We start from the raw sequence: 144,179 nt of genomic DNA on the forward strand, positions 1-144,179 counted from the left end.
ACTGCGCCGGGGGATGCTGATCGTAACAGACTGTGCCAGGGGATGCTGATTGTGAACGAACTGCACGGGGAGCGCTCGATTGATTGTCACGTTGTTGGAGCGACCTGCGCGAGGGTACCCTCTGAGACGAATGTTGGGCGGGAGAGAGTTGGCACGAAGATTACGTACGCGGCATCCCAGTCCCCCGCATAATTATAAGGTCCGGTCGCGTGCCAACGACACGCTAAGCTGTCTGCCATTCTTCGCGGCGGACCCGGAGCCTGGAACCATCTGCTTGACCCTTCCCCTTCTACCTGCTATTCCCCATTCGTGTAAGTGTGTTTGTACTGTCCTGGGCGTGTGATAAAATAAGAGTGTTTAAGGATTGCCCTGTGTATCTGCTTCTTCCTCTTCCTGTACAGTCTTACCTTTCGTTTCTTCCTTGGTTTTGGTTTTGTACATAATTAATAAACCTGTGTTCTTCCTTCTTATTCTTTGGGTTTCCTCTCATCCGGTCGCTTTAGTGATTTCTCCATTGATATACATGGCACGATTTGGCCAATGCTCAGGATTGGGTTAGTCTTTTGTTAACGGCCCGAGTCGCAGCTCGCTTCGCTCGGTGTATCCATTAACGCTGCGGCTCGGGTGAAAATGATCTCCTCGCTCACGGCCGGTCTTAGTACGCAGGTATTTGGGACTTCATTGATTAATGACCCTGGCTACTACCGACCGGGAGTGACGTCATAATTTCTAGGACCGGAGACGGCCAGCTTAATAGACGAGGGGATTAACCCCACCTCGGTAAGGGGAGCGCCGTAATCTGAGAACCGCAACAATATACTTGTGGAATATTTTTAGTTTCAGCTAATATTGTTGTTAAGATTTTTGTGTGAAATGGAGATGACTTCAGTAAAAGGTAAAAAATAAATGTTTTTTGAAGGAAAAAGGAAAACGCGGCAAAGAAACCGGAAGAGGAAAGAAGAGGAGAGAGAGGAGGAGATCGGCAGGGAGGACACGGCCATGAGAGAAATACAGCCGTAAGTCGCATCGAGGCTGCGAGTGGACTTTTTTGATATTGGTTGCGAATGAGTTGAGGCTTCCCATGAAAGGGATTGCCCACGACATCATCCTATATTGCAATTGCAATTAAACCTGCCTCTCAGATTTTATTACCAAGCGTGAGCTATTGTTGGCGAGGAAGCAAGAGCCTCCATTACAGGCCGATCCGCCATTTTTTTCTCGAGGAAACTGTCTGCCTGGTGCATCATGCTTTGTCGTTGGGATTCCCATATCGACATCATTGTGTTGATCGCCGTTGGTTTCCATATCGGCTCAATTCCCATATCGACCTCTCACCTCGTAACTCCTCGAACACCGTCGTGCCGATACCTGCCTGTTCGTGCCATTCTACACGACTTTGACCTTCACCCTTTGATGGGGATTTGTGCACGGACTTTGGGAGTGTTACATTCCATTCACGTTTGGCGTATCGTGAGTTTATTGCTTTGAGAGCATTGGGGGATGATGGTACCATCATAGGTATTGTTCATTTGATGCAAGTGATATTTTCATTGTACTTTCTTCAAGAGTGTTATTATTGTGTATGTGACAGTTCTGAATACAATTACTTATTTTGTTCTACACAATTTCATTGTTGTGGTTTTACCATGGTTTATTAGAACACTCAAAATAACATCTTTCTGCCACATTCCCTCTCGAGCCTCTGAGGGGCACCGTAACCGGAGTTTGGGGAGGTAACACGTAACAGTATCAAGGAAAGTGCAAGGCGCCCCTCCCTTTATATGGGATGGTTTCTCTGTATCAAGGGCAGCGCAAAGCTCCCCTCCATTTATATTGGACGGTTTCTCTGTATCAAGGGAAGCGCAAAGCACGCCTCCCTTTATATGGGATCGTTTCTCTGTGTGTGACTTTAATATAGGGACTGAAAATTAGTTTCTTTGCTTCTACTGGACCAAATCGGCCGCAAATTTCAGAACTAAATACTTTGTACGTTGAGGTAATATGATCAAAATTTCAACAACTTCCGCTTCCACATTCTTGAGTTTTATTTCGGAAACCCTCAAATTCACGTTGATGTCCGTCCGTCCGTCCGTCCAGCCAAAAATGCATTGGTGCTCATATCTCAAGGGTTATACATTGAAACTATCTGAAACTTAGAATATATATCGGCTATTACATCTAATTAATGGCTTTCAAAACAAATTCCACCTAAGTGCCATAGTTTTTGCTTCGCTCATACTTGGACATATAAAAATTTTGACTCCGGTAGTAATCAATATGGAATGTTTTCCGAAGTGCTGCAATATCTTTGTCGTTGTGTGTACACCTTGCTCACCCCCTTGTGGCCTTCTGCCTTCCCCTTGATCTCACTCTCATTTATATTCTGCTCGAGCTCTTCTACAAGCCTCGATCCTGTTAGTGTATTAAAAATAATTATTTTGGTGGGCTTTGATCGTGATCCTTTTCTTTTCATTCGGGGTGTTTTGGGTCTTTGGGGTGTTTTGGGTCTTCAGGGTCTTTTGGGTCTTCGATGTATTTTGGGTCTTTTTGGTCTTTGATGTCTTTTTGGTCTTTGATGTATTTTGGGTCTTCAGGGGCTTTTAGGTATTTTGGGTCCTCTGGGTATTTAAGGGTCTTTGGGGTCTTCAGTGTGTTTTTGGTCTTCGGGGTCTTTTGGATCTTTTGGATACTCTGGTCCCTTAAAGGTATTTGGGGTATTTTGGGTCTTTGGTGTCTTCAGGGGCTTTTGGGTCTTAAGGGTCTTTTGGTTCCTCTGGGTCTTTAAGGGTCTTTGGGTCTTTTGGGTCTTCGATGTATTTTGGGGCTTCAATGTATTTTGAGTCTTCAAGGTCTTCAATGTCTTTTGGGTGCCATAGTTCAAGGTTTTTGGGTGCCATAGTTTTTTCGGTGTCTTCAGGGGCATTTGGGTCTTAAGGGTCTTTTGGTTCCTCTGGGTCTTTTGGTTCCTCGAGATCTTTAAGGGTATTTTGGGTCTTTGGGGTGTTTTGGGTCTTCGGGGTCTTTTGAGTCTTCTGCACCATTTGGGTCTTCAGGGTCTTTTGGATCCTCTGGGCCTTTAAGGGTATTTTGGGTCTTTGGGGTGTTTTGGGCCTTTTGGATCTTCGGTGTCTTCAGGGCCTTTTGGGTCTTACGGGTCTTTTGGTTCCTCTGGGTCTTTTTGCGTCTTTGGGGTGTTTTGGGTCTTTTGGGTCTTCACGGTGTTTTGGGTTTTCGGGGTCTTTTGGGTCTGTGGCACCATTTGGATCTTCAGGGTCTTTTGGAGCCTCTGGGTCTTTAAGGGTATTTTGGGTCTTCAGGGTGTTTTGGGGGTTCGGGGTGTTTTTTTGGGGTTTTTTGTATACAAGATTAAGGCTTGTGTAAGAGCTAACATTAATGACAAAAAAAACAAACGGACACAAGACATAACAAGAAAAAGAGCAATCAGAGATTGCAAACCCTCACCGGGATGTATTTTCAGTGGTTTTTAAGGCTTCTTTTTTTTTTTTTTTTGTATACAAGATTGAAGCTCGTGAAAGAGCTAACATTAATCACACAAAAGTCAGTCTCAAAACCAAAGACACATAAAACACAAAATAAGGGGAGCGGTAGACAAGTTGGGGAGAGAGGGGGAAGGACACAAACACAACATTTGAGAGCAGGGACATTGAGAGAACTGTGGGAGGGAGAGGGCTTGGGGGGAGGTGGGAGAGGTATAAAACATATGGACACTGCAAGGATTTCCAGGAAAGAAGTTGGAATTTCGAAAAAGTGTATCTGGGGTGAATTAGCGGGTGTAGAAAAGATCAAGGTTTTGGATGGGGGAAGATAAGAGATGGTGGAAGGCTTTTGTGGTAAAGCAAATATGGCGGCCGAACCACGTGACCGATGACGTCATCATTATTATTTTTTCTCCACCAATTTATGCCGACGTGACGCTCAAGTAATTTCATCTTGATCAGATGAAGTTTTGTACTTGTCGAATTGTGACGTCATAATGGAGGCACCTATGACATCATCATTAACATATTTTATTCCTCATGGAGAGTTCTTTACAATGAGCAATGTCTCAATTTTTCTATTCAGCACTTTCAGAGATATAGAGGTGTGTGGTGCTATGCACACACAACTCGTTTGCCAAGAAGGTAGGCCACCACGCGTTGAACAAAACCAAACACTTTATTCAAGGCCCACACGTAAGCACTGGGCGGGCTCGACTTTCGAGCCCGCGTTTTTATCCCGAGGCCACGCTTTGCCCTCGGGCGTGGCCGGTCGGCCGAAAGGCGGGGCATGTTTTACAGTTCAACCCCTAAGCCTCATGACTCCTTTGCTCCGGGCGTGGCCCGAGCCTTGCTTCCATGCCCGGACGCTCGCGTCGCCCACTGGTGCGCGGAATTATGACCCGCCGGCATTGTGTCCGCCACACGCGTCCCCCCAGAATTCCCGCGCACCTGAAGGGTGAGCTTGCGGGGAAGCCGGATGACCCGGCCGAAACGCCCTCTGGCAATGCGTGCAGGGCTGGAGGAAGGCGGGGGTGGGGGGTGCCGGGGGTCCGCCCGCCGGGGGACGGCCTCGACGCGGAGGCAGAGCTGCTTGCGGGGGGTGGTCCAGGTCGAGGTGGGCCGGCTTGAGGCAGTCCACAGAGATGCGATCTGGAGTACCGCCGATGTCCACGGTGAAGTGCTTGTCCCCGGTCTCCAGCACGCGGAAGGGCCCGTCGTACGGGGGCCGCAACGGTGCCCGGTGGGCGTCGTGCCGGACAAAAACGTACTCCGCCGTGTGAAGCTCCGGGGCAATGTGTGAGGGCGGGCAGCCGTGGTGCGCCGTTGGCACCGGGGCGAACCTCCTGGCGGTCTCCTGAAGGGTGGAGCGCTGTTGCGTCGCGGACCAAGGTGCCGTGGAGTCGGGGATGAAATCGCCCGGTACCCACAATGGTTGTCCGAAAACCAGCTCCGCCGAGGATGCGCGCAGGTCGTCCTTGGGCGCCGTCCGGAGGCCCAGCAGGACCCAGGGGAGCTTGTCGGCCCAGCTGCTGGCCCGGAGCGCGGCCTTCATCGAGCGATGGAAGCGCTCACACAGGCCGTTGGCCTGGGGGTGGTAGGCCGTGGTGCAGTGCAGCTTGACGCCGAGCCCTTGCGCCACCGCTCCCCAGAGCTCCGAGGTGAACTGGGGGCCGCGGTCGGTCGAGATGTCCGAGGGGGCGCCGAACCGGGCAACCCAAGTGGCGATGAAAGCTTGCGCGACGTCAGCCGCAGCCGTCGCCGCCAATGGCACGGCCTCCGGCCACCGGGTGATGCGGTCCACCATGGTGAGGAGGTGCGTGAAACCCCGCGAGGGGGCAGAGGTCCCACCAAGTCGACGTGGACATGGTCGAACCGACGCTCGGGCACCGTAAACGGGGCCAACGGGGCCTGGTTGTGGCGGTGGACCTTTGCGCGCTGGCACGCGAGGCACGTTCTGGCCCAGTCGCGGACGTTCTTCCGGAGGCCACGCCAGACGAACTTTGCCGCAACCAGCTTCTGGGAGGCCTTCGTGCCCGGGCGGGACAGGCCGTGGATGGCATCAGAAACCGGGCGCTGCCAGCCAGCGGGCACGATGGGGCGAGGCCGGCCGAGGGAGACGTCGCACAAGAGGGCAGTGCCCGCAACGTCAAACGGTACCTCGGTGACGCGGAGGCCCGTGACGGCGGTCCGAAAGGCCTGGACGTCGGGGTCGGCGGTCTGGTCCGCCGCCATCCGGGCATAGTCGATCCCGAGGTGGACCGCGTGTGCGACGGACCGGGAAAGGCAATCCGCCACCGGGTTGTCCTTACCCGCGACGTGTCGGATGTCCGTCGTGTATTCGGACACAGCAGAGAGGTGTCGCTGCTGCCGTGCCGACCACGGCTCGGCGACCTTGGTCATCGCGAAAACAAGGGGCTTGTGATCGACGAAGGCCGTGAACGGGTGGCCCTCGAGAAGATGGCCGAAGTGTCGGACCGCTAGGTGGAGCCCGAGAAGCTCGCGGTCGAAAGTGCTGTACCGGCGTCCGGCGTTCATGCGGGCGCAGCTGCCGGCTAAAAAACGCCAGTGGCTGCCAAGCACCATTCACGCACTGCTCGTGCACCGCACCCACCGCGTAGTCCGACGCGTCGGTGGTGAGGGCGATTGGTGCATCGGGCGCCGGGTGCGCCAGCATGGTGGCGTTGGCCAAGGCCAGCTTCGCGCCCGCAAATGCCGCGTCCATCTGCTCCATCCAGGTGATATCACCTTTGCCCGGCTTCCCCCGGAGGGCCTCGTGCAGGGGGCGCAGGAGCTGGGCGACGCGGGGCACGAAGCGGTGACAAAAATTCACCATGCCCAGGAATTCCTGGAGCCCCTTGATCGTGCGTGGGCACGGGAAACTCCTGACCGCCTCCACCTTGGCCGGTAAAGGAATGGCCCCGTGCTTGGTGATGCGGTGCCCCAGGAAGTGGATAGCGGTGACGTCGAACCGGCACTTCGCGGGGTTGATTATCAGGCCATGCTGGCCCAGGCGTTCGAAGAGCGTGCGGAGATGGAGCAGGTGCTCCTCCCGGGACGCGCTCGTGACTAGGATGTCGTCCAGGTAGACGTAGACGAAGGACAAGTCGCGCAAGACGCTGACCATGAGCCGCTGGAACGCCTGGGCCGCATTTTTCAACCCAAAAGGCATCCGCAAGAACTCGAAGAGGCCGAAAGGTGTTATAACGGCCGTCTTCGGTACGTCTTCCGGTTTGACGGGCACCTGGTGGTAACCCCGGATGAGGTCTACCTTGGAAAAAATGGTCGTTTTCGCCAACCGGGCGGAAAAGTCTTGAATGTGCGGGACCGGGTAGCTGTCGGGGGTGGTGGCGTCGTTGAGCCGGCGGTAGTCACCGCACGGCCACCATCCGCCGCCGGGCTTGGGCACAATGTGCAGCAGTGAGGCCCATGCGTTGTTGGAACGCCGGATGATGCCCAGCCGCTCCAGCACGGCGAATTCCGCCTTCGCAACGGCGAGCTTCGTTGGGTCGAGGCGGCGCGCTCGGGCGTAGACCTGTGGTCCGACGGTGGGAATATGGTGTTCCACCCCGTGTTTGACGGCCACCGCTGAAAAGTTGGGCCGCGTGAGCGCCGGGAATCTGGCGAGGAGGTGGGTAAACTCGTCCGCTGCTGGAAGCGTACAGACCAACCTCGCCGGGACGGAACCGCTCAGCAAGCCACTTGGTAAGCCGCTCGGTGAGCCGCTCAGCGAGCTGCTCAACGAGCCGCTCAGCAAGCAAGCGAGCGAGCTGAAGGTTTCGGCCTGGACGAGGCGTCTGCGCTTAACGTCCACCAACAGCCCATGCGCACAAAGGAAATCCGCACTGAGCAGGGCCATTGGCACACTGGCGGTGACGAAAGACCATTGGAAGCGCTGTTGCCCAAACCGCAGCGAGAGACAACGCTTCCCGAATGTGCGGATGGGAGTTCCGTTGGCAGCGAGCAAGATGGGGCCCCGGCCCGCGGCTTGCTTGTCGGACGTGGAGGCAGGGAGGACGCTTACCTGCGCTCCAGTGTCGCACAGAAAGCGACGACCAGACGAGGTGTCCGTGATGAAAAGGAGGCTGCCGGAATGGCCGCAAGTGAGCGCCGGCCCGATCGTTTCCCGACCCATCGAAAGAGCATGGCGGGCGGCACGCCCGGGCTTTGCGGCCGAACCTGGCATGATAATAGCACCAGGTTTGCGGTGGTGGCTGCCGTGTCGGTCGTGACGGCGGTGGTGGGCGGGGCGTAGCAGCGGCCACGAGGGAATCAGGGGGCGCTGAAGCCTCCGCACCGGGGTCCACTTCGGCAGCACTATACGTCGGCCGCGTGTCGCAGGCCGCGAAAAATTTGTCCGCCTCTCTGGCCAGGGTGCGGGGTTCCGTTATGGCCGAACCGGCCAGCGCGAGCCGCACCTGCGCAGGTAGCTGGCGGAGGAAAAGCGCTCGGAACAGGAAATCCGGGCGTTTGTCTCCAAGAAGGGACAACATGTAATCCATCCGAATGGACGGTCGTGTGTCGCCGAGGGCGGGAAGGTCAAGGAGGCGTTCGGCGCTGTCGGCCTCTGTGAGCCCGAACGTGGTGAGGAGAAGCCGTTTGAGCGCTGCGTACTTGTGGGTACCCGGCGGGTGCCGAAGGAAGGACACAACGCGGGCGACAGTGCCGGGCCCGAGGGCGGCGACCACGTGAAAGTACATGGTGTCGTCCGCCGTGATGCCCCGGAGCTGGAATTGGGCCTCGGCTTGCACAAACCAAACATCGGCCTGTGCTTCCCAGAACTCCGGGAGTTTGACGGCGACAGCGTTGGTAGCCATGGCGCGTTCAGGGGTCAGCTATGGCTGAACCAGTCAGGTTCACCAGTGTGGTGCTATGCACACACAACTCGTTTGCCAAGAAGGTAGGCCACCACGCATTGAACAAAACCAAACACTTTATTCAAGGCCCGCACGTAAGCACTGGGCGGGCTCGACTTTCGAGCCCGCGTATATATCCCGAGGCCACGCCTTGCCCTCGGGCGTGGCCGGTCGGCCGAAAGGCGGGGCATGTATTTCAGTTCAACCCCTAAGCCTCATGACTCCTTTGCTCCGGGCGTGGCCCGAGCCTTGCTTCCACGCCCGGACGCTCGCGTTACCCACTGGTGCGCGGAATTATGACCCGCCGGCATTGTGTCCGCCACAGGTGCAAAGTTTTTCGTTTTTTCCAAGATGGCGGCCGAACCACGTGACCTATGACGTCATCATTATCATAAAAAAATTATACAGGTGAACGGTTGCAGAGAAAATCATATTTATTCTGTCCGGACAAACGGACTCACTGTGTTATTCGCTGCACTGTGTTATTCGATAAAGACACCTGTTCAACTTTGCGAGCCTCTGCCTTGCCGAGAACCCGTTCGACAATGAGGAGGGTACAAGGCTTGATGAGTGTCTCCCCAATCGAGTGGGGTTTTTTCTTCTTGCAATTTCAAGAGAAACTTCATAAGAAGCCTGGACAGTTGATACATTTTGTTGTTGAAAAACTCCTCCCTCATCCAACGTCTGTCAATTTAAATTTCTTTCATGCCGCTTGAAAAATTCGGGATCCTGCTTTGCATGTTGTGCGTGATTCGTCTCGAGGTGCAACTTCAACTTGGATGGCCTCATGGATTCAGTTCTCAAAACCTTGTGACACAGCACACATTGTGGTTTCTCTTGGCCAGACACGGTAATGGACGTGAATCCAAGCTTTATGTATTCGTCAAGATACTTTCTTTTTTTACTCCCAGAAGCCATAATGTCAAATCTGCAATAGGAAAAAAAAAAAAAACAATATCAAAGTCAAAACAATATAAAAAACAAAACAAAACAATATTTAATTTTTAGTATGGTTCAAATTGCCCCATGGCCCCTGGAGAAATACACCATGGCCCCCAGGTTGGGAACCACGGCACTGGCGCTTCATTCCAAGATTTAACTTTTAGAAATTTCATTAACCAAGTCATTAATAAAAAATTAATTAATGAAGTCATTAATCAATAAATAATTAATCGATTAATTGATGAATCAATAAATCAAAAATATCCTTTATAGCCAAATCACTTGGTCACTGTCATGTCCAAATATCAGCTTCCTAGCTCAAAAGGTACATGAGATATTGCCCAGGTGAGAAAGAAAAGAAATAAATGATTAATAATGAAAATAAATAAATAATAATCATAAAAAATTAAATAGTTAATCAATTGGCTAATATAATACATAAACCACCACCATTTCATCCGAATCTGTAACTTTAAATTTTTTGAATTAATTAAGTCATTAATGTAATAATTAATCGATTAATTGATTAATCAATAAATCAAAAATATCCTTTTCAGTCAAATCACTTGGTCATTGGCATGTCCAAATATCAGCTTCCTAACTCAACATGTGCCCGAGATAATGCCCAGAAAAGAAAGGAAATATATAAGTACTTAAATAATCGATAATAATTAAGTAAATAATAAATAAATAAATAAATTTATTAAACAAAAAATACTTTTTTTGACAAAGTACTTACTCACTATTGTGCCCAAATTTCAGCTTCCTAGCTCAAATGATGGCTGAGATATCGCCCGGACAAACAAACAAGAAAACAAACAAACAAGAAAATGAAAAATCACTCATAGAGCGACACTTGGCAAAACAGAACAAAGTAGAATAGCACTCAGTGGAGCATCCTTTTGAGCTCAAAAATAGTTGGTGGTTGGTTTCAGTGAACTGATATGCAAATCATATTCAGATTTCAAGTCAATCGGATAAAAATTGAGGATTTTAGAAACTTGAAAAAAGTGGTTGACCTTTGGCCTATGTTGACCTTGCGACCTATGTTGATCAAATAAATAGTTGGTGGTTGAATTCAGTTCGCCAATATGAAAATCACATTCAAATTTCAAGTCAATCGGATGAAAATTGAGGATTTTAGAAATTTGAAATTGTTTGGCCTATGTTGACCTCTTGGCCGATGTTGATCTCAAAAATAGTTGGTCGTTGAATTCAGTTAGCTGAAATGGAAATCCTATTGAAATTTGAAGTCAATCGGATTGAAATTGAGGATTTTAGGAATTTGAAAAAGAGTGGTTGACCTTTGGCCGATGTTGACCTTTTGACCCTCCGAATTCCTTCCTCCGAGTTCCCTCCTCCAAGTTCTTTCCTCCGAGTTCCCTCCTCCAAGTTCCTTCCTCCGAGTTCCCTCCTCCAAGTTCCTTCCTCCGATTTTCCTCTTCCGAGCTTCTTCCTCCGAGTTCCCTCCTCCGAGTTCCTTCCTCCGAGCTTCTTCCTCCGAGTTCCCTCCACCGAGTTCCCTCCTCCGAGTTCCCTCCTCCGAGCTTCTTCCTCCGAGTTCCTTCCTCCGATTTTCCTCTTCCGAGCTTCTTCCTCCGAGTTCCCTCCTCCGAGTTCCTTCCTCCGAGTTCCTTCCTCCGAGTTTCTTCCTCCGAGTTCCTTCCTCCGAGTTTCTTCCTCCGAGTTCCTTCCTCCGAGCTTCTTCCTCCGAGTTCCCTCCACCGAGTTCCCTCCACCGAGTTCCCTCCTCCGAGCTTCTTCCTCCGAGTTCCTTCCTCCGATTTTCCTCTTCCGAGCTTCTTCCTCCGAGTTCCTTCCTCCGAGTTCCTTCCTCCGAGTTTCTTCCTCCGAGTTCCTTCCTCCGAGTTCCTTCCTCCGAGTTCCTTCCTCCGAGTTTCTTCCTCCGAGTTCCTTCCTCCGAGCTTCTTCCTCCGAGTTCCCTCCACCGAGTTCCCTCCACCGAGTTCCCTCCTCCGAGCTTCTTCCTCCGAGTTCCCTCCTCCGAGTTCCTTCCTCCGAGCTTCTTCCTCCGAGTTCCCTCCACCGAGTTCCCTCCTCCGAGTTCCCTCCTCCGAGCTTCTTCCTCCGAGTTCCTTCCTCCGATTTTCCTCCTCCGAGTTCCTTCCTCCGAGTTTCTTCCTCCGAGTTCCTTCCTCCGAGTTTCTTCCTCCGAGTTCCCTCCTCCGAGCTTCTTCCTCCGAGTTCCCTCCACCGAGTTCCCTCCTCCGAGTTCCCTCCTCCGAGCTTCTTCCTCCGAGCTTCTTCCTCCGAGTTCCCTCCTCCGAGTTCCTTCCTCCGAGTTTCTTCCTCCGAGTTCCCTCCTCCGAGCTTCTTCCTCCGAGTTCCCTCCACCGAGTTCCCTCCTCCGAGTTCCCTCCTCCGAGCTTCTTCCTCCGAGTTCCCTCCTCCGAGCTTCTTCCTCCGAGTTCCCTCCTCCGAGTTCCCTCCTCCGAGCTTCTTCCTCCGAGTTCCCTCCTCCGAGCTTCTTCCTCCGAGTTCCCTCCTCCGAGCTTCTTCCTCCGAGTTCCCTCCACCGAGTTCCCTCCTCCGAGTTCCCTCCTCCGAGCTTCTTCCTCCGAGTTCCTTCCTCCGATTTTCCTCTTCCGAGCTTCTTCCTCCGAGTTCCTTCCTCCGAGTTTCTTCCTCCGAGCTTCTTCCTCCGAGTTCCCTCCACCGAGTTCCCTCCACCGAGTTCCCTCCTCCGAGCTTCTTCCTCCGAGTTCCCTCCTCCGAGTTCCTTCCTCCGAGCTTCTTCCTCCGAGTTCCCTCCACCGAGTTCCCTCCTCCGAGTTCCCTCCTCCGAGCTTCTTCCTCCGAGTTCCTTCCTCCGATTTTCCTCCTCCGAGTTCCTTCCTCCGAGTTCCTTCCTCCGAGTTTCTTCCTCCGAGTTCCTTCCTCCGAGTTTCTTCCTCCGAGTTCCCTCCTCCGAGCTCCCTCCACCGAGTTCCCACCTCCGAGTTCCCTCCTCCGAGTTCCCTCCTCCGAGCTTCTTCCTCCGAGCTTCTTCCTCCGAGTTCCCTCCTCCGAGTTTCTTCCTCCGAGTTCCCTCCTCCGAGCTTCTTCCTCCGAGTTCCCTCCACCGAGTTCCCTCCTCCGAGTTCCCTCCTCCGAGCTTCTTCCTCCGAGTTCCCTCCTCCGAGTTCCCTCCTCCGAGTTCCCTCCTCCGAGTTTCCTCCTCCGAGCTTCTTCCTCCGAGTTCCCTCCACCGAGCTTCTTCCTCCGAGTTCCCTCCTCCGAGTTCCCTCCTCCGAGTTCCCGCCTCCGAGCTTCTTCCTCCGAGCTTCTTCCTCCGAGTTCCCTCCTCCGAGTTCCTTCCTCCGAGTTTCTTCCTCCGAGTTCCCTCCTCCGAGTTTCCTCCTCCGAGCTTCTTCCTCCGAGTTCCCTCCACCGAGCTTCTTCCTCCGAGTTCCCTCCTCCGAGTTCCCTCCTCCGAGTTCCCGCCTCCGAGCTTCTTCCTCCGAGCTTCTTCCTCCGAGTTCCCTCCTCCGAGTTCCTTCCTCCGAGCTTCTTCCTCCGAGTTCCCTCCTCCGAGTTCCCTCCTCCGAGTTCCCGCCTCCGAGCTTCTTCCTCCGAGCTTCTTCCTCCGAGTTCCCGCCTCCGAGCTTCTTCCTCCGAGCTTCTTCCTCCGAGTTCCCTCCTCCGAGTTCCTTCCTCCGAGTTTCTTCCTCCGAGTTCCCTCCACCGAGCTTCTTCCTCCGAGTTCCCTCCACCGAGCTTCTTCCTCCGAGTTCCCTCCTCCGAGTTCCCTCCTCCGAGCTTCTTCCTCCGAGTTCCCTCCACCGAGTTCCCTCCTCCGAGTTCCCTCCTCCGAGCTTCTTCCTCCGAGCTTCTTCCACCGAGTTCCCTCCTCCGAGTTCCTTCCTCCGAGTTTCTTCCTCCGAGTTCCCTCCTCCGAGCTTCTTCCTCCGAGTTCCCTCCTCCGAGTTCCCTCCTCCGAGTTCCCTCCTCCGAGTTCCCTTCCCAAGTTCCCTTCTCCGCTGCAGTCTGGGTGAAGTCGCAGCCCCGGCGGTCGACAGTTGTCACCATTGGCCATGAAGGATCGAATGCAGGAGCTGGACTCGGTGAGCGAACCAAGGCTCATGTGGGCATCGTCGGTACCTTGGACAGCGCAGGACAGGAGAGAACTTGCGCCGCCGCTAAGTACTTGTCTCTGCGATCCCCGATGTAAATCGATTTTGTCCGTTTACACTGTTTCTCCTAATCCGGGTAATGGGGTTTAATCTCCTTTCATACTCTTTGCATTTCGACTGTTAAATTGATGGGGTCGTGTGACGTCACTTGTGTTCATTCGGACGAGCAGGGAAAGGATTTAAAGAAATAGATTTTTAAGAGTTCGAGGTGTTATCAATTATTTCCAGGGTTAGGCTCCGCAATTGGGGTGTGGGTTAAAGGGTGTGGTGTGGTGTGAACTGTGGAGTACGTTTCGGGGAAAGGGGAGTATGAATTGGTGAGAGAAGTTGAGCCGCGAGGGATGGAGTGCTGTCCCGATGGGATAGATTCCTGGGATGTTTGTGGGGTCCATAATTGTGGGGCGAGGGGCGGGGTTCGTAGGGTCCATAATGATTGTGAGAGGGCGGGTTCGCGTGGGGTTCATGATGATTGTGGGGGGTGGGGTTAGTGGGGTTCACAATGACTGTCGGGGAGGGGGGGGGGGGGGGAGGTTAAATGGGAGTTGAGGAGGATCGTTGGATGCGGAATGTCCCGCAGACGCGCATGCGAGACGGTGTGAAGAGCACACACTCGATCCACCACACACCACGTGATTCACGCTCCTTGGTAACAAGGCGCTCACGAGGCGTTTCCATTGCTTGGGCTCCGAGAGGAGGGGGGGCGGGGGGGGTTGGGAAGGTACAGCAGATGGCACACAACTTGGTGTCGCTCTGTTTGTACCTCCCGGTCAAGGGTCCCCGCAGGTGTCTCGTAAGATTTTTATCTTTCCTTCTGCTTCCAGTTTCAGAACAGAGACAGTGATGATGAAGACGACGTGTCAATCACAGTGGAGAGGGATCACTTCATGGAGGAATTCTTTGAACAGGTAATCAACGGTCCAGTTTACCTGAGTATGAATACACCCTTTGCAAAACCCAACCACACCACAGGACACACCCGGACCGATCAGGAGATTCGAAGTGTTTTTCATGGATATATATCCTCCCCCCCTCCGAAGTTACCCACCAATAGATATGGGTATGGCGGTTCTTCTACAACTACAAGTTCAACAGAAAAAAAAAATTTTGTCTGAAATTTCTACTTCGTTGCTTTATTGAACCGAGTCAAAGGCGATCTAATTAGTATGTGGGCATTGACTAATAATGTGAGTGTTGACTTATTATGTGGGCATTGACCTATAATATGGGCATCGACTTGTAATGTGGCATCGACTTGTAATGTGGCATTGACTTATAATGTAGTCATCGACTTATAATGTGGGCATTGACTTATAATGTGGGCATTGACTTATAATGTGGGCATCGACTTATAATGTGGGCATTGACTTATAATATGGGCATCGACTTGTAATGTGGCATCGACTTGTAATGTGGCATTGACTTATAATGTAGTCATCGACTTATAATGTGGGCATTGACTTATAATGTGGACATCGACATGTAATGTGGGCATCGACTTATAATGTGGGGCATCGACTTGTAATGTGGGCATCGACTTATAATGTGGGCATATACTTATAATGTGGGCATCGAATTATAATGTGGGCATCGACTTGTAATGTGGGCATCGACTTGTAATGCCAGCATTGACTCATAATGTGGGCATCCACTTGTAATGTGGGCATCGACTTGTAATGTGGCATCGACTTGTAACGTGGCATCGACTTATAATGTGGCATTGACTTATGATGTGGCATTGACTTATAATGTAGGCATTACCGACTTCGTTGGCCACATAATATCGACTTATATAACATAACATCGACTTATAATGTGGGGCATCGACTTGTAATGTGGGCATCGACTTATAATGTGGGCATATACTTATAATGTGGGCATCGAATTATAATGTGGACATCGACTTATTATGTGGGAATTGACTTATAATGTGGGCATCGACTTGTAATGCCAGCATTGACTCATAATGTGGGCATCGACTTATAATATAGCATTGACTTATAATGTGGGCATCGACTTGTAATGCCAGCATTGACTCATAATGTGGGCATCGACTTATAATATAGTATTGACTTGTAATGTGGGCATCGACTTTTTACGTGGGCATCTACTTATAATGTGGGCAATGACTTATAATGTGGGCATAAATTTATAATGTGGGCATCAACTTATAATGTGGGCATCGACCTATAACGTGGTCATCAATTAGAATGTGGGCATTGACTTATAATGTGGGCATTGACTTATAATGTGGGCATCACTTATAATGTGGACATCGACTTATAATGTGGGCATCTACTTATGTGGGCATCACCTTATTATGTGGCCAACGACTTATTATGTGGCCATATACTGATTATGTGGCCATCTACTGATTATGAGGGCATCACCTTATTATGTGGCCATCTACTGATTATGAGGGCATCACCTTATTATGTGGCCATCCACTGATTATGTGGCCATCTACTGATTATGTGGCCATCTACTGATTATGTGGCCATCTACTGATTATGTGGCCATCTACTGATTATGTGGCCATCTACTGATTATGTGGCCATCACCTTATTATGTGGCCATCTACTGATAATGTGGGCATCACCTTATTATGTGGGCATCACCTTGTTATGTGGCCATCTACTGATAATATTGGCATCACCTTATTATTGTGCCTTCGACTTATGTGGCTATATACTTGTTATGTGGCCATCTACTGATAATATTGGCATCACATTATTATTGTGCCTTCGACTTATGTGGCTATATACTTGTTATGTGGCCATCTACTTGTTATGTGGCCATCCACTTATTATGTGGGAATCGACTTATTACAGTGCATTCAGAAAGTATTCAGACCCCTTCACTTTTTTCACAATTTGTTATGTTGCAGCCTTATGCTGAAATCGTTTTATATTCATTTTTTCCCTCATCAATCTACACTCAATACCCCATAATGACAAAGAGAAAACAGGATTTTAGAAAGTTTTGCAAATTTATTAAAAAGAAAAAACTGAAATATCACATTGACATAAGTATTCAGACCCTTTGCTATGACACTTGAAATTTAGCTCAAATGCCTCCCATTTCTCTTGATCATCTTTGAGATGTTTCTACACCTTGATTGGAGTCCACCTGTGGTAAATTCAATTGATTGGACAAGACTTGGAAAGGCACACACCTGTCTATATAAGGTCTCACAGCTGACAATGCATATCAGAGCAAAAACCAAGCCATGAGGTCGAAGGAACTGCCTGCAGAGCTCAGAGACAGGATTGTGTCGAGGAACAGATCTGGGGAAGCCTACAAAAAAAATCGGTGCTGCATTGAAGGTTCCCAAGAGCACAGTGGCCTCCATAATTCTTAAATGGAGGAAGTTTGGAACAACCAGGACTCTTCCTAGAGCTGGCCGCCCGGCCAAACTGAGCAATCAGGGGAGAAGGGCCTTGGTAAGAGAGGTGACCAAGAACCCAATGGTCACTCTGGCTGAGCTCCAGAGATCCTGTGTGGAGATGGGAGAAACTTCCAGAAGGACAACCATCACTGCAACACTCCACCGATCTGGGCTTTATGGCAGAGTGGCCAGACGGAAGCCTCTCCTCAGTGAAAGACACATGAAAGCCCATAGAATCTTGTTTCTCACAGTCTGAGAGTCCTTTAGGTGCTTTTTTGCAAACTCCAAGCGGCTTTCATGTGTCTTAAGGTTCTAAAGCATCAAAAGGGTCTTCGGCTTCTAAAGCGTTTTCGGGGTCTTAATCTTTGTGGTCTTAACGGGTCTTAAGGTTAAAAAGGGTCTTCGGGGTCTTAGTGTCTTAGGATTCTAAAGTCATAGGGGCGTCTATCATCTTAAGGAGTCTAAAGGGGTCCAAACTGTCGAAAGGGTCTTAAAAGGACTAAAAGATTAAAAGGATTAAAAAGGACCAAAAAGGACGTCCCCTCTCAGCCCCCATCCGAACTCTCTCTCCTCCTCTACCCCTTTCTTTCCCATTCTTTAAAGCAAGATGGCGTTAATGATATTAACAGGTTGAAATTAAATTGAGAAAAAAAATAATGATTAAGATGAAATTAAATGAATACGTTAAATTAAATAATGATTAAGATGAAATTAAATGAATACTTTAAATTAAATAATGATTAAGATGAAATTAAATGAATACGTTAAATTAAATAATGATTAAGATGAAATTAAATGAATACGTTAAATTAAATAATGATTAAGATGAAATTAAATGAATATGTTAAATTAAATAATGATTAAGATGAAATTAAATGAATACATTAAATTAAATAATGATTCAGATGAAATTAAATGAATACGTTAAATTAAATAATGATTAAGATGAAATTAAATGAATATGTTAAATTAAATAATGATTAAGATGAAATTAAATGAATACGTTAAATTAAATAATGATTAAGATGAAATTAAATGAATACGTTAAATTAAATAATGATTAAGATGAAATTAAATGAATACGTTAAATGAAATAATGATTAAGATGAAATTAAATGAATATGTTAAATTAAATAATGATTAAGATGAAATTAAATGAATACGTTAAATTAAATAATGATTAAGATGAAATTAAATGAATACGTTAAATTAAATAATGATTAAGATGAAATTAAATGAATACGTTAAATTAAATAATGATTAAGATGAAATTAAATGAATACGTTAAATTAAATAATGATTAAGATGAAATTAAATGAGTACGTTAAATTAAATAATGATTAAGAAGTTAAAATTAAATAATGATTAAGATTAAATTAAATTAAGAGGTTTAAGAAGTTAAAATTAAATAATGATTAAGATGAAATTAAATTAAGAGGATTAAGAAGTTAAAATTAAATAACGGGAAACATCAGAGACGGAATCTCTTGATATGTGATGGACATAAAACAGATTACACAACAACACAACAACATGCATTTTAAGGCCATGTTCCCTGCTAGAGCGGGGGTTAGCCTTGCGGTCCCCATGACAATCTTCTCCATTTTGCCCTATTTTCTGCATCTCTCCTTGTTAACCCCCTTGCCCGCATTTCTTCTTCCACCATCTTTAGCCAAGTCTTTCTCGGTCTTCCCCGTCCTCTACTTCCTTCTACATTAACTTCCATCACTCTTCTCAACCAGTCACTTTCATCCTTCCTCAATACATGACCAAACCATCTCAACCTGTTCCTCTTCACAGCATCAATCACAGGCAATATTCCCATCATCTTTCGCAATTCATCATTTGTCTTCCTCTCTCTCAACGATACTCCGCACATCCATCGAACCATTCGCATTTCCACCCTTTCCAGCCTTCGTTGCTGCTCTACGTTCATTACCCATGTCTCGCTCCCATAAATCATAACACTTCTCACACATGCAGCATACACCTTTCCCTTCAGCTTCAGCGACACTCTCCTCCTCATCAGCACGCCACTCAGTTCCCGAAACTTCTTCCATGCACATCTCACTCGAGCAACCGTTGCCGAGTCTGATCCACCTTCTCCATTCAGCATGTCTCCGAGGTAGCAAAATGTTTTCACACCTTCCAGCTTCACGCCGTCTCCAAGATCAAACTCAACATTTCCTCCATCTGCAGCTCCCTCTGTGCACACCTTACATTTGAATGTAGCTGCCACACTGGTTAATGACCCTCTCAGACCACTACATTTTTGATGAACCCACTCAGCACACATTGTACATTGAATGGAGTTCACTCCGACACCCTTCCTACACACAGCACACGGCCACTTCCCAGTTCTTTCCACCTCACCACATGCTTTACCACTTGCCATCACCTTTGTCTTTCCGATATTCACCTTCAGACCTTTTGTCTCCATACATTCCTTCCACTTGTTCATCTTTTCCTTCAGTCCATCCATACTTTCCGCAATCAACACCAGATCATCTGCATACAACAACTCCCACGGTAAACCCTCCTTTACGGTCTGAGCCAGCACCTCCATCACAGCTACAAATAGTAGTGGACTTAGTACCGACCCCTGATGCACTCCCACCTTCACCTCAAACTCACCACTGTTCCCGTCCTTCGTCCTTACAGCTGTGCGTGCTCTTTTGTACATTGCCATCACTACTCTGATCAACCATTCCTCCACTCCTAACTTCCTCAATGCCCATGTCAATACTTTGCATGGAACCCTATCGAATGCTTTCTCCAGATCAACAAACCCAAAAAACAACTTCTTCCTCTTATCCATGTACTTCTCCTGCAACTGCCTCACAATGAAAAGTGCATCTGTCGTTCCTCTTCCTGGCATAAATCCAAACTGCATTTCGTCGATCTTCACTTTCTTCCTTATCCTCCTCTCCAACACCCTTTCCAATACCTTCATTCCATGCTCCAATAACTTTATCGCTCGGTACGAGCCACACTCCAGAGGGTCACCTTTCCCCTTGTATAGAGGGACGAGGGTACTCAGTTCCCAATCCACTGGAATGCGGCCTTCTTTCACCACCAGATTACAGATCTCTGTCATTCTCTTCACACCCCAACTTCCTGCTGCCTTCAACATATCTCCCACAACTCCCGTCGGCCCTCCCGCTTTTCCACTCTTCATTGCTTTTATCGCTTCCTCAACTTCCTTCTCAGTTATCTTCTCTGCCGGTCCTAAAACTGGGTTACTCTCTATGTTGCCATCCCATTCATTCTCTGTATTCAACAGCATTTCCATATATCTTTTCCATCTTCATTTAATTCCATCTGGGTCGACAACGATTTGTCCCACTTCATCCTTCAAGCAACTCACCCCCATCACATCACACCTCTCTTTCGCTATCTGCTTTGCAATCCTGAATACTGCTTTCTGACCCTCTTCCGAATCCAAGCGTTCTCCGAACATTTTCCTACATGCCTCCTGCGCCTTTGCTACCTCTTTCTTTGCAGCCTTCCTGGCTGCCTTATAACTTTCATGCTCTGCTGTTTCTGCTCCCGTACCCTTCGCCTTCTGCCACTCTTTGAACTTCTTCCTCTTCTCGTCAATCCTCTTTCCAACCTCAACATCCCACCACCATGTTTCCGAGTGCCTCGGTGGTCCTTTTGTCCATCCACATACCTCACCAATGGCTCCCAACAGACTAGCTTTCATTGACATCCAACCACTTTCAAGCTCAACCACATCATCCTCTACCCTACTCAGCCTCTCTTTTAATGCCTCCCTTACTGTCACCTCTTTCAACCTCCACACCTTCATTCTCGGTTGGTACTTCACCCGCCGAGCTCTCCTCGCACCTTTCACCCTTATGTCGCAGACAACCAAGTGGTGCTGTGAAACAGCCTCCTCCCCCGGGATCACCTTTGTGTCCCGGAGGTGCCCCCTATCTCGCCGACGCACCATCAGGTAGTCAACGGTTGTCGTCGACCCACCTGACGTGTATGTAACAAGCTTATTGTCCTCTTTCTGGAACTGAGTATTACAAATCAACAAATCGGCTCCATCAGCAAACTCCAAAATCCTTTCACCTTCTCCATTTCTCACACCATATCCGTAACCCCCATGAACTCTTTCAAAACCATCCATACTCCTTCCCACATGTCCATTCAGGTCTCCTCCCACCACAACAACTTCCTCATCTTTCACGTTTTCCATCAGCTTCTCTATCGCACACCAGAACTTGTCCTTCTCTTCATCGCTTCGACCAACCTGCGGAGCATATCCCGAGATGACGTTCACCAAGAGCTTTCCAATCATCATTTTCACCATCAACCTATCACTCACTCTAGTCACACTCACCACACTGTCTACAAACTCCTCAGAAAACAGGACACCAACACCATTCACGCCCTCCGTGCACCCTTGCCACACAAACTTGTATTTCTGTCCCTGCATACCCTTCACCATTCTCACACCACTTCCCTTCCATCTCGTCTCTTGCACACAACATATGTCCACTCTTCTTCTGACCAATACTTCCACCACTTCTCCTGATCTCCCTGTCATTGTCCCCACATTCCATGTCCCAAACCTCAGAAACCGATCTCCACTTCGGGCTGCACCCTGCCCATATGTACTTGTGATTGTTTTGTGATATAAAATATAATTTGTGATGTATGTGATATAATTGTGATATAAAACAGATTACACGTTGAGTTAATTTGTTAATTATCTCGACACCTGGATGGAAATTAAAAAGAGCTCCATCAGTTTTAGTGCATTGACGTCCTGAATCATCATGCCAAGTTTCAAAACGATCCATTGAGCCACCTCAGAGTGGTAGGAAAAAAATGAAAAAAATGTTGATGGACCAATTGCTGGAAGGTAGGAAGGAAGGAAGGACTGACTCATTATGGCTTTAAAAGCACTTCTCGACTTCATCGTAGACGAGCTAAAAATTAACAATGGGAAAAGGTAAGGATGATGATGTGATGGAGGAAAGAGTGCTGGAAGAGTGCGAAGAGAAGGGAAAGAGGTTTGGGAGATCATGGGAGTAAGGAGAGGAATGGAGTGTGTTTGGGGCATATGGAGGAAGGGGAGGTTTTATTGGGGGAAGGAAAAGAGAAACAATTACGGTTTGTGTACATCTTTAATCGACCATATAAAATACAATATCAGTTTGTGTGTTTGTACAGATGTCTGTCCCCCTTCACAAGGGTAGGCTTTAAAGGCCAAACTTTTAACACGAATGTGTGTTCACTCCGGTCTATTTTTTTAGGATTAAACAAACTCGAAAAACATTTTCCATATAAGAGTAATTATGTCTCTTCTATTGGAAATGTAGAAGGTGGCTTGCAAACCGAGCCTCAAGGGTGGTGTAATAAATAAAAAAAATAACCACATTTAGAGGCCATTTTTCCCCGCAAAGCGGGGGTTGGCCTTTTTCGGGGACCGTGGTTGTTGTTGTTTTTTTGGTTCCCTTTTTGAAGCAATGTTTTACGGCCGGATGCCCTTCCTGCCGCCAACCCTTTTTGTCGCCTTTTACGACAAGCAGGGAATTACCAGTGAACTGGTACTCAATGGTGTACAGAAGCTTTTTTCAAATAACAATAAATACAAGGTGCAGGAAAGTGAAATTTGCTGCACGTGATGTGCAATGCATGCAGAGTAAAACGAGTGTTCATTAACTTCTGTATGATGTCTAATAAATAAAAAGATATAAGCACACCTGACACTAGGCCCAGGCTTCAGACTTTGGCATGCTCACGAGGCTGCACCGTCGAATATACTGTTCCAACCCGACATTTTTGATGGACTTTTATACTGGTCTATAATAACAAAAGAGAGTCAGTCAGACAGTCAGTCAGTGTGTGTGTCTCCTCCATATCCCCAAAACCATGAAACCTAGCAGCCCCAAACTTTACATACACCCTACTTTAATTCCAAGGGGGAGCATGAATGAAAACTGGGTGGTTGGTTGTGCTTAAACGCCCCTTTGAAGATTATTTATGCTAAAAGTAGAAACAGGCTTACCTTTGAACAGCCTGCGCTCAGCATGGGTCTTAATTCTAATTTGTCTGCTCAGCTCAAAAATGCCTTGCCTCAGGTTTCTGTACAATAAAGCTTCAGATGTACGAATGGTAATATAGCTGATCTTCATACCTACAAATCAATATTCCTGCGTACATCGCAATGTTTATAAACGCTAGTGTTTGTGCCGACATTTAATTTCCAAACCCTTCTCTCTCTCCCCCACCACCTCCCCTCCCTTCTCTCCTCCCCCTTCCTTCTCCTCTCCCTCCTCCCCTATCCCTTCCCTGTCTCCTCCCTTTTCCCCCTTCCTTTCCCCTCCTTTTCCTCCTCCCACCATTCCTCCTCCTCCCCCCTACCCCTTCCCCTGCCTCCACTCACCTTTTGAAGATCATTTCAGGGGTGCTCATCATTAAAAACAAAAACAAAATAAGCCTTACCAAAATGGCGGTCAACAGCAGTGGGTGAGAGGAGGAAGGGGAAGGTTAACTCCCCCACCCCATTGTTGAGCTCCAGCTGGCAAGGCATAGGTGTGTGCTTGCTGTGGTGAATTGCACTTCACTAATTTCCTGCTTTAATTTCAGTTTTAAAGAACTCTATTAAAAGGTAAATCTTTGTTTGTGGTTGTCGTTTTTGTATTTTGTGTACTTTATTCATGCCGGCCGCCTGGAGACATCTGTAGACGCCCAGAGAACAAACAAACATTTTTTTTTTAGCAGTTGAAGCTGCTTCGAAGCTCAATTCCGCAGTTTAAATTTTGGAATTCGGCTCACGTTAAATCTCCAGGTGTCATAACATATTCTCTTTGCTAACAATCCTCCCCTTCCTCCCCTCCCCTCCATTTCCTTCCCCCTCCCTCTACACTCTCCACTGCCCTCCCCATCCTCCCATCCCCATTCTCCCATTCTCCCCTCCCCATCCTCCCCCCCTTTCTCCCCCTTCCACTTCCCATCCCCTCCTCTCTCTCCCCCTTCCACTTCCCATCCCCTCCTCTCTCTCTCTCTCTCTCTCTCTCTCTCTCTCCCCTGCCAGCCTCCCCATCCCCCCTCCACTCCTTTTCCCCCTCCCCATCCTCCCTTCTCTCCCCACCTCCTGCTCTTCTCCATCCCCATCCTCCTGCTCTCCCTCCCCCTGTCCTCCTGCTCCACTCTCACTCTCCTCCTGCCTACCCGCTCTCCCCCCCCCCCCCATTCCTGCTCACCTCTCACCCTTCTCCTGATCCACACTCACCCTCCCCCCATAATCTCTGCTCACCCCTCTCCTACTTCCCCATCACCATCCGGCTCCCCTTCACCATTCTCCTGCTACCTCCTGCTCTCCCCCACACCGCTCCCTCCTGCTCTCCCCCATCCCCGTTCTCTTGCTCACCCCTCCCCATCCTCCTCCTCTCCCCCATCATCCTGCTCCACCACACCACTCCCCTCCCCCCTCCACACCCCATTCCCCTCCCCCCATGATTGCTCACCCCTGTCAACCCTCCCTGTTCTCCTGCTCTCCCTCCCCTCATCCCCACTCACCCCCTCCCCTCCCTTCCATTCCCTCCCATACCATTCTCCTGCTTTCTCCTGCTCTCCCCACTCCCTGTAACCCCTCCTGCTTTCCCCCATCCCCATTCTCCTGCTCTCCTCCCCCCACCCCCCCTCTGTCATCCTGCTCCACTCCACCCATTCTCCTTTCCCCTCCACTCCTTTCTCCTCCCTTACTCCCCCCCCCCCATCCCTTCCTCCTCTCCCTCTTCCTCCTCTCCCTCCCCCTCCTCTCTCTCCCTCCTCTCAATATTCTGTCAGCGAAGCAACTCTGCATTACCCAGCAATTCAGGGTACCTTTGCTAGTATAATAATAAATGTCAGTGTGTGACAGTCAGTCAGTGTGTATGTCTCCTCCATAACTCCAAAACCATGATACCTAGTGGTCCGAACCTTTGCACACATATTAAAGGAACTCGAATGGAGTGCATGAATGAAAACTAGGTGTTTTGGGTAAATTTAAACAAACTTTTGAAGATAATTTAAGGGGTGCTCATCACAAAAAAATAATGAATAATAAGCCTTACGAAAATGGCGGCACACCATCTTGGTCAGCCCTCTGTCACATCGCTGGCTTCTTAAGCTGCCATTTTGTTTGGCCTGCTCAAAAATGCCTTGCATTGCAACCACGATGACCTCATGGACCAATTAAAGTATATAACCAAAATCTGGATTCGGATTTAAGGAACGGATCCCGTTGACTAAATATGTGTCGAAATCCTGATAGTCCGGCAGCTAAGCTAAATATACCATAACAATTGTGCATTTTGTGAGGAAAGCACCAAATTTGGCACACTAGTAGACCATCATATTATGAAAAGATCTGGATATTGGGCCATCTCAGATTCAGAGATTTGATTTTTGCAAGATTTGCAGATTTGCAAGCTGAGATTGCAACGCCAGGGACGGCCGACTCCTTCCTGCGAGCTGCCCACGTCACCCGCACAAGAAGAACTCATCAAATCACTGCAGCGGCACTGCACATCCTGCAACACCGTGCGTATGAACGCCACTGTATGACATATGCTGATGATGCAGAAGACATGCCTGAGTTCGAAGACGGGTGTCACCAGAGAGGGGAAGACATTCCCAACTTTCAGTACTGGGCAACTGTGCTGGAACTAGAGATGTTGGTACTGGTCTACGTGCGTTCTCTGCGGCAGGCTTCATTCACGATGTACCTTGATGTCCTGACGGAACTGGTCCCATGGTTCCATGCCTTAGACCACACACACTATGCCAGGTGGGTCCCTGTTCACCTGAGGGACATGGTTGCACTCCCAATGAAGCACCCAGATGTAGCCAGAGAATTCAGGGCTGGCAACTTCACTGTACAGAAGACGAAGAAGGTGTTCTCTTCGATCCCAATCGAATCGAAATCTTGCAAAAATCAAATCTCTGAATCTGAGATGGCCCAATATCCAGATCTTTTCATAATATGATAGTCTATTAGTGTGCCAAATGTGGTGCTTTCCTCACAAAATGCACAATTGTTATGCTAAGTTGCCCCACTATGAGTGAAATCTGAAACATTTAAGAAATTAACGATTCTTCTAACTAAGTGTATTTATGTAAGCAAGGCTTTCATCCATCCTTCTGTACTGTGGTCTTAATTCCTACCTCCATAGGACAGGGTGTCACTCTACTGAGATCTGTGAACTTGTTTTTAAAAATCCTCTCGAAATGATGGACCCAGAAGTATGAAAGATGTGGGGGGTGAGGAGGGGGGGGGGGGGGGGGAGGGAGGAGGAGGATTGGCATGTCTGATCTGCCAAACATTTTTGGCCATTTGAACCAGAAGCATTGCAAAGAGTGGGAAATCCATATTGTATTATGGATTACCTAATGGCTCCTTTGTTCACCGCTGTTGTTTGGGCGCGTGGTGTATATAGAGCCTTGCGGCTCTGAAAACACCATAAAACTTAAAAAGAAGTTCCCTCCTTCTCCATATTCGGCGGTGACGGGTGGAATTTTGAGAGAGAGCTGCGGTGTGACCCCACGGTGTTCACACACGTCTTTTTACATCACAGCAGTGCCAAGCGACGTGGAAGGTAAGGTGAAGTGAACAATGAGGTATTACATATGTAATTCAGTCAACATGTGTTAATTAATGGGACAATGTGTGTGTTATCTCCATAATTCAGGTTTCAGAAGGTGGAACGGAGTCCTCCTAGGCCTCGAAGTATCCACCTTCTTTCAATGGGCTGAGATGTAAAGTTTTGTTGTTCTCAGAGATTTGTTCCAAAGGCTCTTTTCAGGATCGTCATTGAGCCCCGTACAGCCTCCAACTGCAGTTAGTTTGTGGGAATGTTCCCAGGGATGGTTTTTAAGATCTCCGTGAGGTTCTTCTTTATCATTCCTTTTGCTCCAATTAATTATCACTGGTAAAATTTTGGCGCTCTTCAGCTTCCAGGATCTTTTCACCGCATTCTTAAAGTCTTGATATTTTGGTCATTTGCTTGATTTCTGCATTTTGACCAAAGAAGCCTGGTGTTGGCTTTGCGGTTGGAGTGCCGGCTTGGGATCCTCGGATCCTGGGTTCGTTGGCTCAGCGGTTAGGGTGCTGGCTTGGGATCCTTGGATCCTGGGTTCGTTGGCCGAGCGGTTAGGGTGCCGGCTTGGGATCCTAGGATCCTGGTTTCGTTGGCTTAGTGGTTAGGGTGCCGCCTTGGGATCCTGGGTTCGTTGGCTTAGCGGTTACGGTGCTGGCTTGGGATCCTCGGATCCTGGGTTTGTTGGCTTAGCAGTTAGGGTGCCGGCTTGGGATCCTAGGATCCTGGTTTCATTGGCTTAGCGGTTAGGATGCCGGCTTGTGATCCTAGGATCCTGGGTTATTTGCCTTAGGGGTTACGGTGCCGGCTTGGGATCCTAGGATCCTGGGTTCGTTGGCTTAGAGGTTAGGATGCCGGCTTGGGATCCTAGGATCCTGGGTTCGTTGGCTTAGCGGTTACGGTGCCGGCTTGGGATCCAAGGATCCTGGGTTCTTTGGCTTAGCGGTTACGGTGCCGCCTTGGGATCCTAGGATCCTGGGTTATTTGGCTTAGCGGTTACGGTGCCGGCTTGGGATCCTGGGTTCGTTGGCTTAGCGGTTAGGATGCCGGCTTGGGATCCTAGGATCTTGGGTTCGTTGGCTTAGCGGTTAGGGTGCCGGCTTGGGATCCTCGGACCCTGGGTTTGTTGGCTTAGCGGTTACGGTGCCGGCTGGGGAACCTAGGATCCTGGGTTTGTTGGCTTAGCGGTTACGGTGCCGGCTGGGGATCCTAGGATCCTGGGTTCTTTGGCTTAGCGGTTACGGTCCCGGCTTGGGATCCCAGGATCCTGGTTTCGTTGGCTTAGCGGTTAGGGTGCTGGCTGGGGATCCTAGGATCCTGGGTTCTATGGCTTAGCGGTTAGGGTGCCGGCTTGGGATCCTAGAATCCTGGGTTCGATGGCTTAGCGGTTAGGGTGCCAGCTGGGGTTCCTGGGATCCTGGGTTCGTTGGCTTAGCGGTTCGGGTGCCGGCTTTGGATCCTAGGATCCTGGGTTCGTTGGCTTAGCGGTTCGGGTGCCGGCTTGGGATTCTAGGATCCTGGGTTCGTTGGCTTAGCGGTTAGGGTGCCGGCTTGGGATCCTAGGATCCTGGGTTCGAATCCCGGTCGATCGCTGAATTAACGCCAGGTGGGTTGACTCAGCCTGTCATCCTTCCGAGGTCGGCAAATTGAGTACCGGTTCACTGGTAATTCCCTGTGTGTCGCAAGAGGCGACTAACAGGGTTCGTGGCATGAAGAGCACCCGGCTGTAAAACATTGCTTCAAAAAGGGGACCACGGTGCCCAAAAAAGGCCGACCCCTGCTCTTTGGGGAAAAATGGCCTCTAAAGGTGGGTCGGCATTTTGACCAAAATCCTGGGCACTTAAACCTCAATTAGTAATGCCATATTTTCCTTATTGGTATGCAGTAAAAACACACAGCGCATGTACATAAGGCCTCATTTAGGATTCACACATAATTTTGAAAGTTACTTATTCATCAAGCAAAAGCCAAAAAACCAAAACAAAATGACCTCAAGCAAAAGCCATTCATCAAATCAAAAACGATTTTTCATCGTCAATTTCATCCATTAATGGAGACCTATCGTCCTTTGGCTGTCACCTTTCAGGAATATGTACCCAGGTAACACAACAACGTTGGATTGACGTCAGTAAATGGACGTCGTCTGTACAACCAATAAACAACGTCAGACTGACGCCAACAATTTTCTTGCGACCAATCGACCAAATGCTGACGTTGGCCCAACGTTGTTGTGTTAGCTGGGTACGCACTCCTCCAGTTATACACCTTGTTTTAAAAGATTTCACATCACCTGCTCAAGCTCCCTTGTCCTCTAGCGATTCCCAGCCCTGATGACTCCTCAAAGAACACAGGCCGCTCCTGAGACTCTCCATCCCCGCCCAGGTGGAAGAGATCCGTGGTTGCATCGACACGATCAAAGAGAGCGTGGACGATGTGGTAAAGATGCACAGCAGCATCCTGTCTGCGCCCAACACGGATGAGAGTGAGTGTGCCGCATGATGCCTTTGTTGCAATGGCTACATCATGTTACGGGATGATCATCACATTTAAAGCCAATTTGATTCGCGTTTCACCAAGAAGGACATTTGGTGTAAGTGCGAAAGATCAGATGATATTGTGAAGGACAACTTGATATTGGGCTGACAGGATGGCCTAAACTCTAGACTAAGGTACAGTGCCTCCAGAAAGTATTCACACCCCTTGACTTTATTCACATTTTGTTGTTACAGCCTAAACTTAAAATGGATAAAATTGCAAATTTTGTCACTGATGTACTCATAATACCCCACAATGTGAAAGTCGCAATTTTTTCATGCCAACGTTGTTGGCCCGGAGGCATTATGTTTTCGGGTTGTCCGTCCATCCGTCCGTACGGGCTAAACCTCGTTTTTTTCAGCAACCACATGTCTGATTGAGACGAAACTTTCAGGGTAGGAGTAACACCCATGCAGAATGATTTTATGATAATTATGATGTCATAGGTCACGTGGTATGACAGTCATCTTGGATTAAACGCAAATAATTTTTAAAATATTTCTCAGAAACCGCTGAATGGAAAAATTTGAAACTTGGCACATTGTCAAGAACTCCCAATTGGGAACAAAAGCATGATAATGATGACATCATCATTCAATCCGCGAGATCTCGGAGACGGTGGGAGGGATTTTCGAAGCTCCACACGGTCTCCACGTTTTTCGAAGTTAAGTCTGTTCACAATTGTATTTTGTCGAAACTGTATTTATCCTTCGGTGTGTGAAGTTATTGTGTGCAACTTTGGTTGTTTCTCGGTGTTTATCTTTCATAAATTGATCGTCTGTTTGCCGTGTCGCGAGCAAGGCCTTTGCCGCGTCGCGAACGATTTGAAATCGAAGTTAAGTGATTGTTCCCATTTGTATTTTCGTTAAAACTGTATTTATTTATGGTGTTGTACGTATATTGTGTCCCGACGAAGATTTTTCGGTACAAATCTTTCATACCTGTATTGAAAATCGTGTTAATTCGTGTCGTGTCTTGAGGCCTTGTACAGTGTGCACTGTACAACCTTGAGGCTTTGTTTTTCTCTCAGCGGTCCGTCGTTTGTGATCCAATAACTTTCGTTCTCTGTATTCCCAGGCTTTTCACCCATAGCCTACTTCCTTGTGTAAATCTCAACTCAAAAAAAAAAAAAAAAAAAAAAAACATTTCCTTCTCTGTTCTCATTCGTTTATTCATTCTTATTCGTTCGTTCGTTCTTCGACCACGTGTTTCTCCCCCATTTCCCCAGATAGTTTTCACTCATTAACCTTCAATGTTTACACTTTCCCCTCAAGTTATGTATTCCGTCATATTTTATAACACCTTTTTCTTCTTCTTCTTTAAAAGGCTGCTTTCGACTTGCTCACCAAATCAATTCATCCCAAAAAAAATATCCATCTCCTATAGTGCCTTTTTTCTACATTCCCTAAACTCTCCTGCACTCCATCCTCCATCCAGCGTCCTTAAACGTATTTTTAACTCGAAGGTCACAAGAAACTCATTTTGCAATAAATGTTCGTTTCCCATAAATCGTACACTTTCAAAAATCCAATCTCACCCCTCCCCTCCAAATCTTCCCCATCACCCCTCCCCTCCAAATCTTCCCCATCACCCATCCCTTTCAAATCTCCCCCCTTGCCCCCTCCCTCCTAAACTACCCCCTCACCCCTCCCCGCCAAGACGCCCCTCGCCCCTCCCCTCCTAGACTCCTGCCTCACCCCTCCCCTCCAAATCTCCCCCATATCCCATCCCTTTCAAATCCCTCCCCTTGTCCCTTCCCTCCCAAACTCCCCCCTCACCCCTCCCCTTCAAATCTCCCCACCCTCATTGCTTCTCAATTTCCCCCCTCTCACTCCCCCTCCTCAAAGCGTCCTCCCCGCTTCTTCCCCCTTCAAACTCTCACCTCCATCTCCCCCAACCTTCTGCCTCGCTCTTCCCCCTCCTCAAATAACACCTCATTGTGGCTCACCCAATCACCATCAAACCTTTTGTCCGCCCCATCCTTCCCTTTCTCCGAGCTATTCTGAAATCTCTGACACACCTTCAACAGCTCTCCCTACCTCTTCCACCTCTTCCACATCTTACCCTACCCCTCCTCCCCCCTGTTCTGTATCTGATGCTCCCCCTTCCTCTTCATTAACGGTATGGACCTCAAACATCCGGGGCCTTCGTTCAAACTTAACTGATCTCTCCATACAGGTTGCTTCTGTCAAACCAGACGTGATCTGCTTAACAGAAACTTTCCTCCTTTATGATGTCTCTGATTCCATAGTATCTCTCCCGGGCTACTCCCTCCTCCGGTATGATAGACCTGAGCCTCGTCCTGGAGGCGGGGTTGCTATCTTTATCAAAAACTCTCTTCCTCACTCGCCCTGCACTGCACTCTCTCCACCTCACCCCCAGGAATACCTCTGGCTACGGCTTCCCCTTCGCTCCCACCTCTTGTTCATATGTGTGTTGTACCGTCCACCAAACAGTGATGACTCCATCTACATCTCGCTGTCTGATGATATGGACCAACTTCTATCTACTCATCCCAACTCTCTCTTCCTCATATGTGGTGATTTCAACTGTCATCATGCCAGTTGGCTGGGTGTGGGTACCTCTCTCACCAGCCATGGCTCCTCAGCAAAGGACTTCTGCGACTCACTGGGACTGACACAATCTGTCAATTTCCCGACCCGGATCTCAGTCAACGGAACATCTTCTCTTCTGGACTTGGTTATGACTAACTTCCCTGAAAATGTCTGCTGCTCTTCTTCTGCTCCGATCGGATCATCTGATCATGTCCTTGTTAAAGTGGACATCTCTCTGACCATCCTCAGGGAGCCTGCTCAGCGTCGACGAGTCTGGCATTTCACTCAGGCCAACTGGCACGGTCTTCAAGCAGCCATCAATCATCTGGACTGGTCTCCCATCTCTACCACCTCTGACATCAACTCATCCTGGGAATTCTTCCAAAGTAAATTGCTCTCTCTCATGCACAGATTTATCCCATCTCGTCTTCAGTTGTCATACCCTTCCTCCCGTCCATGGTACACGGAATCTTGTGGTGAGGCTGTTGCCCAGAAACAACTTGCCTTCGTCTCCTGGAAAGCAAATCCAACGGAAGGAAATCTCATTTCCTTTCACAAAGCCCGAAACAAGTGTGTGTCCACCCTCAGGAGAGCCAGGAAACAATATCTCTCCGTTCTCAAGACCGAACTCTCTTATCTGTCTCCCTCTTCCAAATCCTGGTGGCGTCTGGTCAAATCCGTTTCTGGTGTTTGTTCCCCCTCCATCCCCTCCCTTACCTCAAACGGCTACACAGCTGACTCCGCACGTGAAAAAGCTGAATGCCTCAACTCTGTGTTTGCCTCTAAATCTTGTGTCCCAAACCCATCCCTCTCTGTACCCACCATATCCAGTCGTACCCTGCTGCTCCTGGACTCCGTGTCCTTTCCTCCTGACAAGGTGGAAAAGTTTCTGTCAACCCTCGACTCTGATTCTGCAACTGGACCCGACGGCATCAGCCCACGGGTCCTAAAATCCTGCTCTGCTGCTCTATCTCACCCTCTCTCTGTTCTCTTCACCCTCTCTTTTGCTCAAGGTCAACTGCCATCTGCTTGGAAATCAGCCAACATCACCGCTTTGCACAAAAAAGGTGCAAAAACAGATCCTAGCAACTACAGACCAATCAGCCTTCTCCCAAATATCAGCAAAGTCATGGAATCCATCATTGCTTCGGATATGAAATCTTTCCTCTTCTCCAATGGCTTGATCTCTGATCATCAATTTGGTTTCAGACCAGGTCACTCTACTCTGGACATGCTGCTTCTGCTGTCTCAACAATGGATGGAGGTCCTCAATGCCAAACAGGAAATTAGAGCTGTCTCCCTCGACATATCACGTGCCTTCGACAAGGTCTGGCACCCCGCTCTGCTCACCAAACTCTCCTCCTTTGGTATCCATGGAAATCTCCACGCATGGCTGGCGGACTTCCTCTCTAGTCATCGTCAACGTGTGGCCCTGAATGGGTTTCTCTCATCTCCTCTTCCTGTTCAGGCTGGAGTTCCCCAAGGCAGTGTTCTGGGCCCCGTGCTTTTTCTGGTCTTCATCAATGATCTCTCTGACTCTCTCGAAAATCCTCTCTATCTCTTTGCTGATGACTCCACTCTCTGCCGCTCCATTCCTCTTCCCTCAGATCGGCAGTCTGCTGCCTCCTCACTCTCTGAAGACCTGGACAAAATCACAGACTGGTCAAACAAGTGGAACATGTCTTTCAATCCTGACAAATCTCACACTCTTACTATGTCTCTCCGAAAAGATCGACTGGACAACCCTCCCATCTACTTTCTCAACAATCCTCTCCAAGAAGTTCTGTTGCTCAAGATTTTGGGTCTCACTATCTGCCATGATCTTTCTTGGGAAAACCACATTTCCAAGCTGGCCTCCAAAGCCAGTCGCCGACTGGGCATCCTCCATCGTGCGAAGTCCTTCCTCGGCACACCTGAGCTCCTCACCACATACAAGGCTTTCATCCGCAGCTCAATGGAATACTGTTCTCCCCTATGGGCCGGTGCTCCTGCCTCACACCTAGCTCGGCTTCACGCTGTTGAAACCAAAGCTTTCAGAATTATTGGAATCTCCCGCGATGAAGCTATCTCTGAGGGCCTTTCACTCACTCACCGCAGGCAGGTAGGTGGTCTTTCTGTCTTCTACCGACTCCTCTCCGGCCTTGCACCCCCAGCTCTCTCTGTGCTCTGTCCCCCAAATATTCCTACAGGTCGCACAAGATCTGCCAGCAACCCTCTGATGGTTAAACTGCCGAAACTCGGCTCTCTGCTCACCTTCACTCTTTCATTCCTCTTTTCTCCCACCTCTGGAACAAACTCCCTCACTCCCTTCAATCCCACTCCTCCCTCCAGGTCTTTAAAACAGCTGTTCACCACCATCTCTTATCTTCCCCCATCCAAAACCTTGATCTTTTCTACCCCCGCTAATTCACCCCAGATCCACCTTGTTTGAAATTCCAACTTCTTTCCTGGAAGTCCTGGCAGTGTCCATATGTTTTATACCTCTCCCACCGCCCCCTTCCCATGCCCCCCCCCCCCAAAGCCCTCGCCCTCTCTCAGATCTCTCGATGTCTCCATGTCTCTCGGTCCCTGCTCTCAAATGTCTCCATGTCTCTCGGTGTCTCTCGGTCCCTGCTCTCAAATGTTGTGTTTGTGTCCTTCCCCCTCTCTCCCCATCTTGTCTACCGCTCCCGATGTTATATGTTTTATGTGTCGGTTTGTCTTTCTGTGTGATTAATGTTCGCTCTTTCACGAGCCTCGATCTTGTATACAAAAAAAATAATAATAATAAAAAAAAAATCCCACTCCTCCCTCCAGGTCTTTAAAACTGCTGTTCACCACCATCTCTTATCTTCCCCCATCCAAAACCTTGATCTTTTCTACCCCCCGCTAATTCACCCCAAATCCACTTTTTTGAAATACCAACTTCTTTCCTGGAAGTCCTTGCAGTGTCCTTGTGTTTTATACTTCTCCCCACCCCCTTCACACGCCTCCTCCTCCCAAGCCCTCTCCCTCCCACAGATCTCCCGATGTCCCTGCTCTCAAATGTTGTGTTTGTGTGCTTCCCCATCTCTCCACATCTTGTCTCCCGCTCCCTTTATCATATGTTTTATGTGTGCGTTTGATTTTTTTTGTGTGATTAATGTTAGCTCTTTCACGAGCCTCGATCTTGTATACAAAAAAAAAGTCATCGGTGAAGTGGTATACCAGCCAAAAATGTTTTAATCGAATTCCTTATCCTAAAAATCTGAAATTTCATGCACATTATCTGTTATCAATTTGTATTGAAATATTACATTTATGACATCATAGGTCACATGGTTTGGCAGCCATATTGGATTTAACCGAAAACCTTTAAAAAAACATCTTCTCCCAAACCACCAAATCGATTGACTCGAAACTTTACGTGTGTCTTTGACGAGGCATGGTGATTAAAAGATTAGCACGAAAACATTATTGGTCACATGGTGTGGCAGCCATATTGGATTGAAGGAAAATATTAAATAATTATATCTCTGAAACTGCTTACCCTATCAATGCGAAATTTTACAAATACTATCTAACACCACTGGTGCTAGGTTCTCCTAAAGGATTTGCCTGCATTTGGCTCCATTCATTGTTCCCTCTACCCTTACAAGTCTCCCAGTCCCAGCTGCTGAAAAGCATCCCCATAGCATGATGCTGCCACCACCATGCTTCCTAGTAGGGTTGGTGATAGATGGGTGATGAGCTGTGCTCTGTTAACGCCAGACTAGCGCTTTGCATTCAAGCCAAAGATTTCAATTTTCATCTCATCAGAGCACAGACTATTTTGCCTCATACTGTGACCCTTTCACACGCTGTCATGTGCCTTTTTCTCAGGAGTACTTTCCATCTGGTCACTCTCCCATAAAGCCTATATTTGTGAAATGCTGCAGAGACTGTTGTCCTTCCGGCAGGTTCTCCCACCTGAGCCAAGGAACTCTGTAGTTCTGTCAGAGTGGTCATTGGGTTATTGGTAATCTCCTTGACGAAGGTCCTTCTTGCCCGGTTGCTCAGTTTGGTTGGACGGCTCTAGGAAGAGTCCTGGTAGTTCCATATTCTTTCCATTTCCTAATGATGGAGCTCACTGTGCTCTTGTGAACTTTCAACACTCTAGAAATTGTTTTATACCCTTCCCCAGATCTATCCCTCCTCACAATTCTATCTATGGACAGTTCCTTGAACTTCATGGTAGAGTTTCTGCTCTGACATGTGCTGTCAACTGTGAGACCTTCTATCGAAAGGTGTGTTTCTTTCTAAATCATGTCCAATCAATTGAATTGGCTACAGGTGGACTCCAATGAGGTTGTACAGACATCTCAAGGATGATCAAAGGAAATTGGATGCACCTGAGTTCAATTTGGAGTGTCATAGCAAAGGGGTTGAATACTTATTGCCTCGAGACATTTCAGCTTTTAATTTTTAATTATTTTGTAAACATTGCTATAAACTAGGGCATGCCCGTACTATATATATATCTAAAATTATATCCCCCCCCTCTATTTACATGAAATGGTTTGGTCCAAAGCGAACGGCTTGCGAGTACGGTGACAATCCCCCCCCTCTATTTACATGAAATGGTTTGGTCCAAAGCGAACGGCTTGCGAGTACGGTGTTTTTTATCGGACCCGTGGAATTATAGATAGTAGTTTTATTACCTTCGCAAAAGCGGAAGGTTATGTTTTGATCGCTGTGTATTTATTTGTATGTCTGTGTGTGTGTGTGTATGTTATTCGCATAACTCAAAAAGTATTCAACCGAATTGCATGAAATTTGGTGGGATGATTGGTTATTATACGGGACACATTTGATTAGATTTTGGGAGCAATCGGGTCAAAGGTCAAGGTCAAGGTCACGAAAAGGTCAAAATCGTATTTTTGTTGTTCTGTTCCCTACACTCCCATGCCAAGTACAGAACAGTAGCTGCGGCGAAGGTATGCGCTCTACCGAGTGCCCGTTCTAGTTTTAATTAGTTTTAAAATATAGTTTAACGGCAACATAGTTTTCCAACGTGAAATAAATGAATACGCTCTCAAATGTGCCGTCCGAGGCAGAGTCTGTTCGCCACGTTCGGCACACGTGATAGCTCGCTGCTCTCTGATTGGTTGAATCGTTTTTTGGACATAGCTCGGTAACTACTTGTCCGATTAATATGAAACCTTGAAAAGGCACATCCTCGGGTCCCCAGCAATATACCTGGCAAGTTTAAAGTATATCGGACCCGTGGTTGTCGAGAAACAGCGGTCACAGACATACAAACATACAAACATACAAACAAACATACACACAGAGATTAGTGGAATTATAGATAGATAAATGAAAAATCCACTTTGACATTATGGGGTATTTTGTGTGGATCAGTGACAAAAAATCTCAGTTTAATCCATTTTAAATCCAGGCTGTAACACAACAAAATGTGAGAAAGTTAAGGGGTGTGAATACTTTCTGAAGGCTCTTTACGCACAATCGCCTCTAAGTTGTCTAGCCCGGGTTCGAAACTGTCATAATGGTGTTTTACAGGCAGGTCGATTCATTAAAGTATGTGCCGTCCCTAGGATGGACGTTAAACTGGGGATCCCATCTACCAGCAGAGTTGGTGGACATTAAAGATCCCACGGTGCCATTCGTGAAGAATACACAAGCTATCGACGGAACCATGAACAAATTACAAATTCCTCAATATATAGAGCCACTGCATCAGTGGCACAGCTGTATCCTTAGCCAATGATGCTTTCACAGCTTTGTGCTGCACACTAAAGAAGAAGAAGATTACAAACAGACATGCATGTCCTGCAGATGTACATATGCTCATGCAACTCATTCGACCGCACCTGTGCACACACACCTTTACATCATCTCCCATATGAAACACAATGTGTATTTGTGTATTTGTGTGTTTGTGTGTTTGTGTATTTGTGTGTTTGTGTATTTGTGTATTTGTGTGTTTGTGTGTTTGTGTGTTTGTGTGTTTGTGTATTTGTGTGTTTGTGTGTTTGTGTGTTTGTGTGTTTGTGTATTTGTGTATTTGTGTGTTTGTGTGTTTGTGTGTTTGTGTGTCTGTCCCCCTTCATAAGAATAGGTTTTAAAGGTTTTGAGTAGCGCTTTAGGAGGGATTTGAGTGCGGTTTTAATGGGCAATCTTTGAACACCACAGTGTGTCCACCGGTTAAAAGACCTAAAAGACTCCGTAAGATCTTGTGCGATCCCAAAATACCCCCAAAATACCCCCAAAGACCCTTAAATACACCAAAATACCCCAAGGATGCGAAAGGCCCAAAGGACCCAGAAAACCCCAAGGACTCTGAAGACCCAAACAAACCTGAGGACCCAAATGAACCAGAGGACCCAAAAGACCAGAAAAACCCAAAATTCCCCAAAGACCCTGAACCAAAAAGACCCTTAAATACCCCGAATACCCAAAATACCCCAAAGACCCAAAATACCCCAAAGACCAAAAAGACCCTTAAATACTCTGATTACCCAAAATTCCCAGAATAAAGAAAAGACCCAAAATACCCCAAAGACCCGAACAATCCAAAAGACCCAGTGGACCCAAAGACCCAAATTACCCCTAATACTCAAAATACCCCCAAAGACCCTTAAATACACCGAAAATACCCGAGGACCCCAAATATCCAGAGGACACAAAAGACACAAATGACCCAAAAGACCCCAAGGAACCAGAAGACCCAAAAGACCATGAAGACACTGAAGACCCAGAAGACACTGAGTACTCTGAAGACCCAAAAGAAGAGTAATTATGTCTCTTACATTGGAATTGTAGAGGGTGGCTTGAAAACCGAACCTCAAGGTCAATGTGCGGAAACGGTTTATTATTCTTTTTTACATCGCAATAAATACAAGGCGCAGGAAGGTGAAATTTGCTGCACCTGATGTGCAACGTGCGTAGAGTAAAACCGAGTGTTCATTTACGTCTATAGGATGTTGAATAAATAAAGATACAAGGACACCTGACAGTAGGCCCAGGCTTCAGACTTTGGCACGCTCACGCGGCTGCACCGCAAAGAAACTGTTACAACCCGTCGTTTTTGACGGACTTTATACTAGTTCTTTAATATAAAGTCTAATATTATGTGCAATTGTGCATAGATGTTTGATGTATTATTTCAGGATTTTGTAACTTGAATGGGAAAATTTGATGGCCTACTGTTTGAAATTGAATCAACATAACCTGAAAGAAAAATACCGAAAGGGAGTCCAGGAAAATGAGACAGCCGGCTTAATCTCCGAATTGAAGCATGGCGACCTCAATGATGGACTGTGCCCCTTGTGAGCAGAGCAGATGTATTCAAACCGGATATAGGGGGGAATGGGACGCGGTCGAGGAAAGCAGATCCATCCTCATCACATAGTTACCTCGTCCCCCATGATGTTTTGCAATTGTGTGTGTGTGTGTGTGTGTGTGTGTTTGTGTGTGTGTCCCCGTGTGTGTTTGTGTGTGTGTCCCCGTGTGTGTTTGTGTGTGTGTGTGTGTCCCCGTGTGTATTTGTGTTTGTGTGTGTGTGTGTCCCCGTGTGTATTTGTGTTTGTGTGTGTGTGTGTCCCCGTGTGTGTTTGTGTTTGTGTGTGTGTGTGTCCCCGTGTGTGTTTGTGTTTGTGTGTGTGTGTCCACGTGTGTGTTTTTGTTTGTGTGTGTGTGTGTGTGTGTGTGTGTCCTCGTGTGTGTGTGTGTGTGTGTGTGTGTGTGTGTGTGTGTGTGTGTGTGTGTGTGTGTGTGTGTGTGTGTGTGTGTGTGTCCCCGTGTCCTTAAGGTTTTTATCATTTGAGTTTTGTCATCAAATTTTCACCAAACCTTTATTATGATAATATGGAAAAGGCAAATTAATAATTTTGTTCAAAGGTCAAAGGTCAGCATCACATAAAATCGTAAATATTCATCCAATTGACCTGAAATTAAAATTTCCCATTTGAGTTTTGTCATCAAATTTTCCATAAAGCTTTATTATGATAATATGAAGAAGGCAAATTAATAATATTGTGTTCAAAGGTCAAAGGTCAAAGGTCAGCATCACATAAAATCATAAATATTCATCCAATTGACCTGAAATTAAAATTTCCCATTTGAGTTTTGTCATCAAATTCTCCGTAAAGCTTTATTATGATAATATGGAGAAGGCAAATTAATAATTTTGTTCAAAGGTCAAAGGTCAAAGGTCAGCATCACATAAAATCGTAAATATTCATCCAATTCACCTGAAATTAAAATTTTCCATTTGAGTTTTGTCATCAAATTTTCAATAAAGCTTTATTATGATAATATGGAGAAGGCAAATTAATAATTTTGTTCAAAGGTCAAAGGTCAAACGTCAGCATCACATAAAATCATAAATATTCATCCAATTGACCTGAAATTAAAATTTCACATTTGAGTTTTGTCATCAAATTCTCCATAAAGCTTTATTATGATAATATGGAGAAGGCAAATTAATAATTTTGTTTAAAGGTCAAAGGTCAAAGGTCAGCATCACATAAAATCGTAAATATTCATCCAATTGACCTGAAATCAAAATTTTCCATTTGAGTTTTGTCATCAAATTTTTAATAAAGCTTTATTATGATAATATGGAGAAGGAAAATTAATAATTTTGTTTAAAGGTCAAAGGTCAGCATCACATAAAATCGTAAATATTCATCCAATTGACCTCAAATCAAAATTTTCCATTTGAGTTTTGTCATCAAATTTTTAATAAAGCTATATTATGAGAATATGGAGAAGGAAAATTAATAATTTTGTTTATAGGTCAAAGGTCAGCATCACATAAAATCGTCAATTTTCATGCGAATGGCCTGAAATGTTAAGAATTTGCCTATTGGGTCGCTGAATTAGTTCACCAATCAAAAGCTAGAAGCTGATTTTGTTTTTTCATCTTGTATTTTCTTTTAAACCGTTTTCTTCATGTTTAACACACGGAGGAAGAAGACGTCTGAATACAAAGATACGCGGACGGGCTTTGCATTCTCAGATGCTTTCTCGTTGCATTTTGATTCCTTCGATCTAATCCATAACCATATTGTTTGTTTTCCTGCAGAAATGAAGGAAGAACTGGAACAGTTTATGGTGGAAATCAAGAAATCATCAAATAAAGTGAGGTTCAAGTTAAAAGGTACTAATTGGTTCATTTTAAAACTTGTATGTTAGTTAACACCACAATCTGTGCTATTTATTGGTTAATGATCGCTTGCACCTCTTCCACTCCCTCTGCACAGCCATCGAGCACAGTATCGAAAATGACGAGAATAACCCAAGATCATCTGCCGACCTGAGGATCAGGAAAACACAGGTTGGACAAACGTTTTCACTACGAACAGCAAAGGGGGAATCAAAGAACAATGAGTCATATGTTGTTGTCGGCCATTAAGGTGTCACCGCCATGTCATGTGTGGGCACCAGCATGCTGTGCAGCTCGAGCACTAATGATGGCAATTTGGGACACTGTGGTTCACAAGCTCTTCACACCATGGCGATGAAGCCCTCTTGTGGCTAGCACTTTATTTTGGTAATTTTAAAGGACAGATCCAAAGGGGTCATTTAGATGTTGATTGATTGAGGAGTGCCGGATGTACAGCAATCAGAGAATAACCTGCATGAGGAGGAGATCATAGGCTTTGAGTAGGCCTACGGTACATTCTTTTCTGTATGGAAGCACCTGTCGGAGATCTTCGATTAGCTTGATGATTGCTTAACACTTAAGGTGGTTTGGTTCAACATCGTAAGGTCCTGGGTTCAAGCCCCTGCCATGCCACACCTAGCACCAAGTGAGTTGACTCGGCTTGGTATCCTTCCGAGATCGTCAAAATGAGTACCGGCTTGCTGGGAGAAGTGAGCCAGTCGAGTATCCTGTGTTGGAGTGGCCACCTGTCCAGGATTGTGCCCCTAGCCAATGAATCCGCCTCGACACCGTTACATTTCTGATGATGTGAAGAGGATCGTCCTTCCATCCACGCTCATGAAATATCTTGAGTTAATAGGACAGCCCAGATTGTCTCCATGGAGATGTCGAGTCCTGGGTATAATTCCATGATGGAGTAATGCAGGTAAGGTTATTCGCCATACAAGCCAAAATAATGCAAGCCTCCACCAAATAACGACTTGTTGATATATTTATTACCTCCGCCGCCAAAGGTGAATGGAGGTTATGTTTTCACCCATGTCTATTTGTCTGTCTGTGCGTTTGTGAACAAAATATCTCAAAACGTTGTGGACGGATTCAGACGAAATTTGGCAGAGATGTAGCGCGTGTGACAAGGACGAAATGATTCGATTTTGGTAAAGATCTGGATTCAGATCCGGCTACTAGAACTTTTTAAGTGATTCTTCACCATTGGGAGATACGGCCAAAAACGATACATAGCAGGATATCTCAAAACGTTGTGGACGGATTTGGACGAAACTTGTTGGACAGGTTGGGTGTCTCACAAGGACGATTCGCCTCGATTTTGGTGAAGATCTGATTATGGATTCGGATATGAGAATTATTTAATTCTTTAAGTGATTCTTCACCATTGTGAGAAAGGGCCAAAAACGATACATAGCACGATATCTCAAAAAGTTGTGGACGGATTTGGACGAAACTTGTTGGACAGGTTGGGTGTCTCACAAGGACGATTCGATTCGATTTTGGTGAAGATCTGAATATGGATTCAGATATGAGAAGTATTTATTTTTTAAGTGATTCTTCACCATTGGGAGATAGGTCCAAAAACGATACATAGCAGGATATCTCAAATAGTTGTGGACAGATTTGGACGAAACTTGTTGTACAGGTTGGGTGTCTCACAAGGACGATTCGCTTCGATTTTGGTGAAGATCTGATTATGGATTCGGATATGAGAATTATTTAATTTTTTAAGTGATTCTTCACCATTTGGAGATTGGGCCAAAAACGATACATAGCGGGATATCTAAAAAATATGGATGGATTTGGACGAAACTTGGTGGACAGGTTGTGTGTGTGACAAGGAAGATTCGGTGAAGATTCGGATCCGGATTCGGCTAGTAAAAATTTTTAAGTGATTCGTCACCATTGAGTGATATGGCCAACCAGGTGGAGGTAGGTATGCTCTCTACTGAGTGCCGTTCTAGTTGAACCAGAAATTGAACAGTTATTCGCTTTTCCACCCTCCTTGATATATATACACCTATATAAAGTCGACTCCCCCTTTCAAATTTTTCACCTTTTGTTACCTTGTAGCCTGGAATTAAAATGCATTAAAACAGACTTTTTCCACCTTTATTTACACATCGTAACCCACAACTTCCAAGTGAAAAACAAATTCTACACATTTCAGAAAATTAATTACAAATATTAGAATAGAATATCTTGGTTGGATAGGTGTCCACCCCACCTTAAATAGCAATTGTAAATGAGCTCAGGTGTAACCAATCACCTTTAAAATCACACACTGAGTTAAGCGGCCTCCACCTGTGTGAAATTGTAGTGATTCTAGTTATTTCAGAATAAAATCAGCTGTTGCTGCAGGTTTCCTCTGCTGGGTCGTGCATTTCACAGCAAAGATTCAACCATGCGCACCAAGGAGCTTTCAAAAGATCTCCAGGATAAAGTTGTGGAAAGTCACAGATCAAGGGATGGGTATGAAATATTTCAAAGGCCTTGAATATCCCTCGGAGCACAGTCAAGCCAATCATTAAGAAGTGGAAGGTGTACGGTACCACCAAGACCCTGCCTAGATCAGGCCGTCCCTCCACACTGGATGATTAAGCAAGGAGGAGACTGATCAGAGAGGCCACCAAGAGGCCAATGGCAACTTTGAAAGAGCTACAGGCCTTTATGGTAAAGACTGGTCACTGTGTGCATGTGACAACAATATCCCAAGCACTCCACAAGTCTGGCCTGTACGGTAGGGTGGCAAGAAGGAAGCTATTACTCAAACAGCCCACCTTGAATCCCATTTGAGGTATGAAACTGGAGCAATGCGACTGTGTCACCAATATGCCTATGCATAGTCCCACAACGGGTAGATGCCCTCGTTCACTGTCCTAAAAACATACAAGTTTGATTTAAATCCCTTCAGCTGTTCTCAAGTATCACATTTTCACCAGAAACCAGGTTTCACATCGATCGGTGAAGCAGTTTCAGAGAAGGGATTTTTTTAAATATCGGCTTTCAAGCTAATATGACTGCCATACCACGTGACATATGACCTTTAAAAATGTACACTCTGCATATGTATGGGTTGCGGATCACGTTTGTGAAGTTTCGTGTTGATCGGATAAGGTTCGTTTTTCTATCCAAAATGGCTGCCAAACCACATGACCTACAACATCATCATTTTCAAAGTATATACAACAGTGGTGTTAGATGATATTTGTAAAAGTTTGCATCAATAGGGTAAGTGGTTTCAGAGATATAATTATTTTATATTTTCCTTCAAATGATAATTTCCTTCAATATATGGCTGCCACACCATGTGACCAATGATGTTTTCCTGATCATCCTTTAGTCGCAATGCCAAGTCAATGACACGTAAAGTTTCGAGTCAATCGATTTGGTGATTTTGGAGAAGATGTTTTTTTTTTTTTTTTTTTAGGGTAAATCCAATATGGCTGCCAAACCATGTGACCTATGATGTAATATATTTTCAATATTTCAACATGATGTAATATAAATGGTTCATGCCAAATGGGTCAATACAAATGGATCATGTGCATGCAATTTCAGATTTTTAGGATGACGAATTCAACATTTTTGTCTGGGATACCACTTCAACGATGATGTCATCATTATCATGCTTTTGTTCCCCATTGTGAGTACGTACTTGACAATGTGGCAAGTTTGAAATTTTTCCATTCAACGGTTTCCGAGAAATAAAATTTTGCATTATTTATTTATTTACTTTATTTTTTTTTGTATACTGAATCGAGGCTCGTGAAAGAGCTAACATTTACTTCACAAACAAATCAACCAGACAAACAAAACACACAAAAAGAGGGAGCGGAAAACAAGATGGGGAGAGAAGGGGAAGCACACAAACACAACATTTGAGAGCAGGGAGATGTGTGGAAGGGAGAGGGCTTGGGGGGAGGAGGCGTGGGAAGGGGGGGGGGGTGGAGGGAGAAGTATAAAACACAAGGACACCAAGGACTTCCAGGACAGAAGTTGGTATTTCAAAAAAGTGGAATTGGGGTGAAATTAGCGGGGGTAGAAAAGATCAAGGTTTTGGATGGGGGAAGATAAGAGATGGTGGTGAACAGCAGTTTTAAAGACCTGGAGGGTGGAGTGGGATTGAAGAGAGTGAGGGAGTTTGTTCCAGAGGCGGGAGAAAAGAGGAATGAAGGAGTGAAGGTGAGCAGAGAGTCTTGATTTTGGCAGTTTGACCATAAGAGGGTTGCAGGCAGATCTTGTGCGACCTGTAGGAATATTTGCGGGACAGAGCCCAGAGAGAGCTGGGGGGGGCAAGGCCAGAGAGGAGTCGGTAGAAGATGGAAAGACCACCAACCTGCCTGCGGTGAGTGAGTGAGAGGCCCTTGGAGTTAGCTTCATCGCGGGAGATTCCAATGATTCTGAATGCTTTGGTTTCAACAGCGTGAAGACGAGCTAGGTGTGAGGCAGGAGCACCAGCCCAGAGGGGAGAGCAGTATTCCATTGAGCTGCGGATGAAAGCCTTGTATGTGGTGAGGAGCTCAGGTGTGCCAAGGAAGGACTTTGCACGACGGAGGATGCCCAGTCGGCGACTGGCTTTGGAGGCCAGATTTGAAATGTGGTTTTCCCAGGAAAGATCATGGCAGATAGTGAGACCCAAAAGCTTGAGTGACAGAACTTCTTGGAGAGGATTATTCAGAAAGTGGATGGGAGGGTTGTCCAGTCGGTCTTTTCGGAGAGACATCGTAAGAGTGTGAGATTTGTCAGGATTGAAAGACATGTTCCACTTGTTTGCCCAGTCTGTGATTTTGTCCAGGTCTGCAGAGAGTGAGGAGGCAGCAGACTGCTGATCTGAGGGATGAAGAATGGAGCGACAGAGAGTAGAGTCATCAGCAAAGAGATACAGAGGATTTTCAAGAGAGTCAGAGAGATCATTGATGAAGACCAGAAAAAGCACAGGGCCCAGAACACTGCCTTGTGGAACTCCAGCCTGAACAGGAAGAGGAGATGAGAGAAACCCATTCAGGGCCACACGTTGACTACGACTAGAGAGGAAGTCCGCCAGCCATGCGTGGAGATTTCCATTTGGACATTTGAATTTAATCATTTGATATTTGAATTTAATCCAAGATTGCTGCCATACCACATGACCTATGGCGTCATAACTATCAGAAAAACATTCTGCATGGGTGTCACTCCTACCCTGAAAGTTTCGTCTCAATTGGACATGTGGTTGCTGAGAAAAACGAGGTACAGCCCATACGGACGGACGGACAACCCGAAACACATAATGCCTCTGGCCACCTTCGGGGGCCTTGGCATAAACGTTATAGGTCACGTGGGTCACGTGGTATTGCCGCCATCTTGGAAAAACCGAAAAACTTTGCACCTCTATATCTCCGAAAGTGCTGCATAGAAAAAATTGAGATATGGCTCATTGTAAAGAACTCTCCATGGGGAATAAAATATGTTAATGATGATGTCATAGGTGTCTCCATTATGACGTCATCATTCGACAAGTACAAAACTTCATCCGATCAAGATGAAATTTGTTGAGCGTCATCACGGGATAAATTGGTGGAGAAAAAAAAATGATGACTTCATCGGTCATGTGGTTCGGCGGCCATCCTGAAAAACCGACAAAATTTGCACGTCTATATCTTCGAAAGCGCTGCATAGAAAAAATTGAGACATGGCTCATTGTAAAGAACTCTCCATGTGGAATAACATATGTTAATGATGATGTCATAGGTTCCTCCATTATGACGTCATAAATCATTTGACAAGTCCAAAACTTCATCCGATCAAGATGAAATTTCTAGAGCATCATCTAGGGGAAATTGGTGGAGAAAAAAATAACGATGACGTCAACGGTCACGTGGTTAGGTCGCCATATTTGTTTTCACACAAAAGCCTTAAAAACCACTGAAAACTCATCCTGGAGAGCGTCTGCATTCTCTGATTGCTCTTTCTAGTTTGATATATTGGTGCTTTTCAGATGGCTTGGAAGTTTGATCTTCTTCCATTTGTTGAAGGTCCAGGTGTCTTGTCTGTTGGGAAGTAGCATCCGGCTGCTCTGATTAAAAGGTTTCAGCTGATCAGGCATTGGATCTGCAGCTCCTGCTTTATTTTGTTGTAGAGCATCCGTGATGCATGTTGGATGGCCTCCAAGGTAGTTTGGCGGGTTGCAGTTTCTTCCATGAAATGATGCGGGGGAATCACTGCTAAGATTGGATGCTGGTGCAAAATAGTTGGACTACAAGGCAGCCTGCAATAATGTCCTGCCGTTTTTATATACAGCATTTGATACTGTGCCAAACTGCAAAATAGTCTCTGGAACACCAATCTACCAATAACTCATGCTCGTTCCGTTTCTCTTGGGTGTGGATTTGCAAGTCTTTTTCATTTTTTGCACACAAGTGGTAAGTTTGTTGACTGCCTCGATGGCCAAGTGAGTTGATGAGGAACTATCTGATTTCTTGTAAAATCAAACATTGGCCTCCAGTCCGATCGTTGCTGTGCAACTGTTTTTTTTTTGTTTGTTTTTTTTAATCAGCTAGTAACTCAAGATGTTGTATCACCATGCCATTTCTATGTTACACTGTGTGTACACACATACATACATATATACACTACATGACCAAAAGTATACGGACACCCCTTCTAATTGGTCGATTCGGCTGTTTCAGCCACAACCATTGCTGACAGGTATATATAATCAAGCACACAGCCATACAATCTCCATAGACAAACATTGGCAGTAGAATGGGCCGTACTGAAGAGCTCAGTGACTGTCAATGTGGCACCGTCATAGGATGCCACCTTTCCAACAAGTCAGTTCGTCAAATTTCTGCCCTGCTAGAGCTGCCTTGGTCAACTGTAAGTGCTGTTATTGTGAAGTGGAAATGTCTAGGAGCAACAACAGCTCAGCCACGAAGTGGTAGGCCCCACAAGCTCACAGAATGGGACCGCCGAGTGCTGGAGCGCGTAAAAATCGTCTGTCCTCGGTTGCCACACTCACTACCGAGTTCCAAACTGCCTCTGGAAGCAACGTCAGCACAACAACTGTTTGTCGGAAGCTTCAAGAAATGGGTTTCCATGGCCGAGCAGCCACGCACAAGCCTAAGATCACCATGCGCAATGCCAAGCATCGGCTGGAGTGGTGTAAAGCTCGCCGCCATTGGACTCTGGAGCAGTGGAAACGCATTCTCTGGAGTGATGAATCACGCTTCACCATCTGGCAGTCCAACGGACGAATCTGGGTTTGGCGGATGCCAGGAGAACACTACCGCCTGAATGCATAGTGCCAACTGTAAAGTTTGGTGGAGGAGGAATAATGGTCTGGGGCTGTTTTTCATGGTTCGGGCTCGGCCCCTTAGTTCCAGAGAAGGGAAATCTTAACGCTACAGCATACAATGACAATCTAGATGATTGTGTGCTTCCAACTTTGTGGCAACAGTTTGGGGAAGGCCCTTTCCTGTTTCAGCATGACAATGGCCATGTGCACAAAGCGAGATCCATACAGAAATGTTTTTTTGAGATCGGTGTGGAAGAACTTCAATGGCCTGCACAGAGCCCTGACCTCAACCCCATCGAACACCTTTGGGATGAATTGGAACGCCGACAGCGAGCCAGGCCTAATCGCCCAACATGTATTCCCAACCTCACGAATGCTTTTGGGGCTGAATGGAAGCAAATCCCCACAGCAATGTTCCAACATCTTGTGGAAAACATTCCCATAAGAGTGGAGGCTGTTATAGCAGCAATGGGGGGACCAACTCCATATTAATGCCCATGATTTTGGAATGAGATGTTCGATGTTCGGGTGTCCACATACTTTTGGTCAGGTAGTATATATAATGAGGTTTGCAATTGAGATACAATTAGGTGCAGTTTTCTGCAGTATGTTGCAGCATTTACATCATCCTTTAAATGCTCATATAATGCTTTAAGAATAGCCAATAAAGTTCAATATCTGATTAGATCTGCGAGGAAGGGAAAGATGAAAAAACCATGTGTGTGTGTGTTTCTAAAGCACTCAACTTTGTCACGCAAGTTTGTGGAGGTCATGTCAAAGTACAACACAACGCAGTCAAACTACAGAGAGCGCTGCAAGAACCGTATCCAGCGGCAGCTAGAAATCAGTAAGCTATGTTATAACCTGCTCCACACAACCGGGCAGCGTAGACAACTACATCCCATGGACAACCACACATGGATAATCACTCAACATAGATGACATTGTGGACAATACCACATCAGAGACAACCACACATCCTGCAAAACCTCAGGATGGTCAATCACACTGATGATTACATGTCATAAACAATATAATTTACAGAAAATCACATGTAGAATATGACAATTGTACGTTTGAAAAAACAGCTGTCATAGACAACTACACATCATGCACGACTACACAGTAAAATCTACACCAACTGATCACTATGCACCACCAATCATAGATTATATACATATATATATATATATATATATATATATATACTGTATATATATATATATATATATATATACATATATATATATATATATATATATATATAACAGCTGCGTAGCTTTTTATGGTTGCTTTATGCAGCTGCTTTTGCATGAGGTTTAATTGGAAGAGCATGGGGTTTAATTTCATGAAATCCTAGCCACCTGGGGTAATTGATTCGGTGAGAGCTGATTGTTTACTCAAGAGCTGATCGGTTGGACGAAAACGTGATTGGGTAGGTTAATATATATATATATAATGTACATACACACACATTCCTTCCATACATACATACATACATATCTAAAATTAAAATGCGTTAAATCAGACTTAACCCACAACTTCCAAATGAAAAATAAATTCTTCAAATTTCAGAAGGTGAATTAAAAATACAAAACTAGTATATCTTGGTTGGACAAGTATCCACCCCCCTTATAATAGCAATTGTAAATTAGCTCAGGTGTGACCAATCACCTTCAAAATCACACAACAATTGAATTGGCCTCCACCTGTGTTAAATTGTCGTGAATAAAATCAGCTGTTCCTGTAGGTTTCCTTTGCTTGGTTGTGCATTCACAGCAAAGACTCAACCATGAGCACGAATAAGCTTTCAAAAGACCTCCGGGATAAAGTTGTGGAAAGGCACAGGTCAGCGCGATCTTATATCGCCATAATTCGGAACGCCTCCACAGGAATTAAAATCGTTTGGTACATTGCGGGATTCTAATCTCCTGCTTCAACATGCTCGCCATTAGTTGAGCCCTTGTTGCTACAATATTCTAATTTTGTATTTTTAATTAGTTTGCTGAAATTTGTAGAATTTATTTTTCACTTGGAAGTTGTAGGTTACGATGTGTAAATAAAGGTGGAAAAAGTCTGATTTCATGCAATTTAATTCCAGGATATGAGGTAACAAAAAGTGAAAATTTTGAAAGGGGGTGTAGACTTTATATAGGTATTGGATATATAAATATATCTTACTATAATTCAGCAAATGTCCGTCCGTCCGTCCGTTCCCAGGTACCGCAAAAACGGCTGAACCGATCGCAACGATATTTTGGGTGGGTAATCCTGGGACCCCCTGGAGTAAAATAGGCTATATTGTTTTTCCAATTTTCCCAAGTTTTCCAATTTTCCAAGTTTTCCAATTTTCCAGTTTTTCCAAACACAATGGAATAATATTTACCGATATGAACAGTGATGTGGCTTTTGTTGAAATTCTACGTACCAGGAGAGAGTAGATCGACTCCTGACAAACTCTTCCTATATAAACGTGCGGCTCCGAAGTAACACGGCAGCGTGTGCAAAGCGACTGAGAAACAAGTGTAGCAGCCGCTTCAGTATTACAGATTCGGCGCGCACTCTTCACGCATAAACGTGCGACTGAGAAAGACGTGTAGCGGCCGCTTCCGTTTTGCAGAATTCAATCTTTTTTCAAAATTGGCACCATGTACTGTTTAGATTTTGATAATTTGCGTGTGATATGATTCAACGGATGTTCATATGAATCGTTTAAAATAAAAAAAGCCTTCAATTTCTGATATTTTGCCTTTTCATTTGGGCTTCCCAATTGAAGCCCGGCCCATAGGGCGGGTACCGTTGCTAGTATTTAAAATCCATTCTCCAAACTACAGCAACAGCATGATGACATCATCATTTTGCACTATATTACATCTTTAAGGTGTCGCAGCATGAATGAAGCTTTATTGGCAATGGTTTAAAATGCCAGAAGCAGAGAAAATAGCAGAGCTGCAGATATGTTTCTTCCCCTTATTAGCGCTCATCTTTACAGTAGAGTATAATGCTCAAAATTGTCTGCTTGAGCTGAACTTCCTTTCAGAATAATAGATGGTAAAGCCCCCTAACCATGTATTGTAAAGAGTTTCTTTAAAAAAAACCCATTAAAACAACTGGAGACGATAGTGTTCTGCGAGAATACGCAAGAAAGGAGCCGGTCAAATAAAATTCTACCTCCTTATTACTGGAGTTTTGATGTATTTAAGATACGTGGAATCCAATGATAAAAAACAAAGCCAAAATCTTCTGAAAAAAATAAAATACACCACTCCTGATGCCTTTTACAGTTTACACCACTTATATATCACATTCAATTACCCTCTCAGGTTAATGAAGTTTCGGCTTTATACCTGAGACCATGGTATGGCCTCAGTCCATGCAAAAGGCTCAAGGATTTTTTGTTATCTTTGGTCGGTCAGATTATAGAGGGGCCGAAACTATACCTATGGGGGTGGGGGACGATTTCACCCACTATATTTCACCCCCTCCCACCGTAGCTATGGACCTGGGCAGTGGGCACTCAGAGTGCATACCTCTGCCAGGATGAACCGTTTACATTTTGTACCCCTCTGATAAAAAATACAGTAAAATCTAATCAGTTTGTTCTTGACACCTGCCCAACTCATCCACCAAGTTTCATCCAAATCCATCTATAACTTTTGAATGGGATTGTTATATTATCGTTTTTGGCCGTATTTCTCAATTGTGAAGAATCACTTATAAAATTATCGTGTCCAGATTGAGATCTTCACCAAAATTTAATCTTTTCTTCCTTGTCACACACCCACAATGTCCACCAAGTTTCGTCTGAATCCATCCATAACTTTTTTAGATATCCTACTCACAAACAAACAAACAGACAAACAGGGGTGAAAACATAACCTCTGTCCACCTTCGTCGGCATATGTAATTACTGCAATGATTTCCACCACCTACAGCAACACTTTGACGTCACTGCCACGTTGCGCTATACTGCGACTCGGCGTTCCACCGGCATGTGCATGTTTGGGAGGCATGGTGGATGTTGCGTTTCTATTTCCTCTGTCGTTTTTGACTTGCCAATAATGAGTGATGAAACCATTCCGGTGGCTGATGGGGGCTTGTAGGGTTGGGCACCTCCTACCTGCATGTGCTCCTTGTGAATGTCTGCAGCTGTGGTGGAAGTGATTGGAAGGTCGGGTTTGAAACAGAAACAGAGCTTACTATGTGCCAATAGCTTGCTATAGGTGAAGGCGCAGAAGGTTGTTTAAAAAAAAGTATATACTGTATATATATATATATATATATATATATATATATATATATATATATATATATATATACAGTGGAACCTTGACTTACGAGTTTAATTCGTTCTGTGACCGAGCTCGTAACTCAATTTGCTCGTTTCTCAAATCAAATTTCCCCATTAAAATGCATTGAAATGCTATTAATCCGTTCCAGCCCGCCAAAAACCACACCAATTTTTTTTTAAATATACAGTATATATAAAAATATCTCGCGCTTTATATTTCACCTGTATGCAGCATACAAGTTGGCAGGATGGCCTGGACTGGAGGTACGCACACTTGACTCTAAACTGTCCAGCCTGGGTTTGAATCCCGACCCAGCTATAACCTGTCATGGGTGAATCACAGGCAGGGTGATTCATCAATGTGTGTACCGCTAAACTGGGCGCCCCGTTTGCGTCCCATTAGTTGTTGGATGTTAAGGATCTCACCGTGTTTTCCACAAAGAGAAGGCGAGCTATCGCCGGCACTCTGAACAAGTTGTGGCCTGGCATGCTCTTCTCCTCTGCCGTTATATACGTCCTCCTCGGCATCTTTTTCCAGAAGAGCCCTGTCTCGTCACAGTTGAAGATTTGCTGGGGGATGTATCGTTCGGCTTCTATCAGTTCGGCAAAAGTTATAATAAAATCTTCAGCTGCCTTCACATCCGAGCTTGCTGCCTCACCATGCCTGACGACGGAGTGAATGCCGGTCCTCTTCTTAAAATTATCAAACCATCCCCGACTGGCTTTGAATGACTCTTCCGATGCCTCGTCCGTTGATGTTCCCGCCGCCTGCTGCACCAAATCCCCGTAAATGTCTCGGGCCTTCTCACACATGATGTTCTCGGTCACGGTATCTCCTGCGAGCTGCTTCTCCGTCAACCACACAAACAACAACTTCTCCATCTCTTCATGGACAGAGGTCCGGAGCTTTGAAATAATCGTAACGCCCTTGGCTGGCGTTATAGCCTTTATCGACTCCTTCTGCTTCAAAATCGTACATATCGTAGAAGTACTACGATCGTACTGCCTCGCCAAGTCGACAACACGCACACCTCGCTCATGTTTTTCGACGATTGCGTGTTTTATATCCAAGCACATCATCCTCTTCTTCTTCTCAGTACTGCCCTTGGCACTCAATTTCTTAGGACCCATGGTTAAAACTAAGAAATTTTCCAAAATAACCAAAATGCGAAAACAAAGCAGCAGCGATATACGGCAGAGATGCTTGCACGGCAAGATAACCACGTGACCGGAACCCACCTGGTGGCGGGTGGCGTAAGCTCGTAACTCAGATCTCGCCTCGCATCTCAAAGCAATAAACAGCCCGAGCGACGGCTCGTATCTCGGAAAACTCGTAAGTTGGTGCACTCGTAAGTCAAGGTTTCACTGTATATATATATATATATATATATATATATATATATATATATATATATATATATACACACACACACACACACATACACGACCAGTCCAAAGTTTTAGAACACCTCAATTTTTCCAGTTTTTATTGAAATTTATGCAGTTTAATGTCTCAATGTACTCTGAAATTAAGCATAGAACAAATAAGCAATTGGAGATAAAAAAGAAATCATAGAATCATTTTGTTTCACCAAATTTAATTAAAATTTTTGACTCGGCAAAGTAGCCACCTTTTGCAGATATAACGGCCGAACACACTCGTGGCATTCTTTCTACAATGGAAATCAAATATTGTTCGGGAAGTTCTTCCCAACACTGTTGCAGAAGTTCCCACAAATGTGTTGCACTTATAGGTTGCTTTGCTTTCACCCTTCTGTCCAGTTAATCCCAAACCAGCTCGATAGGGTTTAAGTCTGGAGACTGTGCTGGCCATTCCATGATTTGAAGCCTACCGTCTTGTTCTTTTCCTCGAAGGTAGTTTTGACATAGCCTGGAGGTGTGTTTAGGGTCATTATCTTGCTGTAGTATGAACCCCTGACCAACCAGGCGTATACCCGAGGGCATTGCATGGCTCTGCAAAATGCTATGGTAGCCCTTTTGGTTCAGGGTGCCAGTCACTCTGTGCAAGTCGCCGACTCTGGATCCAGCAAAAGAGCCCCAGACCATCACGCTTCCTCCTCCATGTTTGACAGTTGGTGTTACACACTGAGGAACCATCCTTTTGCCTACTCGACGGCGTACAAAAACCCTGCGTAATGAACCAAAGATTTCAAATTTTGATTCATCGGTCCATAAGACCTTCTTCCAGTCTTCAGTAGTCCACTGGCGGTGCTTCATGGCCCAGGCAAGCCTCTTTTTCTTATTTTGCCATCTTAGCAATGGCTTTCTTACTGCCACTCGACCTGTCAAACCTGCAGCTCGAAGTCTTCTCTTCACAGTTGAAACTGAGACATGCTTACTTCGACCAGTGTTAAGCTGTGCTTGAAGCTGTTGTCCTGTGAGCCGCCTATCACGCAAGCTGTTGACTCTCAGAAACTTGTCTTCTGATTCTGTTGTGGCTTTGGGTCTGCCAGACTTCTTCCTGTCAGAGTTTCCTCCACTTTCCAATATACTACTTCCTGCAGTGCAATATTGTCTAAATAATGCTTCAGAGGGTGTAATAACAGTCTGTTCCAATACTGCTTTTATACAGACAGGGGGATTGTAATCAAATAATCAGCAGAGGTTGGGACACCTGTAGGAATTGTTTGCATCAATTTTCAAGGCTTAATTTACTTACATTGCTGCAGAACAGCTGTAAGTTGTTAACCCATTACTTGTTCCCTGAAGAAGGCCCTTTTTTACAATATAACTGTGCAATTTCCATTATTTTTCCGTTTTTGTTAACCTAAACTTTTTTTTTTAACCTCGAGCAGTTTACTGCTTACCTTTGTACCACTTCAGGTTATTCACTGGATATTAAACTGCGTAAATTTCAATAAAAACTGGAAAAATTGAGGTGTTCTAAAACTTTTGACTGGTAGTGTATATATATATATAGATATATATATATATATACTGTATATACAGTATATACTTTTTTTTTAAACAACCTGCTGCGCTTTCACCTATAGCAAGCTATTGGCACATAGTAAGCTATGTTTCTGTTTCAAACCCGACCTTCCAATCACTTCCACCACAGCTGCAGACATTCACAAGGAGCACATGCAGGAGGTTCCCAACCCTACAAGCCCCCATCAGCCACCGGAATGGTTTCATCACTTATTATTGCCAAGTCAAAAACAACAGAGGAGATAGAAACGCAACATCCACCGTGCTTCCCAAACATGCACATGCTGGTGGAACGTCGAGTCGCAGTATAGTCGCAGTATATATATACAATCACGTGAAAAAGTAAGGACACCCCATGTAAAGTTTTGACTTTTTCAACATATTTCAACATACAGTTATTTGATCTTCATTTCAACAATATTGACAGATAAAGGTGATAAAATATAACAAATATCATGAAACATTTACATTTTGTAGTCCATTGTATAATTTAAATAAACATAAATGCAAATTTCGCATGTGGAAAAAGTAAGTACACCCCTACATTTATCACTACTTCAAATACCTAAAATTAGAATCAGGTGCACCAGCTCAGGTGCAAATGATTAGAACATCGTTAGAGAGGATCTTGGAGGAACCTGTCTTATTTAAACCTCAGACATTTAGTTTGGTTTTCTCTTTGTTGTTGAAGTGTGCGGCGTCACCATGCCTAGATCAAAAGAGGTCTCTGAGGCCTTCAGAAAGAAGGTTATAGATGCCTACGAGTCTGGGAAGGGATTAAAAAAGATATCCAAACAATTTGAAATCAATCATTCGACTGTCCGGAAGATCATCTACAAGTGGAGAAGATTCCAAACAACTGCCAACTTGTTCAGGCCAGGCCGCCCCAGCAAGTTCAGCCCAAGAGCAGCCCGCAAGATGCTGAAAGAAGTCTCGAAGAACCCCAGAATGTCATCACGGGACCCACAGGTAGCTTTTGCCACTGTTGATGTCAAAGTGCACAAGTCTGCCATTAGAAAGAGGCTGCACAAATTTGATCTACATGGGAGGTGTGCCAGGAGGAACCCTTTGCTGTCCAGAAAGAACATCAGGGCAAGACTAAAGTTTGCCAATGAACACCTTGGCAAAGACAAGCACTTCTGGAACAATGTGCTCTGGACAGATGAGTCAAATGTAGAGCTATTTGGCCACAGTACCAGAAGACATGTTTGGCGAAAACCAAGGACAGCATTTGACCACAAGAACCTGATACCAACTGTAAAGCGTGGTGGTGGAAATATTATGGTTTGGGGCAGCTTTGCTGCATCAGGGCCTGGGCAGCTCACCATCATAGAATCCACTATGAATTCTTCATTGTACCAGAGGGTGCTTGAGGATAATGTGAGGCCATCTGTCGGAAAGTTGAAGCTCAACCGAAGGTGGACCTTGCAACATGACAATGACCCTAATCATACCAGTAAATCCACCAAGGAATGGCTGAAAAGAAAGAAATGGAGGGTTCTGGAATGGCCAAGTCAAAGCCTGGATCTAAATCCCATCGAGATGTTGTGGGGGGATTTGAAACGAGCTGTGCATTGAAGAAACCCCTCAAACATCGCACAGCTGAAAGAATTCTGCATGGAGGAGTGGGAAAAAATTTCTCCCAGTCGATGTCAGAGACTGGTAGACAGTTATAAGAAATGCCTACTTGAGGTTGTTTCTGCCAAAGGGGGCAATACCACCTATTCGAGCCAAGGGTGTACTTACTTTTTCCACATGCGAAATTTGCATTTATGTTTATTTAAATTATACAATGGACTACAAAATGTAAATGTTTCATGATATTGTTATATTATATCACCTTTATCTATCAATATTGTTGAAATGAAGATCAAATAGCTTTATGTTGAAATATGTTGAAAAAGTCAAAACTTTACATGGGGTGTACTTACTTTTTCACGTGACTGTATATAAATGTCCAAGACTTGAGGAACATTTGAAATGTTTGTTGATGTGAATTATTTTTTTTTGTGCTTGAGTGCTGATATATTTTACGTTCACAGCTGGAAAGGCAACCACAAGCGAAGAACTGGAGCACATGCTGGAAACTGGAAACCCAACGATTTTCACATCTGGTGTATGTCCCTCACGTTTATGTATGCACAACGAATCACTGTTTCGGCATGCACAACGAATCACTCTTTCGTCATGCACAAAGAATCACTGTTTCGGCATGCACAAAGAATCACTGTTTGGGCATGCAAAATAATCATTGTTTCGGCATGCACAACGAATCACTGTTTCGGCATGCACAACGAATCACTGTTTCGGCATGCACAAAGAATCACTGTTCCGGCATGCACAAAGAATCACTGTTTCGGCAGCACAAAGAATCACTGTTTCGGCATGCACAACGAATCACTGTTTCGGCATGCACAACGAATCACTGTTTCGGCATGCACAACGAATCACTGTTTCGGCATGCACAACGAATCACTGTTTCGGCATGCACAACGAATCACTGTTTCAGCATGCACAACAAATCACTGTTTCGGCATGCACAACGAATCACTGTTTCGGCAGCACAAAGAATCACTGTTTCGGCATGCACAAAGAATCACTGTTTTGGCATGCACAACGAATCACTGTTTTTGGCATGCACAACGAATCACTGTTTTGGCATGCACAACGAATCACTGTTTCGGCATGCACAACGAATCACTGTTTCAGCAGCACAAAGAATCACTGTTTCGGCATGCACAAAGAATCACTGTTTCGGCATGCACAGCGAATCACTGTTTCGGCAGCACAAAGAATCACTGTTTCAGCATGCACAAAGAATCACTGTTTCGGCATGCACAACGAATCACTGTTTCGGCATGCACATCGAATCACTGTTTAGGCATGCACAAAGAATCACTGTTTCGGCATGCACAAAGAATCACTGTTTCGGCATGCACAAATAATCACTGTTTCGGTAGCACAAAGAATCACTGGTTCGGCATGCACAACGAATCACTGTTTCGGCATGCACAACGAATCACTGTTTCGGCATGCACAACGAATCACTGTTTCGGCATTCACAACGAATCACTGTTTCGGCATGCACAACGAATCACTGTTTCGGCGTGCATAAAGAATCACTGTTTCGGCATGCACAAATAATCACTGTTTCGGCAACACAAAGAATCACTGTTTCGGCATGCACAAATAATCACTGTTTCAGTACGCACAAAGAATCACTGTTTCGGCATGCGCAACGAATCACTGTTTCGGCATGCACAATGAATCACTGTTTCGGCATGCACAACGAATCATTGTTTCGGCATGCACAAAGAATCACTGTTTCAGCATGCACAACGAATCACTGTTTCGGCATACACAACGAATCACTGTTTCGGCATGCACAATGAATCACTGTTTCGGCATGTACAACGAATCACTGTTTCGGCAGCACACAGAATCACTGTTTCGGCATGCAAAACGAATCCCTGTCTCGGCATGCACAAAGAATCACTGTTTCGGCATGCACAAAGAATCACTGTTTCGGCATGCACAAAGAATCACTGTTTCAGCAGCACAAAGAATCACTGTTTCGGCATGCACAAAGAATCACTGTTTCGGCATGCACAAAGAATCACTGTTTCGGCATGAACAAAGAATCACTATTTTGGCATGCACAAAGAATCACTGTTTCGGCATGCACAATGAATCACTGTTTCGGCAGCACAACGAATCACTGTTTCGGCAGCACAACGAATCACTGTTTCGGCATGCACAAAGAATCACTGTTTCGGCAGCACAACGAATCACTGTTTCGGCATGCACAAAGAATCACTGTTTCGGCATGCACAAAGAATCACTGTTTCGGCATGCACAAAGAATCACTGTTTTGGCATGCACAAAGAATCACTGTTTCGGCAGCACAAAAAATCACTGTTTTGGCATGCACAAAGAATCACTGTTTCGGCATGCACAAAGAATCACTGTTTTGGCAGCACAAAGAATCACTGTTTCAGCATGCACAAATAATCACTGTTTCGGCATGCACAAAGAATCACTGTTTCGGCAGCACAAAGAATCACTGTTTCGGCATGCACAATGAATCATTGTTTCGGCATGCACAAAGAATCACTGTTTCGGCAGCACAAAGCATCACTGTTTCGGCATGCACAAATAATCACTGTTTCGGCAGCACAAATAATCACTGTTTCGGCATGCACAACGAATCACTGTTTCGGCAGCACAAAGAATCACTCTTTCGGCATGCACAAAGAATCACTGTTTCGGCAGCACAAAGAATCACTGTTTCGTCATGCACAACGTATCACTGTTTCGGCAGCACAAAGAATCACTGTTTCGGCATGCACAACGAATCACTGTTTCGGCAGCACAAAGAATCACTGTTTCGGCATGCACAACGAATCACTGTTTCGGCAGCACAAAGAATCACTGTTTCGGCATGCACAAAGAATCACTGTTTCGGCAGCACAAAGAATCACTGTTTCGTCATGCACAACGTATCACTGTTTCGGCAGCACAAAGAATCACTTTCGGCATGCACAACGAATCACTGTTTCGGCATGCACAAATAATCACTGTTTCGGCAGCACAAAGAATCACTGTTTCTGCATGCACAACGAATCACTGTTTTGGCATGCACAACTAATCACTGTTTCGGCAGCACAAAGAATCACTGTTTCGGCAGCACAAATCATCACTTTTTAGGCAGCACAAAGAATCACTGTTTCGGCAGCACAAAGAATCACTGTTTCGGCAGCACAAAGAATCACTGTTTCGGCAGTACAAAGGATCACTGTTTCGGCAGCACAAAGAATCACTGTTTCAGCAGCACAAAGGATCACTGTTTCGGCAGCACAAAGAATCACTGTTTCGGCAGCACAAAGAATCACTGTTTCGGCAGCACAAAGAATCACTGTTTCGGCAGCACAAAGAATCACTTTTTAGGCAGCACAAAGAATCACTTTTTAGGCAGCACAAAGAATCACTGTTTCAGCAGCACAAAGGATCACTGTTTCGGCAGCACAAAGAATCACTTTTTAGGCAGCACAAAGAATCACTTTTTAGGCAGCACAAAGAATCACTGTTTCGGCAGCACAAAGAATCACTGTTTCGGCAGCACAAAGAATCACTTTTTAGGCAGCACAAAGGATCACTGTTTCGGCAGCACAAAGAATCACTGTTTCGGCAGCACAAAGAATCACTTTTTAGGCAGCACAAAGAATCACTGTTTCGGCAGCACAAAGAATCACTTTTTAGGCAGCACAAAGGATCACTGTTTCGGCAGCACAAAGAATCACTTTTTAGGCAGCACAAAGGATCACTGTTTCGGCAGCACAAAGAATCACTTTTTAGGCATGCATCACCTTTCTTAAATTTGGCCCTTTATTTTTATTCACAATCAACAACGTGTCCACATGTGGCCCTCTATAATGGAGTAGTGTGTTTTTATGAGCATCAAAGTATTTGCCCCAATTAATACTGTGGCTGTCATTCCCATATATTTGAATTTCTTCCCAGAAGACTGATTTATTGGAAAGGAAATGTGAAATGTCATGTGGTGCACTCTGAGTTCCTTTTTCATTGTAAGTGCAAAGTCATAAGAATATAACCGATTAGGTCAATCCAACACCAGCCCGACTACGGCTGTTGGCGCATTAACTCGACCTCTTTGGTTGTGACTCAGAAAGTACTTCTCGGTAGGTGCAGCAGATATCGGTCTCACTCATGATTGACTGGAGCTGACCAATCAGCATCGGCTGTGCACATTGTGGCGGTCCCATGGTTTATGGCAACCTGTGATGGCTGTCGGTTGCTTCAAGGAATAAAAGGTGTTCAGATGTCCTCACAAGTATCAACAAAGGATGACATTTTTTGCTATTGTCCTGTCACTCAATTCAGTCGATGTTACCTGCGGTGGTACAGGATAATTTACAAGATGTGCAGAACAATATACACGTTGTTTGGAGTGTGTGAGCAGTAATTTGTTTTGTCGATATCATGCATGTTCCACAAACAGATCATCATGGATTCACAGATTAGCAAGCAGGCCTTTGATGAGATCGAGTGTCGACACAAGGATATCATAAAGCTTGAGAACAGCATCAGAGAGCTGCACGACATGTTTCTGGACATGGCCATGCTAGTGGAGAGTCAGGTAAAAAGAAAACCTTGAGAATTCTGTTTCACCTGTACAAGCACCTTGTGGCCTGTGTAAAGCAATGTCTAATTGTCATACCCGGTAATTTGAGTCTGTCCGTGTTTGTTTGACTTCTTTGCACTTCTGACTCACGAGACTGAATGATTTGAAAACTGGTGGTTGGAGCTCGGGGGTTTCCTGGAAGGTTTTAGTCGATGTGTCTTCGGGGTGTTTTGGGTCTTCAGGGTGTTTTGGGTCTTCGGGGTGTTTTGGGTCTTTGGGGTGTTTTGGGTCTTCGGGGTGTTTTGGGTCTTCGGGGTGTTTTGGGTCTTCGGGGTGTTTTGGGTCTTTGGGGTGTTTTGGGTCTTCGGGGTGTTTTGGGTCTTCGGGGTGTTTTGGGTCTTCGGGGTGTTTTGGGTCTTCGGGATGTTTTGGGTCTTCGGGGTGTTTTGGGTCTTCGGGGTGTTTTGGGTCTTCGGGGTGTTTTGGGTTTTCGGGGTGTTTTGGGTCTTCGGGGTGTTTTGGGTCTTCGGGTGTTTTGGGTCTTCGGGGTGTTTTGGGTCCTCGGGGTGTTTTGGGTCCTCGGGGTGTTTTGGGTCCTCGGGGTGTTTTGGGTCCTCTGGGTCCTCGGGGTGTTTTGGGTCCTCGGGTTGTTTTGGGTCTTCGGGGTGTTTTGGGTCTTTGGGGTGTTTTGGGTCTTCGGGGTGTTTTGGTCTTCGGGGTGTTTTGGGTCTTCGGGGTGTTTTGGGTCTTCGGGGTGTTTTGGGTATTCGGGGTGTTTTGGGTATTCGGGGTGTTTTGGGTATTCGGGGTGTTTTGGGTATTCGGGGTGTTTTGGGTCTTAGGGGTGTTTTGGGTCTTCGGGGTGTTTTTGGTCTTCGGGGTGTTTTGGGTCTTAGGGGTGTTTTGGGTCTTAGGGGTGTTTTGGGTCTTCGGGGTGTTTTGGGTATTCGGGGTGTTTTGGGTCTTCGGGGTGTTTTGGGTCTTCGGGGTGTTTTTGGTCTTCGGGGTGTTTTGGGTCTTCGGGGTGTTTTGGGTATTCGGGGTGTTTTGGGTATTCGGGGTGTTTTGGGTATTCGGGGTGTTTTGGGTATTCGGGGTGTTTTGGGTATTCGGGGTGTTTTGGGTCTTTGGGGTGTTTTGGGTATTCGGGGTGTTTTGGGTATTCGGGGTGTTTTGGGTATTCGGGGTGTTTTGGGTATTCGGGGTGTTTTGGGTCTTTGGGGTGTTTTGGGTCTTTGGGGTGTTTTGGGTCTTCGGGGTGTTTTGGGTATTCGGGGTGTTTTGGGTCTTCGGGGTGTTTTGGGTCTTCGGGGTGTTTTGGGTCTTCGGGGTGTTTTGGGTCTTCGGGGTGTTTTGGGTCTTCGGGGTGTTTTGGGTCTTCGGGGTGTTTTGGGTCTTCGGGGTGTTTTGGGTCTTCGGGGTGTTTTGGGTCTTCGGGGTGTTTTGGGTCTACGGGGTGTTTTTGGTCTTTGGGGTGTTTTTGGGGACTTTGGGTCTTGGGTCTTCTTTGGTGTGGGGGAGGGGAACGGGGAGGAGGGGAGGAGAGGAGAGGGGGGGAAGGGGAGGAGGGAAGGATGGGGAGAGGGGGAGAGGAGGAGAGGGGAGGGGGAGGCAGGAGAGACAGGGGAGTGGCTCACGTTTCTGAGTGAATGTGGCTCACGTTTCTGAGTTAAGTGTGAGGCCGAGCAGGAAGAAGAAGAAGCCGTACTACGAACTTCGTACACTTCAGGAATTGTTTGATTTATTTGTATTCAAATGTCTGGTGATTGTTTTGTATTTATTTTGCGAATGTGTACTTGTATATATAACTGTCATTTATTTAAAAAGGCTTCGGCACTATCGAGCGATTTGTTTGTTTTTTTTAACTCCAAAAAACTATTTTTATTTTTTTTATTTTTTTTTGCCTAAAACACGCCCGGGCACTCACTGATGAACCTCTGAAAGTTTGATGAAGATCCGTTCAGCCATCTCTGAATAAAACGCGGACACACACACAGACAACTCGCGTTTATATATATAATAAATCAGGATTTAAATTTAATTCAAAAATTGATCCAGACGTCTATTCTCTTTGAAACATTCAAACCGACAGAGGTAGTTATTTATCACAGCATCTGTAGAATTTTCACCCTTTTACTCAACTCCGTTTCGCTGTTATTTGGAGCAAAAAGTCAACTGAGCTTTATCGATATTTAGATTATCGGATTTCACTTTTGTTTTGAACTACTGTTATATTGTAAGCAGTGGGGAACGTATGATACTGGTTTACTGCTTACTTTATTTTACTGCTTTACTGTTAACTGTTTACTGCTTAATTTATTATTTCTTACATTGTTATCTCTTACATTGTCATCATTGTGATTAATTCTGCCCCTTTAAATACCTTCATATTTTGTTCTTCTTCTTCAAAGAAAAACTTAAAACGAAGGTCCAAATAAATCACAATTAGTATTTACGAGCCAGAGTGTGGAGGGGGGTTCAAAGCATGGAAAGAGCTGAGGATGCAACACCAGAAAGGAGGAAGTAGGAGGCAGGGAGGCGGTAGAAGTAGAGGCAGGGAGGCGGTAGAAGGCAGGTGGGCGGTAGAAGGCAGGGGGCGGTAGAAGGCCGGGGGGCGGTAGGAGGCAGGGGGGCAGTAGAAGGCAGGGGGGCGGTAGAAGTAGAGGCAGGGAGGCGGTAGAAGTAGAGGCAGGGAGGCGGTAGAAGTAGAGGCAGGGAGGCGGTAGAAGGCAGGTGGGCGGTAGAAGGCAGGGGGCGGTAGAAGTAGAGGCAGGGAGGCGGTAGAGGTAGAGGCAGGGAGGCGGTAGAAGGCAGGTGGGCGGTAGAAGGCAGGGAGGCGGTAGAAGTAGAGGCAGGGAGGCGGTAGAAGTAGAGGCAGGGAGGCGGTAGAAGGCAGGTGGGCGGTAGAAGGCAGGGGGCGGTAGAAGTAGAGGCAGGGAGGCGGTAGAAGTAGAGGCAGGGAGGCGGTAGAAGGCAGGTGGGCGGTAGAAGGCAGGGAGGCGGTAGAAGTAGAGGCAGGGAGGCGGTAGAAGTAGAGGCAGGGAGGCGGTAGAAGGCAGGGAGGCGGTAGAAGTAGAGGCAGGGAGGCGGTAGAAGTAGAGGCAGGGAGGCGGTAGAAGGCAGGTGGGCGGTAGAAGGCGGGGGCGGTAGAAGTAGAGGCAGGGAGGCGGTAGAAGTAGAGGCAGGGAGGCGGTAGAAGGCAGGTGGGCGGTAGAAGGCAGGGAGGCGGTAGAAGTAGAGGCAGGGAGGCGGTAGAAGTAGAGGCAGGGAGGCGGTAGAAGGCAGGTGGGCGGTAGAAGGCAGGGAGGCGGTAGAAGTAGAGGCAGGGAGGCGGTAGAAGTAGAGGCAGGGAGGCGGTAGAAGGCAGGTGGGCGGTAGAAGGCAGGGGGCGGTAGAAGGCCGGGGGGCGGTAGGAGGCAGGGGGGCAGTAGAAGGCAGGGGGGCGGTAGAGGGCAGGTGGGCGGTAGCAGGCAGGGGGGCGGTAGAAGGCCGGGGGGCGGTAGGAGGCAGGGGGGCAGTAGAAGGCAGGGGGGCGGTAGAAGGCAGGTGGGCAGTAGAAGGCAGGTGGGCGGTAGAAGGCAGGGGGCGGTAGAAGGCCGGGGGGCGGTAGGAGGCAGGGGGGCAGTAGAAGGCAGGGGGGCGGTAGAGGGCAGGTGGGCGGTAGCAGGCAGGGGGGCGGTAGAAGGCAGGTGGGCGGTAGAAGGCAGGGGGGCGGTAGAAGGCAGGGGGCGGTAGAAGGCAGGGGGGGCGGTAGAAGGCAGGGGGGCGGGAGAAGACTGTTGCATAATAATCTCAATGAGTTAATTGTATTAGGTTTTGGTATGATGAGTTGCAACCGATACTGGAGTACAACAAACCTGTACTATGTGGCCACGTTATCTCCTGGGTATAAAACCTATATTCTGTGGCCACCCTATCTCAAAGGTACAATATTTTACTCTAGTTTTAAGAGCAGGTGTTTCATTTAACTACCTTAGCATGATCTTTCTGAACAGTTCAAGATCTCTCAAAACCATAACAACATCACCTGTAATTACACCATCACAATGAAAATAAAAGTCAACGATTTACCAACGAATATAAATACAAACAATGTCTGCCAACATGCCAGAGGCTCATGAATGCTGTTGTACTGTCAGGGTGAAATGATCGAACGGGTTGAGTACAACGTGGTACATTCAGTTGATTACGTCGAAAGGGCAGTAACCGACACCAAGAAGGCTGTGAAGTATCGCAGCAAAGCCCGTCGGGTAAGATGCCTTACAAATCCTCGACTTGCCTCACCAGAATGATACTCAAAACGCTTGAATTTTTACCACATTTTGTGTGTGTTTGTGTTTTTGTGTTTTTTTTTTTTTTAGAGCCGACACTGAGTCTGGAAGGTCAGCGGTTCAAACCCCAACCAAATCATACTAAAGGCCCATGCAACTCTTTAGCTAAAAGAGCCTTTAAAATTATATACAGTATGTATATGTATATGTTTGTGCATATATACATATATAGCGTCTTTGGGCTTCTTGAAAAGCGCTATATAAAATAAATGTATTATTATTATTATTATTATTATTATTATTATTATAATAATTATTATTATATATATATATAAATATATATATAAATATATATATATATATATATATATATATATATATATATATATATATATATATACATGTACATACACACATACATACATACATATACACAAAGATATATACATATTGTCGCATGACTCCCCCTTGGTTAATACCGGGGAAATCACGGATAGCAATCGAGCGTTACTTCGAGGTGTTGTTCAATAGCGCATTTTATATCTAGCGTGGGAGGAAGAGAGAGAAGAAGAAGCTGGAAGCTTTTAACTGACGCGATCCGCCGAGCAGTCTTCAAGCCTGTGGAAATTAAACTCACACGAAAATGGCTTTAGAATACAACAACAACAACAACAACAACATCAACAGGCATTTTAAGGCCATTTTCCCTGCTAGAGCGGGGTTAGCCTTGCGGTCCCCATGACAATCTTCTCCATTTTGCCCTATTTTCTGCATCTCTCCTTGTTAACCCCCTTCCCCACATTTCTTCTTCCACCACCTTTAGCTAAGTCTTTCTCGGTCTTCCCCGTCCTCTACTTCCTTCTACATTCATTTCCATCACTCTTCTCAACCAGTCACTTTCATCCTTCCTCAACACATGACCAAACCATCTCAACCTGTTTATCTTCACAGCATCCATCACAGGCTCTATTCCCAGCATCTTTTGCAAGTCATCATTTGTCTTCCTCTTTCTCTCAACGATACTCCGCACATCCATCGAACCATTCGCATTTCCACCCTTTCCAGCCTTCGTTGCTGCTCTACATTCATTACCCATGTCTCGCTCCCATAAATCATGACACTTCTCAAACATGCAGCATACACTTTTCTCTTCAGCTTCAACGACACTCCCCTCCTCATCAGCACACCACCCGGTTCCCGAAACTTCTTCCATGCACGTCTCACTCTAGCAACCGTTGCTGAGTCTGATCCACCTTCTCCATTCAGCATGTCTCCTAGATAACAAAATGTTTTCACACCTTCCTGCTTCATGCCGTCTCCAAGATCCAACTCAACATTTCCTCCATCTGCAGCTCCCTCTGTGCACAGCTTACATTTGAATGTAGCTGCCACACTGGTTAATGACCCTCTCAGACCACTACATTTTTGATGAACCCACTCAGCGCACATTGTACATTGAATGGAGTTGACTACGACACCCTTCCTGCACACAGCACACGGTCACTTCCCAGTTCTTCCCACCTCACCATATGCTTTACCACTTGCCATCACCTTCGTTTTTCTGATATTCACCTTCAGACCTTTTGTCTCCATACATTCCTTCCACTTGTTCATCTTCTCCTTCAGTCCATCCATACTTTCCGCAATCAACACCAGATCATCTGCATACAACAACTCCCACGGTAAACCCTCCTTTACGTTCTGAGCCAGCACTTCCATCACAGCTACAAATAGTAGTGGACTTCGTACCGACCCCTGATGCACTCCCACCTTCACCTCAAACTCACCACTGTTCCCGTCCTTCGTCCTTACAGCTGTGCGTGCTCTTTTGTACATTGCCATCACGACTCTGATCAACCATTCCTCCACTCCTAACTTCCTCAATGCCCATATCACTACTTCACGTGGAACCCTATCGAATGCTTTCTCCAGATCAACAAACCCAAAAAACAACTTCTTCCTCTTCTCCATTTACTTCTCCTGCAACTGCCTTGCAATAAAAAGCGCGTCTGTCGTTCCTCTTCCTGGCATAAATCCAAACTGCATTTCGTCGATCTTCACCTTCTTCCTTATCCTCCTCTCCAACACCCTTTCCAATACCTTCATTCCATGCTCCAATAACTTTATCGCTCGGTACGAGCCACACTCCAGAGGGTCACCTTTCCCCTTGTATAGAGGGACGAGGGTACTCAGTTCCCAACCCAATGGAATGCGGCCTTCTTTCACCACCAGATTACAGATCTCTGTCATTCTCTTCACACCCCAATTTCCCGCTGCCTTCAACATATCTCCCACAACTCCCGTCGGCCCTCCCCCTTTTCTACTCTTCATTGCTTTTTTTTTCTTTCTTTTTTTAATATACAGGCCCGAGGCTCGTGAAAGAGCTAACATTTATCACACAAAAAAAATCAAACAGACACACAAAACATATAATAAGGGGAGTGGTAGACAAGATGGGGAGAGAAGGGAAAGCACACAATCACAACATTTGAGAGCAGGGACATCGGGAGATCTGTGGGAGGGAGTGGGCTTGGGGTGAGGAGGTGTGGGAAGGGGGGGGGGGGGGGGGGGAGAAGTATAAAACACAAGGACACTGCAAGGACTTACAGGAAAGAAGTTTGTGTTTAAAAAGAAAAAAGTGGATCTGGGGTGAATTAGCGGGGGTAGAAAAGATCAAGGTTTTGGATGGGGGAAGATAAGAGATGGTGGTGAATAGCTGTTTTAAAGACCTGGAGGGAGGAGTGGGATTGAAGAGAGTGAGGGAGTTTGTTCCAGAGGTGGGAGAAAAGGGGAATAAAGGAGTGAAGGTGAGCAGAGAGTCTTGATTTTGGCAGTTTAACCATAAGAGGGTTGCAGGCAGATCTTCTGCGACCTGTAGGAGTATTTGGGGGACAGAGCACAGACAGGGCTGGGGGGGGGGGGGGCTAGGCCAGAGAGGAGTCTGTCGAAGAGAGAAAGACCACCAACCTGCCTGCAGTGAGTGAGTGAAAGGCCCTCAGAGTTTTGGGGCTTCGGGGTCTTTTGGGTCTTCGCTTTTGGTTCTTCAGTGTCTTTTGGGTCTTTGCGGCCATTTGGGTCTTCGGGGTCTTTTTGAGCCTCAGGACCTTCAAGGGTATTTTGGGTCTTGAAGGGTATTTTGGGTCTTTCAGGGTATTTTGGGTCTTTAAGGGTATTTTGGGTCTTCAGGGGTGTTGGTGGTCTTAAGTGTCGTGGGGGACTTAAAGGGTCGTCAAAGGTCTGAGGGGTCTCAGCAGTCTAAACGTAATTAAGAGGGTTAATATATATATATATATATATATATATATATATATATATATATATATATATATATATATATATATATATATATATATATATATATATATATATATATATATATATATATATATATATATATATATATATTTATGTGGAAGGCTCCAGGCACAGACTATGTCGTCCTCATCGAGGCCAGGCCAAATAAAAGAGCTGCATTGATAGAAAAGTAAAGAAGGAGAGAATAGTCTAAGAGTTTTTGAGAAAGCAGAGAATCTGCTTTTTGAAAAGGGGAAGATCATAAGTGTTTGGAAAGACATGTGTAGGTAAAGAATTCCAGAGTTTGGCATGGAAGGGAAGAAACACACATCATAACGGCCCACCCTTGAGTTGCCAATGGCCACACAATAATCATGAGATGTAGTGTCTTGTCGAGTAATCCGTGGTCTCGCTAATGGCGGAGGTACACAGGCAGCAAGTTCTTGGGACCAGAAACCGAAGTAATATCTGTAGAAAAGAGAAAGAGCCAACTTTGCGACGGAATTTGAGCGGGTCGAGTTTTGAGGTCACATTGGGAGAGTTGATCAGTCGAATTACTTTGGATTCAATTCTGTCCAGTAAGTATGTGGAGCTAGAACCTCCCCAGATGTGAGAGCAGTACTCCATACAAGGACGAATCAATCCTTTATATAGTTGAAGCAACTGTTGAGAGGAGAAGAATCTTCGACATCTGAACAGGACTCCTAGTTTCTTCGTGGCAGACTTAGCTATTTGTGTAATGTGTGGATTCCAGGATAGATTTGAAGTTAGGGTAATACCTAGTAGGTTTATTGAAACGCATGGTGTAATTGTGGAACTTTCAAAGGAGATTGGAGAGATGAGAGGAGTTTTGGAGAGAGATATGGGAAGAAATTGAGTTTTAGAAGCGTTAAACTTAACCTGGTTACATTTGCCCCTCAGAAAGATCAAGTCCCAATCCGAATTTAAAGAGGAGGTTGTAATAAAACGAGAGGAAGATCGAGTTTGGGAAGATGGGGCAGATTGAAAAAACGGAGGAATGCAACGTTGAGTCATCAGCATATGAGTGAATTTGGTTGTTTGTAGAAGAAAGAAGGTCCTTGATAAAAAGAAGGAAGAGTGTTGGAGACAGAACAGAACTCTGAGGAACACCGCTGTTGATAGGGAAGGAGGGAGATGTTGAGCCATGGACAATTACAGAGATAGAGCGGTCGGAGAGAGCTCGATATGAGAGAGCAGAGTGAAGGAGGAAAGCCGAAAGAGGGAAGCTTGGATATCAGACTCCAATGCCAAACTCTGTCAAAGGTTTTTGAGATATCAAGGCCGACAACAAAGGATTCCCCAAAATCTCTCAGAGAAGAGGCCCAGACATTCGTAATGTAAGAAAGGATATCACTGGTATGGATCTTACCTTGCGAAAGCCATATTGATGGTCAGATAGAAGACTGTGGGATTCAAGATGCTTGAGGAAATGGGATTTGAGAAGACATTCAAAGACTTTGGAAATAGTAGAAGTCAGAGCAATAGGACGGTAGTTGGAAGGGTTTGAATGATTGCCCTTCTTTTAAATAAGCTGCACTGAGGCATGTTTTTAGGAAAGAGGAAAAGTTTAGGTTTTTAAACAAAAACGAAACAAACAAGCAAGCACGGGTGCAAGTTCTAAAGCACACTCCTTCAAGACACAAGGAGGAATGCCATCTTGTCCGCATGCCTTGTTTGTGTCCAGAGAGAGGAGTACTTTTTTGACTGCATAGAAAGAGTGGGTTAATTAAGAGTGAACATTAAGAGTGGGTTAATTGTCCCCCGTCGCACCGCAGAGCGAAAGGGGGACTATGGCTTTCCCCTCCGTCCGTGTGTCCGTCCGTCCGTGCGTGCGTGCGTGCGTGCATGCGTAAGCGAAGGACCGCATTCTAATTTGGTGTGTGGGTGTAACCCACGTCAAAATCCAAGATGGCCGCCGCCATGTATGTCTGAACCTTGTGAGCTGAATATCTTGAAAAATAAGCGAAGTACCAACTTCTAATCTGGTGTGTGGGTGTATCTCGGCATAAGGAAGAACGCTATTGAAAATTGGGTCGCCACGTCAAAATCCAAGATGGCCGCCGCCATGTATGTCTGAACCTTGAGAGATGAATATCTTGAAAAATAAACGAACTACTAACTTCTAATCTGGTGTGTGGGTGTATCTATGCATAAGGGAGAACGCTATTGAAAATTGGGTCGCCACCTCAAAATCCAAGATGGCCGCCTTGCATCTACCACTTTGTCAACTCGCATCGCTTCACCGACGGGGGACCTAGGCGTAACGCTTGTTTTATTTGATGAAGAACAAGATGTTTTGGTCGCATGTAAACAAACATACAAACCGACATAACCATATGCGTTTGCTCTATTATTATAAGATTACATACATATATGTAATCTTGTGCGACCTGTCGGAATATTAGGGCGACAGAGCCCAGAGAGAGCTGGGGGAGCAAGGCCGGAGAGGAGTCGGTAGAAGACAGAAAGACCACCAACCTGCCTGTGGTGAGTGAGTGAAAGGCCCTCAGAGTTAGCGTCATCGCGGGAGATTCCAATGATTCTTAAAGATTTGGTTTCAACAGCGTGAAGCCGAGCTAGGTGTGAGGCAGGAGTGCCAGCCCAGAGGGGAGAACAGTCTTCCATTGAGCTGCGGATGAAAGCCTTGTATGTTGTGAGGAGCTCAGGTGTGCCAAGGAAGGACTTCGCACGACGGAGGATTCCCAGTCGGCGACTGGCTTTGGAGGCCAGCTTGGAAATGTGGTTTTCCCAGGAAAGATCATGGCAGATAGCCATGTTCTTCTTTGCTTTTATCGCTTCATTGCTTTTATCGCTTTCTCAACTTCCTTCTCAGTTATCTTCTCTGCCGGTCCTAAAACTGGGTTACTCTATGTTGCCATCCCATTCATTCTCTGCATTCAACAGCATTTCCATATATCTCTTCCATCTTCCTTTAATTCCATCTGGGTCCACAACGATTTGTCCCACTTCATCCTTCAAGCAACTCACCCCCATCACATCACACCTCTCTTTCGCTATCTGCTTTGCAATCCTGAATGTACAGTGAAAATAAACAAGGCTTTATTGCCTATTACAGACACACACACGCACGCACAGGGGATAATATATGAAAATAAAGCGCCGTGTGTGTGTGTGTGTGTGTGTGTGTGTGTGTGTGTGTGTGTGTGTGTGTGTGTGTGTGTGTGTGTGTGTGTGTGTGTGTGTGTGTGTGTGTGTGTGGGCTTAGCTCAACCACTCGGGGTCTCGTTGGCTCGTCCGGTGCGTCGGCATTAAGCAGGCCTCAGTCCACCTCTTTCGCGCGCTGCCAGGCCTCACCAGAGGTCTCGCTCGCCCCTGCCTCGTCACGCTGCAGCGGCAAGCCGTGCTAGTACGCCCGTCGCTCGCACGGAGAACCCAACTCTTCGTGCTCGCTCATCCGTCTTCCACCAGATTCCGGAACCAAGAGGAGAGAGTCGATGGCGGAGGAATGCGTAAGGGGCATACGGGAGAGAAAGCAAGAGGCAAGTTCAGGGCAAGAGGGGAAGGTCCAGCACAAAAGAGAGCGGGGAGAGAGGAAAATGTCGGTTTCTCTTCACCTTTTATCAACCCTTCGTGACGTCATCTCTCTCTCTCTCTGCCAATCCCTGCCGGCCAACATCACAGGCACAGTTCTCCACCAATGGCCGCGTCACTTCTCTCTCATGCCATCGGTCGGTGGCCAATCAGTACGTCACTTCCTTTCACCAATCAGTGGGTCGCTTCTTGCTCTGCCCCTGGCCAATCACAAGTCCTTCCTTACTCTGGCCTTTGGTTGATTGACTCCTGCCCAATAACGAGTCCTTCTGGGCGTGGCTCCTGGCCTGCCTGTGCGATGTTTTATCGCCATGTTGGCGCACTGCTTGGACGCTTCCTGCCTGCACTTCAGGTGAGTTTTATTGTGGGGCGGGGGGGGGGGGGGGGGGGGATTTAGATTTAGTTGGTGCGTGTGGTGCTTTTGGGCCTGCCTAGTGCCTATCGTGCAGTGCCAAACGGGACGAAGGATAAATCACAAGGTCTCACGAACAGGGGAATTAACATAATCCCTATTCTAGTTAACACAAGGCCATCCTCGTATGACCACAAATATACAAGCTTAATCCGACATCCGGGCTAAACAGGTCCTCTACTTATGTACATCAAAATGGTTCTTCGTACCCCCGATCATCGGAGCATCTACCTATACAGATCTACCTGACTCTATATATCACTCTACCCCAAAATTCATAACAATATATATATATATATATATATATATATATATATATATATTGTCGCGATCCCGTCTGTGGGATGTATCCCAGCACGGAATACGGACGTGAATGTCCGGGCTTCAAGCAGTCCACGAAGTGAACAAAGAGAACTCAATAAACACAATTGTGTTTTAATCGGCCTTCTAGGGGTAAGGCACGATTATTTATTGGCTCGATCACAAAAACCATGAAAGGTAACAAAATGGAATACACTGCACAAGCCTGCAGGAACTGTCGTCTGTCGGCAACAGACGCTCCAACAGGACGCAGGTAAGATCACTCGCGGCTCCAATCGACGAGCTCCGGGACTCGGAGGATACCAGGATGGAATACCGCACAAGGCCGGCAGGAACGGTCGGCCAGTAGCTCCAACACGAAGCCGGGAATCACTCGTTCTCTTCTGGAGTTACTCGCTCGTAAAATACAGAACGGTAATCGACCAGCCCAACTCGGCTGTCGTGAGGCTTCAAGGAAAGCCCTTTATGATATTTCCCACTCGGAGCCTTCGAGCCGTGTGCGTCGCATAAGATGGCGACCGCGCTCCTTGACCCTCCACCAATCACGTGCCGAATCGCCTCCCAATCGCGTGAGGCTCCACGGATGCCACGTCACGCGGTGGGCGGGGCACCAAATCTGGGTGAGAACAGGTGGTTTCACCGGTGGTTTCTCACAGTCCTCCCCCCCTAAGTAAAAACCCCGTCGAATAGACGGCGTTTTTAAAACCAGTATTTGTAGTAGGTGCAAATCACATGGCAAGATGATGGCGGTAATCGCTAACAGGCAATTAACGCAATTAACAATTATTAACACTTATTAACAACAATAACGCAACAACGCAACAATACAACGCAACGCAATAGCGCAACAATAACGCAATTATTAACGCACAGGCAATTAACAGGCATTAACAGGTTAACAATGAACCAGTTTGTTTTTTTTTTTTTTTTTTCACACACAAATTTTAACACCATACACCACATTAATATCTACCCTACAAGAGTTACACTTCACACAAAGCACAATAGAGAGGCAAGGGGGCCAAACTCAAGTTGGGGGAAGCGTTGACAGGAAGGAAACGGGCCGAGACCTAGAGCGGCGGGTACTCCTCCGGTGTCGAGAACAACAGTCATATGCGTAATGACCCCTTTCACCGCACTGGTAACATCGATCGTTCGGGTCGAAAGGCCTGCGGACCAAAGGGCGTCTGAAACGAGGCCGCCGCGACATGCCATTCGACATCTCGACGCACACACGCGATCCGCAAATTAACCTTCCATCAAGGGCTCTGACCGAATCTTCAGCATCTCGTGGCTCTTCAAACTCAACAACTGCAAATCCAGGTGGGTTTCGAGCAACCCATACGTTGCGGAGTGGTCCGTAATGTTCGAAGACCCTCCCTAGCTCGGCTTTCGCTGCTCCATTGCCCAGGTTTCCCACATATACCTTAGCATTAGCGTTCCTGCTGAATCGTGACATGGCGGGAGCGGTCCCTGAGGAGCACGGCACCTGAGGGTGGCTTGACGGGAGGCTCGGGTGGACTTCAGCTGACGCAACGTCACTGTCGGGAACTGGAGTCGAGGCGCTAGGCTCCTCGGGCCAGAGTGAAGATATGTCTGACTCCGCCACTCTCTCCGCCTGTTTACTCTGGGATCTAGTGACCCCCCCACAGGTCAGAGTCAATGACTCCTCCCTGGCCATGGCATCATTGCCAATCAGCAAGGAGACCCCGGGTATCGGGTAGTAGGGTACCACCACACAGGTCACTGGACCCTTAAAAATGTCACTCCGGACCTCGAGGAGGGCAAGGGGATACCGGCCAAGAACCCGGTCAATGCCCCGAAGGAGGGTATACTCGCCGGTATAACGCATCTGAGAGGCCGGAACTACCCCCGCCCGGAGAACACACCGTGTCGCCCCAGTATCCCGAAGGTATTGGGCCTCAAACTTCAGCATCGAATCAGGGCCACCCACTAAGGCTGTCCCTGAATAATCCTGGTACAGTGGATGAATGGAATTAGCCTCGGTGGCAGTGACCTCGGTCACCGATGCCACCGTCGTGTGCGAGGGCCCGGCGGATGAGCTCCACTGATCTCCCTCCGACTTAACAGGAGGGTTGCCTCGGTAGGCCGGACTAGCGGGATTAGAGAAGCAGCGGTTTTCACCGTGCCCCACGCGTTTGCAGAAATCGCACCAGGGCCCTGCCCTGGTCTGCGGCTCGCGACCGCCACCAGTGGAGGGCATCGGAGAACCCCTCCCCTCGATCCAGCCGCCGGGCAGACGGGGGGCGGTCTTGATCGCAGACTCCTCCGTCTTACGACGCGACTGCGTGACTTGCAGCATTTTGCACGCCAAAACATGTTTATCAATAAGGTTGACGCAGTCTGCCAAGGAAACAGTGTCTTTGTCGACAAGAAACAATGCTAAGTCAGGCGGAAGCTGTTGATCAATACGGTAACGCACCAGGAGTTCCGCAACCGCTTGAGGTAACTCAACCTTGCTCCCCTTGAACCATCTCTGCAGCTGTTCCAACAAGGCCCGCGAATGTTCCTCATAGGTCTGACTGGACTCACGAGTCCAGCTGAAAAAATTTCTCCTATAAATACATGCGGACACCGCATAGGCATTCAAAATCTCGGCCTTCAATGCCCTGTATTTGTTTGCGTCCTCGGTTGCCATCCTCGCATATACCTCCCTCGCCTTCTCAGATAGATGGCTCACAAGATGGCCGACCCACAAGCTCTCATCAATGCCACCGGCAGCCAACAACTTCTCCGCCATCTCCAGATACGCTTCTGGCTTCGTGTCTCCCGTCCAGTCCGGCAAACGAACATGAACAGTTTCCGGGACTCTTGCAGCAGACCCCTCTGCCCGCAGTCGTTCAGTCAACATTCGCAACTCATGCTCTCTGACGCGTTCAGCTTCTGCTGCCGCATGCTCTCTCTCTGCTGCTGCCGCATGCTTTCTCTCTGCTGCCGCATGCTCTCTCTCTGCTGCTGCATGCTCTCTCTCTGCTGCTGCACGCTCTCCCTCTGCTGCCGCAGCACGCTCTGCCTCTACCCTGTCATTCTCCCTGTTATACATGTCAAGTTGTTGAACCGGAGTCAGCCCGGTCCAGAAGGGCGAACGCATGCATTTAGTCATGATGGGATCGCTTCCTAACATCTCGGGTTGAGTGACCGGGTCAAGGCTGCTTGCGTCGCTCACCTCGCCACCCACGTGACTGTCAACATGATCAGGTTGAACTCTCACTTCCCTGGTCGACATAGCTTGGCTACGAGTTATCATACGACCAGGCACAAAACCCAACGCTCAAACACAACGCTCAAACACAACGCTCTGTTGGGGAAATACGACACGAACTACGCAATATCACCCGCACATCAAATTGCCAATGAGAAAAATACCACGTACAAATACTCACGTTTTTTTTTTGTCGGTTGTTTGGAGGGATCCGAGGCTATTCACTTATTCTTTGTCGGTTGTTTGGAGGGATCCGAGGCTATTCACTTCTCTGCCCAAGACAGCGTCCTACGGCGAGAAAGTTCCTCCAAGACGGCGTCCGCTGGTGAGAAGGCGATGAACAGATGCCCGAAGATGTCGTCCACTGCAGAATTCCCGTCTCAATCGAATGGCTCTTACTTGAATGATCCTAGGACGAGCAACCCATTTGTCGCGATCCCGTCTGTGGGATGTATCCCAGCACGGAATACGGACGTGAATGTCCGGGCTTCAAGCAGTCCACGAAGTGAACAAAGAGAACTCAATAAACACAATTGTGTTTTAATCGGCCTTCTAGGGGTAAGGCACGATTATTTATTGGCTCGATCACAAAAACCATGAAAGGTAACAAAATGGAATACACTGCACAAGCCTGCAGGAACTGTCGTCTGTCGGCAACAGACGCTCCAACAGGACGCAGGTAAGATCACTCGCGGCTCCAATCGACGAGCTCCGGGACTCGGAGGATACCAGGATGGAATACCGCACAAGGCCGGCAGGAACGGTCGGCCAGTAGCTCCAACACGAAGCCGGGAATCACTCGTTCTCTTCTGGAGTTACTCGCTCGTAAAATACAGAACGGTAATCGACCAGCCCAACTCGGCTGTCGTGAGGCTTCAAGGAAAGCCCTTTATGATATTTCCCACTCGGAGCCTTCGAGCCGTGTGCGTCGCATAAGATGGCGACCGCGCTCCTTGACCCTCCACCAATCACGTGCCGAATCGCCTCCCAATCGCGTGAGGCTCCACGGATGCCACGTCACGCGGTGGGCGGGGCACCAAATCTGGGTGAGAACAGGTGGTTTCACCGGTGGTTTCTCACAATATATATATATATATATATATATATATACACATACACGTATACCTACATATACATACGTATACACACACATACACACAGGTTAAACCCCCTAACTTGATGAGGAAGCAAGGCACAGATTGAGTGGGTTGGTGGGTGGGTGTTTGCCTTTTCATTTGTAGGTTGACTACTTGACGTTTTCGCGTTGTACCTGCTCGGGAACACCGATAGCATGCGTTTCTGTCTCTGATGAGTCGCAATAAGTAATGAAACCGGTCCGGCTCTGAAGGGATGTGTAGCATTGGGTTTCTCTTGTGTGTACAATGTGTAAATGTTGTTACAGCTGTGGAGGGACTCTGGGAAGAGTTTGAAACAGCAAAGGGCTTACCTCGTAATCAGGTTCCATATGTCCAGATTTTAAGGTCCGTTCCGATATTTCTGGAGACGTTTAACCATTTACATTTTTGATGCAACCAACGTTTCCATTTGATTTGAATTTTTTTTTTTTCGAATCAAATCAAATTAGTAATAATTTATTTTTTAACCAAATGGAAACTGATTTTCGGAGTCGAGACTTTCAAGCTTTTCAAAGATGTAAATGATAACAAATCTCCACAAAATCTGAACAAATTCCATATGGAACCTGACTATTGCGTAGCCTTTCATGGCTGCTTTATGTAGCTTTCTTCGGCGAGAAGAGCACGGGAGGAGTCGATTTATTTATATAGTCCTAGCCACCTGGGGTAATTGATTAGGTGAGAGCCGATTGTTTATCTATCTATAATTCCAGCAATCTCTGTGTGTGTGTGTGTGTGTGTGTGTGTGTGTGTGTGTGTGTCTGTCTGTGTGTCTGTGTGTGTGTGTTTGTTTGTCTGTGACCGCTGTTTCTCGACAACCACGGGTCCGATATACTTTCAACTTGCCAGGTATATTGCTGGGGACCCGAGGATGTGCCTTTTCAAGGTTTCATATTAATCGGACAAGTAGTTACCGAGCTATGTCCAAAAAACGATTCAACCAATCAGAGAGCAGCGAGCTATCACGTGTGCCGAACGTGCCGAACAGACTCTGCCTCGGACGGCACATTTGAGAGCGTATTCATTTATTTCACGTTGGCAAACTATGTTGGCGTTAAACTATGTTTTAAAACTAATTTGCGATTCTTTCGCTTTCCTGCGCGTTTATGCACGCTATGGCGATTTCTTTACCAAACTCCGCAAGCCGTTCGCTTTGGACCAAACCATTTCATGTAAATAGAGGGGGGGGATTGTCACCGTACTCGCAAGCCGTTCGCTTTGGACCAAACCATTTCATGTAAATAGAGGGGGGGGGGGGATATAATTTTAGATATATATATAGTACGGGCATGCCCTAGTTCCCTTAATTCACAGGTGAGAGATGCAAGTGGGTCTTTGTTTCTTCCTATATTATTATAGATATATCACCTGTCCGCAGCTGCTCATCGTGAGATGGCTGTTTGTTTGTTTTTTAAAATCGCTTCAGGTTTCTTTATTTACCATTTGAGCTTTTGTCAACAAATTGTCAACAAACAATTATTATGAGAATATGGAGATCACAAATTAATAAAATGTACATTTCTTTAGCTGTTGTTGTTTTTGTCAAGTTTAGTTTCAGAACAAAGTGGACGGGGCTTTGCATTTTGAGATGCTCTCTAGTTACCCTTGCAAGAGGAGAGGTTATTGCATTTGGGTCCATTTGTTTGTCTGTTTGTCCACACACAACGTATGTGTATTCATGGCATTCAACTTTTTAGAACTCTAAGACCCTTGACAACCCCTAAAACACCCTTCAAACCTTTGCATCACTGAGGCCCATTAAGGCACGAAGACTCTAAGGACACCTAAGACACCCAAGACCCTGTGGGACACGTAAAACACTTGAGAGCCTATAGAACCCTAAAACCCTATAAGATCCTTTTAGACCCCAAGGACCCAAAATACCGAAGACCCCGAGGACCCAAAGGCCAAAACCATGCATGTCCTGGTGAGGATCTTTAATCTCTGGTTAGTCTAGTTACCCTCGCCAGAGGAGAGGGTATTGCATTTGAGTCCGTTTGTTTGTTTGTTTGTCTGTGTTTGTCCACACAGAACAAATATGATTTTATCTGCAACAGTTGGTCCGATTGACAAGAAATTTTCACCATAGGTGCAACTCTACCTGTAGATTTTTTAAAATTATAATTACTAGGGCATGCCCGTACTATATATAAGCTAGGACGTGCCCGTACGTGGGTGCCCGTTCCTTGCCCAAAAAAAAAAAAAAAAAAAAATTTGTGTAGGGGTGTGTGTGTGTAAACATCCTAGGGCGTGCCCGTACGTGGGTGCAAAAAAACATGCGTGCAAACAACAACAAAAAAAAACTTTGAAACCACGTGGCAGTAACGACCACAGAACCCCCCCCCCCCCCTCTATTTACATGAATGGTTTGGTCCATTCGCAACGACCACAGAACCCCCCCCTCTATTTACATGCAATGGTTTGGTCCAAAGCGAACGGCTTGCAGTGTTTGGTAAAGAAATCGCCATAGCTCGGTAAGTACTTGTCCGATTAATATGAAACCTTGAAAAGGCACATCCTCGGGTCCCCAGCAATATACCTGGCAAGTTTAAAGTATATCGGACCCGTGGTTGTCGAGAAACAGCGGTCACAGACAAACATACACACATACACACATACACACATACACACATACACACAGAGATTAATGGAATTATAGATAGATGACGTCATAGGTCACGTGGTTCGGCCGCCATCTTGGAAAAATCGAAAAACTTTGCACCTCTATATCTCGGAAAGCGCTGAATAGAAAAAATTGAGACATGGCTCATTGTAAAGAACTCTCCATGGGAACTAAAAAATGTTAATGATGATGTCATAGGTACCTCCATTATGACGTCATAATTCGACAAGTACAAAACTTCATCTGATCAGGATGAAATTTCTTGAGCATAATCTATGAATAAATTAGTTTAGAAAAAAAAATGACCATTGGTCACGTGGTTCGGCCGCCATATTTGTTTTAACACAAAAGCGTTAAAAACCACTGAAAATACATCCTGGCGAGGGTTTGCAATCTCTGATTGCTCTTTTTCTTGTTTTTATTGCAATGGGGGATGTGAAATGGTGTTGCTAATACAGTCTGTATGAGTAAAGGGGTGAGTGGATGGGGTTGGGGGGAGAAGGAAGGAAGGGAGGGAAGTGACTAAGTACAATTGACACCATTTGGATACATAATATGTACATAACCCTACCAATTGTAACCGAACACCAAAGAAACAGCTGCAGATGCGGTGCGCAGACACTGTGATTGTGACGTCACATTGAGCGTGCAAGGAGCATTGTGCTCAGAATGTCAGTGCGTAAATACTGATGCACAATGGTAATTATTGGCACTGTAAATGGTAATAAACGAGCGGATGTGATAATTGTCACGTCTAAAGACTGCAGCTGTTCTGTTGCCTTTCAAGCTCGGTTTTGATTTTCAGGCCCGGGTTTAATGATCCTGAAAAATATTTTGTTTCACAATGTAATTGCTTGTTTTGGCAGAGCTGCTCTCAAAAGAATCTCTGCTGTTGAAGAATCCATTTATGGGTTATGGTTTATATAACTTTGTTGGCATACAGCAGGATTGCTGCGTTAAATAACACATCTTTTGTGTATATCAGAGGCCATTGTGTGCTTTTTTTTCTTTCTTTCTTTTTTGTATACAAGATCGAGGCTCGTGAAAGAGCTGACATTAATCACACAAAAAGTCAAACCGACACACAAAATACAAAATAAGGGGAGCGGTAGACAAGATGGGGAGAGAGGGGGAAGGACACAAACACAACACTTGAGAGCAGGGACATCGGGAGAAATGTGGGAGGGGGAGAGCTTGGGGGGAGGTGGGAGAGGTATAAAACATATGAACACTGCAAGGACTTCCAGGAAAGAAGTTGGAATTTCAAAAACGTGTATCTGGGGTGAAAATTAGCGGGGGTATAAAAGATCAAGGTTTTGGATGGGGGAAGATAAGAGATGGTGGTTAACAGCTGTTTTAAAGACCTGGAGGGAGGAGTGGGATTGAAGGGAGTGGGGGAGTTTGTTTGAGAGGCGGGAGAAAAGAGGAATGAAGGAGTAAAGGTGAGCAGAGAGCCTTGATTTTGGCAGTTTAACCATAAGAGGGTTGCTGGTAGATCTTGTGCGACCTGTAGGAATATTTGGGGGACAGAGCACAGAGAGAGCTGGGGGGTGGGGGGGGCAAGGCCGGAGAGGAGTCGGTAGAAGACAGAAAGACCACCAACCTGCCTGCGGTGAGTGAGTCAAAGGCCTTCGGAGTTAGCTTCATCGCAGGAGATTCCAATGATTCTGAAAGCTTTGGTTTCAACAGCGTGAAGCCGAGCTAGGTGTGAGGCAGGAGCACCGGCCCAGCGGGGGGAACAGTATTCCATTGAGCTGTGGATGAAAGCCTTGTATGTGGTGAGGAGCTCAGGTGTGCCGAGGAAGGACTTCGCATGATGGAGGATGCCCAGTCGGCGACTGGCTTTGGAAGCCAGCTTGGAAATGTGGTTTTCCCAAGAAAGATCATGGCAGATAGTGAGACCCAAAAGCTTGAGCGACAGAACTTCTTGGAGAGGATTGTTGAGAAAGTGGATGGGAGGGTTTTCCAGTCGGTCTTTTTGGAGAGACAGAGTAAGAGTGTGAGATTTGTCAGGATTGAAAGACATGTTCCACTTGTTTGACCAGTCTGTGATTTTGTCCAGGTCTGCAGAGAGTGAGGAGGCTGCAGACTGCCGATCTGAGGGATGAGGAATGGAGCGGCAGAGAGTGGAGTCATCAGCAAAGAGATAGAGAGGATTTTCCAGAGTCAGAGAGATCATTGATGAAGACCAGAAAAAGCACAGGGCCCAGAACACTACCTTGGGGAACTCCAACCAGAACCGGAGGGGAGATGAGAGAAATCCATTCAGGGCCACACGTTGACTTCGACCAGAGAGGAAGTCTGCAAGCCATACGAGATTTCCATGGATACCATAGGAGGAGAGTTTGGTGAGCGGAGCTGGGTGCCAGACCGTATCGAAGGCACGTGATATGTTCAATATGGTGTTCAATATGAAACTACAAACATAATCCCTACTCTGGTTCCCTACTCACCTTTTCCCTACTCACTCACTCATCATGGCATCCAATGATGGTGCCATGACGTGGCCCCAGACCATTATTCCTCCAACATGTTGTTGAGCGGCATTCATGTCGACATAACCTGGTAAAGGGAACAAATACAAGGTTGATGTCAACTCAATGGTCGAGTGGTTTGCTGATGGCAGAACAACATACCTGTCATATTAAATAGACCATTTTCCATTAAACCATAGACCATAGACCATAAACCATGGACCAAATGTCCAAACATAGACCATTAAATAGACCAATAGAGGGGTCTTTGGGCTTCCTGAAAAGCGCTATATAAAATAAATGCATTGTTATTATTATTATTATTCCTTCATGAGTGACTTGTACACTACATGACCAAAAGTATGTGGACACCCGAACATCACACATCTCATTCCAAATTCATGGGCATTAATGTGGAGTTGGCCCCCCTTTTGCTGCTATAACAGCCTCCACTCTTCTGGGAAGGTTTTCCACTAGATGTTAGAACATTCCTCCGGGGATTTGCTTCCATTCAGCCACGAGAGCATTAGTGAGGTCAGGCACTGATGTTGGCCGATTAGGCCTGGCTCGCAGTCGGCGTTCCAAATCATCCCAAAGGTGTTCGATGGTTGTTGAGATCAGGGCTCTGTGCAGGCCAGTCAAGTTCTTCCACACCGATCTTGACAAACCATTTCTGAATGGGCCTCACTTTGTGCACAGGGGCATTGTCATGCTAAAACAGGAAAGGGCCTCCCCAAACTGTTGTCACAAAGTTGGAAGAACACAATCGTCTACTCTAGAATGTCATTGCATGCTGTAGCATTAAGATTTCCTTTCACTGGAACCAAGGGGCCTAGCCCGAAACATGAAAAACAGCCCCAGAACATTATTCCTTCTCCACCAAACTTTACAGTTTGCACTATTAATTCGGGCAGGTAGTGTTCTCCTGGCATCCGCCAAACCCAGATTAGTCCGCCGGACTGCCAGAAGGTGAAGCGTGATTCATCACTCCAGAGAACGCGTTTCCTCTGCTCCAGAGTCCAATGGCAGCGAACTTCATATTTATTTTTTAAAATATCGGATGTGATAAATTAGCGACACACACATTGAACCGGCGAGCTAAAAAAATTATTTAATATTTATTTAATATTTTACATCTTTTTATTTCATTTTCTTATTCCCTTTATGTTTTATGTTTCAATGATGATTAACTTACGGTATCACAATATAATAATTTCCGTGAATATGGGACAATAAAGATTTATTATTTATAACACTCCAGCCGACTCTTGGCATTGCGCATGGTGATCTTAGGCTTGTGTGCGGCTGCTCAGCCATGGAAACCCATTTCATGAAACTCCTGATGAACAGTTGTGCTGACGTTGCTTCCAGAGGCAGTTTGGAACTTGGTTGTGAGTGTTGCAACCGAAGACAGACAATTTTTATGCGCTACGGGCTTCAGCACCCGGTGGTCCCGTTCTGTGAGCTTGTGTGGCCTACCACTTTGTGGCTGAGCTGTTGTTGCTCCGACACGTTTCCACTTCACAATAACAGCACTTACAGTTGACCGGGGCAGCTCTAGCAGGGCAGAAATTTGATAAACTGACTTGTTGGAAAGGTGGCATCCTATGACGGTGCCACGTTGAAAGTCACTGAGCTCTTCAGCCCATTCTTCTGCCAATGTTTGTCTATGGAGGTTGCATGGCTGTGTGCTTCATTATATATAACTGTCTGCAATGGGTGTGGCTGAAACAGCCGAATCCACTAATTAGAGGGGGTGTCCGCATACTTTTGGTCATGTAGTGTATCTATAGACTCTTCTTCTTTCGTATGCAGCACAAGGCTATTCTGTGGCATCATCGCTGGGTGTGCCGCTGATGCAGTACCCCTCTCCTGGTTATGGCAGGAATTTGTATTTGTTCAGGGTGCCAGCGATAGCTCAACTACTCTTTGCGAAGGACACCGTAGGATCTTTAATGTCCATCAACGAATGCTGACAGACGGGACACCCAGGGACTCTCGTTTAACATCCATCGGAGGGACGACATACACATTGATGAATCGCCCTGTCGACGGGATACCAGGAGGACAGTTTGTAGATTTGTCGGGATTTGAACCCAGGCTAGACAGCTTAGAGGTTAGTGTGTGTTCGTCTGGGCTCTAAGCCATCATATTAGCCCTGCTTAGGCTGATAGGATGCCTTCGACCCTAGAGGTATGCACAACATCCTATCGCTTAAGCGATTTAAAGGAAAATCCTCATTTTTATTTCAAAATACTTTTTTTTTGGGTTTCGCCGAAAATACTCCGTGGCAATCACTGATGAACCTTTGAAAGTTTGATGATCTGTTTGGCCATCCTTGAGAAAAACGGCGACACATACACACATGGCTCTCTTCAATAGTACAGATTTAAATGTAAGAAACTTTTTTTAAATCACAGAGTATTTAATATCCTCCCCCCCGCCCCCCAAGCCCTCTCCCTCCCACAGATCTCCCGATGTCCATTCTCTCCATCTTGTTCTCTCGCTCCCTTTATCATATGTTTTACGTGTCAGTTTGTCCTTTTGTGATCAATGTTAGCTCTTACACGAGCCTCGATCTTGTATACAAAAAAAATAAAACAAATTGTGCTTTGTTCGTGAGAATAACAGGAGCATCGGTTACAAATAGTTACTGAGGCTTTTATCTTTAAGGTAAAAAGGCAGACCTGTTTTCATACTTTGTGCAGAAGAAACAGAACTTCCTTATTTATAAAATCAATACATATATTTTTTTCATGATGTATTCTAATCTTTCAGTAAAAAAAACAAAACAATTTGTTTACCTGTCGCCACGTTAACGTCTGCAGCACATTTATTATAACATCAAATGGATTTTCTGGTGTCCCTCTGAACCATTGCAGAAAAAGATCTTGATTGCCATCTGCTGCATGGTCCTTGCGGTCGTGATGGCCGCCATCCTGGGAAGCTTGTTCACCTGAACGCAGCCGTTGGGAACACCGACGTGCGTCACAACTTGAAGCAGTCAGTGTACCACGTGAGCCGTAACAATATGCACCTGTGTAGCACATTGTGTCGTGACGAGTCCCTGGCAGCCATAACCACAGCAAACGCAGAAGATTATTCTCATTCACATATCGGAATATTCACTTGCAGTTTTGTTCAAAATGACTTCAAATCTTGATTGTGACTGTGGATGTTTTATATTCAAGAGGTAACCATAAAACCACGACGATGGATGTTCATTATGTGAAAGTCGTTGGGACTCCAGAAGTTGTGATGTTTTCCTCTTTCTGGTTAAAGATGTTTTGTAATTAGTAAAATTGTCTCTTTGTAATAAAAATTAAATAACATCCAACATGGAGTCGTTACTGCATCAGGAATTCGTTGCACGTGGGACTCCCGTCACCACCTCCCTCTAAAAACCTTTTTAGTATAAAGAAGAAAGAGCAACAGCGATTGCAGACTCTCACCAGGATGTGTTTGTGTGGTGTTCATTAGCTGCTGTGTTTCTGTGGTTTATTGACGAAATAGATTTATGTTCAATCCAAAATGGCTGCCGAAAAACACGGGACCGATGACGTCATCAATTTAAATCTCCCATACAATTTTTGTATACATTAAAATTCTAATTATGACGAACTAATCTAAGAATTATGATCAGTTGAATTATGACGTTGGCATCAGTGACATCATCATGAACACATGTTGTTCCCCAGGACTGCTTGGCAATGAGCCATGTTTCAATTTTTTTTCACGAGTGGTTTCAGAGATATAATAGAGGTTAAAAGTTTTTTCGATTTTTCCAAGATGGCGCCCGTACCACATGACCAATAACGTCATAATTATGATTAAAAATTGTACAGGAAGAGGTGCTCCGATGGTGAAAATGTATTGGCATTCGGACCAACGGTTGCAGAGAAAAGCATACTCATGTTCTGTGCGGACAAACAAACAAACGGACCCAAATGCAATACCCTCTCCCCTGGCGAAGGTAATTAAAACTCCTTTTGCACAAACTCCATCTTTTTCACTGGCTAGGAAATTTGCTTGGGTAGACAACTCCCAACATGCAGTGGATCCCATGTTATATTCCTCATCTGATACTTGTTCCTCGCCAGTTAGCCAAGATGCTGTAAAATGAACCATCAATAATTAAAATAAAACCAGAAAGAGCAATCAGAGATTGCAGACCCTCGCCAGGACATGTTTTTAGAACAAGTTCGGGTTTTTAAGGCTTTTTGTGTTAAAACAAAAATATGGCGGCCGAACCACATGACCGATGACATTATTCTTTTTCTCCACCAACTTATCCCTAGATGACGCTCAATAAATTTATTCTTGATCATAGTTTTGTTCTTGTCTAATTATGACGTCATGATGGAGCCACCTATGACGTCATCATTAACATATTTTATTCCCCATGGAGTTCTTTACAATGAGCCATGTCAATGTTTTCTATGCAGTGCTTTCAGAGATAGAGTTGCAATTTTTTTCGGGTTTTCCCAGATGGTGCCCATGCCACGTGACCTATGACGTCATAATTTCCCTTCAAAAATTCTGCATGGGGAGTTGCATCTATGGTGAAAATTTACTGTCCATCAGACCAACGGTTGCAGAGCAAATCATATTTATTCTGTGCAGACAAACAGACAAATGAAAAATCACTCAGAGCGACACTTGGCCAAACAGAACAAAGTGGAGTGGCACTCGGTAGAGCATCCTTTTGACCTCAAAAATAATTAGTGGTAGAATTCAGTGACCTGATATGCAAATCGTCTTCAACGTTTAAGTTAATCGGATGAAAATTAAGGATTCTAGAAATTGGAAATTGTTGACCTTTGGCCGATGTTGAATGAATGAATGAATGATCGTTTTAAGGCCATTTTGCCCGCTACAGCGGGGGTTAGCCTTGCGGGCCCCATGACAATCATGGTTCCCTGTTTGAGGCAATGTTTTTATGGCCGGATGCCCTTCCTGACGCCAACCCTTGGTCACGCTCTTACGACACGCGGGGATACGGTGTACCTATTCTAAATCGGGGTACACACCGTGATCATTCATCCCAGCAAGCTGGTACTCAATTTGCCGACCTCGGAAGGATGACAGACTGAGTTAACCCCTCTGGCGTTAATTCAGCGATCGACCGGGATTCGAACCCAGGATCCCAAGCCGGCACCCTCACCGCTAAGCCAACACCAGGCTTCAGGCAACACCAGCCAACACCATGTTGATCTCAAAAATAGTTGGTGGTTGAATTCAGTTAGCTGATATGAAAATCCTATTCAAATTTCAAGTCAATCGGATGAAAATTGAGGATTTTAGAAATTTGAAAAAAGTGGTTGACCTTTGTTGACCTTTTGACCTCAAAAATATATAGGATTTTGTCGGACCACGAACTCCACAATTTGGTGAAGTTTCATGAAGATCGGTTTAAAATTGTGACCGGTAGGCAAGTATAAGTGAACGGACAGACAAACACACACACAAACCAGAGTGACCAACATACTTGTCCCAAAAAAATTTTTTTTTGCCAAGTAACAAACGGACGGACTCAAATGCAATACCCTCTCCTCAGGTGAGGGTAACTAGAACAGCACTCAGTCGAGCGCATAATCTCGTGTCGCACACTCCTTTACAAATACGCTATCGTTACACCACTATTATGGCCCACTGCTATTTAATATGGTCCCCATACCCGTAGCATCCATGCACCCTATTACGTCACATACATTGCCATCCATTATCCGTAGCTTTATTGATCAATTATTAGGATACGAGTTTAAAGCCCATCAAAAATGACGGGTTGGGACAGTTTATTCGACAGTGCAGCCCTATGAGTGTGCTAAAGTCTGAAGCCTCGGCCTACTGTCATGTGTGCTTATAACTTCTTTATTTATTAGACATTCTACGGATGTAAATGAACACTCGTTTTATTCTGTGCGTGTTTGCACATCACGTGCAGCAAATTTCACCGCCCTGGCACCTTGTATTTATTGGTACTTTAAAAAACGCTTCTGTACACCGCCCTTTAGGCCTGGCTCCGTCTACAGATCACAGTCTACAATTCCAATAGAAGACAATTGCTCTTCGGGAAAATGTTTTTGAAAAATGAAAAAAAAAAAAGTCAGACTTGCCCAACCATCTTGTCAGCCCATTTTCTTAGGGAAAATGGCAGGCCATTGCCGATGATGTAAAACTCACCTGTAACACGAAGGAGGCAAAGAAGCCTCAACTCCATCGCTGCATGGGTCGCACTCTGGGAAGCGCATCAAAGTATTCCCAAATGCCAATACCTGCGTTTAGGTATGGACGATGTACCGATTTTATCCCTGCATGATTCGTCCGAGAATACCTTTCCCATCTCAGCAGCAGTCCAAGTTCGGGACTATTTGATGATGATCAGTCCAAGTTTCTATTTGATGCCTCCTTGAACTCCGGCACAATGTGATGCAGTTGTACGAATGGCCTGGCCGATGTTGTTTATCATTCAACGTGCCTTTACTTGTCTGACTCCACGGGTGTTTATCCATGCCTATCCAGCCTTCATCCGACATCTACTTGAATACTGTGTCCAAGCATGGTTCCCTAGTCTGCAACGCGGCATCGTCAAAATGGAACGTGTCCAAAGGATTGTGATATGGATGGTTGTGGGACTCCGTGCCCTCCCATACCCATGTCAAGCTTTCCCGTCTAACCTATTTTCCATGCACCACAAGCACCTCGCCTCTGAGGGAACCTTATTGAGACCTTCAAGATTTGACCAAAATCAGTTTTTCATTCGTCGTCAAGATAACGCCCATGCCCATACCTCTAGACCATCCGACCAGCCCTTTGACGATTTTAAAACAGTTAAGATCGGTTTAAAATCTCTATCCACAAACAATTTCCACAGCACTCTTATGAAAGTGGATTACCAAAGTAAATTACACAACCTGTTTATTAAAATTGCATTTCTATACCTCGGTATAAACACCACTGATAAAATAAGGTTTACAGTTTAAAGAAGAGCAAAGAAATAACTCAGAAAATGCAAGCCTTCTGTGAAGGCAAATAATAATCTGTAGTTTTCCAATTGAATTGTGCAATCCATCATAAACCCCTGAAAAGAATAAAAACACGGCATACATGGGCACACACTAAAAACAGCCAAACAGTCCATAGTCACGCAAGACGTAACCACGTGCTGCCCAAAAACAACCAAACAGGTTGTACACGCGAGACGTGACCACATGCTACACAAAAACAACCAGTCAGTCCATGTCCACGCGAGACGTGACCACGTGCTACACAAAAACAACCAGTCAGTCCATCGTCGTGCAAGACTACGTGCTGCACAAAAACAACCAGTCAGTCCATGTCCATGTGAGACGAGACCACGTGCTCCACAAAAACAACCAGTCAGTCCATTTCCATATGAGATGTGACCACGTGCTGCACAAAAACAACCAGTCAGTCCATGTCCATGTGAGAATGTGACCACGTGCTACACAAAAACAACAAGTCAGTCCATTTCTATGTGAGACGTGACCACGTGCTACACAAAAACAACCAGTCAGTCCATTTCCATGTGAGACGTGACTACGTGCTGCACCAAAACAACCAGTCAGTCCATGTCCATGTGAGACGTGACGACGTGCTGCACAAAAACAACCAGTCAGTCCATGTCCATGTGAGAATGTGACCACGTGCTACACAAAAACAAGTCAGTCCATTTCTATGTGAGACGTGACCACGTGCTACACAAAAACAACCAGTCAGTCCATTTCCATGTGAGACGTGACTACGTGCTGCACCAAAACAACCAGTCAGTCCATGTCCATGTGAGACGTGACGACGTGCTGCACCAAAACAACCAGTCAGTCCATGTCCATGCGAGACGTGACCACGTGCTGAACAAAAACAACCAGTCAGTCCATGTCCATGTGAGACGTGACCACGTGCTGCACCAAAACAACCAGTCAGTCCATGTCCATGTGAGACGTGACTACGTGCTGCACAAAAACAACCAGTCAGTCCATGTCCATGTGAGATGTGACCACGTGCTGAACAAAAACAACCAGTCAGTCCATTTCCATGTGAGACGTGACCACGTGCTACACAAAAACAACCAGTCAGTCAATTTCCATGTGAGACGTGACTACGTGCTGCACCAAAACAACCAGTCAGTCCATTTCCATGTGACGTGACTACGTGCTGCACAAAAACAACCAGTCAGTCCATTTACATGTGAGACGTGACTACGTGCTGCACAAAAACAACCAACCAGTCAGTCCATGTCCATGTAAGACGTGACCACGTGCTGCACAAAAACAACCAGTCAGTCCATCGTCGTGCGAGATGTGACCACGTGCTGCACAAAAACAACCAGTCAGTCCATCGTCATGTGAGACGTAACCATGTGCTGCACAAAGACAACCAAACATTTAGTCCATCGTCATGTGCATCATGACCACATGCTGCACAAAAACAAAAACCTCCAAAAAGACCCAAAGGCTTCGCATTTAAACACATTCTTGCCATGATTAACATAAGTGGTTATTGGTGGGGAAACATCTCAAACATGCAAACTACAATCTCTAGTTATAGCCTGGCAAGTCAGAACCTTAATTGGCTAAGAATGTTTCGGAACACAAATGTGGAACGAGATTCAACTGTCAAATGCAGGCCAATTGGAGCCGAAGCACACGAGAAAGGTTAAAATAAAATAAGGCGTCATTCATTCAAAAACTTTTATAACATATATATATATATATATATATTCATTCAATTATACATTGATAAATAAGGAGCTAAATAGTCAAACCAAATCATGATAAAAGGAAACGTTCAAAACAAACGATATGCTCGGTGTGTAAAAGCAAAAACAAAAATTTTAACACCCAGCAAAACCAAAAATAAAATAACAATCTACCACAAGAACCCTGGAATCAGAAAGCACAAAGAAACTCGTCTGCCACCCCAGATTAGTGACCCCCGCTCATCCCCCAACCCCAACTCCAACTCCTCCTCACCTCCCTAAATGGAACCTCACCTTGGATGTCAATATCACCAAGTCAGCTGAAGCTGTTTCCCACCAATAGGAAGAAATGGTGATTAGAGCATTTTTAGCACATGCAGGTAACTTCAGGTAGGACATGAAAAAGCACCCAAAGTCATTGATTGGCTAACCAAGCAACGTTTGAATGAACACCACTCAAACCGAAACTATGTTGAACCCTCCTGATACCCAAAAATAGTGGAATTCCATTTAGAGTTCGTTTGTTTGACCCCCCCCCCCCCCCCCCCCCCACATCCCATCCCCAGACGAGTTTAACTAAAGAAAAGTGCATCTTACTAATCTGCAATTGAAGAGTCATTGATAACATTCAAAAAGTTAAACTTTTGCTTTAAGCATACTATATCAACAAATCCATTCTAATTATTAAACATTAATCCAATGCTAGCATTATCAATTCAAACTAGGCAGACGAGCTCAGGTCAGCTCGACTTAAATGTTACCAAAACGTTTTTAAGAAGAAGGATATTGCAGAAACCCAAAACGATGAAATCAATCTATACAAATCATTGGCTCATTGTGAGATCACGCCAAAAGGTATGCTGAAAGTGGTGAAATTAAAACCTGCCACACCAATACGAAGTCCCCTTTCACTTTATCATAATTTTTGCTTTGCTGCCAACGGAAAACATGCACGCCGAGTCAGACGTGGGGAACCGCCAAAATGAGAATTACCGAGGGACAGCAAAACCGATCTGTGTCGGGTAGGATCTGGGAGGGAGAGGGGGAGGGTGCGGCTGGGATGACGGCCAGAACTGAGGGTGTGGCACAGGCGGCCTGTTAGATCCCCACTGCCCATGAACCATGGGCATCGGCATAGAAGGGTGCCCGTAGGAGGGCTGCGGATAGGGAAACGGCGTCATCGGCTGAGGAGGCAACGACTGGTTCAAAGCGACGTTGGGTGCGACCTGGACGACGTTGGGCCATGGGTGCGTGTTACGGGCCCCGGGGATGACCGGGCACTGAGTCGCCATCGGACCCGGCACGTTTGGTTGGCCGGGGGGCATCGGTGCGGGTCTGGCGGGATAGATCGGGGGAGTGCTGGATCGGCCCTGTTGAGAAAGAGGAGACGACATATGTGACTGTGACTGCCAATCGTGCGGTTGATTGCGCAGGATTTCTTGCAACTTTTCTATCTTGATCCGGCGGTTGTGTGCGAGTTGTCGCTTGTTCTGATAGGTGTCTAGGAACGTGTCCAATGAAGATCGACCTTCGAGAAGATTTTCAGACATTGCCTTTGGTGGATGAAAAAAAAGAACGACGTATAATATGTCACAGACATGAAGCACTCTTTGGACTGTCAACAGCATCAGAAATTTGAACAAGTTTTATACCTGTTGTGAAGATTTCTCAGGAACACATACAATATCAGTTTAACTGATGTGTTTGAAGCACACCGTTCATAAACAAGGTAGTTACATATGAGAAAGTCCAAATGACACAAGGAGGACAATCCCAAATTCAGTACATCACAAGAATTTGCAGTTTACATTACGTACACCTACAAATTCAGTACACCTGCCTCGAGGGTTAAAGTTTGAAAAGAATCACCAAAGGATCTCGCCACATTGACAGGTTAATGTTGTATAAAAACCACCGTTTAGAGGCCATTTTTCCCCGCAAAGCGGGGGTTGGCCTTTTCGGGGACCGTGGTAGTTGTTGTTTTTCTTGGTCCCCTTTTTGAAGCAATGTTTTACGGCCGGATGCCATTCCTGACGCCAACCCTTTTTGCCGCCTTCAACGACAAACAGGGAATTACCAGTGAACTGGTACTCAATTAGCCGACCTCGGAAGGATGACAGGCTGAGTCAACCCCCCTGGCGTTAATTCGGCGATCAACCGAGATTCGAACCCAGGATCCTAAGCCGGCACCCTAGCCGCTAGCCCAACACCAGGGATAACCTTCACACAATAAATTTCCCCCCACACACAATAAACAAGGTTAATGTTGTATCCAACAGATAAATCACCTTGCAGATTACAATATTCCGCTCTTTTTTTAAAAGCGATGTGCACGTTTGCTTTCATTGCTGATACATATAAAAACGAACACCACACGATACAAACAGCTAGAGTTACTGATTCACAGGATCGAGTTTACCCTATGGGTACAATAATGCAGTGGCTTAGTAGTAAAACAAATATATGAGTAGTCCCCCTCCCCCCCACCCCCACACAAGCCAAACAAACTGTCTCAGCTAATGGACAATAAAGGCAGCGTTAATGTTGTGCGGTTTTAAGAGTTCATGAAAACCAATGACGCATTATAGCCGTGGTTTAGGATCGTCACAACAGAACCTGCCAAATATGCATTTGATGCATGGCTGAAATCTTATAGATTATGGATATTTGCATGGGTCCTGCCAATTACCTTTTAAGGAGGAAGAATCGTCACCAGGTGGCATACAAAAGTAAAAATCAAAATAAATAATAATAATAATAAAAACAAGCATTCTGAGTATTGCGCTGCAATACGTGTCCCCTACCGGCAGTCTGTCGTCCAGAAACTGTTGGGAAAATTACCAAGGGTTATTTACCCACAGGTTCTGAATCATTCCCAATCGCTAATTACCTCAGGATGGGCTCACCTGTGATTCGCGCTCGGGACTTCAATTTACCTTGCAGGCAGGTCAGCAGAAGCACGACAAAATAAGTTGTTGATAAAGAACCTTTCGAGTCGCTAAATATCAGTAATTTTTATATTTTCCGGTTCACGATCAATGATTATATATAAATGTTGCTCGGTTTGGCTCCGCCCCTCCCCGAAAGCGTGCGCTTTGTCACGCTTTTGACGTTCGCGAGACGAGGCTGAGGGCACGCGGTGCGGCTTGAGGAGAACTCTCGAATAAACAAGAGATATCAATTAAAAAAAATTTTTTTCGTTTAATTAACGATATCTGCCAAACCACGTGCCCTATCGCAAATTCCAAAAGGACGTTTTAGTGGAGTGATATGCTGAACAGATCTGTGAAGTTTCCCCAAGATTGGATCAAAAATGACGGAGGAGCTCGGTTTTAAAGGTTCATGCTTAAAAACGTCATAACTCTGAAACCATGTGATGCATGACGCCATGCTCGCTGACTTTTTTGTTCGTCATGGGTATGCGATTCTGCCTGCAAAGTTTGGCCTCAATCTGTTCAGCCGTTGCAGAGAAAAAGGGGTTTTCGTGTTTTCACGAAAAACAATATGGCGGCCGAACCACGTGACCTGTGACGTCAAAATTACCATTAAAATATTCTTCAGACCGAGTCCCTCATATGGTGAAAATTTGATCTCAATCGGTCCAATTATTGCAAAGATAATCTTTTTTAAAAGAAATTAAAACTTAAAATGGCACCGAGTTAAGGATCATCAGAATTATCAGAATTCCCAAAGTTCAAAGTGCCATAACTTTGTCAAAAATGATCGAAACGTCGTGAAGTTCGAACTAGATCTGTAACCTATCATGTGGAAACAATGTGCCAAGTTTGAAATCATTAGCATTAAGAGTTTAGAAAGAAAGTCCGGAAAACTGTTCTTTGCGTGACGGACTGACAGACTGACGGACGGAGGGACGGCATGCAAACCTATGGTCCCCTCCGGTGTACACCGGTAGGGGACTAATAACAGAGAAACATGCAACTGCATGATATCCATAAACAGCCAAAACTTGTTAAACCGCATTTGGGGTTTCCACATATCTGCCAATTCCCCATCACACAGAAGGCAAAAGTAACGCAAGTTTAAGCTTCATCGAGATGTCACATGAGCACAAAACCATGACGTCATGTGTCGGGAGTATTTGCCTCCAGACCCTGTGTAGTAAATACAAGTGGCAAAGAAAATTTGATCAATATGGTTGCTAGAGCCGTTGGAAGGTGGCATGACCAACAGAGCAAAATGTTGAATTCCCTTTGGTTTTACAAATGCAGACACGTGTCTCGTCGGAGACGTATTTTATTTTAGCCAACGGAGAGAGAAAACGCAAAAAAACAAGCATAAATGCAGAATTCCTAGCGAGTGAATGGAAAAGCAATTCGCCAAGTAACAAGCCGGTGAAAATCTGTCCTGAAACTGCTGTGCGAACCAAGACGAGAACCCAGCGGGTTATCAACATTCGACTTGGTAGAGAGCATACCTCCACCAGGCTGAACAGTTTACGTTTTGTATCCACCGATAGGTCGGAATCTGGATTCAAATCTGAACCAAAATCTAATCCACTTGTTCTTGTCGCCTAACCAACTCATCCACCTAGTTTTGTCATAATCCATCCATAACTTTTTGAGAAATCGTGCTACATATCGTTTTTGATCCCACATCTCATTGGGGAAGAATCACTTTAAAAGTTTTAAAATTCTCGCATCGGGATCCGGATTTTCTACCAAAATTGAATCAATTTGTCCTCCCACACAACCAACCACCTGTCCACCAAATTTCGTCTACATCAATCTTTTCCATTCACTCGTCTACGTCTACATCAAATTTCGTCTACATCATCAGAGAGAGTCTCGCGAGATCTCGGAGACGGTGGGAGGGATTTTCTAAGCTCCACACGGTCTCCACGTTTTTCGAAGTTAAGTCTGTTCACAATTGTATTTTGTCGAAACTGTATTTATCTTTCGGTGTGTGAAGTTATTCTGTGCAACTTTGGTTGTTTCTCGGTGTTTATCTTTCATAAATTGATCGTCTGTTTGCCGTGTCGCGAGCAAGGCCTTTGCCGCGTCGCGAACGATTTGAAATCGAAGTTAAGTGATTGTTCCCATTTGTATTTTCGTTAAAACTGTATTTATTTATGGTGTTGTACGTATATTGTGTCCCGACGAAGATTTTTCGGTGCAAATCTTTCATACCTGTATTGAAAATCGTGTTAATTCGTGTCGTGTCTTGAGGCCTTGTACAGTGTACACTGTACAACCTTGAGGCTTTGTTTTTCTCTCAGCGGTCCGTCGTTTGTGATCCAATAACTTTCGTTCTCTGTATTCCCAGTCTTTTCACCCATGGCCTACCTACTTCCTTGTGTAAATCTCAACTCGGGGGGGGGAAAAAAAAAAAAAAAAAAAAAAAAAAAAAAACATTTCCTTCTCTGTTCTCATTCGTTTATTCATTCTTATTCGTTCGTTCGTTCGTTCTTCGACCACGTGTTTCTCCCCCATTTCCCCAGATAGTTTTCACTGTTATTAACCTTCAATGTTTACACTTTCCCCTCAAGTTATGTATTCCGTCATATTTTATAACACCTTTTTCTTCTTCTTCTTTAAAAAGCTGCTTTCGACTTGCTCACCAAATCAATTCATCCCCAAAAAAATATCCATCTCCTATAGTGCCTTTTTCTACATTCCCTAAACTCTCCTGCACTCCATCCTCCATCCAGCGTCCTTAAACGTATTTTTAACTCGAAGGTCACAAGAAACTCATTTTGCAATAAATGTTCGTTTCCCATAAATCGTACACTTTCTAAAATCCAATCTCACCCCTCCCCTCCAAATCTTCCCCATAACCCCTCCCCTCCAAATCTTCCCCATCACCCATCCCTTTCAAATCTCCCCCCTTGCCCCCTCCATCCTAAACTACCCCCTCACCCCTCCCCTCCAAGACGCCCTCTCGCCCCTCCCCTCCTAGACTCCTCCCTTACCCCTCCCCTCCAAATCTCCCCCATATCCCATCCCTTTCAAATCCCTCCCCTTGTCCCTTCCCTCCCAAACTCCCCCCTCACCCCTCCCCTTCAAATCTCCCCACCCTCATTGCTTCTCAATTTCCCCCCTCTCACTCCCCCTCCTCAAAGCGTCCTCCCCGCTTCTTCCCCCTTCCAACTCTCACCTCCATCTCCCCCAACCTTCTGCCTCGCTCTTCCCCCTCCTCAAATAACACCTCATTGTGGCTCACCCAATCACCATCAAACCTTTTGTCCGCCCCATCCTGCCCTTTCTCCGAGCTATTCTGAAATCTCTGACACACCTTCAACAGCTCTCCCTACCTCTTCCACCTCTTCCACATCTTAACCCTACCCCTCCTCCCCCCTGTTCTGTATCTGATGCTCCCCCTTCCTCTTCATTAACGGTACGGACCTCAAACATCCGGGGCCTTCGTTCAAACTTAACTGATCTCTCCATACAGGTTGCTTCTGTCAAACCAGACGTGATCTGCTTAACAGAAACTTTCCTCCTTTATGATGTCTCTGATTCCTTAGTATCTCTCCCGGGCTACTCCCTCCTCCGGTATAATAGACCTGAGCCTCGTCCTGGAGGTGGGGTTGCTATCTTTATCAAAAACTCTCTTCCTCACTCGCCCTGCACTGCACTCTCTCCACCTCACCCCCAGGAATACCTCTGGCTACGGCTTCCCCTTCGCTCCCACCTCTTGTTCATATGTGTGTTGTACCGTCCACCAAACAGTGATGACTCCATCTACATCTCGCTGTCTGATAATATGGACCAACTTCTATCTACTCATCCCAACTCTCTCTTCCTCATATGTGGTGATTTCAACTGTCATCATGCCAGTTGGCTGGGTGTGGGTACCTCTCTCACCAGCCATGGCTCCTCAGCAAAGGACTTCTGCGACTCACTGGGACTGACACAATCTGTCAATTTCCCGACCCGGATCTCAGTCAACGGAACATCTTCTCTTCTGGACTTGGTTATGACTAACTTCCCTGAAAATGTCTGCTGCTCTTCTTCTGCTCCAATCGGATCATCTGATCATGTCCTTGTTAAAGTGGACATCTCTCTGACCATCCTCAGGGAGCCTGCTCAGCGTCGACAAGTCTGGCATTTCACTCAGGCCAACTGGCACGGTCTTCAAGCAGCCATCAATCATCTGGACTGGTCTCCCATCTGTACCACCTCTGACATCAACTCATCCTGGGAATTCTTCCAAAGTAAATTGCTCTCTCTCATGCACAGATTTATCCCATCTCGTCTTCAGTTGTCATACCCTTCCTCCCGTCCATGGTACACGGAATCTTGTGGTGAGGCTGTTGCCCAGAAACAACTTGCCTTCGTCTCCTGGAAAGCAAATCCAACGGAAGGAAATCTCATTTCCTTTCACAAAGCCCGAAACAAGTGTGTGTCCACCCTCAGGAGAGCTAGGAAACAATATCTCTCCGTTCTCAAGACCGAACTCTCTTATCTGTCTCCCTCTTCCAAATCCTGGTGGCGTCTGGTCAAATCCGTTTCTGGTGTTTGTTCCCCCTCCATCCCCTCCCTTACCTCAAACGGCTACACAGTTGACTCCGCACGTGAAAAAGCTGAATGCCTCAACTCTGTGTTTGCCTCTAAATCTTCTGTCCCAAACCCATCTCTCTCTGTACCCACCATACCCAGTCGTACCCTGCTGCTCCTGGACTCCGTGTCCTTTCCTCCTGACAAAGTGGAAAAGTTTCTGTCAACCCTCGACTGATTCTGCAACTGGACCCGACGGCATCAGCCCACGGGTCCTAAAATCCTGCTCTGCCGCTCTATCTCACCCTCTCTCTGTTCTCTTCACCCTCTCTTTTGCTCAAGGTCAACTGCCATCTGCTTGGAAATCAGCCAACATCACCGCTATGCACAAAAAAGGTGCAAAAACAGATCCTAGCAACTACAGACCAATCAGCCTTCTCCCAATTATCAGCAAAGTCATGGAATCCATCATTGCTTCGGATATGAAATCTTTCCTCTTCTCCAATGGCTTGATCTCTGATCATCAATTTGGTTTCAGACCAGGTCACTCTACTCTGGACATGCTGCTTCTGCTGTCTCAACAATGGATGGAGGTCCTCAATGCCAAACAGGAAATTAGAGCTGTCTCCCTCGACATATCACGTGCCTTCGACACGGTCTGGCACCCCGCTCTGCTCACCAAACTCTCCTCCTTTGGTATCCATGGAAATCTCCACGCATGGCTGGCGGACTTCCTCTCTAGTCGTCGTCGTGTGGCCCTGAATGGGTTTCTCTCATCTCCTCTTCCTGTTCAGGCTGGAGTTCCCCAAGGCAGTGTTCTGGGCCCCGTGCTTTTTCTGGTCTTCATCAATGATCTCTCTGACTCTCTTGAAAATCCTCTCTATCTCTTTGCTGATGACTCCACTCTCTGCCGCTCCATTCCTCTTCCCTCAGATCGGCAGTCTGCAGCCTCCTCACTCTCTGAAGACTTGGACAAAATCACAGACTGGTCAAAGTGGAACATGTCTTTCAATCCTGACAAATCTCACACTCTTACTATGTCTCTCCGAAAAGATCGACTGGACAACCCTCCCATCTACTTTCTCAACAATCCTCTCCAAGAAGTTCTGTCGCTCAAGCTTTTGGGTCTCACTATCTGCCATGATCTTTCTTGGGAAAACCACATTTCCAAGCTGGCCTCCAAAGCCAGTCGCCGACTGGGCATCCTCCGTCGTGCGAAGTCCTTCCTCGGCACACCTGAGCTCCTCACCACATACAAGGCTTTCATCCGCAGCTCAATGGAATACTGTTCTCCCCTATGGGCCGGTGCTCCTGCCTCACACCTAGCTCGGCTTCACGCTGTTGAAACCAAAGCTTTCAGAATTATTGGAATCTCCCGCGATGAAGCTATCTCTGAGGGCCTTTCACTCACTCACCGCAGGCAGGTAGGTGGTCTTTCTGTCTTCTACCGACTCCTCTCCGGCCTTGCACCCCCAGCTCTCTCTGTGCTCTGTCCCCCAAATATTCCTACAGGTCGCACAAGATCTGCCAGCAACCCTCTGATGGTTAAACTGCCGAAATCTCGGCTCTCTGCTCACCTTCACTCTTTCATTCCTCTTTTCTCCCGCCTCTGGAACAAACTCCCTCACTCCCTTCAATCCCACTCCTCCCTCCAGGTCTTTAAAACAGCTGTTCACCACCATCTCTTATCTTCCCCCATCCAAAACCTTGATCTTTTCTACCCCCACTAATTCACCCCAGATCCACCTTGTTTGAAATTCCAACTTCTTTCCTGGAAGTCCTGGCAGTGTCCATGTGTTTTATACCTCTCCCACCGCCCCCTTCCCTTGCCCCCCCCCCCAAAGCCCTCGCCCTCTCTCAGATCTCTCGATGTCTCCATGTCTCTCGGTCCCTGCTCTCAAATGTTGTGTTTGTGTCCTTCCCCCTCTCTCCCCATCTTGTCTACCGCTCCCGATGTTATATGTTTTATGTGTCGGTTTGTCTTTCTGTGTGATTAATGTTCGCTCTTTCACGAGCCTCGATCTTGTATACAAAAAAAAAAAAAAAAAAAATCTACGTTTTGAGATATCCTGCTCACAGACAGACACAGACAGGGGTGAGAACACAACCTCCGTCCACCTTATTTGGCAGAAGTATCAAGATCGAGGATTCAACAATGCCGAGCCTTGCCGGGTTGTTTGATGACGCAACCCCTTCTGCACTGTACACTGGGGACGCTTCATTAAGGTGCGTCTGTATGCGCGCGCACACACACACACACACACACACACACACACACACACACACACACACACACACACACACACACACACACACACACACACACACACACACACACACACACACACACACACACACACACACACACACACACAGTCCATTTTCATCCCTTCTTGAACAGGCAAGGATAATGGGCTTTTACATCGACCTTAAAATTCGACGATCAATTACCGATGTAACAATTTAAAGAAAACCATTGAGAAACGGTTTAGTGTAGTTCGCATACACGTGGTTCCACATTTATCAAAAATGGTTGTAGAAAAGAGTCTGGTACATCGTGAACACTCGGCCAATCTTCACAAACGATTGGACATGATGCCCGTTTGAGTTTAATCTACAAGGGTTTTCCAAGCACATTATTTATGAAGATAGGAGTTGTGTGGGCTGAGAGCTCAAAAATCGGTACTTTGGGAAGAAGTTTAAGTTTGAAGCTTTCAATTGATCCATGACCCGGACCATCATGATAATTTCACCTCGAAGTCACCCGAGGACGTTGAGGTGATCCCAAGTTTTTTTTTTTCTTTTTGTTTTCTTTGTCTTCACAACATCGCAGCACCTTGCTAAAGTGAACCTATAGTCCACAATGACAGTCCTCCGTGTGTCATATCCACATCCAACATTTATTACCATGCTTACCTTACATTGTTTACGACTGTATACTGAGAACTAGAAAGCATCTGAAAATACAAAGCCCGTCCGCATCCATTTGTATTCAGACGTCTTCTTCCTCCATATTCTAAACATGAAAAAACCAGTTAAAAAACACAAAACGGAAAAGAAAAAAAAAAATCAGCTTCTAGCTTTTTATTGGTGAACTAATTAGGTGACCCAATATGCAAATTCTTTCAAATTCAGGTCAATCTGGTGGAAATTGGCGATTTTATGCAACCTTGTAACATCGAACAAATGTAACATCGATGAGATTGAACGTAAATGTAACCTTGTAACATCGAACAGATCGAACAAATGCCAAATAACGTGCTACTTTGACCTTTGGATCTAAAAAGGACAAACAATGGGCTTCTAGCTTTTGATTGGTGAACTATTTCAGTGACCCAATGATTCCTAAATTTTCAGGTCAATTGGGTGAAAAGTGACGATTTTATGTGACGTTGACCTTTGGGCCCAATTATTAATTTGCCTTCTTCATAATAAAGCTTTATTGAAAATTCGATGACAAACCTCAAACGGTGGAAAAGGTACGGCCGGGACAGAGACACAGAAGTGATGATAGAACCGAGTCTCCTGCTGCGTGAGGGAAGGGCCAAGAAAAACTGAATCTTCAATGGGGGACGGTAGGGCAAGGGACCAGTGGGCGTACCCACCATGCCGTCTTGGCAAAACCTGCCACATCACCAGAGTTCATCATCTTCCCGTTTGCTTTAAATACACCAATATATGCGTGGGTCGGGTTGCATAGATCAGAAGTTGTCAACTTCATGGACATCAATAGAGTAGCTAGGAAAAAGACAACTCGATTCTTCGATCCTTGTTGAACAATTTTCTGTTAAACATAAAAGGTCCTTTGTGAGGCAGTTACAGGAGAAGTACATGGAGAAGAGGAAGAAGTTGTTTCTTGGGTTTGTTGATCTGGAGAAAGCATTCGATAGGGTTCCACACGAAGTAGTGACATGGGCATTGAGGAAGTTAGGAGTGGAGGAATGGTTGATCAGAGTAGTGATGGCAATGTACAAAAGAGCGCACACAGCTGTAAGGACGAAGGACGGGAACAGTGGTGAGTTTGAGGTGAAGGTGGGAGTGCATCAAGGGTCGGTACTAAGTCCACTACTATTTGTAGCTGTGATGGAGGTGCTGGCTCGGAACGTAAAGGAGGGTTTACCGTGGGAGTTGTTGTATGCAGATGATCTGGTGTTGATTGCAGAAAGTATGGATGGACTGAAGGAGAAGATGAACAAGTGGAAGGAATGTATGGAGACAAAAGGTCTGAAGGTGAATATCAGAAAAACGAATGTGATGGCAAGTGGTAAAGCATGTGGTGAGGTGGAAAGAACTGGGAAGTGGCCGTGTGCTGTGTGCAGGAAGGGTGTCGGAGTGAATTCCATTCAATGTACAATGTGCGCTGAGTGTGTTCATCAAAAATGTAGTGGTCTGAGAGGGTCATTAACCAGTGTGGCAGCTACATTCAAGTGTAAGATGTGCGCAGAGGGAGCTGCAGATGGAGGAAATGTTGAGTTGAATCTTGGAGACGGCGTGAAGCTGGAAGGTGTGAAAACATTTTGTTACCTAGGAGACATGCTGAATGGAGAAGGTGGATCAGACTCGGCAACGGTTGCTCGAGTGAGATGTGCATGGAAGAAGTTTCGGGAACTGAGTGGTGTGCTGATGAGGAGGGGAGTGTCGTTGAAGCTGAAGGGAAAGGTGTATGCTGCATGTGTGAGAAGTGTTATGATTTATGGGAGCGAGACATGGGTAATGAACGTAGAGCAGCAACGAAGGCTGGAAAGGGTGGAAATGCGAATGGTTCGGTGGATGTGCGGAGTATCGTTGAGAGAGGGGAAGACAAATGATGAATTGCGAAAGATGATGGGAATAGAGCCTGTGATGGATGCTGTGAAGAGAAACAGTTTGAGATGGTTTGGTCATGTGTTGAGGAAGGATGAAAGTGACTGGTTGAGAAGAGTGATGGAAATGAATGTAGAAGGAAGTAGAGGACGGGGAAGACCGAGAAAGACTTGGCTAAAGATGGTCGAAGAAGAAATGCGGGCAAGGGGGTTAACAAGGGGAGATGCAGAAAATAGGGGAAAATGGAGAAGATTGTCATGGGGACCCCGCTCTAGCAGGGAAAATGGCCTTAAAATGCATGTTGTTGTTTGTTGTATAAAAGGTCCGTGCAGGTTCTTGTTTTTGACAAGATGAAAAAAACAACTTAAATGGTATTTATTGTCAGAATCCAGCAGCCAATGGCAGCAGATGCATGTGAATTTTTTCAGAGAGGCCGGATTCACATCCGTTTACTTTAGACAAGTTTTACCCAAATAAAGTGATGGATCGAATGATTTGCAAAAATGATGTTAAAGTTCACCTTTAATTAGCAATGCCAAATAACGTGCAACACAGTGTGTATTCTGTATTTACGGGCCAACAATCTTCAACACCTGCAAAATGGAAAAAGAGGAAACGTTGCAATGTGATGAACATACCTCGGTTTCCTCTTCAATCGTGGCACCTTCGGCCTGTAGTAAAGCAAGCACGGTCTCCGCAGACTGCTGCTGCACACGACCATCTGTTGGAACACAGACCTTTCTGTCAACCCATGTTCAACCGACACAACTCCTTTAATAAATACTCAAATATAAAACAATGAGAACACTCGTTTACATGGACAAAGACAACCCAATGCACAACAAAAAATAATTTATAAGGTGGAAGCTGGAAGCCCCAAAATCCAATATTTAATGACAATCCAATTTTTCACAATTGGGCTAAATTTTCCATTTGACGTTCCTGTGCAAGCTAAACATGAAGATCCTTCATATCATGGGGATGCAGATGAAAAGGTGGAAGAGGGACGTTCTATTATTTTGTGACTTTTTTGTGGGACGTAACATTATCGAGGTGGGTAGAATCACATTCATCTCCCTGCTCTGAAGTACGTATTCCAACGAAGGCCGGTACTTCACTCGTCAGTGTGTGATGTGCCGAGGAGGCCGTGTGACACCGATTAAGGCAAACTGAGTGTGAGTGTACATCAATCATTTTGCATATTAAAAAAAACAAAAACAAAAAAAACAGACAACCCTGCCAGCCCACATACACATTGATCATTTCTACATTTGTTCAAGATGTCCTAACCAGCAGCCGTGACAAGGAACAAATAAGGGATGAGAGGAGTGCGGGTTAAGTGGAACAGGTATAATTAAACCTTTGTGCACCTTGGTTTAACAATGCTACTCTCTGGTTCAGCCCAAATGCATTTTTTGAAATTTTGTCGGAAATGAACGATTCATCAATGTGTGTGAGCTGCTATGCGGGTGGACGCACATTACACTGGGTGTTCCATGGTATTAGTTGGTGGATGGTAAATATCCCACAGTGTCTTTGGAGAGGAGTAGGTGAGAGTTATCGCCGGCACTCCGGAACCAATTAAAAATCATTTCTCAAGCCCACAGGGTACTGCATGAGCAACACGGCCGCGTTCCCAGCAACGGTGTACCGGCAGCCGTGTGGTACCTATGAATTAATTATTTAATGACAAGCCACAAAGGGACAAACATGTTACTTTTACCCCAATGAGAAAGCAAACTAAGTTTAACTCTTCCACGTGCGGGATCCAGAGTAAAAAAAGCGTGGTATATTTGTAACAAATAACAAGAAAAGTACTACATTCTCTATTTAACAACATCTAATGCAAACCAAAACAGCACATTATGCAAGCAATGTGACCAACACAACACAAACCACATCCGCAGGTGTGTGCACAAAGCATGGCACTGCGTCTCTAACACCATCGGTAATGAGTCACAAACAAAGGTCTTTGGTTGGATGGGAGACCAGGCGAGGCCACAGCAAATGGTCCAACCACCACTCACCCCCCCCCCACCCCCCCCCCCCCCCCATGTGTGGTGGACTGTACCAAGCTGCGTCCTCTTGTCCACGTAACGCTCATTGATGTTGCCCAGTTGCTGGTACTTGTTGGCGAGGGTCACACGGCCGCTCTCGAGCTGAGGCTGGTGCTGCAGATTGGCCTCGGCGAGGCTGCGGTTACTCGCCAGGCACAGCTCCTTCGCAACCTGGAGATTTTTAACCTGAAAGTGACAAACACACAACATTTCATCTCCTAACTCTACGCATAACTCTTTTATTCTTGACTCGGGTGACAGGAAAAGCGGAAAGGGAAGAGGGGAGGAGACACCGAAACGCAAGTAAAATGGTCGAGTTAGAAAATATTAATATTGGGGGGGGGGGGGGGTGGGAGGTGGGGGAGAGGGGTGGTCATACTGGGATCATGGGTCAGAAATGGGGTGACAAGGATCTCTGGAGGGAAGAGCGAGGCAGAACAGCCTCAGGAAAGTGGCTCCAAGCAAGGAGTAACAGAGTTGAGGTGTGCCGTCACTAGATTTTGCCAGGAGTTACGGTTAACCAGAAGGGGTTACTGGGATAACGCATGCACCGTGCATCCTCGACTAAATAGAGAGGGTCAGAGGACAGAGACCATATTCATGGACTCACCTGTGATATGAAAGCAACAGACATTGCACTTCAGCCTCATAATGAGAGATTCCAATAATTTTGAGAGATGAGATTCCACCGAATCCAGTGGAGACAGATGTGATGCTGGGGTGCTAGCCCGTAGCGGAAAGCAGCGTTGCATTTATCTACCTAACCTCCGAGCTTTGTGTCATCTGCAAATTTGGAAAGCCTACTCTTCACCACACTGTCCAAATAGTTGATGTAAATCGTGAATATTAATGGTCCAAGTACCGATGCCCAAGGTAACCCACTACTTACATCTTCCCAGCAAGACATCCTACTACCAACAGCCACTCTGTTTCCTATCGCTAATCCAGGTAGTTACCTGACCAGCCACTCCACAAGCTTCAATCTTGGTGAACAGCCTTGTGTGGTATCTTATTAAATGATTTCTGAAAGTCTTGATAAACTACATCCGCTGCACGTTCCTCATCCATCCAATCAGAAACTGCTTCCTATAACTCCAATACATTTGTTAACCAAGATCTCCCTTCAGTAGATCAATGTTGACAAACTTTAATTACATTAAATGGTTCCACATCTGATCCCTAATTAACACCTTTTCCCCACGCTCATCAGCTATGCCACCTCGTTTGATACTCTTGGGTGTGTTGAACATATCCGTCATCACCATGCTAACCTGCTCTGTCACCTCGTTTGTTACTCTTGGATGTGTTGAACATGTCCGTCATCACCATGCTAACCTGCTCTGTCACCTCGTTTGTTACTCTTGGGTGTGTTGAACATATCCGTCATCACCATGCTAACCTGCTCTGTCACCTCGTTTGACACTCTTGGGTGTGTTGAACATATCCGTCATCACCATGCTAACCTGCTCTGCCACCTCGTTTAATACTCTAAGGTGTGTTGAACATGTCCGTCATCACCATGCTCACCTGCTCTGCCACCTCGTTTGATACTCTAAGGTGTGTTGAACATGTCCGTCATCACCATGCTCACCTGCTCTGCCACCTCGTTTGATACTCTAAGGTGTGTTGAACATATCCGTCATCACCATGCTCACCTGCTCTGTCACCTCGTTTGATACTCTTGGGTGTGTTGAACATGTCCGTCATCATCATGCTAACCTGCTCTGCCGCCTCGTTTGATACCATAGGATGTTGAACATATCCATCATCATCAAGCTCATCAGCTCTGCCACCTCGTTTGATACCATAGGATGTTGAACATATCCATCATCACCATGCTCACCTGCTCTGCCACCTCGTTTGATACTCTTAGGTGTGTTGAACATATTCATCATCACCATGCTAACCTGCTCTGCCACCTCGTTTGATACCCGAGGATGTTGAACATATCCGTCATCACCATGCTCACCTGCTCTGCCACCTCGTTTGACACCCGAGGATGTTGAACATATCCGTCATCACCATGCTCACCTGCTCTGCCACCCGAGGATGTTGAACATATCCGTCATCACCATGCACACCTGCTCTGTCACCTCGTTTGATACTCTTGGATGTGTTGAACATGTCCGTCATCACCATGCTCACCTGCTCTGCCACCTCGTTTGACACCCGAGGATGTTGAACATATCCGTCATCACCATGCTCACCTGCTCTGCCACCCGAGGATGTTGAACATATCCGTCATCACCATGCACACCTGCTCTGTCACCTCGTTTGATACTCTTGGATGTGTTGAACATGTCCGTCATCACCATGCTAACCTGCTCTGTCACCGCGTTTGATACTCTTGGGTGTGTTGAACATATCCGTCATCACCATGCTAACCTGCTCTGTCACCTCGTTTGACACTCTTGGGTGTGTTGAACATATCCGTCATCACCATGCTCACCTGCTCTGCCACCCGAGGATGTTGAACATATCCGTCATCACCATGCACACCTGCTCTGTCACCTCGTTTGATACTCTTGGATGTGTTGAACATGTCCGTCATCACCATGCTAACCTGCTCTGTCACCGCGTTTGATACTCTTGGGTGTGTTGAACATATCCGTCATCACCATGCTAACCTGCTCTGTCACCTCGTTTGTTACTCTTGGATGTGTTGAACATGTCCGTCATCACCATGCTAACCTGCTCTGTCACCTCGTTTGACACTCTTGGGTGTGTTGAACATATCCGTCATCACCATGCTAACCTGCTCTGCCACCTCGTTTAATACTCTAAGGTGTGTTGAACATGTCCGTCATCACCATGCTCACCTGCTCTGCCACCTCGTTTGATACCATAGGATGTTGAACATATCCATCATCATCAAGCTCATCAGCTCTGCCACCTCGTTTGATACCATAGGATGTTGAACATATCCATCATCACCATGCTCACCTGCTCTGCCACCTCGTTTGATACTCTTAGGTGTGTTGAACATATTCATCATCACCATGCTAACCTGCTCTGCCACCTCGTTTGATACCCGAGGATGTTGAACATATCCGTCATCACCATGCTCACCTGCTCTGCCACCTCGTTTGACACCCGAGGATGTTGAACATATCCGTCATCACCATGCTCACCTGCTCTGCCACCCGAGGATGTTGAACATATCCGTCATCACCATGCACACCTGCTCTGTCACCTCGTTTGATACTCTTGGATGTGTTGAACATGTCCGTCATCACCATGCTAACCTGCTCTGTCACCGCGTTTGATACTCTTGGATGTAAGAGAGTTTTCCAGAGGATCATGGCTGGCCTCAAAACACCGCCTTGGGGAACTCCAGCCTCCACTGGGAGAGGGGGAGAGGAGGGTGCCATCCATCCGACATGGACGTGCAGGTTTTAATCCACATCGGCACAGTCGAGCATGGCGGGTGTTTTTGACATATAATCACGAGATAATCTTTGTATAATTCGTTTGAACCATCTAATCGAGCATACATGTACCAAACCACAAGAAAGTGAGAATGACGTCACACTTGCATTGGCTTAACCTAAAGGTTACGCACGTTGACACAGGTAGACACACGTACTACGTAGACGCACGTAGACGCAAGTACACGCACGTAGACGCAAGTACACGCACGTAGACGCAAGTACACGCACGTAGACGCACGTACACGCACGTAGACGCACGTACACGCAAGTAAACGCACGTAGACGCAAGTACACGCACGTAGACGCAAGTACACGCACGTAGACGCAAGTACACGCACGTACTTGAATAGGGGCCGGCGAGGTTTCGTTTATTCGCAGCTCTCCACGCTGTCCATCGAAATCGAAATTAAGTGATTGTTCCCATTTGTATTTTCGTTATAGGGGGAGAGGAGGGTGCCACAAGTAGACGCACGTACACGCACGTAGACGCAAGTACACGCACGTAGACGCACGTACACGCACGTAGACGCACGTACACGCACGTAGACGCAAGTAGACGCACGTACACGCAAGTAAGTAGACGCACGTACACGCAAGTAAGTAGACGCACGTACACGCAAGTAGACGCAAGTACACGCGCACGTACACGTACGTAGACGCACGTAGACGCACGTAGACGCAAGTACACGCACACGTACAAGTACACGCACGTACACGTACACGCACGTACACGTACACGCAAGTACACGCACACGCACGTAGACGCAAGTACACGTACACGCACGTAGACGCACGTAGACGCAAGCACACGCACACGTACAAGTACACGGAAGTAGACGCAAGTACACGCACACACGCACGTACACGCACAAGTACACGCAGGTAGACGGAAGTACACGCACACGTACAAGTACACGCAAGTAAGTAGACGCACGTAGACGCAAGTACAAGAACACGTACACGCACACGTACTACGTAGACGCACACGTACTACGTAGACGCACACGTACTACGTAGATGTAGATGTCCTGAGCCGAGCACCGGGCGGTCCAGTTCGTCATCCACCGTCAGAATCCCTCGCCCAGTGACCGGACAAACACAATTCAATCGGCGATCTTAACCGAGATAAAAAACCTCATTATTAAATAACAAGACATTAAACCCCGGTGAGAGTATGAGGCCTAGTCGCGACTCCACAGGCTTGTTTACCTCATCCGTTTCCAAGATCATCTGATCCAGCTTGGACTCGTTTTCCAGTAACTCCATTAGTTCCTGTATGCTCAGGCCGCTCAACTTTCTCATTAACGCCTCAGGAAGCTGACAGGACTGACCTCGCAGCACCACCGCCGCCGCCATCGCTCTGCTCGCGCTACCGTAAGTCCGTAACGCTTCCGGTTACGTCGCGCGTACGTCACGCCGTACAGCGCACGCGGAACGCCGCTAACACCTCTTGAAGATTGATGACGTATCTTAGAAAGGTAATTTAATTGCGTTAATTGTGAAATTACTTTCCAAATATAACAGGAGAATTTGCTCTAAATTGTCAAAGAAACTACACACGTAACTCGGAATATAGGCTTTCTTCGTGAGCAAGCGAAGGAAGAGGCAACCTTGGTGTAATGATTAGACTTTAGAGTTTGGAGCGGACCCTCTCAAGCCGGATCAGTAGATGGCGGTCTGCTGTTGAACCCCGGCCGAGTCACACCGAGGACTTCAAAAATGGGACGAGATCCTTCCTTGTTTGACGCTCAGCATTTAAAAGGACAGAGCAGGCACAATAAACAACCAGTCAACCATAGGTTGGTAATAACAGCGCAAGCGTTGACAGGCTTCAAGGCCTTGTAAGGGAACTTATTATTATTTATTATTGTTATTATACTAGAAGTATAAGAGTACCCGTCCTAAGGGCGATCTTGTTCCAAGCATACTACACACGTTTATTGGGCGGTGTATAGGCTTCTGATGGCTGCCTCAATTGCAACGTAAAAATATATAACAAAACCCGGTTTACATGCAGGAGGAAAAAAATACTGCACTGTAAAGATGGGGACTTCGGACTTGTAATACCCTCTCCCTCCGGGTTTCATGAATTATAGTAAGAATTCTCAACAATCCTCTCCAAGAAGTTCTGTCGCTCAAGCTTTTGGGTCTCACTATTTGCCACGATCTTTCTTGGGAAAACCACATTTCCAATCTGGCCTCCAAAGCCAGTCGCCGACTGGGCATCCTTCGTCGTGCGAAGTCCTTCCTTGGCACACCTGAGCTCCTCACCACATACAAGGCTTTCATCCGCAGCTCAATGGAGTACTGCTCTCCCCTCTGGGCTGGTGCTCCTGCCTCACACCTAGCTCGTCTTCACGCTGTTGAAACCAAAGCGTTCAGAATCATTGGAATCTCCCGCGATGAAGCTAACTCCAAGGGCCTCTCACTCAAGGCAGGTTGGTGGTCTTTCCGTTTTCTACCGACTCCTCTCCGGCCTTGCTCCTCCAGCTCTCTCTGGGCTCTGTCCCCCAAATATTCCTACAGGTCGCACAAGATCTGCCTGCAACCCTCTTATGGTTAAACTGCCAAAATCAAGACTCTCTGCTCACCTTCACTCCTTCATTCCCCTTTTCTCCCACCTCTGGATCAAACTCCCCCACTCCCTTCGATCCCACTCCTCCCTCCAGGTCTTTAAAACAGCTGTTCACCACCATCTCTTATCTTCCCCCATCCAAAACCTTGATCTTTTCTAACCCCGCTAATTTTCACCCCATACTTTTTTTTTCTTCTTTTTTTTTTGGAAATTCCAACTTCTTTCCTGGAAGTCCTTGTAGTGTTGATATGTTTTATACCTCTCCCACCTCCCCCCAAGCCCTCCCTCTCCCACATTTCTCTTCGTGTCTTGCTCTCAAATTTTGTGTTTGTGTCCCCCCTCTCTCCCCATTTTGTTCCGCTCCCCTTATTTTGTGTTTTATGTGTCGGTTTGACTTTTTGTGTGATTAATGTTATCTCTTTCACGAGCCTCGATCTTGTATACAAAAAAAAAAAAATTACAGGCTATACTGGTACCCTCCTTTTCACTCCCTCTACCCTCCTCTCTTCCTCTAACCCTCCTTCTCACTCCCTGTATCCTCCTTCACACTCCCTATATCCTTCTCACTCAATGTATCCTCCTTCTCACTTCCTGTAGCCTCCTTCTCACTCCCTGTATCCTCCCTCCTCACTCCATCTATTCTCCTTCTCACTCCCTGTATCCTCCTTCTCACTCCCTGTATCCTCCTTCTCACTCCCTGTATACTCCTTCTCACTCCCTGTATCCTCCCTCCTCACTCCATCTATCCTCCTTTTCACTTCCTGTACCCTGCTTTTCACTCCCTGTATCCTCCTTCTCACTCCTTGTATTCTCCCTCCTCACTCCCTGTATCCTCCTTCTCACTTCCTGTAGCCTCCTTCTCACTCCCTGTATCCTCCCTCCTCACTCCATCTATCCTCCTTTTCACTTCCTGTACCCTGCTTTTCACTCCCTGTATCTTCCTTCTCACTCCCTCTACCCTCCTTTTCACTCCTTGTATCCTCCTCACTCCCTGTAGTCTCCCTCCTCACTCCCTGTATTCTCCCTCCTCACTCCCTGTATCCTCCCTCCTCACTCCCTGTATCCTCCTTCTCACTCCCTGTATCCTCCTTCTCACTCCCTGTATCCTCCTCGCTCCCTGTAACCTCCTCACTCCCTGTATCCTCCCTCCTTCTCACTCCATCTATCCTCCTTCTCGCTCCCTGTAACCTCCCTCCTCCTCACTCCCTGTATCCTCCTTCTCGCTCCCTGTAACCTCCTCACTCCCTGTATCCTCCCTCCTTCTCACTCCATCTATCCTCCTTTTCACTTCCTGTACCCTGCTTTTCACTCCCTGTATCCTCCTTCTCACTCCTTGTATTCTCCCTCCTCACTCCCTGTATCCTCCCCCTCACTCCCTGTATTCTCCCTCCTCACTCCCTGTATTCTCCCTCCTCACTGCCTGTATCCTCCTTCTCACTCCCTGTATCCTCCTCACTCCCTGTATTCTCCCTCCTCACTCCCTGTATTCTCCCTCCTCACTCCCTGTATTCTCCCTCCTCACTGCCTGTATCCTCCTTCTCACTCCCTGTATCCTCCTCACTCCCTGTATTCTCCCTCCTCACTCCCTGTATCCTCCTCACTCCCTGTATTCTCCCTCCTCACTCCCTGTATTCTCCCTCCTCACTGCCTGTATCCTCCTTCTCACTCCCTGTATCCTCCTCACTCCCTGTATTCTCCCTCCTCACTCCCTGTATTCTCCCTCCTCACTCCCTGTGTCCTCCTCCTCACTCCCTGTATCCTCCTCACTCCCTGTATTCTCCCTTCTCCCTCCCTGTATCCTCCTCCTCACTCCATGTATTCTCCCTCCTCCCTCCCTGTATCCTCCTCCTCCCTCCCTGTATCCTCCTTCTCACTCCCTGTATCCTCCTCACTCCCTGTATCCTCCTCACTCCCTGTATTCTCCCTCCTCACTCCCTGTATTCTCCCTCCTCACTCCCTGTATCCTCCTTCTCACTCCCTGTATCCTCCTTCTCACTCCCAGTATCCTCCTTCTCACTCCCAGTATCCTCCTTCTCACTCCCTGTATCCTCCTTCTCACTCCCTGTATCCTCCTTCTCACTCCCTGTATCCTCCTTCTCACTCCCAGTATCCTCCTTCTCACTCCCTGTATCCTCCTCACTCCCTGTATTCTCCCTCCTCACTCCCTGTATCCTCCTCCTCACTCCCTGTATTCTCCCTCCTCACTCCCTGTAGCCTCCTTCTCACTCCCTGTATCCTCCTCACTCCCTGTATTCTCCCTCCTCACTCCCTGTATCCTCCTCCTCACTCCCTGTATGCTCCCTCCTTCTCACTCCCTCTATCCTCCTTTTCACTCCCTGTACCCTGCTTTTCACTCCCTGTACCCTGCTTTTCACTCCCTGTATCTTCCTTCTCACTCCCTCTACCCTCTATCACCTACCTGTTAGTTCATTACCTTGCTCGTCGTATCCACCTGTTACTCCACTGTCAGTATGTTGTCTTTTTAGCCTCTGTTTTTACTTTTTTTCCATGCATTTCCCTGCATGGATTTTTAGCTCAACTTGACTTTAGTCCAAATACCCCCCAAAATACCCCCAAAAATAGGTATTTGCTCTGTTCTCTGAAACTACAAACACAATTTTGATGAAACTTGATCACACCCTTCATCGCCCATGATGTACCAAAATTTGTTCACGACATTAAAAATGTCAGGGTCTATGGGGGTCTGTGGGGGTTTGAGAGACTTGCTCCTGATCCAGGTGAGCTTCAGGACCCGCAGTCTGATTTTTACAAGAGGTATGAGACTGTAAAGATAGAGTTGAGCACAGTTGTGTGTTTGGTTTGTAATGGTCAGTCAGTTGCAAGTGCATCAGTACAGCAGATGGACAATCGAGCAATAAGTCAGAATGAACTAGAACGTCACTCGGTAGAGAGCATACCTCCACCTGGCTGACCAGTTTATGTTTTGTATCCCACTGATAGGCCGGATCTGGATTCAGACCTGAACCAAAATCTAATCGGCTTGTTCTTGTCGCCAAACCAACTCATCTACCAAGTTTCATCCAAATCCGTCCATAACGTTTTCAGATATCGTGATATGTATCGGTTCAGCCCTCTCTCAATGGTGAAGAATCACTTTAAAAATCCTCTGATCTGGATCCAGATTCGAATCTTCACCAAAATTGAAACAATTCTTCATTGTCACACACCGAACCTGCACATCAGGTTTCTTCAAATCCGTCCACAACTTTTTGAGATATCGTGCTATATATGTTTTTTTGCGCAATCTCTCAATGGTGAAGAATCACTTGAAAAATTCTCAGATCCAAATCCGGATCTGGATGCTTCACCAAATTCTAATCATTCCATCCGTGTCACATGTCAAAGCTCTCCCAAAATTTTGGCCGAATCCGTCCACAACTTTTTGAGATATCCTGTTGAGACAAAACAAACAGACAGACAGACAAACAGACAGTGGGAAAAAAACATAACCTTCATTCACCTTCAGTGGTGGACGTAATAACAGTCACGATGTATGCATGACTTGAAAATAATAAATGGGGAAAGCTGGCACAAGGAGAATGTGTAACGAAACTTCCTCACCACAAAAGTTCAATAATACTTGGCCTATTGTCAAATAACAGAGAAATTAAGCCCCCCTCAATAATACTTAATACTTAGTCATGTGAAAAAGTAAGTACACCCCATGTAAAGTTTTGGCTTTTTCAACATATTTCAACATACAGCTAATTGATCTTCATCTATCTATAATTCCACTAATCTCTGTGTGTATGTTTGTATGTATGTTTGTATGTATGTTTGTCTGTGACCGCTGTTTCTCGACAACCACGGGTCCGATATACTTGAAACTTGCCAGGTATATTGCTGGGGACCCGAGGATGTGCCTTTTCAAGGTTTTAAATTAATCGCAGAAGTAGTTACCGAGCTATGTCCAAAAAACGATTCAACCAATCAGAGAGCAGCGAGCTATCACGTGTGCCGAACGTGGCGAACAGACTCTGCCTCGGATGGCACATTTGAGAGCGTATTCATTTATTTCCCGTCGGCAAACTATGTTGCCGTTAAACTATGTTTTAAAACTAATTAAAACTACTATCTATAATTCCACGGGTCCGATAAAAAACACCGTACTCGCAAGCCGTTCGCTTTGGACCAAACCATTTCATGTAAATAGAGGGGGGGGATTGTCACCGTACTCGCAAGCCGTTCGCTTTGGACCAAACCATTTCATGTAAATAGAGGGGGGGGATTGTCACCGTACTCGCAAGCCGTTCGCTTTGGACCAAACCATTTCATGTAAATAGAGGGGGGGGATTGTCACCGTACTCGCAAGCCGTTCGCTTTGGACCAAACCATTGCATGTAAATAGAGGGGGGGGATATACTTTTAGATATATATATAGTACGGGCATGCCCTAGTTTCAACAATATTGATAGATAAAGGTGATATAATATAACAAATATCATGAAACATTTACATTTTGTAGTCCATTGTATAATTTAAAGAAACATAAATACAAATTTCGCTTGTTCAAATTTCGCTTGAAAAAGTAAGTACACCCCTACAATCCCTACATTTATCATTACTTCAAATACCTAAAATTAGAATCAGGTGCACCAGCTCAGGTGCAAATGATTAGAACATCGTTGGAGAGGATCTTGGAAGAACCTGTCTTATTTAAACCTCAGACATTTAGTTTGGTTTGCTCTTTGTTGTTGAAGTGTGCGGCGTCACCATGCCAAGATCAAAAGAGCTCTCGAAGGCTTTCAGAAAGAAGGTTATAGATGCCTACGAGTCTGGGAAGGGATTTAAAAAGATTTCCAAACAATTTGAAATCAATCATTCGACTGTCCGGAAGATCATCTACAAGTGGAGAACATTCCAAACAACTGCCAACTTGTTCAGGCCAGGCCGCCCCAGCAAGTTCAGCCCGAGAGCAGAACGCAAGATGCTGAAAGAAGTCTCTAAGAACCCCAGAATGTCATCACGGGACCGACAGGTAGTTCTTTCCACTGTTGATGTCAAAGTGCATGAGTCTACCATTAGAAAGAGGCTGCACAAATTTGATCTGCATGGGAGGTGTGCCAGGAGGAAACCTTTGCTGTCCAGAAAGAACATCAGGACAAGACTACAGTTTGCCAATGAACACCGAGGCAAAGACTGGAACAATGTGCTCTGGACAGATGAGTCAAAGGTAGAGCTATTTGGCCACAGTACCAGAAGACATGTTTGGCGAAAACCAAAGACAGCATTTGACCACAAGAACCTGATACCAACGGCAAAGCATGGTTGTGGAAATATTATGGTTTGGGGCAGCTTTGCTGCATCAGGGCCTGGGCAGCTCACCATCGTATAATCCACGATGAATTCTTCATTGTACCAAGGGGGCTTGAGGATAATGTGAGGCCATCTGTCGGAAAGTTGAAGCTCAACCGAAGGTGGACCTTGCAACATGACAATGACCATAAACGTACCACTAAATACACCTAGGAATGGCTGAAAAGAAAGAAATGGAGGGTTCTGGAATGGCCAAGTCAAAACCCGGATCTAAATCCCATCGAGATGTTGTGGGGGGATTTGAAACGAGCTGTGCATGCAAGAAACCCCTCAAACATCGCACAGCTGAAAGAGTTCTGCATGGAGGAGTGGGCAAAAATTTCTCCAAGTCGATGTCAGAGACTGGTGGACAGTTATAAGAAACGCCTACTTGAGGTTGTTTCTGCCAAAGGGGGCAATACCACCTATTAGAGCCAAGGGTGTACTTACTTTTTCCACATGCGAAATTTGCATTTATGTTTATTTAAATTATACAATGGACTACAAAATATAAATGTTTCATGATATTTGTTATATTATATTGTGGCAGGCACAAGGGGCAATAATTCCGCGCACCAGTGGGTGGCGCGAGCGTCCAGGCGGGTAGCGAAAGCACATACCCCACCTTTCGACCGATCGGCCACGCCAGGGGACTAGGCGTGGCCTCGGCACATATATGCGGGCTCTAAGTTCGAGCCCGCCCAGTGCTGAAGTACGAGCTTTGAATAAAGACTCTTTGTTATACCAACGCGTTGTGGCCTACCTATCTGGCAATCGAGTCGTGTGTGCACAGCACCACACTGGTGACCCCGATTGGTTCAGCCGTTGCTGACCACCGAACGTGCCATGGCTACCAACGCCGTCGCAGTCAAACTCCCGGAGTTTTGGGAAGCGCACGCCGACGTTTGGTTTTTGCAAGCCGAAGCTCAATTCCAACTCCGAGGCAAAACGGCGGACAAGACCCGGTACGACCACGTGGTCGCCGCCCTCGGGCCCGGCACTGCCGCCCGAGTCGTGTCCATCCTTCGGCGCCCGCCGGGCGACAACAAGTACGAGGCGTTCAAACGTCTCATCGCCACGTTCGGGCTCACGGAGATCGAACGGGCCGACCGCCTCCTGGACCTTCCCGCCCTCGGCGACACCCGACCATCCGTCCGGATGGATTCCATGCTGTCCCTGCTCGGAGACCAGCCCCCGGATTTCTTATTCCGGGCGCTTTTCCTACGCCAGCTACCTGCACAGGTATGCCTCGCGCTGGCCGGTTCCAAAATAAAGGAACCCCGCGCCCTGGCTGGAGAGGCCGACAAGTATTTCGCGGCCTGCGACATGCGGTCGGTGTACGGTGCTGCCGTAGTGGATCCCGGCGCGGAGGCTCCAGGGCTCCCGACTTCCCTCGTGGCCGCTGCTACGCCCCGTCCACTACCGCCGCCACCACCGCCACCGCCACCGCCGGCACGGCCGCCGCGGCCGTTACCGCCGCAAACCTGGTGCTACTACCATGCCAGGTTCGGCCGCCAGGCTAAAACGTGTCGCCCGCCGTGCTCTTTTGACGGGTCGGGAAACAACCGGCGCTCACTTGCGGCCATGAGCGTCGGCCATTCCGGCAGCCTCCTTTTCATCACGGACACCTTGTCCGGGCGCCGTTTTCTTTGCGACACAGGAGCGCAGGTAAGCGTCCTCCCCGCCTCCTCGTCCGAAAAGGAAACCGCGGGCCGGGGCCCCGCTTTGCTTGCCGCCAACGGTACACCCATCCGCACATTCTGGAAGCGTTGCCTCTCACTGCGGTTCGGAGGGCAACGCTTTCAATGGTCGTTTGTGACCGCCAGCGTGCCAATGGCACTGCACGGTGCGGACTTCCTATGCGCGAATGGGCTGTTGGTCGACGTGAAGCGCAGACGGCTCGTCCAGGCCGAAACCTTTAGCTCGCTCGCTTGTTCGCTGAACGGCTCGTTGAGCGGCTCACCGAGCGGCTTGCCAAGCGGCTTACTGGAAGGTTCCGTCCCGGCGAGTTTAGTTTGCACGCTTCCTGCAGCGGACAACTTTATCCGCCTCCTCGCCAGTTTCCCGGCCCTCACGCGGCCCACCTTCTCAGCGGTGGCCATTAAACACGGGGTGGAGCACCATATACCCACGGTTGGGCCGCCGGTCTATGCCCGGGCACGCCAACTCGAGCTCACGAAGCTCGCGGTGGCGAAAGCGGAGTTCGCCATGCTGGAGCGGCTGGGGATCGTACGGTGCTCCAACAGCACTTGGGCTTCTCCTCTGCACATTGTGCCGAAGCCCGGCGGAGGATGGCGGCCGTGCGGGGACTACCGCCGGCTCAATGATGCCACCACCCCCGACCGCTACCCGGTCCCGCATATCCAGGACTTTTCCGCCCGGTTGGCAAACACGACCGTGTTTTCCAAGGTGGACCTCATCCGGGGCTACCACCAGGTCCCCGTCCAACCGGACGACGTCCCGAAGACGGCCGTCATTACCCCTTTCTGCCTCTTCGAGTTCCTGAGAATGCCTTTCGGGTTGAAGAATGCGGCCCAGGCGTTCCAACGGCTTATGGACAGCATCTTGCGCGACTTACCTTTCCTGTTTGTCTACCAGGACGACATCCTGGTTGCGAGCACGTCGCGGGAGGAGCACCTGCTCCACCTCCGCACGCTCTTCGAACGCCTGGGCCAGCATGGCCTAATCATCAACCCCGCCAAGTGCCGTTTCGGCGTCGCCACCATCGACGTCTTTGGGCACCACATCACCAGGCACGGGGCTGTCCCTTTACCGGCCAAGGTGGAGGAGGTCAGGGATTTCCCGCGGCCCCGCACGATCAAGGGGCTCCAGGAGTTCCTGGGCATGGTAAATTTTTACCACCGCTACGTGACCCACGTCGCCCAGCTCCTCCGCCCCTTGCACGAGGCCCTCCGGGGCAAGCCGGGCAAAGGTGACATTGCCTGGTCGGCGCCGATGACCGCTGCATTTGCGGGCGCAAAGCTGGCCCTGGCCGACGCCTCCATGGTGGCGCCCCCGGCACCCGATGCACCGATCACCCTCACCACCGACGCGTCGGACTACGCGGTGTGCGCGGTGCACGAGCAGTTGGTGCGTGGTGCTTGGCAACCGCTGGCGTTTTTTAGCCGGCAGCTTCGCCCACACGAACGCCGCTATAGCACCTTCGACCGCGAGCTGCTCGGGCTCCACCTGGCGGTCCGACACTTCCGCCATCTGCTGGATGGCCGCCCGTTCACGGCTTTCGTCGACCACAAGCCCCTTGTGTTCGCGATGGCCAAGGTCGCCGAGCCATGGTCGGCACGGCAGCAGCGTCACCTCTCTGCCGTGTCCAAGTACACGATGGACACCCGTCACGTGGCGGGTAAAGACAACCCGGTGGCGGATTGCCTTTCCTGGTCTGTCGTGCTCGCGGTCCACCTCGGGGTCGACTATGCCCGGAAGGCAGAGGACCAGACCGCCGACCCCGGCGTCCAGGCCTTGCGGACCGCCGTCACGGGCCTCCGCGTCACCGAGGTGCCGTTCGACGCCGCGGGCGCGGCCCTCCTATGCGACATCTCCCTCGGCCGGCCTCGCCCCATCGTGCCCGCTGGCTGGCGGCGCCCAGTTTTCGACGCCATCCACGGCCTGTCCCACCCGGGCACGAAGGCATCCCAGAAGCTCGTCGCGGCGAAGTTCGTCTGGCATGGCCTCCGGAAGGACGTCCGCGACTGGGCCAGGACGAGCCTCGCGTGCCAGCGCGCAAAGGTCCACTGCCACACCCAGGCCACGTTGGCCCCGTTTGCGGTGCCCGAGCATCGGTTCGACCACGTGCACATCGACTTGGTGGGACCTCTGTCCCCCTCGCGGGGGTTCACCCACCTCCTCACCATGGTGGACCGCACCACACGGTGGCCGGAGACCGTCCCATTGGCGGCGACGTCTGCGGCTGATGTGGCGCAAGCCTTCATCGCCACTTGGGTTGCCCGGTTCGGTGCCCCCTCGGACATCTCGTCCGACCGTGGCCCCCAGTTCACCTCGGCGGATTCTGGTCACCTCGGCGGCTCTGGGCCACGGTGGCGCAAGGGCTCGGGTTGAAACTTCACCACACGACGGCCTACCACCCCCAGGCCAATGGCCTGTGCGAGTGCTTTCATCGCTCAATGAAGGCCGCGCTCCGCGACGGCGGCTGGGTCGACAGACTCCCCTGGGTCCTGCTGGGCCTCAGGACGGCGCCCAAGGACGACCTGCGCGCGTCCTCGGCGGAGCTGGTCTTCGGGCAACCACTGTGGGTTCCGGGTGAATTTATCCCCGACTCCACGGCTCCTTGGTACGCGGCCCAACAGCGCTCCGCCCTTCAGGAGACCGCCCGGAGGTTCGCCCCGGTGCCGACAGCACACCACGTATGCCCGCCTTCCCACGTCGCCCCGGAGCTTCGCACGGCATAGTACGTCTTCATCCGGCACGACGCCCACCGGGCACCGCTACCGCCCCCGTATGACGGGCCCTTCCCCTTGCTGGAGACCGGGAACAAATTTTTCACCATTGACATCGGCGTTGCCCCGGATCGCATCTCCGTGGACCGCCTCAAGCCGGCCCACCTCGATCCAGACCACCCCCCGCAAGCAGCTCTGCCTCTGCGTCGAGGCCGCCCCCCGGCGGTCGGACCCCCGGCACCCCCGCCGTCCCGCTACCCCCCAGCCCTGCACCCATCGCCAGGGGGCGTTTCGGCCGGGTCATCCGGCTTCCCCGCAAACTCACCCTTCAGGTGCGCGGGAATTCTGGGGGGGCGCGTGTGGCGGGCACAAGGGGCAATAATTCCGCGCACCAGTGGGTGGCGCGAGCGTCCAGGCGGGGAGCGAAAGCACATGCCCCGCCTTTCGACCGATCGGCCATGCCCGGGAATTAGGCGTGGCCTCGGCACATATATGCAGGCTCTAAGCTCGAGCCTGCCCAGTGCTGAAGTACGAGCTTTGAATAAAGACTTTGTTATACCAACGCGTTGTGGCCTACCTCTCTGGCAATCGAGTCGTGTGTGCACAGCACCACAATATCACCTTTATCTATCAATATTGTTGAAATGAAGATCAAATAGCTGTATGATGAAATATGTTGAAAAAGTCAAAACTTTACATGGGGTGTACTTACTTTTTCACATGAATGTAGGCATTAATACCTATAAGGTATTAATACCTCAATAATACTTAAGCCCTCTCCCTCCCACAGATTTCCCAATGTCCCTGCTCTCAAATGTTGTAATTGTGCTTCTTCCCCCTGACTCCCCATCTTGTCTTCCGCTCCTTTTATTATGTCTTGTGTCCGTTTGTTTTTTTGTCATTTATGTTAGCTCTCACACGAGCCTCGATCTTGCATACATACGACCAGACGAAAGCCTCTCCTCAGTGAAAAACACATGAAAGCCCGCTTGGAGTTTGCAAAAAAGCACCTAAAGGACTCTCAGACTGTGAGGAACAAGATTCTGTGGGCTGATGAAACCATCATTGAACTGTTTGCCTTCCGTCTGGCCACTCTGCCAAAAAGCCCAGATCGGTGGAGTGTTGCAGTGATGGTTGTCCTTCTCGAAGTTTCTCCCATCTCCACACAGGATCTCTGGAGCTCAGCCAGAGTGACCATCGGGTTCTTGTTCACCTCTCTTACCAAGGCCCTTCTCCCCCGATTGCTCAGTTTGGCCGGGCGGCTAGCTCTGGGATTAGAGGCTAGGCTAGGATTCTAGGCTCATTATTTACCTATTTATTTTTGTCTTTTTGCGCTTGTTTTTTGTACTCTGTCAAAGCGTCTTTGGGCTTCTTGAAAAGCGCTATCTATCTATAATTCCAGTAATCTCTGTGTGTGTGTGTGTTTGTCTGTGTGTTTGTCTGTGTGTTTGTCTGTGTGTTTGTCTGTGACCGCTGTTTCTCGACAACCACGGGTCCGATATACTTTAAACTTGCCAGGTATATTGCTGGGGACCCGAGGATGTGCCTTTTCAAGGTTTCATATTAATCGGAGAAGTCGTTACCGAGCTATGGCGATTTCTTTACCAAACTCCGCAAGCCGTTCGCTTTGGACCAAACCATTTCATGTAAATAGAGGGGGGGGGGGATTGTCACCGTACTCGCAAGCCGTTCGCTTTGGACCAAACCATTTCATGTAAATAGAGGGGGGGGATTGTCACCGTACTCGCAAGCCGTTCGCTTTGGCTTTGCGAATGGACCAAACCATTTCATGTACATAGAAGGGGGGATTGTCACCGTACTCGCAAGCCGTTCGCTTTGGCTTTGCGAATGGACCAAACCATTTCATATAAATAGAGGGGGGGGATATAATTTTAGATATATATATAGTACGGGCATGCCCTAGTATAAAATAAATGTATTATTATTCTATATAATAATAGCGTAAGGACTCGACTTTGTTATCCCTTTTACGCCGCACCCAGTGACCCGATGCCCACAGCACTAATGGATTTACGATCTACGAACCGCGCTCTTTGTTTATCACATACAGCCATACTCGAAAAATCTGAATTAGCCGACGTTGGGGCCCAAAAGCATCCGATTAACTGCCGATACGACGCCATCTTACGACGCCATCGTATTGGCATCTGCTGGGCGAAGGCGAAGCAAGCCGTCCGCTGATTGGACAGGCGAAGGCGAAAGCAAGCCTTCCACTGAGTGGACAATCCAGAGCATGCATTTGTGCCGGTGTCGGCGATCGTTGTTCATATATGCACTCTTCATTCTCATCTTTCTTCCTAACTCTTACTCGGACAAGCAAATCCCCTATGCCATCCATAATGGTACACTCTATCCATACACCACATCCTCCCTTCCGTGGATGTTCCACGGGTTTCGGCTAGTTATTATTATTAGGAAGAGTCCTGGTTGTTCCAAATTTCTTCCATTTAAGAATTATGGAGACCACTGTGCTCTTGGGAACCTTCAATGCAGCAGAGATTTTTTTTTGTAGGCTTCCCCAAATCTGTGCCTCGACACAATTCTGTCTGTGAGCTCTGCAGACAGTTCCTTCGACCTCATGGCTTGGTTTTTGCTCTGATATGCATTGTCCGCTGTGAGACCTTATATAGACAGGTGTGTGCCTTTCCAAATCATGTCCAATCTATTGAATGTACCACAGGTGGACTCCAATCAAGGTGTAGAAACATCTCCAAGATGATCAAGAGAAATGGGAGGCACCTGAGCTAAATTTCAAGTGTCATAGCAAAGGGTATGAATACTTATGTAAATGTGATATTTCAGTTTTTTCTTTTTAATAAATTTGCAAAACTTTCTAAAATCCTGTTTTCTCTTTGTCATTATGGGGTATTGAGTGTCGATTGATGAGGGAAAAAATGAATTTAAACGATTTCAGCAAAAGGCCGCAACATAACAAAATGTGAAAAAGTGAAGGGGTCTGAATACTTTCTGAATGGTGTGTGTGCGTGCGTGCGTGCGTGCGTGCATGCGTGCGTGCGTGTGTGTGTGTGTTTAAGAGAGACAGAATTGTGAGGAACAGAAATGAAAAAACGAGATGTGTATGTGTGTGGGTGTACAGGTGTGTGTGTGTGTGTGTGTGTGTGTGTGTGTGTGTGTGTGTGTGTGTGTGTGTGTGTGTGTGTGTGTGTATATGTGTGTGTGTATATGTGTGTGTGTGTATATATGTGTGTGTGGGTGTGCATGCACATGCATTCACATGTTATCAGAACTAAATACATTGTGTAGCTTGCATTATTTGCAGATCTGATAAATTGCCAGTAACCATTTGTGAAACTGAAAGTGCAGGTGCAGCATCTAACTCAATATGTCGAAATATCACACACGTCCATGCCCGTGGGATTCCCACGGGTGACCCCACTCGTGTATATATTTCTCTGAAAATGAAGAAATGAGAGTTTTAATCCACAGTGTGAAACTTTACCTTTACTTGCCTTTGCTTTTATTAATCATTTATGCTGGGAATGCATTATAGCAACCCCATGCCAGCGAAATATCCGGGAAATACCCTAGTGTTGTTTGCGTTGTGTTGGGGGGGAGGGGAGGGGCATGCACATCTGGCAAGTGATGCATTTGCCTTTTATTGAACACCTCCCCTTTCCTATTCCATCTGCAGGCGCTGCATGACGACGGGCCCTGAAAGGGTTTCACTCCGTTTGTTTTTTTCTCGTTTGTTACCCTCGCCAGAAGAGAGGGTATTGCATTTACATTCCAGCGAGTATGTTGGTTGGTTGGTTGGTTGGTTTGTCTGTTTGTCTGTCTGTCTGTCTGTCTGTTTGTGCGAAGCACTGCGTCTACACTGTTGCACATATAATCGCCAAACTTTACACACATATTTGTCTTGCCCTGGAATATACTGTGCCCAATTTTTTTTAACTCTGTCGGCTCAAGGCCTCCATTATGACGTCATAATTCGACAATTCGACAAGTACAAAACTTCATCCAATCAAAATGAAATTTCTTGAGCGCCATGTCGGCATAAACTGGTGGAGAAAAAAAGTATGATGACGTCATCGGTCACGTGGTTCGGCCGCCATCTTGGAAAAACCAAAAACCTTTGCATCTCTCTATCTCCGAAAGTGCTGAATAGAAAAAATTTAGACATGGCTCATTGTAAAGAACTCTCCATGTGGAATAAATATGTTAATGTTGATGTCATAGGTGCCTCCATTATGACATCATAATTCGACAAGTACAAAACTTCATCCGATTAAGATGAAATTTATTGAGCATAATCTAGGAAGAAATTAGTTTAGAAAACAAATATTGATGAAATCATCGGTCACGTGGTTCGGCCGCCATCTTGGAAAAACCGAAAAACTTGATCCAAAATGGCCGATAAAAAAAGTACATTCTGGCAAGTCCTCGGTCTCTGACCGATTTTTCATCTGTCTGTCTGTCTGTCTGTCTGTCTGTCTGTATGATTGTGCGCAGTACTACATCTACACCGTTGCACATAGAATCGCCAAACTTTACACACATATTTGTCTTGCCCTGGAAGCAAGCAAGCACTTGCCCTCTGTGCCCAATTTTTAACTCTCTCGGCCCAAGGCCTCCATTACAACGTCATAATTCGATAATTCGACAGGTACAAAACTTCATCCAATCAAGATGAAATTTCTTGAGCGCCATGTCGGCATAAACTGGTGGAGGAAAAAATATATGATGACGTCATCGGCCACGTGGTTCGGCCGCCACCTTGGAAAAACCGAAAAAAAACTTTGCATCTCTCTATCTCCGAAAGTGCTGAATAGAAAAAATTGAGACATGGCTCATTGTAAAGAACTCTCCATGTGGAATAAAATATGTTAATGATGATGTCATAGGTGCCTCCATTATGAGATCATAATTCGACAAGTACAAAACTTCATCCGATCAAGATGAAATTTATTGAGCATAATCTCGGAATAAATTAGTTTAGAAAAAAATAATGATGACGTCATCGGTCACGTGGTTCGGCCGCCATATTTGTTATAACACAAAAACCTTAAAAACCATTGAAAATACATTCTGGCGAGGGTTTGCAATCTTTGATTGCTCTTTTTTTTGTTACTTGTGAAATCGAAGATTTTTCAAGTATATTGGTTGGTCTTGTTCATTATTCTGTCTGTCTCTCTGTCTGTCTGTGTGTGTGTCTGTTTTTCTGTCACTCACCCACACGTCACAATTCTAAACCAATCGTCATGAAACTTTACCAAGTTGTAGAGGTCGTCGCATCTAAGAAGCCTATTGATTTTGAGATCAAAGATTATCTTCAGGTCAGATTTCTAAAATCTTTTTTCACCCGATTGACTTGAAGTTGAACAACATTTGCATATTGAGTCACTGAATTTAGAAACCATCTATTTTTGAGGTCAAAGGCCAACTCCAGGTCAAACTTCTAAAACCATCAATTTTCATCTTATTAACTCGATAGTTAAACAGCATTTGCATAGTGCAGCACTGAATTGGGAAAGCAACTATTTTTTGAGGTCAAAAGGTCAACTCAAGGTCAAACTTCTAAAATCATCAATTTTCATCTGAAACACCGTCAATTTTCATCCGATTGACTGGAAAATTGAACAGCATTTGTATATTGAGTCAATAAATTGAGAAACCAACTATTTTTGAGGTGAAAAGGTCAAAGGTCAACTCAAGGTCAAACTTCTAAAATCAATTTTCATCTGAAAAAGCATCAATTTCATCCTGTTACCTTGAGAATTAAGCAGCTATTGAAAATTAAAGCAAAAATTAAATGCTCCTTTCTGAAACTAGCAAGACATCTTACACAACCATTAATTGTGGTGGAACTGGACAGGAAGGTAGGCGCACTAGTCTAGTTCGTTAAACACTACAGCACACCTCAAACCTCAGCCTGAGCTGGCAAAGAAAGTCAAGAAAAAAATGGCACCGACAACATGAAAAAATCCACATGCAAGGTACAAAATCAACTTATGGTTAAATTAGTTAGTTAATTTAGTTGGTTACGGTAGACAAGTTTATTGGACTGAGCTTAAGGCCGCTGAGGGCCGCCATTGTGAAGTTGGTGAGCGTGTCGACCATAGAGTTATATTTGAACCACTAGAGGTCGTAGTTAGATTAAATCATGGACACATTCGTAAACTTGTCTGCCATCATCATTCCAACAATTGCATCGGAGGTATTAATATTATTGAAAGATGCCGGAAAACTGCGCTTCTTGCTCTGGTTGTTCCAATCGAAGGAGGAGAAACAATGGAATTTCCTTTCATAAGTGAGTAGTATTGTAGAGTATATAACGTCATAAAGTACATAACGTCAAACGATAACGAGTTAGTGTTGCTTTATTACTTGACCATGATCATGATAAAGTTAACTGTAGTCGTAAACTGACAAACATCAACATGGTTTAATCCAACCAATCGACGAGTTGGTTAAATCATGCATCAGTTCAACATTAAAGTGAATAATCGTCGAAATAAAAACGAGTTTCATTTACCTGGTGAAAAGTCAGTAAGTTTTCGGGGAAAAAAAATAATTCATAACTAGCTGGGTTACTGGCGTTGCTCGGGGATTGGGAGGGGGACTGAGAATGGGGGGCAGGAGAGCTGGTGAGGCAGGGGGACAGGAGAGCTGGAGAGACAGGGGGGCAGGAGAGCTGGTGAGACAGGGGGGCAGGAGAGCTACTGGCCTAGGGATGGGGGGGGGTGGGGGACAGGAAAGCTGGTGAGACAGGGGGACAGGAGAGCTGCTGGCCTAGGGATGGGGGGGGGGGGGTGGGGGACAGGAGAGCTGGTGAGACAGGGGGCCAGGAGAGCTGGTGAGACAGGGGGACAGGAGAGCTGCTGGCCTAGGGATGGGGGGGGGGTGGGGGACAGGAGAGCTGGTGAGACAGGGGGCCAGGAGAGCTGGTGAGACAGGGGGGCAGGAGAGCTGGTGAGACAGGGGGACAGGAGAGCTGCTGGCCTAGGGATGGGGGGGGGGGGACAGGAGAGCTGGTCTGGCAGGGGGCCAGGAGAGCTGCTGGCCTAGGGATGGGGGTGGGGGGACAGGAGAGCTGGTGTGGCAGGGGGACAGGAGAGCCGGTGGGGCAGGGGGCAAGAGAGCTGTTGGCCTGGGGATAGGGGGGCAGGAGAGCTGGTGAGACAGGGGGACAGGAGAGCTGCTGGCCTAGGGATGGGGGGGGGGGGCAGGAGAGCTCGTGTGGCAGGGGTACAGGAGAACTGGTGTGGCAGGGGGCCAGGAGAGCTGCTGGCCTAGGGATGGGGGGGGGGGACAGGAGAGCTGGTGTGGCAGGGGGACAGGAGAGCCGGTGGGGCGGGGGGCAAGAGAGCTGTTGGCCTGGGGATAGGGGGGCAGGAGAGCTCAGGTGGCTGAGAAGACTCCAGGTGGGGCAGGAGAACCAATGGGGTGGGGGCAGGAGGGAAAACTGACAACGGGGGGGGCAGGATATATTTCCCCCTTTATTGAAGGCAGATTATATAGTTGGCTGAACAGTATTTCAATACCACTTTGGTGTGGCCCGTATTTATTGTATATTGCAGTGGGCCCGTTGGTCCATTGGACCAAATTTTCATTTGTCTTCACGCTCTTGTAGCATACCTTCTTGCCATACCGCTTGAGCATTACCTTGCCTTTCACCAAGCCCAGATGTGCTTGGGCCAAGGTGGGGGTAGGGGGGGTGGGGAAGGGGAGAGAGCGAGGAGGTGGCTGTCAATGAATTATCTCAATTTCTACCTCAAATTGAGTTCTACATCACATAATGCCGGATATGATTTTACATTGACCATGTCACAGAGAATCACTTGGTTATTGGATTTGATGAAACCCATCATTTAATGAACAATTTACAAACTTTCCTTCACCATTTTCCTTCATTCCCACTATTGTGTGCTATCCTGGACTCTTAACAGATAATGTAAATACATGTAATACTGAAAAAGGTAGGCAGACCGAGATAATAATGTAGAACTAGTGGATTAGAGCAAAGCTTTTCCACAGAGTTTTCATGTGAAAAGGTACATCCAGGTTCTCCGAGCTCGGTTTCCCAGAATGGTGATGGCGGACAAGCTTTCTAATGTGGCCATCTGATTTGTACGTGCTGAACCAGTCTAGTTGGTAGATGTAAGTCTATGGTGTGGACCCACTGACTGACTGATGTACAAACGCACACAACACCTGACTCTCATCCCGTCGGGCGAGGCTAATAATAATAAACACTTACGTTGTTTATCTCCACGATGGACTCCACAAATATCTCCAAGGAGAATAAATCTTTACTGAACAATGGAGCTGGGTTTGCTGACAGAGCTTGCAAACACAACAATAACAAACATCTTGATTGTCACCATGGCAATGAAAACTCTCCCAGGCCACAAACAATTGTGACGTACTTCCTGTGCTCTCATGATGAGTAACCCAATCGGATGTTCCGGTTTGGGTTTTATTACAAAAATGTCCATTTCCCTCATTTAATAAAGAACTGTTTTTCATTTAATACATATGAGGATAAATAACCATGTGTACCTCCATTCACATAATATTCACATAATTTTACTGTAATTTCGATAATTAATTTGTTATGTACTCAAATACGCCAGAATTTTCGATGCCCTCCTCCCTTGTACCCCGTGAGCCCCTGTGTGTAAATAACTTGTGCATTGTGCGATACAAGCTTTCATGAAACCACATTCTTACAGCCACGCATCCCAACAGCGATAACATGGATAAAACCACAAAACAGTCCAGCAAATAAGAGGGTTTTTAAACAGTTGAGAAATAAGAGGATGTTTTCAAACTTTTTAAACAGTCAAGGAAATAAGAGAAAGCTTTTAAAGTTTTTAAACAGTCAAGGAAATAAGAGAGTTTTTAAACAGTTCAGAAAATAAAAGAGAGCCTTTAAAGTTTGTAAACAGTCCAGAAAATAAAAGAGAGCTTTTAATGTTTTTAAACAGTTCAGCGAATAAAACAGAGCCTTTAAAGTTTTTAAACAGTCCAGAAAATAAAAGAGAGCTTTTAATGTTTTTAAACAGGTCAGCGAATAAAACAGAGCCTTTAACGTTTTTAAACAGTCCAGAAAATAAAAGAGAGCTTTTAATGTTTTTAAACAGTCCAGAAAATAAAAGAGAGCCTTTAAAGTTTTTAAACAGTTCAGCGAATAAAACGGAGCCTTTAAAGTTTTTAAACAGTCCAGAAAATAAAAGAGAGCTTTTAATGTTTTTAAACAGTCCAGAAAATAAAAGAGAGCCTTTAATGTTTTTAAACAGTTCAGCATATAAAACGGAGCCTTTAAAGTTTTTAAACAGTCCAGAAAATAAAAGAGCCTTTAAAGTTTTTAAACAGTCCAGAAAATAAAAGAGAGCTTTTAATGTTTTTAAACAGTCCAGAAAATAAAGGAGAGTTTTCATGTTTTCAAACAGTTCAGCAAATAAGAGAAAGTTTTTTAACAGTTCAGCGAATAAAAGAGAGCCTTTAATGTTTTTAAACAGTCCAGCAAATAAAAGAGAGCTTTTAATGTTTTTAAACAGTTCAGCAAATAAAAGAGAGCCTTTAAAGTTTTTAAACTGTCCAGAAAATAAAAGAGAGCTTTTAATGTTTTTAAACGGTCCCGAAAATAAAAGAGAGCTTTTAATGTTTTTAAACAGTTCTGCAAATAAGAGAGAGTTTTTAAACAGTCCAGAAAATAAAAGAGAGCTTTTAATGTTTTTAAACAGTCCCGAAAATAAAAGAGAGCTTTTAATGTTTTTAAACAGTTCTGCAAATAACAGAGAGCTTTTAAACAGTCCAGAAAATAAAAGAGAGCTTTTAATGTTTTTAAACAGTCCCGAAAATAAAAGAGAGCTTTTAATGTTTTTAAACAGTTCTGCAAATAAGAGAGAGCTTTTAAACAGTCCAGAAAATAAAAGAGAGCTTTTAATGTTTTTAAACAGTCCCGAAAATAAAAGAGAGCTTTTAATGTTTTTAAACAGTTCTGCAAATAAGAGAGAGCTTTTAAACAGTTCAGTGAATAAAAGAGAGCCTTTAAAGTTTTTAAACAGTCCAGAAAATAAAAGAGAGCTTTTAATATTTTTAAACAGTCCAGAAAATAAAAGAGAGCTTTTAATGTTTTCAAACAGTTCAGCAAATAAGAGAGAGTTTTTAAACAGTTCAGCATATAAAAGAGAGCCTTTAAAGTTTTTAAACAGTCCAGAAAATAAAAGAGAGCTTTTAATGTTTTTAAACAGTCCAGAAAATAAAAGAGAGCTTTTAATGTTTTCAAACAGTTCAGCAAATAAGAGAGAGTTTTTAAACAGTTCAGCATATAAAAGAGAGCCTTTAAAGTTTTTAAACAGTCCAGAAAATAAAAGAGAGCCTTTAAAGTTTTTAAACAGTCCAGAAAATAAAAGAGAGCTTTTAATGTTTTTAAACAGTCCAGAAAATAAAAGAAAGCTTTTAATGTTTTTAAACAGTCCAGAAAATAAAAGAGAGCTTTTAATGTTTTTAAACAGTCCAGAAAATAAAAGAAAGCTTTTAATGTTTTTAAACAGTCCAGAAAATAAAAGAGAGCCTTTAAAGTTTTTAAACAGTCCAGAAAATAAAAGAGAGCCTTTAAAGTTTTTAAACAGTCCAGAAAATAAAAGAGAGCTTTTAATGTTTTTAAACAGTTCAGCAAATAAGCGAGAGTTTTTAAACAGTTCAGCGAATAAAACAGAGCCTTTAAAGTTTTTAAACAGTCCAGAAAATAAAAGAGAGCTTTTAATGTTTTTAAACAGTCCAGAAAATAAAAGAGAGCCTTTAAAGTTTTTAAACAGTTCAGCGAATAAAACAGAGCCTTTAAAGTTTTTAAACAGTCAAGAAAATGAAAGAGAGCTTTCAATGTTTTTAAACAGTCCAGAAAATAAAAGAGAGCCTTTAAAGTTTTTAAACAGTTCAGCGAATAAAACGGAGCCTTTAAAGTTTGTAAACGGTCCAGAAAATAAAAGAGAGCTTTTAATATTTTTAAACAGTCTAGAAAATAAAAGAGAGCTTTTAATGTTTTCAAACAGTTCAGCAAATAAGAGAGAGTTTTTAAACAGTTCAGCATATAAAAGAGAGCCTTTAAAGTTTTTAAACAGTCCAGAAAATAAAAGAGAGCTTTTAATGTTTTTAAACAGTCCAGAAAATAAAAGAGAGCTTTTAATGTTTTCAAACAGTTCAGCAAATAAGCGAGAGTTTTTTTTAACAGTTCAGCATATAAAAGAGAGCCTTTAAAGTTTTTAAACAGTCCAGAAAATAAAAGAGAGCTTTTAATGTTTTTAAACAGTCCAGAAAATAAAAGAAAGCTTTTAATGTTTTTAAACAGTCCAGAAAATAAAAGAGAGCCTTTAAAGTTTTTAAACAGTCCAGAAAATAAAAGAGAGCTTTTAATGTTTTTAAACAGTTCAGCAAATAAGAGAGAGTTTTTAAACAGTTCAGCGAATAAAACAGAGCCTTTAAAGTTTTTAAACAGTCCAGAAAATAAAAGAGAGCTTTTAATGTTTTTAAACAGTCCAGAAAATAAAAGAGAGCCTTTAAAGTTTTTAAACAGTTCAGCGAATAAAACAGAGCCTTTAAAGTTTTTAAACAGTCAAGAAAATGAAAGAGAGCTTTCAATGTTTTTAAACAGTCCAGAAAATAAAAGAGAGCCTTTAAAGTTTTTAAACAGTTCAGCGAATAAAACGGAGCCTTTAAAGTTTTTAAACGGTCCAGAAAATAAAAGAGAGCTTTTAATGTTTTTAAACAGTCCAGAAAATAAAAGAGAGCCTTTAATGTTTTTAAACAGTTCAGCAAATAAAACGGAGCCTTTAAAGTTTTTAAACAGTCCAGAAAATAAAAGAGAGCTTTTAATGTTTTTAACAGTCCAGAAAATAAAAGAGAGCCTTTAAAGTTTTTAAACAGTCCAGAAAAATAAAAGAGAGCTTTTAATGTTTTTAAACAGTCCAGAAAATAAAAGAGAGCTTTTAATGTTTTCAAACAGTTGAGCAAATAAGAGAGAGTTTTTAAACAGTTCAGTGAATAAAAGAGAGCCTTTAAAGTTTTTAAACAGTCCAGAAAATAAAAGAGAGCTTTTAATGTTTTTAAACAGTCCAGAAAACAGAAGAGAGCCTTTAAAGTTTTTAAACAGTCCAGAAAATAAAAGAGAGCTTTTAATGTTTTTAAACAGTTCAGCGAATAAAAGAGAGCCTTTAAAGTTTTTAAACAGTCCAGAAAATAAAAGAGAGCTTTTAATGTTTTTAAACAGTCCCAAAAATAAAAGAGAGCTTTTAATGTTTTTAAACAGTTCTGCAAATAAGAGAGAGTTTTTAAACAGTTCAGCAAATAAAAGAGAGCCTTTAAAGTTTTTAAACAGTCCAGAAAATAAAAGAGAGCTTTTAATGTTTTTAAACAGTCTAGAAAATAAAAGAGAGCTTTTAATGTTTTCAAACAGTTCAGCAAATAAGAGAGAGTTTTTAAACAGTTCAGCATATAAAAGAGAGCCTTTAAAGTTTGTAAACAGTCCAGAAAATAAAAGAGAGCTTTTAATGTTTTTAAACAGTCCAGAAAATAAAAGAAAGCTTTTAATGTTTTTAAACAGTCCAGAAAATAAAAGAGAGCCTTTAAAGTTTTTAAACAGTCCAGAAAATAAAAGAGAGCTTTTAATGTTTTTAAACAGTTCAGCAAATAAGAGAGAGTTTTTAAACAGTTCAGCGAATAAAACAGAGCCTTTAAAGTTTTTAAACAGTCCAGAAAATAAAAGAGAGCTTTTAATGTTTTTAAACAGTCCAGAAAATAAAAGAGAGCCTTTAAAGTTTTTAAACAGTTCAGCGAATAAAACAGAGCCTTTAAAGTTTTTAAACAGTCAAGAAAATGAAAGAGAGCTTTCAATGTTTTTAAACAGTCCAGAAAATAAAAGAGAGCCTTTATAGTTTTTAAACAGTTCAGCGAATAAAACGGAGCCTTTAAAGTTTTTAAACGGTCCAGAAAATAAAAGAGAGCTTTTAATATTTTTAAACAGTCCAGAAAATAAAAGAGAGCTTTTAATGTTTTCAAACAGTTCAGCAAATAAGAGAGAGTTTTTAAACAGTTCAGCATATAAAAGAGAGCCTTTAAAGTTTTTAAACAGTCCAGAAAATAAAAGAGAGCTTTTAATGTTTTTAAACAGGCCAGAAAATAAAAGAGAGCTTTTAATGTTTTCAAACAGTTCAGCAAATAAGAGAGAGTTTTTAAACAGTTCAGCATATAAAAGAGAGCCTTTAAAGTTTTTAAACAGTCCAGAAAATAAAAGAGAGCTTTTAATGTTTTTAAACAGTCCAGAAAATAAAAGAAAGCTTTTAATGTTTTTAAACAGTCCAGAAAATAAAAGAGAGCCTTTAAAGTTTTTAAACAGTCCAGAAAATAAAAGAGAGCTTTTAATGTTTTTAAACAGTTCAGCAAATAAGAGAGAGTTTTTAAACAGTTCAGCAAATAAAACAGGGCCTTTAAAGTTTTTAAACAGTCCAGAAAATGAAAGAGAGCTTTCAATGTTTTTAAACAGTCCAGAAAATAAAAGAGAGCCTTTAAAGTTTTTTAACAGTTCAGCGAATAAAACGGAGCCTTTAAAGTTTTTAAACGGTCCAGAAAATAAAAGAGAGCTTTTAATATTTTTAAACAGTCTAGAAAATAAAAGAGAGCTTTTAATGTTTTCAAACAGTTCAGCAAATAAGAGAGAGTTTTTAAACAGTTCAGCATATAAAAGAGAGCTTTTAATGTTTTTAAACAGTCCAGAAAAGAAAAGAGAGCTTTTAATGTTTTCAAACAGTTGATCAAATAAGAGAGAGTTTTTAAACAGTTCAGTGAATAAAAGAGAGCCTTTAAAGTTTTTAAACAGTCCAGAAAATAAAAGAGAGCTTTTAATGTTTTTAAACAGTCCAGAAAATAAAAGAGAGCTTTTAATGTTTTTAACAGTCCAGAAAATAAAAGAGAACCTTTAAAGTTTTTAAACAGTCCAGAAAAATAAAAGAGAGCTTTTAATGTTTTTAAGCAGTCCAGAAAATAAAAGAGAGCTTTTAATGTTTTCAAACAGTTGAGCAAATAAGAGAGAGTTTTTAAACAGTTCAGTGAATAAAAGAGAGCCTTTAAAGTTTTTAAACAGTCCAGAAAATAAAAGAGAGCTTTTAATGTTTTTAAACAGTCCAGAAAACAGAAGAGAGCCTTTAAAGTTTTTAAACAGTCCAGAAAATAAAAGAGAGCTTTTAATGTTTTTAAACAGTCCAGAAAATAAAGGAGAGCTTTTAATGTTTTCAAACAGTTCAGCAAATAAGAGAGAGTTTTTTAACAGTTCAGCGAATAAAAGAGATCCTTTAATGTTTTTAAACAGTCCAGCAAATAAAAGAGAGCTTTTAATGTTTTTAAACAGTTCAGCGAATAAAAGAGAGCCTTTAAAGTTTTTAAACAGTCCAGAAAATAAAAGAGAGCTTTTAATGTTTTTAAACAGTCCCAAAAATAAAAGAGAGCTTTTAATGTTTTTAAACAGTTCCGCAAATAAGAGAGAGTTTTTAAACAGTTCAGCAAATAAAAGAGAGCCTTTAAAGTTTTTAAACAGTCCAGAAAATAAAAGAGAGCTTTTAATGTTTTTAAAACAGTCTAGAAAATAAAAGAGAGCTTTTAATGTTTTCAAACAGTTCAGCAAATAAGAGAGAGTTTTTAAACAGTTCAGCATATAAAAGAGAGCCTTTAAAGTTTGTAAACAGTCCAGAAAATAAAAGAGAGCTTTTAATGTTTTTAAACAGTCCAGAAAATAAAAGAAAGCTTTTAATGTTTTTAAACAGTCCAGAAAATAAAAGAGAGCCTTTAAAGTTTTTAAACAGTCCAGAAAATAAAAGAGAGCTTTTAATGTTTTAAAACAGTTCAGCAAATAAGAGAGAGTTTTTAAACAGTTCAGCGAATAAAACAGAGCCTTTAAAGTTTTTAAACAGTCCAGAAAATAAAAGAGAGCTTTTAATGTTTTTTAACAGTCCAGAAAATAAAAGAGAGCCTTTAAAGTTTTTAAACAGTTCAGCGAATAAAACAGAGCCTTTAAAGTTTTTAAACAGTCAAGAAAATGAAAGAGAGCTTTCAATGTTTTTAAACAGTCCAGAAAATAAAAGAGAGCCTTTAAAGTTTTTAAACAGTTCAGCGAATAAAACGGAGCCTTTAAAGTTTTTAAACGGTCCAGAAAATAAAAGAGAGCTTTTAATATTTTTAAACAGTCTAGAAAATAAAAGAGAGCTTTTAATGTTTTCAAACAGTTCAGCAAATAAGAGAGAGTTTTTAAACAGTTCAGCATATAAAAGAGAGCCTTTAAAGTTTTTAAACAGTCCAGAAAATAAAAGAGAGCTTTTAATGTTTTTAAACAGTCCAGAAAATAAAAGAGAGCTTTTAATGTTTTCAAACAGTTCAGCAAATAAGAGAGAGTTTTTAAACAGTTCAGCATATAAAAGAGAGCCTTTAAAGTTTTTAAACAGTCCAGAAAATAAAAGAGAGCTTTTAATGTTTTTAAACAGTCCAGAAAATAAAAGAAAGCTTTTAATGTTTTTAAACAGTCCAGAAAATAAAAGAGAGCCTTTAAAGTTTTTAAACAGTCCAGAAAATAAAAGAGAGCTTTTAATGTTTTTAAACAGTTCAGCAAATAAGAGAGAGTTTTTAAACAGTTCAGCGAATAAAACAGAGCCTTTAAAGTTTTTAAACAGTCCAGAAAATAAAAGAGAGCTTTTAATGTTTTTAAACAGTCCAGAAAATAAAAGAGAGCCTTTAAAGTTTTTAAACAGTTCAGCGAATAAAACAGAGCCTTTAAAGTTTTTAAACAGTCAAGAAAATGAAAGAGAGCTTTCAATGTTTTTAAACAGTCCAGAAAATAAAAGAGAGCCTTTAAAGTTTTTAAACAGTTCAGCGAATAAAACGGAGCCTTTAAAGTTTTTAAACGGTCCAGAAAATAAAAGAGAGCTTTTAATGTTTTTAAACAGTCCAGAAAATAAAAGAGAGCCTTTAATGTTTTTAAACAGTTCAGCAAATAAAACGGAGCCTTTAAAGTTTTTAAACAGTCCAGAAAATAAAAGAGAGCTTTTAATGTTTTTAAACAGTCCAGAAAATAAAAGAGAGCTTTTAATGTTTTAAAACAGTTGAGCAAATAAGAGAGAGTTTTTAAACAGTTCAGTGAATAAAAGAGAGCCTTTAAAGTTTTTAAACAGTCCAGAAAATAAAAGAGAGCTTTTAATGTTTTTAAACAGTCCAGAAAATAAAGGAGAGCTTTTAATGTTTTCAAACAGTTCAGCAAATAAGAGAGAGTTTTTTTTAACAGTTCAGCGAATAAAAGAGAGCCTTTAATGTTTCTAAACAGTCCAGCAAATAAAAGAGAGCTTTTAATGTTTTTAAACAGTTCAGCGAATAAAAGAGAGCCTTTAAAGTTTTTAAACAGTCCAGAAAATAAAAGAGAGCTTTTAATGTTTTTAAACAGTCCCAAAAATAAATGAGAGCTTTTAATGTTTTTAAACAGTTCCGCAAATAAGAGAGAGTTTTTAAACAGTTCAGCAAATAAAAGAGAGCCTTTAAAGTTTTTAAACAGTCCAGAAAATAAAAGAGCTTTTAATGTTTTTAAACAGTCTAGAAAATAAAAGAGAGCTTTTAATGTTTTCAAACAGTTCAGCAAATAAGAGAGAGTTTTTAAACAGTTCAGCATATAAAAGAGAGCCTTTAAAGTTTGTAAACAGTCCAGAAAATAAAAGAGAGCTTTTAATGTTTTTAAACAGTCCAGAAAATAAAAGAGAGCTTTTAATGTTTTCAAACAGTTCAGCAAATAAGAGAGAGTTTTTTCACAGTTCAGTGAATAAAAGAGAGCCTTTAATGTTTTTAAACAGTCCAGAAAATAAAAGAGAGCTTTTCATGTTTTTAAACAGTTCAGCGAATAAAAGAGAGCCTTTAAAGTTTTTAAACAGTCCAGAAAATAAAAGAGAGCTTTTAATGTTTTTAAACAGTCCCGAAAATAAAAGAGAGCTTTTAATGTTTTTAAACAGTTCAGCAAATAAGAGAGAGTTTTTAAACAGTTCAGAAAATAAAAGAGAGCTTTTAATGTTTTTATACAGTTCAGCAAATATGAGAGAGTTTTTAAACATTCCCAAAAATAAAAGAGAGCTTTTAATGTTTTTAAACAGTTCAGAAAATAAGAGAGAGTTTTTAAACAGTTCAGAAAATAAAAGACAGCCTTTAAAGTTTTTAAACAGTCCAGAAAATAAAAGAGAGCTTTCAATGTTTTTATACAGTTCAGCAAATATGAGAGAGTTTTTAAACAGTCCCGAAAATAAAAGAGAGCTTTTAATGTTTTTAAACAGTTCAGCAAATAAGAGAGAGTTTTTAAACAGTTCAGAAAATAAAAGAGAGCTTTTAATGTTTTTAAACAGTTCAGCAAATAAGAGAGAGTTTTTAAACAGTTCAGAAAATAAAAGAGAGCTTTTAATGTTTTTAAACAGTCCCGAAAATAAAAGAGAGCTTTTAATGTTTTTAAACAGTTCAGCAAATAAGAGAGAGTTTTGAAACAGTTCAGAAAATAAAAGAGAGCCTTTAAAGTTTTTAAACAGTCCAGAAAATAAAAGAGAGCTTTTAATGTTTTTAAACAGTCCCGAAAATAAAAGAGAGCTTTTAATGTTTTTAAACAGTTCTGCAAATAAGAGAGAGTTTTTAAACAGTTCAGCGAATAAAAGAGAGCCTTTAAAGTTTTTAAACAGTCCAGAAAATAAAAGAGAGCTTTTAATGTTTTTAAACGGTCTAGAAAATAAAAGAGAGCTTTTAATGTTTTCAAACAGTTCAGCAAATAAGAGAGAGTTTTTAAACAGTTCAGCGAATAAAAGAGAGCCTTTAAAGTTTTTAAACAGTCCAGAAAATAAAAGAGAGCTTTTAATGTTTTTAAACAGTCCAGAAAATAAAAGAGAGCTTTTAATGTTTTCAAACAGTCCCGAAAATAAAAGAGAGCTTTTAAAGTTTTTAAACAGTTCAGCGAATAAAAGAGAGCCTTTAAAGTTTTTAAACAGTCCAGAAAATAAAAGAGAGCTTTTAATGGTTTTAAACAGTCCCGAAAATAAAAGAGAGCTTTTAATGTTTTTAAACATTTCAGCAAATAAGAGAGAGTTTTTAAACAGTTCAGAAAATAAAAGAGAGCTTTTAATGTTTTTAAACAGTTCAGCAAATAAGAGAGAGTTTTTAAACAGTTCAGAAAATAAAAGAGAGCTTTTAATGTTTTTAAACAGTTCAGCAAATATGAGAGAGTTTTTTAACAGTTCAGAAAATAAAAGAGAGCTTTTAATGTTTTTAAACAGTCCCGAAAATAAAAGAGAGGTTTTAATGTTTTCAAACAGTTCAGCAAATAAGAGTTTTTGAAGTTTTTAAACAGTTCAGCAAATAAGAGAGAGTTTTTAAACAGTTCAGAAAATAAAAGAGAGCTTTTAATGTTTTTATACAGTTCAGCAAATATGAGAGTTTTTAAACAGTCCCGAAAATAAAAGAGAGCTTTTAATGTTTTTAAACAGTTCAGCAAATAAGAGAGAGTTTTTAAACAGTCCAGAAAATAAAAGAGAGCCTTTAAAGTTTTTAAACAGTTCAGCGAATAAAACGGAGCCTTTAAAGTTTTTAAACAGTCCAGAAAATAAAAGAGAGCTTTTAATGTTTTAAAACAGTCCAGAAAATAAAAGAGAGCCTTTAATGTTTTTAAACAGTTCAGCATATAAAACGGAGCCTTTAAAGTTTTTAAACAGTCCAGAAAATAAAAGAGAGCCTTTAAAGTTTTTAAACAGTCCAGAAAATAAAAGAGAGCTTTTAATGTTTTTAAACAGTCCAGAAAATAAAGGAGAGTTTTCATGTTTTCAAACAGTTCAGCAAATAAGAGAGAGTTTTTTAACAGTTCAGCGAATAAAAGAGAGCCTTTAATGTTTTTAAACAGTCCAGCAAATAAAAGAGAGCTTTTAATGTTTTTAAACAGTTCAGCGAATAAAAGAGAGCCTTTAAAGTTTTTAAACAGTCCAGAAAATAAAAGAGAGCTTTTAATGTTTTTAAACAGTCCCGAAAATAAAAGAGAGCTTTTAATGTTTTTAAACAGTTCTGCAAATAAGAGAGAGCTTTTAAACAGTCCAGAAAATAAAAGAGAGCTTTTAATGTTTTTAAACAGCCCCGAAAATAAAAGAGCTTTTAATGTTTTTAAACAGTTCTGCAAATAAGAGAGAGCTTTTAAACAGTCCAGAAAATAAAAGAGAGCTTTTAATGTTTTTAAACAGTCCCGAAAATAAAAGAGAGCTTTAAAAATTTTTAAACAGTTCTGCAAATAAGAGAGAGCTTTTAAACAGTTCAGTGAATAAAAGAGAGCCTTTAAAGTTTTTAAACAGTCCAGAAAATAAAAGAGAGCTTGTAATATTTTTAAACAGTCTAGAAAATAAAAGAGAGCTTTTAATGTTTTCAAACAGTTCAGCAAATAAGAGAGAGTTTTTAAACAGTTCAGCATATAAAAGAGAGCCTTTAAAGTTTTTAAACAGTCCAGAAAATAAAAGAGAGCTTTTAATGTTTTTAAACAGTCCAGAAAATAAAAGAGAGCTTTTAATGTTTTCAAACAGTTCAGCAAATAAGAGAGAGTTTTTAAACAGTTCAGCATATAAAAGAGAGCCTTTAAAGTTTTTAAACAGTCCAGAAAATAAAAGAGAGCTTTTAATGTTTTTAAACAGTCCAGAAAATAAAAGAAAGCTTTTAATGTTTTTAAACAGTCCAGAAAATAAAAGAGAGCTTTTAATGTTTTTAAACAGTCCAGAAAATAAAAGAAAGCTTTTAATGTTTTTAAACAGTCCAGAAAATAAAAGAGAGCCTTTAAAGTTTTTAAACAGTCCAGAAAATAAAAGAGAGCTTTTAATGTTTTTAAACAGTTCAGCAAATAAGAGAGAGTTTTTAAACAGTTCAGCGAATAAAACAGAGCCTTTAAAGTTTTTAAACAGTCCAGAAAATAAAAGAGAGCTTTTAATGTTTTTAAACAGTCCAGAAAATAAAAGAGAGGCTTTAAAGTTTTTAAACAGTTCAGCGAATAAAACAGAGCCTTTAAAGTTTTTAAACAGTCAAGAAAATGAAAGAGAGATTTCAATGTTTTTAAACAGTCCAGAAAATAAAAGAGAGCCTTTAAAGTTTTTAAACAGTTCAGCGAATAAAACGGAGCCTTTAAAGTTTTTAAGCGGTCCAGAAAATAAAAGAGAGCTTTTAATATTTTTAAACAGTCCAGAAAATAAAAGAGAGCTTTTAATGTTTTTAAACAGTCCAGAAAATAAAAGAAAGCTTTTAATGTTTTTAAACAGTCCAGAAAATAAAAGAGAGCCTTTAAAGTTTTTAAACAGTCCAGAAAATAAAAGAGAGCTTTTAATGTTTTTAAACAGTCCAGAAAATAAAAGAGAGCTTTTAATGTTTTCAAACAGTTCAGCAAATAAGAGAGAGTTTTTAAACAGTTCAGCATATAAAAGAGAGCCTTTAAAGTTTTTAAACAGTCCAGAAAATAAAAGAGAGCTTTTAATGTTTTTAAACAGTCCAGAAAATAAAAGAAAGCTTTTAATGTTTTTAAACAGTCCAGAAAATAAAAGAGAGCCTTTAAAGTTTTTAAACAGTCCAGAAAATAAAAGAGAGCTTTTAATGTTTTTAAACAGTTCAGCAAATAAGAGAGAGTTTTTAAACAGTTCAGCGAATAAAACAGAGCCTTTAAAGTTTTTAAACAGTCCAGAAAATAAAAGAGAGCTTTTAATGTTTTTAAACAGTCCAGAAAATAAAAGAGAGCCTTTAAAGTTTTTAAACAGTTCAGCGAATAAAACAGAGCCTTTAAAGTTTTTAAACAGTCAAGAAAATGAAAGAGAGCTTTCAATGTTTTTAAACAGTCCAGAAAATAAAAGAGAGCCTTTAAAGTTTTTAAACAGTTCAGCGAATAAAACGGAGCCTTTAAAGTTTTTAAACGGTCCAGAAAATAAAAGAGAGCTTTTAATGTTTTTAAACAGTCCAGAAAATAAAAGAGAGCCTTTAATGTTTTAAAACAGTTCAGCAAATAAAACGGAGCCTTTAATGTTTTTAAACAGTCCAGAAAATAAAAGAGAGCCTTTAAAGTTTTTAAACAGTCCAGAAAATAAAAGAGAGCTTTTAATGTTTTTAAACAGTCCAGAAAATAAAAGAGAGCTTTTAATGTTTTCAAACAGTTCAGCAAATAAGAGAGAGTTTTTAAACAGTTCAGCATATAAAAGAGAGCCTTTAAAGTTTTTAAACAGTCCAGAAAATAAAAGAGAGCTTTTAATGTTTTTAAACAGTCCAGAAAATAAAAGAAAGCTTTTAATGTTTTTAAACAGTCCAGAAAATAAAAGAGAGCCTTTAAAGTTTTTAAACAGTCCAGAAAATAAAAGAGAGTTTTTAATGTTTTTAAACAGTTCAGCAAATAAGAGAGAGTTTTTAAACAGTTCAGCGAATAAAACAGAGCCTTTAAAGTTTTTAAACAGTCCAGAAAATAAAAGAGAGCTTTTAATGTTTTTAAACAGTCCAGAAAATAAAAGAGAGCCTTTAAAGTTTTTAAACAGTTCAGCGAATAAAACAGAGCCTTTAAAGTTTTTAAACAGTCAAGAAAATGAAAGAGAGCTTTCAATGTTTTTAAACAGTCCAGAAAATAAAAGAGAGCCTTTAAAGTTTTTAAACAGTTCAGCGAATAAAACGGAGCCTTTAAAGTTTTTAAACGGTCCAGAAAATAAAAGAGAGCTTTTAATGTTTTTAAACAGTCCAGAAAATAAAAGACAGCCTTTAATGTTTTAAAACAGTTCAGCAAATAAAACGGAGCCTTTAAAGTTTTTAAACAGTCCAGAAAATAAAAGAGAGCTTTTAATGTTTTTAACAGTCCAGAAAATAAAAGAGAGCCTTTAAAGTTTTTAAACAGTCCAGAAAAATAAAAGAGAGCTTTTAATGTTTTTAAACAGTCCAGAAAATAAAAGAGAGCTTTTAATGTTTTCAAACAGTTGAGCAAATAAGAGAGAGTTTTTAAACAGTTCAGTGAATAAAAGAGAGCCTTTAAAGTTTTTAAACAGTCCAGAAAATAAAAGAGAGCTTTTAATGTTTTTAAACAGTCCAGAAAATAAAGGAGAGCTTTTAATGTTTTCAAACAGTTCAGCAAATAAGAGAGAGTTTTTTAACAGTTCAGCGAATAAAAGAGAGCCTTTAATGTTTTTAAACAGTCCAGCAAATAAAAGAGAGCTTTTAATGTTTTTAAACAGTTCAGCGAATAAAAGAGAGCCTTTAAAGTTTTTAAACAGTCCAGAAAATAAAAGAGAGCTTTTAATGTTTTTAAACAGTCCCAAAAATAAAAGAGAGCTTTTAATGTTTTTAAACAGTTCCGCAAATAAGAGAGAGTTTTTAAACAGTTCAGCAAATGAAAGAGAGCCTTTAAAGTTTTTAAACAGTCCAGAAAATAAAAGAGAGCTTTTAATGTTTTTAAACAGTCTAGAAAATAAAAGAGAGCTTTTAATGTTTTCAAACAGTTCAGCAAATAAGAGAGAGTTTTTAAACAGTTCAGCATATAAAAGAGAGCCTTTAAAGTTTGTAAACAGTCCAGAAAATAAAAGAGAGCTTTTAATGTTTTTAAACAGTCCAGAAAATAAAAGAAAGCTTTTAATGTTTTTAAACAGTCCAGAAAATAAAAGAGAGCCTTTAAAGTTTTTAAACAGTCCAGAAAATAAAAGAGAGCTTTTAATGTTTTTAAACAGTTCAGCAAATAAGAGAGAGTTTTTAAACAGTT

At 44.8% G+C, this 144,179-nt stretch overlaps 2 protein-coding genes across 2 annotated transcripts; one reads left to right on the forward strand and one right to left on the reverse strand.

Annotated features, from left to right (window-relative positions):
- Window positions 1–13,963: 13,963 nt before the first annotated feature.
- LOC137439210 (syntaxin-1A) lies at window positions 13,964–85,967 on the forward strand. Its single transcript, XM_078767941.1, has 10 exons — window positions 13,964–14,074; window positions 14,250–14,333; window positions 28,795–28,894; window positions 40,552–40,626; window positions 40,730–40,803; window positions 48,659–48,767; window positions 57,206–57,279; window positions 61,183–61,320; window positions 65,445–65,555; window positions 85,515–85,967. The coding sequence occupies exons 1-10, from the start codon at window positions 13,964–13,966 to the stop codon at window positions 85,590–85,592; spliced, it is 954 nt and encodes a 317-aa protein (XP_078624067.1). The 3' UTR covers window positions 85,593–85,967.
- A 6,015-nt stretch (window positions 85,968–91,982) lies between these two features.
- LOC137439439 (uncharacterized) lies at window positions 91,983–110,492 on the reverse strand. The gene is made up of 4 exons (XM_068135195.2): window positions 110,309–110,492; window positions 105,683–105,854; window positions 104,250–104,332; window positions 91,983–92,904 (listed from the first exon to the last, which is right to left on the reverse strand). The coding sequence occupies exons 1-4, from the start codon at window positions 110,453–110,455 to the stop codon at window positions 92,341–92,343; spliced, it is 966 nt and encodes a 321-aa protein (XP_067991296.2). The 5' UTR covers window positions 110,456–110,492; the 3' UTR covers window positions 91,983–92,340.
- Between the last annotated feature and the right edge of the window lie 33,687 nt (window positions 110,493–144,179).

Source organism: Myxine glutinosa, chromosome 14 (genome assembly GCF_964187855.1).
Source record: "Myxine glutinosa chromosome 14, kmMyxGlut1.1, whole genome shotgun sequence".
Lineage (NCBI taxonomy): Eukaryota > Metazoa > Chordata > Myxini > Myxiniformes > Myxinidae > Myxine > Myxine glutinosa.

Bases quoted from the DNA above. Each gene is read 5' to 3' on its own strand.
- LOC137439210 (XM_078767941.1), top strand. From the start codon at position 13,964: ATGGGAGTTGAGGAGGATCGTTGGATGCGGAATGTCCCGCAGACGCGC. The intron at 28,895-40,551 runs GTGAGTGTGCCG...GTTTTCCTGCAG, and splicing joins TGCGCCCAACACGGATGAGA to AAATGAAGGAAGAACTGGAA. The intron at 57,280-61,182 runs GTATGTCCCTCA...TTCCACAAACAG, and splicing joins CAACGATTTTCACATCTGGT to ATCATCATGGATTCACAGAT.
- LOC137439439 (XM_068135195.2), bottom strand. From the start codon at position 110,455: ATGGCGGCGGCGGTGGTGCTGCGAGGTCAGTCCTGTCAGCTTCCTGAG. The intron at 104,333-105,682 runs GTACAGTCCACC...GTGTTCCAACAG, and splicing joins GGACAAGAGGACGCAGCTTG to ATGGTCGTGTGCAGCAGCAG. The intron at 92,905-104,249 runs GTATGTTCATCA...CATCCACCAAAG, and splicing joins CGATTGAAGAGGAAACCGAG to GCAATGTCTGAAAATCTTCT.